General features: G+C 38.5%; 4 protein-coding genes across 10 annotated transcripts; 3 read left to right on the forward strand and 1 right to left on the reverse strand.

The window, feature by feature from the left end:
• The first annotated feature begins 1177 nt into the window (after positions 1-1177).
• Positions 1178-35311, forward strand: LOC145784211 (girdin-like). Of its 3 annotated transcripts, XM_082595989.1 has the most exons (37): positions 1178-1313; positions 3038-3120; positions 3457-3565; positions 4940-5068; positions 5506-5589; positions 5758-5898; positions 6453-6616; positions 8512-8593; positions 9576-9754; positions 10704-10830; positions 12622-12757; positions 13491-13627; positions 13994-14071; positions 15537-15758; positions 16236-16361; positions 16907-17028; positions 17218-17326; positions 17748-17885; positions 19060-19179; positions 19956-20108; positions 20657-20820; positions 21346-21501; positions 21760-21898; positions 22181-22321; positions 22952-23113; positions 24629-24886; positions 25703-25827; positions 26150-26282; positions 26413-26612; positions 26774-26871; positions 27004-27258; positions 28799-28891; positions 30349-30453; positions 30752-30838; positions 31158-31288; positions 31876-32289; positions 33194-35311. In XM_082595989.1, exons 1-37 carry the CDS (start codon positions 1245-1247, stop codon positions 33926-33928), a joined length of 5904 nt encoding a protein of 1967 aa, XP_082452115.1. In that variant the 5' UTR covers positions 1178-1244; the 3' UTR covers positions 33929-35311. The 3 variants fall into 3 exon arrangements, with proteins under 3 accessions (XP_082452115.1, XP_082452117.1, XP_082452116.1); XM_082595991.1 differs by lacking the exon at positions 31876-32289; XM_082595990.1 differs by lacking the exon at positions 28799-28891.
• Positions 35312-49066: 13755 nt separating this feature from the next.
• Positions 49067-90679, forward strand: LOC145784195 (G protein-activated inward rectifier potassium channel 3-like). Of its 2 annotated transcripts, XM_082595967.1 has the most exons (13): positions 49067-49238; positions 49500-49924; positions 65677-65790; positions 66202-66393; positions 67579-67669; positions 74014-74118; positions 76908-77020; positions 82674-82824; positions 84880-85006; positions 85587-85684; positions 86088-86177; positions 88428-88522; positions 89837-90679. In XM_082595967.1, exons 2-13 carry the CDS (start codon positions 49506-49508, stop codon positions 90411-90413), a joined length of 2172 nt encoding a protein of 723 aa, XP_082452093.1. In that variant the 5' UTR covers positions 49067-49238; positions 49500-49505; the 3' UTR covers positions 90414-90679. The 2 variants fall into 2 exon arrangements, with proteins under 2 accessions (XP_082452093.1, XP_082452094.1); XM_082595968.1 differs by lacking the exons at positions 49067-49238; positions 49500-49924 and adding an exon at positions 62312-62544 and having other exon boundaries at positions 89837-90675.
• Positions 90680-93874: 3195 nt separating this feature from the next.
• Positions 93875-100076, forward strand: LOC145784244 (troponin I, slow skeletal muscle-like). Of its 2 annotated transcripts, none has more exons than XM_082596031.1 (6): positions 93875-93989; positions 94453-94495; positions 97215-97394; positions 98522-98611; positions 99070-99252; positions 99760-100076. In XM_082596031.1, the coding sequence occupies exons 2-6, from the start codon at positions 94478-94480 to the stop codon at positions 99844-99846; spliced, it is 558 nt and encodes a 185-aa protein (XP_082452157.1). In that variant the 5' UTR covers positions 93875-93989; positions 94453-94477; the 3' UTR covers positions 99847-100076. The 2 variants fall into 2 exon arrangements, with proteins under 2 accessions (XP_082452157.1, XP_082452156.1); XM_082596030.1 differs by lacking the exons at positions 93875-93989; positions 94453-94495 and adding exons at positions 95168-95290; positions 95409-95507.
• A 930-nt stretch (positions 100077-101006) lies between these two features.
• Positions 101007-121585, reverse strand: LOC145784600 (MLX-interacting protein-like). 3 transcript variants are annotated; one of them, XM_082596458.1, is made up of 23 exons: positions 121418-121585; positions 120455-120627; positions 119862-119956; positions 119485-119591; positions 116794-116879; positions 116172-116261; positions 115512-115541; positions 114866-115022; positions 114071-114163; positions 113385-113560; positions 112512-112650; positions 112154-112335; positions 109320-109454; positions 107832-107940; positions 107514-107705; positions 106900-106982; positions 106055-106304; positions 105927-105970; positions 104594-104716; positions 104220-104347; positions 103527-103780; positions 103026-103137; positions 101007-102805 (listed from the first exon to the last, which is right to left on the reverse strand). In XM_082596458.1, exons 1-23 carry the CDS (start codon positions 121479-121481, stop codon positions 102781-102783), a joined length of 2847 nt encoding a protein of 948 aa, XP_082452584.1. In that variant the 5' UTR covers positions 121482-121585; the 3' UTR covers positions 101007-102780. The 3 variants fall into 3 exon arrangements, with proteins under 3 accessions (XP_082452584.1, XP_082452583.1, XP_082452585.1); XM_082596457.1 differs by having other exon boundaries at positions 109320-109460; XM_082596459.1 differs by lacking the exons at positions 101007-102805; positions 103026-103137; positions 103527-103780; positions 105927-105970 and having other exon boundaries at positions 109320-109460.
• Between the last annotated feature and the right edge of the window lie 12052 nt (positions 121586-133637).

A 133637-nucleotide genomic window follows, 5' to 3' on the forward strand; every position in this document is an offset into this window, starting at 1 on the left:
AAGCCCAATTACTTATTAAAAAAGAAATATGCAACCTTAGTTATCCAAAAATGTCTTTATTCAAAAATTTCATACTGTCCTTCATCCCCATTTTGGGGGCCCATTTATCTCCTTTAACTCTTTAAAAACATTGTTTTTTTGTGGATTTATCATCAATTGAACCTCAAATTCAGATTCCTTGACCCTTAAAACATATGATTTGACACCAACATCAAATTTCTAGGTGGAGTATAGCTCCCAAAATTAAGAAATAAATTTTGAGGGCTCACGTCTGCCATCTAGTGATGAGTTTCACTATCTCACTAACCGGTTGTCCGAATTCAATTTTTTTTTTGTTAGCATCAGTATGTCAAACCCTTACCAAATCAACCAACAAAAACAAGATTTTCAAACATAGGGTGTTTGGGGTTTGTTTAAATATAATGGAACAACCCATTAGGCTGTCATTCATTACTACATATGTGTGCTTCTCTCTGTTTTTGTTTTATTTTTTGCTATTTGTTTTTTGGGTTTTGTGGCCGTGCTAATTACTGATATATAGCCTACTACATAATTTTTCATTCAGCCACGTTTTAAACCTTTCAAGGTTTTGCCACCTTTTCCCGTTCGTTAACATGCTGGTAGGTTTGTATCGATTTTTGTAGTTAGTATCTTTTTCGTCCCGGACGCGTTATGACGAAAAATAAAATGATTGATTGATTGAAATGTCTTAGTTTTCAAAAAGTGGGTGATGATATGATGAAAAAATTAAACTTTGAAACATTTTATAAAAGGTTGTTGAAATATTTATTGTATGTATATATTGCACTTTTGTGTTGCATTATTATAGGTTGTCGACCAATGGCATGTTCGATGGCATATATATGGTTGAAAGTTGTAGAAAAAAAAGCATCATGTAGTATTGGAATACTCCCAACATCGCGTTTTTACATTGTGGATGATCTGCTCACATTGCATCCTTGCTACAGTCGCTTGTTCCATAAACCTATATATACTTAAAATGCAGTCAGTTAATTATATGAGCATAAGCAATTATCGTGAAGTGTTTTGCTCTAAAGCACCTCCAGACCCCATTTCTTCTGCAACAAATTCTATTTTTGATTGTAACTTTATTGATGCAGATATGAATTTTGGTGTTTCATCCAGGTTTTCATGTAGGTTGGTATGATTGGTGTTCATGCCACAACACTGTTTGAACTTAATTTTTGTGGCTAAGCTTTTGTAAGCATTAAAAGTTGAAAACCATGAACAGTTCAGACGAAAACTCCACTAATCTTGTTGTGGAGTTTATGAAAACTCCTCTTGTGCAATGGGTGAGTGTTGAGTAACCTATTGAATATAAGTGTTTGAAATAGAATTTAAAAATGTTTAGCAGCTGTCTGCAATCCAATGACATACTTGTTTTAGGCTTTGGCTCTCATATGTTTGTTTCTAAATATACACAGTTGTAAGATAACAATCATCATCCAAACTCGGTATTATTCCCCACTTGTGGGGTGGTCGATTTTTTCCTTGCAGTGATTGTATTTATTCCAAGGTTGTGGTGGGGTCAGGCGAAAAATCTATGGCTTTGACTCTTCAGTTTATAACTAGCCAACTTCAAACACGCCAAAATTCCTCTGACTCTACAGCCCTGGTTTATTCCTATTCTCCATCTCATTTTGTCCATCGCATCTTCTTCCTTCAGTCCAGTCCGACTTTGTGTGCCTCATTCTTCACCTGTTTTATCCATATTCTTTTTCTGTTTTTAAATATTTCTGGAATGTAATGGCACTGTCTTCTGTGGGTTCACCATTGCATCTCTGCAACCTCTAGCCTATGTTAGGTTATGAAATGTATACCGTACTTAGTTTTTACTGGTCCAGATATTTTTTCTCACATGAAATGAAATCAATACCGCTAACATAATTTTTTAATGAATTGTTTTTGTTGGAAATGGCCCGTTTCGGTGAGTCCGATCCCTATTCGGTGATTTTTTCAATTTTTTTTTTTAAATTATCGGGTACCGTAGCCTAATTATCATTGCTGTTTTAAGGTTAGGGGTTAGAGGTTAGGAACTCACCGAATCGGACTAACCGAATCTAGGGGTGGAAAGTTTCCGGGAATTTTGGAAACTTTGCGGGAATTTTGAAGGACCCGGGAATATTGGGAATTTTCATTTGGCATTTATTATGTTTAAAACATTTGTTAAATATTTCATCAATTAGAAAAAGAACATTCATTCAAAAACCTATCTTAAGCATTTCTTATTTTCTTTAATTATTATACACATTAAATTGGTGTTAATTAAGAATGAGGCTTATGCATACTTTTTCAATATTTAAAAAAAATAGTGATCATATTTGGGTACACTCACACCAAGGTCCGCAATAGGCTCGCAAATGAAAGGGCGGAAAAACTAGTATCAGTCAGGTCAAACTTGGCATTGTTTGAGCCCTGTGAAGACAAGTCAACTCAAGTTGAAGTTGACTCTGAAGTCGATGACGCTGCCAGAACAGTCATTAGTACATCATCTGAAGAAGCCGTGCCGGAGGAGATGCTAACCGGCAGCAACTAGAACAACGACTTTGTAACTGACTCAGTATTGTTTTTCTTTGCAAAAAAAACAGATTGGTGATGAATCATTTTTGGAGTTATTAAACTAAACCATTTGTTTGTATGTTCTTAAGTATTTTAGTTATACATAGTACTATTATTCTAAACAGTATAAGGCCATTATTTTCCTGTTTCAACATCAAATTAAGATTGTTTTGAAAGTTTCCCAAAATTCCCGTTAAGTCCCAAAATTTCCATGGAAAGTTTCGGCTCTGAAAATTCCCGGGAATTTTGCAACCCTAACCGAATCGGACTCACCAAATAGTAGCAGACCCTGTTTTTGTTAGTGTTGTTCATTTTGTATCGATTCTTTAACATAGTGTTCTTATTATGCCATCATAGAAAGATTACAGTATCAATCATTGATCACAATACATACCGTATTATAATAATTTACTTTTATGTCTGGTACAACTCTTTGCAACACTATCTTTCTGTTTAGATTCAGCTTTTACTAAATCAAGACTCGTTGGAAATAGAAGATCTCCTGGATGGAGTAGCACTGAATGAAATCATGCTTCAGATGTGAGAAGCAAAGCTGTTGATTCTTCTTTCTGTTATGATAATGATTTTTTCAATTATATTGTTAAGCTTTATTTAACAAACGGTTCTGTGCTACTCGCCAAAACTGACTTTGTTGCATTGCTTTTCCTAAATAATCATTTTAATTACTGGTTACTCCCAACATTTCACATTCCAACATACTTAGATCAGCCAACAAACTTTTTGTTGCTGAGAAAAGTATATCTTTGTTTAGTTTTTTGTGTTCCAAGTTTTGTTTTTGAAGTTTTTCTTAGACGTTTTCAGCAGTGAGATCAGAGTTATTTGTAAAATCACTATTGAGTGTTATCTTTTTCACAGTGACCCACGGCCAACCAACAAGAAAGCCCACAAAAATGCTCGAAATGATGTCAACCTCAATGTCCAAAATTTAATGTTGTTAATTGAACATATCAAAGCTTATTATGAGGTATGCATCAACTTGATATGAAATCGTTTTTTATGAATTGTTTTCATGGTTAATGGTTATCCCATAGTTGTGATTCCTTGTTTATTTACTTTACTATCAGTGGTTCTCAACCGGGGGTCCTTGAACCCCTAAGTGGTCTGTGAAGCGTTTTTAGGGGGTCTGTGAAAGTTTCCGAATTTGTAGCATGATTGATAAATTTCGACATTTAAATATTTATGTTTTATTTGTGTAACAAGGATTCTCAAATTATGCGTCATGACACCCTGGTGCAGTGTTTGAAATTTCTGAGGGCATCGCACAAACATTCGGCTCTGTAACTAAAACAAATCATATAAAATGGTTAAGTTTTTTTTAAGGCTATACATGTTAAACTTAATTCTTTTAAGGCAGCCTAGGTGCCCTTTATATTAAGAACGTTGTTCTCACAAAGCATTGACGATGCTGTACAAGGACAAGAACTGATTTCACCAAACAGATGTTAGGTGTTGTATACTTTTATCAGGTGCCTTCATTATAAAAGATCTGCTACTGTTTGTGGCAATTTATTCTGTAAAGTGTAGCAGCACACCATTGCAGGACCAGTGTAAAAACACTTACGGTACAAAACAGTCCCAGACAACCAAACCCTCATTTGACAAACACGATTTAACCAACCACAGTCATGTTTAGAGATCATACCCAACGTATACATATCACAACCGTCACTGTCTGGTGTCATTGTTTGGTGCTATGCCAAGAGCGTGTGGTAGTAGCGTACAAGCTAACGCAGTTTCTTAAGTTTTAAAGGCTTTTGTTTAGGTATTCAACCACTTGTTTGGTAAGAACCATTGAAACCAAAGTATTATATATCAAACATTATTTATTGTGTAATAGTCTTGTTAAATCGGGTGGGTTATTTAAGATACTGTGCCTTATCTTTTGTTTGTTAGAATGTCTTACTTTTGCTTTGTCTCTTTCAAGTGTCCCCTTAAGAAAGTCGGTTGCTTTAGCATCCATTACTGTCAAGCTAACGTTACTCTTTTGAGTTTTCTAGTTGGCTTTTATCTTGCTTTGTGATACTACCAACTATGCGATTGTGTATTTTTGCTATTTGCTATACTTGGATTGCTTCAGAACATTCATTCAGATTTTTTTCCAATGTGTTTATCGCCTTGTTTGGTACTGTGTTTCAAATATCACAAAGGTATTTGGTTAGAATATGATTTCTCTGATGTCAATCCGTATTACACTCTGCACTGCAACCGTAGTATTTATTTTCTCTATTTTCTTTCTTTAAAACGCTTGTTGTTAAACAAGTATTTTAGCGTGTGTGTGTCAATCTAATGTTTTCTGGAACCTTGTTTGCGCTACAAAATAAATCACTTCATTGCGCAGGAAATTGGAAAGCAAGTCATTGTGATGTCACTGCCAGATGTCATGGTAATGGTCAAAAATATTAGCACACCTGAAGGACTTCGCGAAATGAAAAAGCTTCTGCTGCTTGTCCTTGGTTGTGCAGTTCAGGTACAGCGACGAGTAAAGTTTCTAATTATGCAGAGATGTCATTGTCGCATATCCTCTTGCAGCTATGATGATAGTTGATCTTGTTTTGATACCTTAACTTTGAAAACACTTCAGTTTCTCCATTCATTAAAGTGACCCATGGGTTTATTTCAGTGCAATACCGCCTGCTGTTATTTAACCACAATCTAGTATTTCGGAATCGTAAGAGATGGTTTCTGCTTATGTAGGAACATTTGCGCCTGTATTTTATACAATCACTCACCAAATGTAACCTTAGCTGCTTCACCGTACTTCAGTATTTCATAACGTTCAGACTTGTAAAAGTATTCGGTATTAAAGGATTTGTTTGGTTTGCACAAGTCTTGCCAACCGCCTTGCTTAAACGTCTGGTGATTGGTGAACATAGCTGTCAATCAAGCATCGTTTTTATCTTTCAGTGCGATGATCGTGAGCATTTTGTAACCAAGATGAGACAGCTCACATATGATGGGATGGAAACAATGATGAACCACATTAAATATGTAAGCTAAACTCCCGTTTTTAAACTTTTTTTGATTTAAAAGTTTCGATTAGTTTGGCTTTACTATCTCTCTTTATTACGGTTATTCTTTTTTTTTCTTATGTAAATAAAAAAACACTAATTTGCGTTTTTGCCCTGTCTAATGTGTCACGTTTTATTGGACATGCAGATAACTGAAAACACTGATAATGTTTTGAATATGCAATGGGAGGAATTGGTCGAAATTCCCAACGAAGACCTTGAAGACCTCACCCGAAAGATGTCCTATCATATACAGAGATTGGTGACAGACAGAGATAACTATTCCAAGGTTAGCCATTGAAAAATTAACTCTTTATTTCGAGAAATTAGTCCATATTGTAATGTGTGGCTGTGTACGACCGATATTGCCTTTGTTGAAGAAACAAGTACAGGGCACAGATCATTGTTACCGTATATATTGTTTCCCATGACTGTATGAAACCAACCTTTTTTACATTGATTTGACATTGGTTGATGTTAAATCAATGTAAAAAATGGCTAACTCAAACAGGTGGGTGAAGACTGGAGAGTTTGATGATTTTGTGTGTTTGTATTTTTTTTTTGTTAAATTTATTCACTTTAAGACACGATCTGACCAATTTGTGTTGTTGAACGTCGAATACGTTTTTATTGCGCTATTTGTTTCAACTTTAACAGCCTTTACAAAGGTGTTTGCAAAGACAATTATCCCAAAAAGTTGTCTGACACCTGAAGCCAATTAAAAGTTTAAATGAGTATTATTATACTTAGTTTTTAAAAAATATTTTCTTACTGCAACGTTTCTAAACGTCGATTGATCTTTGTAAGACATTTTGATAACCAAATATGGTCGTCACCTCACAGCTGATCACTGACGTTACTTTGGAGAGAGACTACCTCCGCTCGCAACTGGGCAACAAGTCCAACCTGACCAGACGGGAAAGCTTCAACTCACCTGCCAGCAGGCAGCATCTGATGGTGGAACTGAACGACTTGAAGGCCAAACTGAGAAAAACTAAACAGGAGTTGTACGTATATGAGTTTTATCATCATCATAATCCATCGTCGGTTTGTTCCCCACTAGTGGGGGTGGCCGATTGTTTCCGCGCAGCAATTGTCTTAATCCCTTTTCTCCATTTCACCCTGTCCCTTGCACCTTCCTCCTTCAGTCCGACTTTTTTAAACTCATCCTTCACTTGTTGTTTCCACGTTCTTCTTGGACGACCGCGTTTCCTCTTCCCATCCACCTTTAGATCTAGTGCCTTTCTAAGAAAACTTCCTTCCTCCCTCCTTATCACATGTCCATACCATCTTACTCCATTTGCCCTTGCCAGTTGGTCTATGGTCTCTCTCATCTCTAGCATATCCAACAATTCTTCAGTCCTTTTTTCCCTTCTCGTTTTCACCCCACACATTGCTCTCACCATTGACCTTTCCGTTCTTCTCAGGATTGCCAGTTCACTCTCTCTCAATACCCATGTCTCGCTACCATATAGCATTGCAGGCCGCACACAGCTCCGATATACTTTTCCTTTCATCCTTAGTGAAAATTTTCTGCCATGCAACATTTCCCCACATTCCCTGAACTTTGCCCAGCCCAATCTTGCCCTTGTTGTCACCGCTGCTTCACATCCACCACTTCCATTTATCCGATCACCCAGATAACAGAAGTCTGTTGCTGCATTTAAATAATATTTTGGAGCATAGATTTTCCAGCCGGATGCCCTTCCTGACGCTAACCACAGTTATTGGCGGTGGGCCTAGCCTTTACTTAAAAAAGTATTTCCTGCAAGGCAGCAAGATTTCTAACAAGTTTTAGCCAACCAGTCGAGGTTGTTGCCCATGAGGTGGGACGTGGACCCACTTGTTAGTTTGGTGTGTGATCAAGACAAGTGTTCCCAGAGACCCATGGTGTAACAATCCATGGCGACTGCCCAGGGTTCAAAGGTGCTACTTGTACCACACACCTACCTCATCCACACACCTACCACTTTATATAAAGAGAAACTTTTGTTTCATTGTTGAATGCTCACACAGCACCATCCAAGAATAGTGGAACAACACTGAGCGTGGCACATTAAAATGACAGCGGAAAAAATCCCTGCAAGTCCAGCATTTTCGCTCCACAAACTTTCTGCTCTCCGGAATGTAGTCATCGGCAATGCTAAAATAGCTTTTCATGAGGATAAGCTTTTACCCAACGTGTTTCTGAATGTGTTTGCAGCTGGTGGTATTTTCCAATGCTGATGATATTGATACCGTCATGGGATAACTTTGTCTTCAATTTTTGAATAAATCTTGTGTTTGATGCATTCATTCACATTTGTTTCTCAAAGACAGAGAGCAGCTCCACTGCTCGATTGACTTTAAAGTATCAACTGAGTAAAGCGTGTCTGGTAAGGAAACATCAAAACGACCAATCGACCATACGTTATAGCAGTCAGTTACCATCCTTTTGAAAATTTAAACAGAAACAATAGCTCAAAATTTTAAGTCAATATAATGTAACAGTTACAAAACACACAGTTAACACAATACGTTACATAAATGTACAAAATATGTCGTAACACTATTTAAGCTAGAATATCATTGCAGCCTCTCACAAGCTATCTCACTTCCAGTGTAACTTTGTCTCATTAGTTCCTTTAATTACCCAAGTAACTAGTGTGATTGTGTTTATGTGTAATCTTACAAAGGTCGTGCAATACCTTACTGTTTCTTGCTGTGCTGGCAACCCAGATAGCACGTATTCTCCAAATCCCCAACTTGCAAAATGTGCCCTTTTTGCATCGTTTCAACGTCGTCAATACTAAAGAGTTGGTTTTTGCAAGCTGGAGCTGGCGGTAATTGCGAGAGACGATTTTCAAATTGAATGTGCACTGTGCAGTGCGTACTTATTTTTTTAAACTACTTTGTATTGCAGGGACGAAAAAGTGGAAATCAATGCGGATTTGAAGCAAGAATGCGATGATACACAAGTCCTGCTTCGTGATGTCCGCAAAGAGGTAATTGACATTACGCGATGCTAGTCGTTGTATTGAGCTGCTTTGCCTGCAGCTTAAGAAGTAAACTTGCTCTTAATTGTTGCAATGCCATCACACGCTCTAACAATAGAGAAATTTGCTACCTGCAAAAAGTCACCTGTCGACAAAAACGTGTAAAAAACGTAAAAAGTTTCTTGAAGGCGTAGCTGTAGACCTCGATATCAAACACATAAGATTTTTGTATTTGCGTTACATTCCACTGTCTCCTCATAGTGATCGATAGAAGTTATTTTATGAAATGTCATGACGTAGTTACGTTGGACACTGTGCATGACCTTTCACCTTGTTCACGTGACTAACGTGAAACGCTGTGACGTCAAGTTGGCCCGATGAAGAGTTTGCTTTCAATTTGTCGCCCTGTACACGGAAAGTAGAAGAAACAGAAAAAGCGACTGAACAGCATCAGTTGTAGATGGATCACAAAATTAATATAAAAAAACATACCAATTGGTACGTGCTTCAGTTTCAATTCTTTCGAAAGTTAAATGTGAGAAACACTGCCTGTTTGCTGCACTGTCGATTGATTCAGCTTTACGCGAAAGGAAAACAAACTAGAAAAAACACAAGATTACAACCAGTTCTAGTTGAACTTAATAGTGGATTATCGTTTGTTTTCATAATTCATATGTTATGTCCGTCTACGTTTACTAAACGTATTGTTCAGCGCCGAATCTGGCCCAATGTCGCTGTTATTTGAGCAATACAAGTAAGTTTTTATAATGTTTTATCCTATTTTGCGTCATCTATTGTCTGGCACTTTAGCTTGATATTTTTTGTTTGAGAAATGTGAGTAAGTTTTTTCAATGTTTGAAAAGAGCTAGATATATAGCCGAAAACGTTCGCAATTTTGTTTTTAGCATATCATGCTAAATGTCGCTTTGTTGTTTTGTTTCTATTGTCAACGTATCACATGAAGACTCACACTTGCAATTCGTGATTGCAGAATGCCGAGTTGCTGACCGACGCTCGGTCTGCTCGGGCCATGAGAGATGAAAATGACATTCTGAAGGAGAAGGCCGGAAGAGCTGGCAGGCTTGAGTTTGAACTCGACATGCTGAAGGAAAAGCTCAAAGACGTCGAGTTTTATAAGCAGAGAATTGAGGAAGTTCGCGATGACAACAAGTAGGAATTGCTTCCTTATTTTGGTGGGGAAATGTTAGTAAATGAATACTTTTGCTGCACCGGAAACTATTTGTAACATTGTCAGCTGTGCGTTAGGGTGGTATCGTATCGACTCGCAAAAGAACCTCAGTTCGAGGAGCACCGAAGGCATATGGCTTTGTGTTGGTGAGACTCTTAGACATGCTTATTAGTAATCATGGGCTCTCGTTTTTCACTAAATTTTTCGACTTTCAAGAATGACCCTGGCCTGCATGCAGGAAAACTATAAAAATTTTCTTGGCCAGAAAAGAACATAGATGAAAATGAAATTCTTTTTTAATATTGTAACATATTGGATCTTATTTAAATTGATTTTTTTTTTGTATGGTTTGGGACTGCATTGGCCTTCCAACAAAGTCTTTTAAATATCTGTACTTAATTCTTGCAAAGTTCAACTCCTTTTCTCCATATAGCCATGACACACACCGAGTCAGCCAGGCTTTCCCACCGACTGCCGATCACTTTGCAGGGTAAAAAATTTAACTCTTCCTAGAGGGAATCTAACTTTACGTTTACTGGAACCCAAATAGCAAATCAGTCGCTTTTTACATTGATTCAACGTCTGCAGACGTTGAATCAATGTAAAAAGCGACTGATTTGCTATCTGGGTAGTTTGCTTCAACGAATGCGCTACGCACCTATTAATCTTCTCCGAAACAGTGTCGCAAATCACAAGATTGCTCTGCAATTTTTTTGCTCCGTGATGATTGACACTGTTTTGTTCCGCAACAACGCTGAGCTTCATGTCCGAGAAAACATGTTAATTTGTAAAACGAGGCCGAATCTCTGAATTCATTTATTTGGCTCGGTTCGCTTTAAGTATTCACTTTTTTGGCAGAAAATTGTTCAACATTTTACGGCAATTTAACGTCGCGCGATGTTGCCAGAAGGTTATTTATCGGTTTTTCAGAGTTTTGCACGAAACAAAGGAGTTGTTGGAAGAACAATTGGAGTCAACTCGACTTCGCTTAGATGGGCTAGTAGACGCTGAAAAGAGAATCATCGACTTCAAGCGACAGCTTCATGACATGTCTGAGGTACTCGATCGGCGTCTACTTATTATTTCGATTATTACCATTTCACAATCTACGTCATAAAACAAACGGAATAAACATCATTGGCTTAGAATTTGATTTGGTTCGAATTTTCGTTTTCAAATCTCCCTTTTAACACGTGGTCGTCTAGCGGATAGTAAAATTTCATTTAACGCGTTTAACGTTTATTGAAGTTCGTGTTGTGACTTGGCCTTTGTTTTATTTATTTTCTGGCCGAGTTATTGCGGCGTTAAAAGAAATGCTAGTTCTTCGAAGAAAAATTTCTAGTTCTCCCATGCTATACTAGACATCCTTAATTTCATATTGTAGACTCACTACACTTAACTTACATAGAAAATACTCGTTAGTTGTTAGGAGTTGTTTCACATATTTTGTTGCTAAAAACATGGCGTTTTTGAGTTTACTTCGTTTTACCCCAAAGGTAGAAAAAGACGTTTTTAAGTTAAAAGTTTCTTTGCGTTTTAAAAGTAACAGTTTTTCTTGTCCCGAACGCGTGCGATTGCATAGGTTATAAAGTTTTTCAAAGAGAATCAATTCCAGCTCAGATGCCTGCAGCTATCTTGCCTTCTGCAGTGGTAAATTTTAAGAAGTTATCTCGGGGTCCACGTCTATTATGCGCAGACAGTTAGGCGCTGGTCAAATAGGCGCGCACACTGTGGCGTCTGGATATTTAGGTGCGCAGCACTGTGGCGCCCTTTCATTTAGGTGCTATTCCTAGTAAACCAGTAAGTCTACAGATTACAGTCTGTCTGCTGTCAGTAAGTCTGCAGATTACAGTCTGCAGATTGTAGCAGCTCAGCTTTGGCAAAACCTAGTCAGGGTTTTGATGGAAAACTAAGTTACTCTTCACTCAAGCCTACCACCCGCTTGAATATAGGCTACGGCATATTTTTTACTGATGTATAGTGTAGTTATTATTTGACTTAGTATAACTAAAAGTGAACTCAGTCATGTTCGGAAACTTGAATAATTTACTGATAAAGCTTTTGCCAACGCAAACCTGGACTAACAACAAATAAATGCCGAACACGCCCACTGAAAAACCACGGAATGGCCCGTTTCGGTGAGTCCGATTCGGTGAGTCCGATTCGGTGAGTCTGATTCGGTGAGTCCGATCCCTTAACGGGGAATTTTTTCAATTTTTTTTTTAAATTATCGGGTACCGTAGCCTAATTATCATTGCCGTTTTAGGGTTAGGGGTTTGGGGTTAGGGTTAAGGGTTACAGGTTAGGAACTCACTGAATCGGACTCACCGAATCGGACTCACCGAATAGTAGCAGACCCGAAAAACCAATATCTTTTCTGTTCAATATAAGATTTTGTGTGAAAAGCATTGCTGGTTTAAGCAGCTTCACTCACAGAAACCATGACATATTTTTCTGTTCAATACAACATTTTGTGTGAAAAGCATTGCCAGATAAAGCAGCTTCACTCACTGAAGCCATGACCAACAACAAATAAATGCACGCGCATTAACAAAACAACATATTTTTTTGTTCAATATAACATTTTGTGTGAAAAGCATTGCCCTACCTGCCAAGCTAATACAATCTGCAGACTTTACTAGGAGTAGCACCTAAATGAACGGGCGCCACAGTGCTCCGCACCTAAATATCCAGACGCCACAGTGTGCGCGCCTATTTGACCAGCGCCTAACTGTCTGCGCCTAAAAGACTTGCTCTCTTATCTCGTGCCTTTCTTAATTAATATTCACTCCTTTTTGTCACGTGTACTCCACGAGGCAGAATCGAACTCACTCCATCACTCTCACAGGAACGCGACAGAGACCGACTACAGATCCGTGACCTGATGGAGACTAATTCGAGCCTGGAGATGGATAAGTTACAAAGCATGAACGAATCCGGTAGCCTTGCCTACCAGCTCGAAAAGGCCCGTGGGACTATGGACGGTTTGTAGATTGCAATAGAGAACCGGTTAATTTTAGCTTGAACTTACTGGCCTAGTCTAAAAAAATGTGAAGCGTGAATTTTTGAAGAAAAGGGTTCAGCCACGAAAGTCACTGACGATGATTACCAAAACAATGAACTAAAAACATTTTCAGCTTGTGGTTGAATGCCAAAAAAATCATCGTTTTTGGTTCTGTATATAGTATCTCATATGTACCGTGATTGTTGCATTCCTGCTGAGATTAATGTATCCTGTTGAATAACATCTTTTCAAAACTTGAAAAGTGTGATTGCGGTACAGTAGAAAAATTGTATGCCTAAGTCAGCTCTTTTGAGTCTTTGCCAACTTGCCAAGGCTGGAAAGCATTTGACTTTGCCCGCTGTGCGATAGGAGTGGGTTTGATTCCTGTTAGGGTGAGTCGTGGACGTCGTTATAATTGCAGTATAGCGTCCACGAGTGCGCCATAACCGGTGTAACGCCCAAATAATTTCAATGCTATTGCTAACCTTCTTACAACAAAGCGATATCTGCCCCAATTGAAAGTAGAAGAAGTATATTTAACCAACCGTTTGGTTGGATTCGAACAAGTGACCGATAGATTTTGTTCTAAAAAATGTTGAGTATTATAATTTATTCGAACGATGACAACCCATTTCCACGTATGTTTGCTACAAGCGGTGTGTCGGAAGCTCTGATGAGCTGTAAGAATTGTAAAAAAAATCCACATATGGCAGGAGGCCGTCCGTCGATTCAAGCCGAATCCGAAGAATCGGCGTACACCCGTGCTCTGAGACTGGAAAAGGAAAATAAACGTCTTCAGGCCTTGGTCAACACTTACAAGGATTCAATAAAAAGCTCAGAGCTGACTGAGGTTTGTTCAAACTTTTCTTACTTTAATGCAGCTTTTGTTGGTGAGTTAGAAATCGTTTGATGTCGAATGCTAACGCGTCCTCGTCGATTTTTCTTGACTAAAAATGCAAATTGTGACAGCTACACTGTTGTTGTTGCTACTATCAATAATTTGCAATACAGTTCTTTCCGGTAATTTTTTTTATGTTATTCCAAAACGAAACAACTGAACTACAGTATTAAACTGTGGTGCAACTTTTGTATGCTCAACCTGTTGGTCAAATGGTGAAGTTATCCTCATTAGTCTTCCTAAGTAACTGTAATAAATCACTGTCACCTGGGGGTTTGGTTGTCTTGAGTTGGTGTTTGAATCATGTTTATATTATAGGCCAACATGCTGGAACTTGAAAAGGAAAACAAGCGACTGAGTAATCGCCTGCAACAGATGCAGGAGCATATCAGTAAGGTTCGTATTTGGAGTCGATTTGTCGCTAGAATAATTTCTATTATAGGAAAACTGGAGTGTCCCAGACAGTAAATCAACCGTTGTTTGCATAGCAAACGTTGAATCAATGTAAAAAAACGGTTGATTTGCTATCTGGAATGGTTTATTCTGATTTTGAAACGTAGCATTTACATCGTTGTTTGTAGATGTTTTCAACGGGATTTTAGTTTCTATTCTTAAGAATGAAATAGAAACCTTCTTTCTCAGCCTTTCCATCTGTTAATCTCTTCACAATGTTGACGCGAATTCCCGCCTAACATGTGCGTTATGATAACCTTTCAACTTTGTGTCGAAAAATTGTATTCTTACATCTTATTGACATCTTAAAAAGCGTCATCATAACCCTTTGTGCTTATTTTCCTTCGCATACCATCGCGCTTAGATATCTATGACTATCAACTGCCATAGTGCTAAAACATATGTGGTTTTGCTGCGTGCAAAATAAACATAGCTGACAAAACAGTAAAACCAAATATGTTACATTGTGAAACGTTTGTGCTATAAGCTGTACGATCATGTCTAAAACCTGGTCAAACGATGGTTGTGGATTTTTTGTGGATTAGTGAATGGGACAATACGCCGCACTTTGCTGTCTACAAATTTGGCTCATAAATATTCAGACAGCAAATCAACGTCTACATGCGTTAAATCAATGCAAAAACGACTGATTTGCTGCCTGGGAAGCTGCAGAGCTTTGTTGTATCTTTGTGGCAAACAAATCTTTACGAAGCAGTTCCATTGAGATTGTGATCTTTGAATTTGTCTGTTCTGTCCAAAGAGTATTAACGCGAATCAAGCATGTTTGTTGGTTAGAAGTTACACTGAAAAGTAAAGTTAGACTTTACCCTACTTTGACAACTTTTTATTTAATAACTAATTTGCTGGTTGAGTGTTGAGGCCACGACAGCAAAGCAGGCGTTGTTGTTGATAGAGTAGTTGTTTGTTGCCTACATATCCTTGCTTCGCTCGCTCGACTGTCAAATTTGCATATCTTACTATTCTTTTTTTTTCTGACGATTCAAATTGAGTTTGCGAAAGGGGTAAAAAACCTGATTTTCACAGGATCATTAAGAACTTAAGTCGTTGGTACAGTAACATACTAATCAAATTCTCTATCATGCACGCCCACCTAAAATGCAGTCCTGGTATCATTTGAATTCAACGACTACTGAAGTCCAACACAAAAGGACATGGCTTTTCTACAACATAATTGCCATGGGCCTTTTGGAGAAGCGCTAATTTTAGTGTTCTGCCTGCTATGAACACTTGAACAGGCAGAGGTCGTGTCATTGAAAATAAGGTGATATAAAATAAAAACAACGGTAACATCATTACGATACCAGAAAGGGCAATCGAGTCACCGAAACAGGCGTTTTCACATTGATTCACTGAATAATCTTAATCATCGAGATGCTGACTTCTTCAGGAAAAGCAATCTGTGTTGGACTTCGAGCAGCTCTCCGACGGACTCGCAGCCGAACGGAAGCGACTGGAGACCACATTGGAAACATCCCGCGCCACATCGGAGCGGAGGATACAAGAGATGGAGGATGAGAATGCCCAACTCAACAAAACCATCGACTCCTTGAGAGAACGTGCTAAGATTGGAGGAGACGCCAAAGTCAAAGCGATTGAGAAAGAAAATAATGTAAATATAAAAATATTATCATATGATAAAAAAAAATTTTACCCTTTTAATACAGCATTAAATTTTATGACAACAAAACAAGTATGTTCACTGTTCAGTTAACACAAACAATTTTTGTTTAAAGTAGGCTAACTTATAGACTTTCGTGGTTTATTAAATAAAAATGCGTTACGTACTAACCAAAGGGTACATAAAGTCATACAAGAATGTTTTGCCGCACCGGTGGCTTTCATTTTACGTGTGATGTGATTTTTCCGTTTGCATGAGCACAAGCATTAGCTGGCGGACATTGTTTTCACCTGTCGAAAAAATCAGTCTGTGTTTATGGCTGAAAACAATAAAATAGCCTAAAACAGGTAGATAAATATGAGCATTGTACTGTCTCTCGGTTACAATATAAGCATTGTACTGTCTCTCGGTTACATTTTTGTTCGTCTTGAGTTGATCGTTTATTTTTGTTTTCTCAAACAAAACAAGGTCTTGTCCGAACTGGTGAACGAAATCACATCTAAGCTGCATAAGAGCGACTACGACCGGAAGGCTCTCAGTGAACAACTGGCTGACATGAAACACAGCATGGAGCAGGCCGAGGCTTTGCAAACGGTTAGTTACACTTGTTGTCCTACGTTGTCGCATGCGTTGCTGAATGTTATAGTTCCCAGACATCGTTCATCGTTTTTTACATTGATTCACCGTCTACAGACATTGAATCAATGTAAAAGTCGCCTGATTTGCTGTCTGGCAAGTGTTTTATGAGTTTCTGGCTTTCGCATAAATGTAGTGATGTATGGAATTTTTCAGCACATCATGCAAGTATTAAAGACTCACTAACTTCAAAGATCAAAATTAGAATTTTGGTTCAGAGCTGCACTGAGTTTAGACGACCTCATCGCCACATCACAATCTAAACCTTGCTGCTGTGACGCTTGTTTAAACTGTAGAAGAAAACATTAATTTTTGAACTGTCGTTTTGTATAAATTTCGCCCTTACCAGTCGAGCTTCGAGGTTAAGATTAAAAAGTTCGCTAAGCATAATTCTGCGCTAGAAAATGCTTAGAAAAGTTACTATACTTGGGTCCAACCTGTCAGGGGCACTTTAAACTGTAGAAGAAAACATTAATTTTTGTGAATTGAAATATTTTTGAAAGGAAAATGCCAAGTTGGAAAAGCAAAACGTTACTTTGGAGAAAACGGTGAAACAGCTTCAGTTAGCCTTGACTAACAGTGAAGAACTGGAGCAGAAAGCATCCGACCTAAGTATAGAAAACAGGTATATGTATTTTAACTTCACAAATTGCATCATTTTTATGATAGCGCTGGAGTACTGCACGTGTAGAAGCATTTTCTCTCAGAAAAACAGGGAAAAGTTGATTTCTGATAGTATCTGATTTAGAAAATTTGTTTCATAATTCACTTTTAAAATACTGTCGTCTTCATTGCATGGTTGTGGGTTCTGCAGGCAATTAAAAAAGCAAGTGGAAACACTGCGGCAGCTTACCGAGCAGCTGCAAGAGCTGGAACAAGACAAGAACGTCACAGAGCAAGAAGCCACGAGACTGAAGCGTCAGGTAAACTGCAGTCAATTCTCAACGAAGGTTATTTCATGTGCAATATATCCGAGTTGCAATGTCGAACGTCATAATAAAAACGATGTCATTCCCACTGATGTCATTTATTTTTTAATACATTTTTTTAATTTTTTTTATGAAGAGTACCATAACACTTCTACCACTTCATTGTCTAGCACAGGTTTTCACCTTCTCTGTCGTTGTAGAACACGCTTGATGATTTTGAAGCTCCCCTGGCATCTGGCACTACATCAACGAAAAAATGCTGTTTAATTAAAAATTTATGATCTCAGCCAGTACATTTTTACCCATTTTCTAAGCAATTACCGTTTGTATGCATTGGAAGCCTTCCCTTCTTTGTTACTACAATTACACGTAGCGACGTTGGAAAAACATCACCAGACAGTATCTTTGTTCGTAGGTCGAATCGCTCAAGAAGAATTGCAACAAAATGAGCGAGTTGGAGCAGGATAAACTGGAGTGCGACCGACGATGCATCCAGCTCCAGCAATCACTGGATGCCATGCGGACTTCCCTGAAGCAAAAAGATAAGCTGGAAGTATGAAAGGGAATTCTGTGATTAGTAGTTCATTTTTTGTGAACAAAAGTTATGTTTTACGTTATTTTAATGTCAGTGATGTTGAAATGATGTAACAACAAAAACTTTGGTGATTCCACATACAGTACCTTTGTCCAGCGGTGTAGTGCTGCCAGAGCTCCATTGCGCAACCCCCCACTAGGAATCCGAAAAAGACCTGGCAATACTGGTACTAATGAGCTTTTTTGTCATACAGTATTATAAAAGTTAAAACCAAAGTTTCCAACAAAGCACTGAATCTATAAAATCGCCACTATAACCGGTCCTTTATCACTACCCGAAGGCTTGATCTTAATGTCTCGTTGCGTAAATAAAACAACAAAGCGCCTGAATAGCTGATAGCCTTTTCCTCACTAACCCCAGGTTAGAGTCCCATCTTCAGGGTGGCACAAATCGATAAACTTCAAATGGAAATATAATTTTAAGTTTCTAACGTGAGAAACTTACATGGACTGGCCATCGATACCTTGTTTAATGGACAGCACCGCAACCACTGACTTTTGCCAAACGAATGCGCAAAGACCAACTTCCGTTTTCAAACGTGGTGCGGTGGCATTCATTACTAATTTTTATCAGCAGTAGGATGGAACAAGAATTGACAGCGATAAACACGTGTTTTGCCCATGTTACTGGGCTCATTAGTATCACACCACTAATTCATGCCACGAAGCTTTCGACCGCTGTTTTTTCCAGTCAATTGAATTCTTACCGTCGTGGAAAGATAACAACCAAAATAAATAAAACTAAGCTACGCCACAGGGAAAAAAACGAAAGAAACTACTCGTGTAGTGTTACAGGAGTTCGATATGTTTGTGGTATGCTGGAGTACCTTTTTGCTGCAGCTCCAATACTGTAGAGATTACTTGGCGATGGATTTACGTCACAATTATAAGTATCCGCATACACAAATGCGCTGTAACGTATAAGAAATACAGGTGTGATCTCCAATGGTGAAGGAATATCTTGTACATAAGGTCCCAGACAGCAAAATCTGTCATTTTTGCATTGACTCAACGTCTACAGACGTTAAGTTAATGCAAAAATGGCGGATTTACTGTCTGTGGTAATGTTGGAAGTGCGAAATTGCTAACCTAATAGACTAATATTTTCATACTCTTTCGAATGTTCGCTGCAGGTCATCCAAGTTGAACTTGAAAGTGAATTGGAAAGAGTCCGATCACAGTTGGAGACGAGTAAACAGCGCTTGAATAAAAGAGAAGACGAAATCGGTGAACTGGAACGAGAAAACGAACAGGTCACGACCTTTTACGCGTCATTGTTGTTGCGCTTATGAACGCCAATTTCGCTTTGTTCTCTTTGAAACTTATCTTGTGTCAAATGAGCAGATAAACAATTTTTTTCATTGTCTCAGCAGCAACATTTGATCAAATGGTATTTCAATTTAACGAAACTAGTAGTTGAAACTACGTCAAATGTCGTTATTTTTTTCCCTCTTACCGAGGTATCAAGCACAATCAATGCACAAAATGAGATGTGATTCTTTATGCACCTTTGCAATCACCTAACCGCAGTAATTTTCTTCTTGATAATGTTCGATAGACTAATTCTTTCCTTCGTTTCACAACAGTTGTATTTTCAAAATTTATCTGATATAAACGTGTTTTTGATGGGTGCGAGAGCTCACTTCAACAGTCGGTAGGTAGTCAGTTCGACTCCCACCAAGAATCTGTGGCTTGGTCTTGACGATTTCCGACGTGCTTGAGGGTTGACAGGATTATTGGCTTTTTTGCTCTTCTACCATAACTGAATTTCCCCGACGAAGTGTGAGCGTAGTATGTGAAAAAAAAACTTTCAAAAATGTTTTTTTTCATCATGGCCTTATTCCAGCCAAAAAAAGGTGCTCTTTTTTGTTTGACGACGTTAAAACGATGTAAAAAAAGATCAACTTTTGCTGGCTCGGATGGCCGTAGTTTTACGGTTTGGAATGCAATCTGCTCGGCTCGTCAGGCTTGATCCACTTAAAGTATTTTATATTTTGTTTCTTTCATTTGGTTCAATTTCCAACTTCAGGGCAACACAAAATTGAACCAACTGGTGTTGCAAATCAAGAAGCTGGAACGCTTCGGAAAGGAAAACCAAGATTTGTCGTCTGAGAATAATCGACTAGAATCGAGCAACAAGAAAATAAACAACGAAGTTCAAAGACTCAAACGAGCTCTGGAGGTAAGGGGTGTGAAAATTTTGTGCAGTTCCATTTTTCATACTTTTTTTTTTACTTGAAAAAAGACTTTGTTTATAAAAATCAAAATCATATCATAAAGCGTTTATATTTCTATTTGAATAAGCTTAACTGGAGATGATCTAGCTGATCGAAATCGTTTTTAGCTGTTTATGATTAAACTGACTCGTTTGAAAATAAATTCCTTTGTATCATATCATAAAGTGCAGAAAAATTTCTTTTGTTTATTTTCAACTATTTCTATTGTTTTCTTTCGGAAAAAGTTAATACAAACGTGAACACTTTGCGAAAATCAGTTTTTATTTCCTTGTCACATTGTCTTTTATCCGGTGGCCATAACAACATCAAAGCCAAGAGTTTCCTACCTTAAAAGCACCAAGTTCAAATCTGAAGTCTTTAATAAAAAATAGTTGAGATTGCAAAAACCATCAAACTTTGCACGGAATTTTGCTTTCTCAAATCCATTCTTTAACTTGTGTTCAACATTTGTAACATATTTGCTGATTTCAATGCTCAAACTTTCTGTTCCCAGAGCTCATCCACGCAACTGGACGATGCCAACGATGAAATGTCATCGCTGAAACGACAGAACAAATCGTTGAATGCTGAGATTGAGGAGATGCAAAAGACAGTATCTTCCTCCAGCGGATCTGAAGAGGAGTTCCGGAAGTTGCAAAAACAACAAGCAATTGACAAGTACATCCTTGATGACTTTGTTGGCTACTGGGGCTGATCGAAATGAAACTTCTCTTGTCTCGCAAGCACTTTTGATTCGTTGTAGACTCGAAACGCAGGAAAACTATCGCGAAATTCAAAGTGTGCACGTTAACATCATGCGCTTGTGCTTCAAATGTTTATTGGTTATCATTAGAGTTAATGGTGCTCGACGAAAAAATCGAAACGCAGCGACATTTCGGTTCGACGTAAAATTCCTTAGTTTCATTTTGTTTCGATTGAAGTTTCTTGGTCAAGAATATTGCTTCGAATATTTCTGTCACCAACTTCACTTTACAGGCGAGATATATTTCTTGCATGCAGATCCTTACGGAGTTTTATTGTTTTCATAGTTTCCTTACGCTTTTTCCCAGGCTGTAAATCAACGTGAAAAGTGATTATATGTGATATAAGTGATATATACGTTGAATCAGACGTCTACTGACGTTGAATCACTGTAAAAAGTGATTGAATTGCTGGCTGGTTCCTCATTGTATTTGTCTGCAGACGAACCTTAACAGCCCTCCGCGAGGAACTGGTCGACGAGAAACTGACGTCACAGCAACGTCAGTCCGAGCTCGACAGGCTTCACACAGAGTTAGAGGACATTGGTATCAATAAAGACGAATTGTTGAAATACGCTCAAGACGGGGAAAGTGACAAGTAAAACTTGCCAAATTTTTATGTTGTTTCAACGTTGTGATATTGTAGCACGATGTCAAATAAGTTGTAAAAAATATGAATTGCCTTTTCTAGATAGCAAAATCCGTCATTTTTGCATTGACTCTTACGTCTGTAAATGCAAAAATGACAGATTTTGCTATCAGAGTTATTTGAAAACTCGCACCAAAATCGCTCCGAGCTGACGAAGTTTGGTAGCTTGGATGTGTCATGCTCCTGAACTTCATTTATTTTTGACAGGCGATTTAAAGCATTGGAGAGCAGATTGGAAACAACTTTGCAAAAGTCGCTAAGCGCCAAAGAAGATAAAATAACTTCATTAGAATCGAGGCTGCAAGAGTCAGCGAATCTAAACAACAAATTACGAGCAGACATCAAGGTTCGCTTGCTAGCTCTTAGTAGAACTGTTCCCAGCTACCAAACTCGTTCATTTTACATTGATTCAACCGTCAGCAGACGACGAATCTATGTTAAAAGGACAGTTTTGCCAGCTGGTTTTGTTTAAGAGACAAAAACTGATAAAACACAACGCTTTGCATTTGCAACTGCTTCTAATTAAATAGTCTCCCACTATTATGACGTAGTAGTTTGTTTTCGCAATCAAGCGCTTCCTTTTCCTCATGAGAGCTACCGCCATGACACTTGACTCATGACATTCCAGAATCTTCGACGGGATTATGACGCGTTGGCACAGCGTCATCAGGAAGAGGTCCTGGATAGCAACGATCCTTCCGGGAAGAGAGATACCACCACGCAGGAAATCATCAAGATGAAAGATCACCTCATAAGTGTGGAAAGAAAGGTAAAATTCAAATTATGTTTTGAATTTTGTACCAGTATAGTGTTGAAAATCGTGGCAGAACACCAGTTCAAGATTTAGGCTTGCAGGTTTTGATTTTAATTTTATGTAACCATCTATTTAAAATATAATTTTATACATGTTGATAATATCGGAGTTTGCTTTATTTGTTCGTTTTACGTATTTTCAAATTTTCTTCTTTACATGTGCTAGCTGAAGATGCTATTACTATAGCGAAATCGATTCTTACTTAATAAATAACACTAAGAGGTTAGATTGTTGTGCAAATGCCAGCATTTGATGAATGCAAAATAGCAGTACCATGTTGAAAGTGTTCTCATAACTGATTTGATTTGCATCATGTAGTTACCCTTGTTCGAATGGTAAATCCTGATCAACCTTCCGAGGTAGGAGATGATAGGTTTGTACCGAACTACTATACCACGCATCCTGTCTGGTTTCTTCCAAACAAGACAACCAATGGTGGCGTTAAATCAACGTCATATCTCCAAGCCGCTGAGATGGAACTTATAATATGCAATGCTCAAATATTGTGACCGGGTTTGACAAAACGGCTTGTCTTATCACGTTTGCAACGAGAAGGCGTTTAGTTTTAACTCGTTCTTGTTTCAGAACGCCACGCTCCTGGCCGACAACGCTGCACTGAAGGGTTCATCCCACGACCTGCAGGCTCATGTCAAGTCTCTCCAGTCCCAGGTCACCAACCTTCAGCGACAAAACGAGAAAATACAAGAAACAAACGAATCCGCGCAAAAACAATGCGCCAAACTTCAGGTTATTGCTTACGTCGTTACGACGTTCACTTTTGATCGTATACATTTCAAAGGTGACCTTGGTATTGCATTACTCGACGAAAAGTCATATATGACCACTTGTACATTTGCCAATTTGTACATCTGTAGGCTAATCGTGCTGCAGATCTGCCAATTTATGTTGTGATGAAGCAAAGTCAGGTTCCATTCCCATTTCGTCATTTCTAAGCAGCCATGCCCTAGACAGCAAATCAGTCTTTTTTACATTGATTCAACGTTTTCAAACAAAATAACTGATTTAGTGTCTGGGGTTACACTTTTGCATTGTGATATCCACCCCATGACCTGATGGATGATGGTTCGACACCAGACAAAAGCTCTTTAGAGTAACCCTTTCTAGTAAAGCATTGTCTCTTTGAAATTTAGATCATAGATGCACACCGAAAGCACAGAGTGGTCTTCATTGCTACCAAAGTATAACTGCCTTCAAAACACAGTAACTTCATATTACATAAGCATGTGGAGCAGGCATGCACAACATACGGCCCGCGGGCCGCATACAGCCCGCGAAACCTTTTCATGCGGCCCACGAGATATTCCGTGATTTCGCTCATTTTTGCTGAAAAATTTTACAACAACAATCCAACCTTTGTTGCTTGTTTCTACACAAAGTGCGCGGATGAATATTTTCAAAACGTAGTGTCTGGTACCGTAGGTGTCAGTCGTGTAGCCGACATCTGAATTTTACTGTTGGTTGAGTTGTCAGCATTTTGTGAAATATACAGTACCCCGTAATCGCGTTATATGACTGAAAACAAGAGAAGGAAGATTGAAAATGAGGGCAGAATCTTTAACCCAGAATGGACAAGTAAATACTTATTTACAGTAACAAACTCGAAAATACTGTGTCTTGTTTGCCGAAATGTGGTTGCAGTTGGTTGTAGATTTCTTGTTAATGTTAGGAATTTATACTTTGTTGGATTTGTTATTGTTTGTCACCGTCGAGGGGTTACTTTTGTTGTAAAACCGTCGAAACATAGTTACAAGCTCTTATGAGAGATAAATAGAACAAAACAGTAATAAACTTTTCTCCACGGTTACAGTTACATAATCAACGAATCCGATGCTTTACCGCCGATAATTAAGCGTTAAACACAACTAGATACTGTAGTGCGAGAGGCAACCGTCTCTTGACAGTAACCATCTTCTCAACGATATCTCTTATTCGACGGTTAATCGGTCACATTATATAAAATAGGCTACACGCTAGTTACAACAACGTTAGCACGCAGCCCGCGAAAAATATTTTTTCCTAAAACGGCCCGTGTACTGTTTTGAGTTGTGCATGCCTGATGTGGAGTAACGTATTAGGTTTAATCTTTCTGCAGTAAATCGGTCTGGCTGGAAATTTAAAAATGGCTAAGCTTAACTGGCAAATGACTTAACTTCAAAGGTGAAACTGGTTAATAAATAATAGTTGTTCCCGTATCAACATCATAACAAACGTATTATAAAAAGGCGTTTTCGTCACACGCAGGTTGAAAAGTCTACCTTGCAGTCCCAGTGCAGTTCCTTGTTGTCACAAAATGCTCAGTCGAATAGCAACCAGTCGAACGTGGAAGCCGATAGATCCAGACTAGAATCGAGGCTGAACGCCATCAACAAGGAGAGAGAACAGTTGGAGAAGGACCACGACGACATGTCGGCCTTGTACGAACGACAAACCGTTGAACTCGAAAGTCTCATGCAAGATCATCAGAAGTTAAAACAAAGCTACCGACAAGTGAAGCAAGATGTGAGTTTTTTTCTTGTTTTGAAAATCTTATCGATTGTAGATTTTTTATCGATTTTAGTCTGCTATGGGGAATTTCACGTCGTGTTACATTCAGTGCGTCATTGGATGTATGCTTATTGCTTACAGACACTGCGAGCTGCTCTGAAAATTGAAATCAATTCGGTCATTGTTATGTCAGCGTTCAGTTCACCATCGATACATTGCGTCATTAAATCAATCACTTTCACAAAAGCTGCACTAATGAGATAAGGAATGACGTCTCGATGGACGGCTACGTTATTGCGCGTAAAAAGTTGATCGATTTTTTATTACTGATGAGATAAGTGACGTGATTATCCGATCCTGCCGACTAGTTTGTACGCACCCCTGTTCACGTAAACGTGCCCATTCGAAGATCTATCTGGAAGAAATGAATAATCTCACACACTTGTTACATTGAGTATCATTATCAATCTAATAAAAACACGTTAAGGATCTTCTGATGATCCTCCTTTTAGGGTGAAACAGGCTGTCAAGGGTTTAGAGAGTAATAGCTACTAAGCTATATTTGATTTAGAACCTTAAAGTGATTCGAGCAGCGGGCTATATCAAGGCAATTTTTTTACCTCCGCCTTAAAAGCCAAAGTTGACATGCTTTTCATCTTGAAATTGTCGCTGATCGTATTATGGTGAGGAAATGTTTTCCTGCACACAAACGACAAACGTGACAATGTCTTATGGCACAGAAACTCAACCAACCCCGCAAGTGCGGTCAGTTCAACCTTTTTTTACACTGCAAATAAATTTTCTTCAAACGTTTGGTCAATTTCGTTTCAGCAAAAAGATTTAGAGAACAAGTTCAATGATTTGCACAAGAAGAACAGCGAGGTAAGCAAGCAGCGTCAGAGTGAAACCTCCATGGCTTCAGGGAATCTAGAAGTACTTAAAGACGCCCATGACCGGTGAGTAAACGTTGTCCTAAAGAATAACTTCAGTTATGACGTCAAAGGTATGACGTCGCTCTAAATGTGACGCCCTGGCTCACGCAGGATTTTGTAACAAGTATTCGATTCAATTTGATATTTTTTGACAAAGTATAAAACTTCAATATTTTATTGTCTGCACAAAAAAGTTTTGGATGGAAGGGGGCATGGCTTAATGTCTCCCCTGCATACCCCTGCATGTATTTTCCAGCATTTTTGTTGTGCATATTGATACTAACGTAATCTGGAGAAGCCTTTTCTAGGTTGATTTTTTGCATTAAAGTTGCCATGCGATTGACAGATTGAACCGATCGTACAAGAACTTGAACAATGAATACGAAGACTTGCAATCGGAACATCTGTCGCTCAAATCCAGTCATAACCAGATGAAATTGAACTTTGCGAAGCTGGAAGCAGAAACGTCTGACATTCGGGTATGCTTCTGTTCACTCTTTCTTTTTGCTTAATCACCAACAAGGCTTGATTAATAGAAATATTGTCTTAAGGAGAAAGACGCGATGTACCACGTTGATGCAGAGTGTTAATCTCCTCCGTGTCTTCCAGGATCATAACCAGCAGCTGGATATTGCCGCTTCGAAGCTAAACAATCGATGTGAGGTCCTGATGCAGCTGAAAGCGAATCTGGAAGAGGAAAATCGTCATCTTTTGGAGCAAATAAGTCGCCTCATGTCCCAAAACGAAGAGCTGCTCTCGCAAACACTGGAAAGTAAAGACCAGATTTACTCTGAACAAAAACAATACACGTACGTAAAGATACGTAAAAATATCGTACGATGTACACAAATATGTATAGAACTAAATTATTCATTATCCCATCTTGGTGCACTCATCTAGGTTGTGTCCCTTTTCTGTTCTCCAGTAGGTTTAGAGTTAAAGTAGACTTTTTCATATATTTTTTTCTCAGCGAGAGGATGCAAGAGATCCGGAGACAGAAAGAGAAACTTGAGGAGAAGATTATGGACATCTATCGAACTCCAGGACATTCTCCTCAGAAACGGAGAGGTTTGTGCGATTAATGTTAAAGATGGCCTAACTGGATGAAGAGCTAGTGTTGAAATCATTTTTCATCCATTTTTACGAAAATAAACGGTTGAAAAAGGAAACGATTCAATGAACTTGCTTCTTCGTGCTCAGGATTCGGAGCAACTCTTCGGAAGACATTCCAAAATCTTGGCAGCAAAGGTTCTGATAATCGCAGGAGGAAAGATGGGTTGCCTCCTCATGGCTCCTCTTCCAACATCAGCACAATGAGCGACCAAACAAACCCATCTGTGAAAAGATCAAACTCCATTGCCGACGAGGCTCCCCCGCCAACAGTCTCCAGGCAAAACTCCGGATCTGTTGGATCAAGTAACCCCGACCTCGCCGAAGTGCCGCGAAAGAACTCAGGTATGGCTTTAATGAAACTAGAAAAAATTAACTCATTGCAACACCTTCAGCTTCTGGTTTGCAAACTGATAACAATAGAAACGTACAGTGTCCTATGCTGAGGTAACAGGTTGTAGGATGTGTCTTGTGTGCCATTTTCCTTATCCATCAACCATCAGCACATGATTGAGTTTTGACAGCATAGCAGTTCTTACCTTTCAGTTGCACTTACGACTACAGTATTAGCATTTTTCGAAATTCGCCAATCGAAATTCTTGGCATTTTTTTGCCAGGATCTTGCCGCATTCTTTTAGCTAAGAAAGTGTTGGAATAAAACAATTTCTTCCTACGACTTGACGTCAATACCTTCTGTCGTAGATCCAATGACTTGGCTGCCAACCTAATAATTGACAAAGCTTTTATAATTTAGTTAATGCGTAGAACTTGAATCAATAGAGTTGCGTAATCCAGCGCGTAGACTTCTTACACTTCAATATAGATGCATGCAGTCGAGTTGTATGTATTGTACGTATTCTTATGTCGCATTCTCAACTTTGTTGTCTAATTTGTTGCTATCAGTGGATCCCGTTGAATGGCTCACTGTTATTGTTGTTATGATTTGCCACCTTCTTAAGACTTGGAAAAAAATGAATATTGAAATGGAGTCGTAGATGTCATGCAAGTGCGTCACGCGGCATGCGGATTGCGTCATGTTCACTTGTTCCGAAATTTAAATTGTCCATGTCTATTGTCAGATTGCTTGTCTTTGGTTCCGAAATTTACTAGCCAATTTATTCAGTAGACTGGTGTACCCCAGACAGCAAATCAGTCCTTTTTTACATTAATTCAACGTCTGCAGACGTTCGATCAATGTGAAAAACAACTGATTTCCTCTCTGGAGTGGAGTCTCAGTTAGCAAAAGTCGCCGTTTTTACATCGTTTTAACGCTTAGCGACGTTTATACGATATAACAAGTACAACTTTTGCTGGCTGGGAAATGGACTGAGAGCAGCTTGAGTTGTTTGTAAGAAATGCAACTCTTTGTCTAGTCTTTGCGTTTTTTCTTTTCTTGAAGATCGATAAAGATGTTGCGTTTTATCCGTGCTTTTAATTTGAGAAGAAAAAAATGACAAGAACCAGCTCTGTCCCACCTTCTTATCACCGCTGGGTTCCGTTCATTGATCGTTCCGTTCATTGATCGATTCAACTACTTAAATTCAATTGTTTGTGGCCGGATGCCACTTGATAGCTGAAAGGTCTGAGGCTTTGGCTTGTGAACTGGATCGGAAAAATTTTCATTTTGAATCAACGTATTGTCACGTTTGCGTCATATCGTCTCTCAAAAACGTCATATCGTCTCTAAAATACGTCAAATTACACGATATATTAGGAGTGCCCCGGCTAATATTGTTGTTTAATGTCGTTGCCGAATTGCCAAAGGTGTTTTGTTGTCTCAGTTGCCACAGCTTTACAAATGATGTAACAGACGTTTTTTCAACCCTAGCAGACGTTAATAAAACGTAAAGTAATGTGACATTAACCACTTCATGCATCGATGTAGCGTCGTCGAAAAGTGGAAGAGTTCATCGTAACTTGAGTTTGTTTAACCAACTCCGACGTATCTATCACACACCAAAGAAAGGACAATACAGATGTAAGATGTGCAAGCACCACCTCTAACTTTCTTGCTGAGCTTGTCTGGTGTACTGTTAGCACTCAATTCCCCATTCTTGGTCAACAAATCGGTATTTTTACGTTGAATCAACGTAAAACTGATTAGAGTTTGCTGGCCAGGAGTTGCTGGATTCGTTATTGAAACCAGACTACTCCTTAAATCGAGCACAAAAAACGCATGCAGCCAAACACCTGTTCACTCTTGACAGCCGCATGCGTTTCATCCTACCACAACCTCGAAAGCGTCGAAAGGTGACACAAAGAAAATCTTGTATGATGCTGCACACTTTTGGTTACACTTGCAATAAACCTTTAAAATCTTAACCTAACATTTGAACCTGAGCGATACTTTTTGCTGCATGTAGAGATCGGTTTGCAACTCGCTTGGTGGCACGTCTGCAATAATCGTCACTTCAATACCAAGCACACAATCCTGGTGTACCAGGGTTGAAAATCTCTTTTTCCACGAGAGAAATGTTGATATGTGCATTGTGCAACCCAGCCAGCAAATCAGTTTTCTTTTCATCGATTCCACGTTTGAAGACGTTGGTTTATTGTTAGAGTATATGGCTTGTTTGACCACAGCTTGAAGCCACCTCCTTTTAAAAGGCAAACTCTCGTCTGTGGGCAAACTATAAAGAAATTGCGACGTTGCAAAATTTTCTTTTGAAGGTGAATGCAATTCCTTAGAGAAGTATGAAGAAGCCTGCGTTTGGGCTATCACGCACCCAGTAAATCAATCACTGTTTACATTGATTCAACGTCAGCAGACGCGATTGATTTGCTGGCTGTGGAGATAAGTGGACTAAGTTATCAAATTTGAAATGGTCCACTGCGAATACGATTTATCTTTCTGTTGACAATTTGTCTTTCAGCACGTGCATGCCATTGCTTGAGAACGTTTGCAACAAAAATGAATTTTCTTTTTCTTTAAGTTGCATGCTTCAAGCTATTCCAGCTAGCAAAAGCTGTCTTTTTTACATTGTGTTAATACCTGCAAACGTTAAATCAATATAAAAAGGACTGTTTTTGTTAACTGGGGTTTAGCTTGACATTTCTCTATGTCTTTCCAGGTTGCATTGCATCATTCTTATTGATTGACTATTACCATTGTCTCTTTGAAATCAATATTGGTGATTTCACCAAAAACTAATTAGTTTTCTGAGGTTACTTGTTGGCGTTTCGACTTGCCAAAACACGCTGAAACTTTTAGGAGTTTGGCGTCTCCATTTAAATTCAATAATGAACTACATTAATAGTCTGAAATGAACTAAGAAGAATAAGTTTTTTTTTTTAATATCTAACTTTGCTATCAGAAATAACGTTTTAATTTTTACTGCTTATTTAAACAAAGTATGTGACTATTTAGGCTTGTGAAAAAACGTTAGAACATCAAGAAAATGTTAGCAACGGTTGAAATAACGTATTGTTCTCCAGTTGATAAGGAGCAGAAGCGGCGGTCAAAGTTGGGGGGTATGGCTTATTCGACCACCGCAATAAATCAGCTCTCTGTAAATCACCCGCACTCTTCCCCGTCAAAAGGTAGTGTATTTTTTCACACCAACCAGCTAATCAGTTCTTTTTCATGTTGACTCAACATCTGAAAACGCTGAATCAATGAAAAAAAGGACTGTTTGTTTTTGTCTACCGTACACTTAAATTTAAACGCTCTTCTGCTGACGACATGGTTTTCTGTGAATGATTACGTCCAAATCGTAGTTCCTGTTTTCAAATCATAATCTTGCTGCTTCAATTATGCTTTAAACTGCTATGTCATGACAAAACAACAGGCAATAATTTTGCCTTGAATTGACATTTATAAAAGTCTGCAACATCTTAGGAGTTGCTTCAAGAGATCGCGATGACTCGTTTTCCCGGTTACGAAAAACTTTCGGGGCGTCAGTTGGTGACATAACAGCCGCTCAAGGTGAGTCTTCCAGCAGATATCAAAAAATTCTGTTCGTTAAGGGCGCTGTATGACTAGCAGTAATTTTCTTAATTTAAGTGCTTCTTTAGTATTTATGTTAAAGAAGGGGCCGCATTTCTTGGTATCAAAGGCTTGTTGAAATTGCAGTTTACTGGACAAGCGGTTTAGCCATTGCTTGTTTCACAACCTTGGTAAAATATTACAGCGTAAAGTGTAAACAACTCACTTGTATTGGTGTACTCGTACTACAATTGTATGTTAACGGGGTGATGAGTGTTTACCAACATCGTCATTGTTGTCGTAATTCTTTCCTTTGTAGTTGCAGATAACAATAGCATTGATCGGCCCTCTTCTGATTTGTCGCAAACCGATAGCGCCGACGTTTCGTTGAACAAAGAGAAGATTCCTCACCATCAATTCCTTGGTGAAGCTGGTAAAAAGAAAGAAGAGGTAATAAGCATAACTTGTGTCGGTTGTTATCGGCGCCGATAACAACGACGTTTGTATCGGTACCGATGCAATCAGGCCTGCTTGCTAGGAGTTGTATTCAATGTACTAGAAACAGAACCAAATACAATCGCAAAAGACTTCAAATAGGCTACATGCTGTACGTACGACCTATAGTTTATAGTTTATTTCAATCCATAGCGGTATAATGTGCATGTGGTCATGTGCTATTTTTTTTTTACTTTTCAACAGCACGTTTTTCAGCATTTACTTTTGTTTTATTTTTGCCATACTTTTGCATGTCTCCCACTTTTTTTTGGGCTATACATATTTTGCAACGTCGACCATTTGCCTTGCTGTCTTATGGACGGGCTGCAACTTGTTTCTCTGAATCGTTCACGCAGTTATACTTGTAGAGCATCTTGTGTTACCTGCAGTGGACCACGAATGAATTGACTTCATATGTTCTGTGTTTGTCTTTCATACATTAGTATTCGTGATTCAGAAGTTAGTTCATCGTGATGTTATTTGGTATTCTGCCTATATGCTGTCCGCAGTAGTTGTTTATCAGAAACACTTTGTAATTAAAGCTCAGTGCAACATCGCGCGGTGATTCTCCTACCGAGAGACCGGTTCCCGCCAAGCGATCGAAAAGTCCCCCAAAGAAGCAACCGCTTCACACAAACACGTGGGCGACATCGTCTTTCCGTCGTACACCCCCTCAATGGCCAGACGATCACTGCGACAAAAAGCCAGTCACCCCCTCGATATATCGTTGCCCCCCTGCACTTGATCTCTCTTTGCTGACTGATGGCAATGAAGCCAATGATAAAGATTCTGCTCGGAGCCCAGGAAAGAGCCCGACCAGCGTCGCTCTAATCAAAGTAACAGAGAAGGAAAACGACAAAGGTCTAACTGAGCAAGAACGACAGAATCTGAAACGCGACACCGTTGTGTACGTGGTCCGATCCCAAAGCGACGCAGCTGCTCACAAAGCGGACAAGGTTTCAAACTGGAAATTCGTTGTTGTGACGTAGATGATCGGTCTTGAAATTTTGATGCGTGTTCTAACATACCTCGTAGACATCGTAACCAAGCTGAGAGTAAATTGTAAACAAGAATAGATACTTCAAAAATATGCAATATGACTTCACAATATAGAAGATACTAAAAAAGATATAAGGATATTTCCGGTTTGTGGCTTTTTGTTATTGTTGTTATAAACATCAGACTAACAGAGTTTAAGTTGAGCGAAGTTGATAGACACTGACCATCGTTCAGTAGTTGTGTTGTTTGTGAAATAATCACTGAACCAATTCAACAGTTACTAATTGGACTAATCTTTAAACTTAGTGAAACTTGCTCTCAATACCTTACTAAGACTTGATTCAAAAATCCAAAGAATTCTTTTTCAAACCTCACTTCTGTTCGGCAACTAAGTGCTGATGAGACTCTACTGCACATACATCGGCTCAACAGTACAACATGTTCCTGCAACGCTGTATCTGATCTTTTTCTGGGGATTTGAAGTGTGTGTGGTACTACAGTAGATTTAACTGACAGAAAATTTGTGACTAGATGCCAAAAACAACTTAAAAACAACTAAATTTAGTAGTTTACACTGGACCTAGTTTTGTTCAGTGAGGTATGCCTTCTTTAAAGGGTAGTTTGAATAACGTTTGTACTCTGCTGTCTTACTTAATTTTGAAATAAAGATTGATCTATTTTTCTAAAGTGTTAAAACTTTTGTTAATTCACTTAGATCGAAAGTCAGGACTGTTTCGTTATTTGCGAAAAGGTTTTATTTCACATGCAAAGAGATAAAATGTTTGTCATCGCTGATGACCAAAACTAACGTATTTCATTCTTTGGTAGCTTCACTGAATAAAGTAAATGTTGTCATTACAGCTTTCCTCCGGTCGATTAGAAAGAAGTGAAACCAATGTGATAATGCGATCGCATCAGCACCAACATCCCCGACCTACAAGCATGCACGCTGGCCCCTTGAAACCGACCAGTAGCGTGTCTCCTGTCGTCCACACTGCGTCGGGACAGTCGGCTTCGTCGGCGGTTCAAAGGCTCAGTAGCTTGGTGGGGAGCCCTCGCGGTTCCGGAAACGAAAGCGGAAAAGCGACTCCTTCTCGTGGTTTGAGTGCAATGAATGCGGAAAACGGAAATTTGAGATCAAAGTCAACGAGCGGACTTATGAATCGTCGCTCCGCATCCGATGCCCCTCCTCCTGCGCCGAGCGGTTACTCTTTCAGCCAAAGACCAGGATCTCGGTTCACCTCTGACAGCCATTTGCTTTCCCGAGAGATGACATCCACTCCTTTGTCATCTCGTGGTGTAGATGTGGCAACGGTTAGTCCGATAGTATCCTCATCAACAAACATGATCAGAAAAGATGTCCCACCTCCAGAGGTCCTACCATCTGCTCCTAGCCCCATACGGCGAGATGTTCCTCCTGATCCTTCATCCTATAATTCTCTTCTTCGAAGACCACGAAACTCTTCTAATCCGGATAGATCCGCTATGTCCTCGGAAGGGAATTCTTTCCAGAAAAGACCCCCGACTCCGAAGATGGATTCTGAAGGAGAGAAAACAGACAAGAGCAGTCAATGGTTTGAATACGGTTGCATATAGAATCGATGCTTTCACGCATGACTTCATATCGTTATTGTGTCTATTATTGTGAAGCTGCGTATTGTTGTGCGTTGCACTGAACAATTAAATGCCAAATGCTGGTTTTACAGAGACAGTTAATAAAACAAAGAATGACTTGCCGCAAAAGACAAAACATTCTGCAGTTTTTTCAAATTGAAAAATGACCTAAAAAACGAAAAAGAAACGTTTAATTAAAAGGCTTTGACTTCAATTGATATGATTAAAGCAAGTTTTAACTCAGCTGGCAAAAGTTCCTCTCTTCTACTGGCTGTGAAATTGAGTAGCGTATTATTTTCCTTACTGAAGTTAAACATACTTGAAAACAACGGTCTTTTTAATCATAATGTATGCGCTGAGCCCAGTATTCAAAAAAACAGTTTTCTCAACTTGAAATCTCTTACCGCGTAAACTGAGACTGATGCGGAGTCTCGGTGCAAGTTTGGGAAAGTTTTCTGCTGGTAACTTGAACATTTCTGTCGATCAAGCCTTCAAATAGCACTCCGCACGTATTTATAGTCAAACTGCAATGCACTGTTGTCAAGTTTATGTCGATGCGTACTCTTATGTCTATCCCCAGACAGCACATGTTATTTTTACATTGATTCAACGTCTGCAGACGTTGAATCGATGTAAAAAATAACTGATGTGCTGTCTGGGATCGGAGCTTCCACGGTGAGAAGCTTTTCTTGTGGTTCTTGCTTAAACCAGGAAGTCCAAAAGTGGTCCTCCGGAATGTGCCTCTGTAAAAAAATCTTTTAAAAGTTACTGTGTACTAAATTATTATTCATCGCTTTTTTCTACTTGACATTTTTATGCCTTAGTGATCATGTTTTGTTTTAAGTGTTTTAAATTCAAAAGGTTGTCTGCTAAAAACTTCTTTGTTATTATGTTGCTTTTACGTCAAGAGGCATTGGAGTAACATAAATACAAGTCTGCGTTCTGCGTCTCTATGAAATGTTTTAGTTTTTAATGATGCGAGTAGATTGATTTTATAGAAATGTATTTTGTACATAGACTTTGAATACTATCGATATTTTTATATGAAAATGGAACAAAATATTATCTCGGCATCAAACGCTTTGTTCGTTAAACAATCCCCGGTTATAGGAACTTGCTTTTTTACATCGTTTTTACGTTGCCATACAAAAAAGCAACCTTTGTTCGCCAGGTCAGCAAAGATCGAAATAGTGTTATTGCACTTGGCAAATTCAGTTTTACGTTGATTTCGCATTGCTTTATGTTGAATTAGCGTAAGTTTTTGTTGATCGGTTTTGTTCATTGGCGCCTGACATCACTGTGTTTGTATGGGGGCTGATTGGCCTATCTATTAGCGTAGTTGACATTAAAGATTACAAAATGGTGGTTATGATGTAACAATACATTCTCAGAAATGTGTAGTTTTTAGCCTGCAGATCAGCTAAACAAAGTTGCCTTTTTACATTGTTTCAACGTGTAGCGACGTTTCAGGTTTGCTGACTCGGTTGTGGCTGACGCAGAACTAGGTCGAGTCTTAGGAACCACTAGATTAGCAGGGGATAAGATATTTCGAAACTGATTGCTTAAGCTATCCCCATGTTGTGTATTAGAGGTTCTCGTGGTGTATGCGTCCGACTCACGTTCTTAGGCGAGTTAGTGTCATTCAGTCTTGTCTGGAATACAGAACCAAGTGAAAGAGAATTTTTTAATGGATTCCAGCAAGTTGGTTATACAAATAGGTATATTAAAATTATCAAACCGATTTGCAGTGCTGTTTTAAAAGAACGCCTCGTGTAAACGCTGCTTTTTAAGTTTTCAGTCGTGTGTGTAACAAATGTAGTAGGCTCGGCCGTGTGGTTCAGATCAACGTAAACTTTTTTGACTGGTAAGCTGCGCATTTGAAAAGATCAACGGTTGACGTATTTGTAATCTGTAGGTCGCTGCAGCAGAGGGAGTGTTTTGACGGGTAGACACTTCAAAAGTGCGACAACATTCTCTATAACTTAAACCAGCTGACTGCAGTCCTTGTGACCTTTCTAGCACTCAGACAGAGAATTGATTCTTGGTTTGAACTTTGTTTGGTGAATAAACAAAAAAGTAGTGGCAGCAATGAGCATCGAACCCGCGTCATCAAAATGGCTACCTCCCAAACTTTAAAGGCATACTAAATGAAATTTTCAAACGGGAATTAAGCATAAAAATGTGTAAACTGAACACTCAAGAGTACATTTCATAAAAAATTAATGAAAAAAATTGTTTTCAATGGCGCTGGCAAGGCGCAAAGTTCAGTGTTTCATTTATTTTTTGCAAAATGACTAAGAAGTGGAAAAACTGCTCGAGAATACGTCACCAGCGACTAGCAGCAGCTGTAGCGATATCAAAAGTCTTTTCGCGCGTTGATTGGAAAGTTCAGAGGTGTTGCGTTCCAAGAATTTTCACATTGATTCAAGGCCTGGACACGTTGAATCCATGTAAAAAATGCTGATTACTCCACGCCTTTTGAATTGCCTAGCTGAAATCGTTTCACATGCCTTTGTGGAATTTGCCTTCAAAAACTTGTTTTTTTACATTGATTGAAGGCCTGAATACGTTAAATCTATGTAAAAGAGGCTGACTTACTGTTTGAAGAACAAGATCTGCCATTTGAAACTCACGCAGTGAAAAGTCTTGCCCGATCAGCTGATTGCTAGTCGCTGGTGACGTAGACTGTATAATCGCACGCTTCGCTGCTGAAGCCCATTCCAGTTTTGAAACCTCAGACAAAAGCACGCGCGAAATGGTGATCAGACCGCAATGGGGCCAAATTTTTTTCAAAATCGTTTTATAGTAGCATGTTAAACACAAAGAACGTGGAAAATCGCCAAGTCGGGTTTTTCCTTTAGTATAACTTTAACAACATAACCATTACAACAATCTGAGGATACCAAATCGTTCGCTTAATTTACATTATAAAAGTTTTAGGAAGAACCTCTGTGGGAAGAGCGCACACAATATCACGCGGTTGCTGCAGCAACAGATTATAAATAGGCTACGCAAACGGTCGAGAGTGCGATGAATGTCATGTTTGGCGTCATTCAGGGGTAATGTTGATAATCTTGCAAAGGCTGCATGTGTTATAGCACTGTAGACAGTACCAGACCACCGTGTGGAAAGTAGACAGCTTTGCTCGTCAGGTGATTGCTACTAAACAAGAATTTATTGCATGCTCGTTAGTTTATAACCTCTTTCCGTATAACCAACAAGCACACATTACAGCCTACTTGACAATGTTATAAAAAAAAAAACATTTTTGTCAATGTAGCCGTGGCTGAAATACAGGCGTAGCCTATGTGGAGGTCCCTAATGATGACTGGCGTTGCCTGCGCGAACGAGACTGCAATGATTAAATTCCATTATAAACAACAAAAGATTTACATGACCCGTTATAAAACGCGACACGATTGTGTTACTACGTTGCATAATTCAGCATTCACATTCAAAACGTTCGATTTACTGCTTTATCTATTTTGCCTGTTTAATGGTACAAATGTACGATGGCCTATGTTAAATTTGGTTGTAAGTTATTGCTTGTCTTGGTATGCTTGTGGTTTCACAAAGAGAACTCGATCTCCTTAAAGTAACCTACACTAGGCACTGTAATTCAGCATTCCTTTGATGGAAATAAATTACTCAACTCAGTTAGAAAAAAATGGTCCTTTTCACATTGATTCAACGCCTGTGGATATTAAATAATAATTGAATCACCGAAAAAATACAGGCTGCAAGCTTGAAAGAATTACTAAACAGTCTCTTCATTCAAGAAAACTTGGCTGGACTAAGCAAGCATTAAGAAAAAGTCCAAGTTTGTTTTCAGCACCATCAACGAATCTTTCAATTTAGCAGTTTACCTTTAAAGCATGAATTGCAGACAAGGCAAGCTGCGAAAATGTGTTGCTTGTAACAGGCCAGGGACGTATAGCCACGCGAGGGCCTGGGGGTGATCGCCTCTCCAAAACTTTATGCTACCCCCCTCCAAAAAACACTATTACAACGTTTTAAAACCACAATAATTTATGTTGGATGACGTTTGCACCCTCCAACAGTTTCTTTTGCCCTACAAAATTTTCTTTCTAGCTTCGTTCCTGCCACAGGCTGCTGGCTTAATTACGATGTGTCGTTGTACGGTACGTGGATGTAATTTTATAACTTAATTGAATCCGTTTCCGCGTGGTTGGACTACTATGACCTGCGGGCTGCTAGTACAACAGCTGGCCTGCTTCACTGCTTCAGTCAGTGTTGCAGCTCGTTTTGCGATGCTAGCTGGATGCTTGGCAATAGGGTCCTATTTGTAACAGTTTGTAGAGCGTTTTCAGAAGATAAATTTTACATTTTCTCATCTATCCCTGCATGAGAAAGTATTAGGCCTGTTTGTGGTCTGGGAGAAGCAATGAAAGACAAGTAAATCTTTCCGTTCGGTGGTACCTCCGAGACTGGATAGAATAATTCATAGGCAACAATATTTTGACGATCAGCGGTAACTTCATTTTAAATTTCGGTACCCAAGCCCTTCGTCAGTGGTTCAAAAGCTCATCTATACAAGTAGGCTATGCAAAACTGCCAGATTCAAGGTTCCTAAAACGCTTGCCCTTTTATTAGTCCAACGTTAAAGTTTCTCATTCCCAATTAGCCTAATCAAATGCAATTTTCAGAAAATTTTAATCAAACTGTTAGCAACAGTTCGAAAATGTAACAAATTTACAGAAGATTTAGGTGACCATAATTTAAGTTACTGTAGTAGCCACTTGTGTAGATTTAAAGCAAAGATTCAGCACAATGAAAACGATGCGCCATTTTCATCGATTGGAAAAGTCGATAAAACTGTGATGTTAAAAAGGAATTGCCTTTTTAAGACTTGATGAAGAGATTCAATTGATTTTTCTAGTTGTGAAAGTAAAGCTGACTAAGAAAACAATTAGCCTAGTTTGAACTTTTCATTGAGGGTTGGTAATCTTTTGCTAAACCATAACAAGCGACTTTCTTGGCTTTGATTTTGTTAATGCCAAGAAGAGTGATGTTGCCTACGTTAATGTAAGTAACATGACGATTTACAGCATGTAGATATGACTAGGGCAACCAATTTTTTGACCTAAAAACTTGAAATTTTGACTTTATAATTTACAAATTTTGTCCTAATTTTGACGAATAACTTTATGCGTTTGCAACCCAAATGCAAAATACAAAGCATATTAGAAATCAAACCGTTAGGTAAGGATATCTTCTTTTTCTAATAAAATAAAAGAAAAATGTGGAAGACTCAACGACACCACAGCTAACGAACATGTAATGAAAGTCACTCGAAAAACTGCAAAAGATAAATATGGAGTGTCTTTAAATATCTCGAAATTACTGAGAGGGTTCTGCAGTATTATACTTCTAGCTAAAGACAAATTTGAGAACATCAGGAAGCTAAAACTCAATACTATATGTATAATAGTTTGAGCATTTACCTAACTAAGAACAAAGACCACGTTACCTGCCTTCAACGCCTAGCCTACTTAATACTCAATCGTCAGTAGTGGGCAAAACAAGATTATTACTTCAGAAATTGCAACAAATTTATTATTACGTCAGAAATTGCAACAAAAAATCAGTATCTGTGTAGCTTTAATAAATATCAATAGAGAGAAGAAAAACTGCGTTAAAAGAAAATTTTGACCTAACCATAAAATTTGACTTTTTTTTACTTAATAACTTTGAAACCTCTCTTCGTGTCAGCCTGAAATTTAGTTTATGGACGTTTTATAAACTTTGAACAAGGCAAAAAAATTTTGACTTCATTGACTTTTGGTTGCCCTAGATGACATAAATTGTAGGAGAATCGGATTGTTTTTCTATTCGCCAAACCGGTTTCAAAAACAAGACTTATGTAGGAAATATACCAAGAAAAAGCAAAACAAACTACGTTTTTGTTATGCTTTATTTGCCCCACCAGAATGTTTTTGGAAACCAAACCAACAAAGTCTTTTTTCAGTTGTGTTCATTTATTCCTACAGAAGGCTTGGCTGACAGAAATTGATATGAGAAAACGGAAATTGTGGTCGCAATTATTTATAAACTTCGTTCAACTTTACCTTCCATTAGTTTTCTTTGATTCTTGAAATTTGTCTGGGGCGTTAAAATTAAGTTGTCGATAAAATGATTTTTTCATAAAAGCTAATGCCTTTTTAATTGGGTTTTTATTTATTCATGAGATCAAATGGTGGGAGTAAAATAAAAAGCGTTAGAAAGGTTAGGCTTGCCGGGCCTAACGTAGGTTATAATTGACTTTTGCTTATATCTTTAAATTAAATTTTAAAGCAGAACTGTTGAAGTAGAAATATTTCGAATTATTTCGTTTTTGCGTCGAGGCAAATTTCTTCGCGTTGTTTCAAATGAAAGCAGTTTCAATTCAACAAAACACGCGTCAAAGTTTCGCCACAGAAATATTTGGAACTTATTCGTTTCAGTGAAAACTTGTTTTGCTTTGGCTTAAGTTCATTTTGAATAGAATTTTTGCACAGAATTCTGCTTTAACCCACAGAAACTGATGTTAAAACAGATGTTTATTAAAATCGGAGTAATTTCGACGCTCTGATTTAGCCTATCAAGTGAACAGCAGGCTACCTCACCCCCGCTAGCGTCTAGTAGCCTACGGCGTGTGACACAAGATGAAGAAGTGCGTAGTAAATATGCTTCAATGGGGCGGAGGTCGCAATATAATGAGTTTCTAAATCGAAGTGAGTTCGAGAAGTATCAAATTTGCAAATAAATTCAGGATTTGATGCAAATGAAAAAAAAGAAAAGAAATGAAGACGGGTAAATTTCACAAATGAGTTCACAAATTTTACATCTAAAAGTTGATGGTTTCAAGCATCTGTCTTATTTTGATTACTTCTAGAATTAGACTGATTGCGCTTGTGGAGCGATAGTCAAGGTTTAGTGCAGTGACAAAGTTGTATGGCAGGCTTTAGGCTTTCAAGGAAAAATACTAAAACAGATGACGTATTGCTTAATTCATTTTCCGTGTCACTACAACATCATTAAGGACAGATTTTCCAACGAAAGAAAGTCTTTCGGTAGTGAGCACTTGAGCAGTAGTTGCAACGTAATAGCAATCGAGCTCAGCATGTCCGTCGCATTAGGTCTAAGCAACATGTCACTGCTCGGAGGTGGTTAGGTAAAGTGAAGTGGGAGTAAACACCTAAAATCATTTTCCAGTTGTCTTTAAATTTGTGGCGTTAAACCTGAAGGCCACGAGCTTAAAAGTATTCTGGGGTCCGTGGATGTATTGATTTTAGAAAAAAAAATAGTGCAATGTAAGCACTAAAGTTAAATTTCGGGAGCTCATAGGCTTGAAGTTTCTTCGAAAAGTGCCTGTGATAAGAACAAGGCTAAGAACCACTGCTTTAGCATGGAGCAGAGATGTAAATCGGCCCTACCTACGGTATGTTTTAGTCAGTAAACGTAATATACCAGAAAGGTTGTATTTGTAAGAGAATAAAATTTTCAAAAGGAAGTCAAACCAATAAATAATTTTCTTAAATTTTGCGGTTTTGAAACCTTAATTTAAGTCATTTTTTTCAATCTGACTCTATTTTTTAAAATTTATTCTCGAATCCAATCCGAAGCAGCTGGCCAGACTTTTGTCGTTCACTAAACAGCAGGCTAGTTAAGAAAGGCCATGTACTTTGAAAGGTACAAACATGATCAAACATCAATCCAATAATGTAAGGAGTACAGTGTGCTGCAGCCTGCAAGCCTATAACCAAACTAATGGTTTTATGTTTGTTAGGCCTATATTTTTTTTTCTAGATTTTCTGGAAAATACCACAATTAGAAAAATTAAGGCAGAGTCGTCTTTAAAATCATTGTGAATGATAAACGGTGCCATGCTCAAAAGGACATCTCTTCCTCGTAGTGATGGTGGTGAATGCGTCATGGAAGACAGCATCAAACTGTGCGATCAACATGAAGAAGATCGGTTTGATAAATTCAAGCAATCAAGTAAGAAGTGGAAGAGAGGTAGCAACAAACTTTGCAGTTCTTTTCGGAGCAGCATCAAATCATCAACTTCCGAGAGCTCTGATAAGGAGAACACTTGTGTCCGATTGAAGCCCAGCGACGATCAGTTCAGTTGTGTCTGCATCAATGAGTCATTCGTAAAATCTCCAGAAGAGACATCACTTCCACAATTGAATGTTGAAGTCGTCTGTTCGACTCAACCCAAACAAAATGGCAACAACGATGATTTAACAACCTCACCAAGTGAGGTAAGTTTATAATATGTTAATACAGAAAGAGACTGCTCATCAGGCATTGATTATAAAATGACTTGTGTTCTTCTGGTAACTGTAGGCTACTAGGCTACCGCCTGATGCTAAGAATGATATCCAGCTTTTGTTTCTGAATTTCGTCAGTCAGCACTACTGACCAGGGCCGATGAGAGAATATTTTTGGCCCGATACCAATGAGATTCTCGGGCCCCAAACTAAGACACGGGGTGGTTTCTCAAGTTTCCAGGCCCCCTGGAAAGGTTTCGGGCCTCTATAACCATCTCGGACCCCGGTCGAAAAGTACCCCTGGACCCCCCTGTCAACGGTACTGCAACTGACTTTATCAAAGGGGCTGAATAGTTTTATTTGACGTTTCGCTTGGGATCAATATTGCACTGAAAATACCTGATTCCGCTGTCGCAATTATGTGAAGACCCATGAAAGACCGATACCAAAAAAGCACAAATCTTTCCGGTTTCATAGCCCTGAACAGGGTTATGATGTTGGACTGAAAATAGGCTATTTTTTTAATTTAGAGGTAGAATGAGTTAAATTTCATACTTTGAGAATTCTTGAGGATGTCACTTGTAAAAAATAAAAAAATAAATCTAAAATATCATAATTAGATGGTTGATAACAACTTGATAGGATTGAATTGCATAATTAAAAAAAAAAACAATACATAAAACTAACAAGATACCAACATATTAGGCCTAATATTTAGGCTGCTTGCATCCTTGAGTTGATTTTTAACTTAAAATTTTATTTGCCCTGTTTTGCAGGGAACCATTTACTCACAGTCGATCGAGTTATACGACAATCATGCATTCATTTTTCTTAAATTCAAAACATTTTTTATATATTGTGCATGACATAAGAAAGTTTTATAACCGAAAATGCTTCCAATTCACCTTCCCCAATTTACATTTGTGTCTTGGCTTGCACTTGACCAATTTGTCGGCAAGTAGCTTGTCGTACAGTTTGTAGACAATTTGTTGTTTTTATATTTTGATAAGAGCAGTCGCATACTTTGTGATGCTTCTCAAAGAAAAGAAATACACATCTCTCAGATCTTATTTCAGTTGTTAGCTTTGCTCGTAAAAATGAGTTTGTGTTTTTGAATATAGACCCCAAGTGAAGGCTACTTTAGCCTACAAATAAAATTGCTTGTTTAGCGTTAAATTATTTGCTTAAAATAACACCATCTATCCTCACATGAAACCAACATGCAGAGGCGAGTTTAACTGATGGGGGGCCCGAAGAACTTTTAGATCGGGGCCTTTGTGCGAAAAACTTTAAAAAGTAACTTAAAAGTCACCCACACTGTTGTTAATGCCTTTACGCCAAGCTCAGTCGCCACCTTGTGACTAAAAATTAACCTTGAAAAAAAAGGAGGCATTTTATAGAAACTTCAAAGGCTGAGACTAAATAATATTAATAACACAAAATCACATTTTTCCACTTTGGGATGCTCTTCAAAAGGGAGGCCCGGGGCGCGAAAAAATTTTTCCCACGAGATTTCTGTCTCATTTACATATTTTGGTAAAAGTTTGTATTAAAACCGTGTGAATGCAACATTTTCTTGTTGGCACGGTTGGCTCAGTGGCTTCATACCCTGCCTAGTGATCGTGAGAACGAGGGTTCGTCGAAGTCAAACTTTTTTTTTCTTTACATTAATTTTTGCGGTGCACAAGAGCTTTTCAAAAAAAGTAGGGTTAGGGAAAGCTTATATTTTATTATCATTGCAGAATTTCATTAGCAAATAGTTATTTCGCAATCTGAATCAACCAATCTCTCAAAACACTTTCGGAAAATCTTACTTTTAGAGTGACTAGAATCAATGAGACAGAAATCTCGTGGGAAAAAAAATTTCGCGCCCGGGGCAACTAAACCCTCCGCCTCCTCCTAAATCCGGACCTGCCAACATGCGCTTGATATGCACTTGAGGATCATGTAATGGTCTCGAAAGAGATCTATTGATTTCGTGCTTTGAAAAAAAAGTTTTTTCTACGTTGTCATAACTCTGTTATGCCATCTACCGAGAAATGTTTCAACACAAAACGGCATTGCAAAGTAGAGAAGTCGGCAGCTATTATTGCAGACTGTTGTCGGAATGCAGTTTTTACATCAATATTTTGCTGAAACTCTGGAGGTTTTAGGCATAATCACTTGGTGCGGTGTATTACTTTCCGCAAATAACCAAAATAACTAAATTTACTTGGTTATTTGCAATTGCAAATGGGCTATTGCAAAATTAAAATTGTATTTTGTATGACCGTTTTGGTTACACCTACCACCAACAGTTGGTGAGCTAAGTAAGCACACATACTCCAGATTTAACTGTTTCTCTTGATGGTACATTTTAGTTACGATTGCACGTTTGTAAACTATACGACTGAGTAATTTGTTTTACTCAAAGCAAAAGTTATCTTTGTTTTAACTTGAAACTTTATTTTCTTTATCTTCTCTTCGTTTTGTTTTTCTCGCATGAGAGATATCGAAGATGCCAATGAGCCGCTGCAAGCAAACTTTACTTAATCCACCGTGAAGTTATTGGTCTCTTGAACTGTTTGAAAGGTCAAAAAACGTCACACTCGAAAATCACGTGATGTTCGATCTGTTCTTAGCAGGCTACCACATATGCAACAGGGTGAAGCTGGTAACCCCATAGGTTAACTTTAACGCCAATTTTGCTAACTCTCAATCTGAGCCGGCTAAGAACTGCACAGAGTTTTCTTGAAAGCTTTGAGCACCGAGGTTTTGAATTAGCCGTAGTGGGTTTGATGAAGAGCAGGAATAGGTGAAGGAGCGGGGGGGTGAGGGAACTTAATCAGCTTTCTGCTCACCGATTACGTAAACTTTTTAGCCAGAGGGCTTTTCAGGTGCGCGGTTGCAGGGATAATTTTGATAACGCAAAACGATAATATTTTGTAGATGGAGTGGACTTTTCTAGACTTTGTGTACACGTTTTCTAATGGAAGATTCCTGTCGCAGTTTAGCTGGAACAGTTGCGGTTGATCACTTGGAAAAAGTGATGTTGGAGGCCAACAGATTGTGATGATTTTAGAGCAATATTCAGTTTGTTGGTATGATTACTCTGTGCCAGACCGGGCTTGTGTATTATGCAGCACTGTACTGAAAATAAGTCTTTGAGGTTAGGTCCGCGAATCGAAGAACTGGAACCTCATAAGAAGCTTTTCAGTTACAATAGCCTATAGGGGTTTGAGAGTTCTTGAAGTGTTTCCCAACGAAATAAAACTTAATTTTCAGGCTACGGTACAGTACTTGTTTGTCTTATTTTGAATTATTTTTTTCCGGAAGATTTTGATTTCTTGTTGTCCAATTAAAAGTTGTTTCTGATACCACATGACCAGCAGGCTCAGCAGTAAGCTGTTTGAAAAAACTATGAAAAAGTCTCAAGAAATAACCAGTGAGTTGTAGAAGGTCCATAAAATATAAAACTAGCGACGTAGTAAAGAATCCATTTCTACATTATTACAAAAGTACTACAGCGTATTTCCCAGTGGAAAAACTATGTTAATTAGTTCCAATAGGTAGCCTAAATATAGGCCTAGACACAGGCTCCAGTATTCTGTGAAGTTGATAAATACTTTGACTCTTTGAAAAAGCAAGTTAATTAATTGCAATGCTTATCTCTTTCGTGCCCAGCATCATTTTAAAATGATTTGCGGTTTAATGCGAAACGCCCAGCATCATTTTAAAATGATTTGAGGTTTAATGCGAAAAGCCCAGCATCATTTTAAAATGATGCTGTTTGATGCGCGATATAAAACTTTGTGTTTGTAGCGGAATATCTATAAATTTACTGGTCCCTTGCAAAATGCTTATTTTATTGATATTCTCGTGTTTTTCAGAAAAAAACAATTGCTCAAATTTAACAAAGTGTGGTTACTTTAGCGAACAGTTAAAAGAAAAGTATGTATTAAAGGAACAAGGCATGTTTGATTTTTCCTTGACATTTCATATCATTAAGAAGTCCACTGAAGAAAAAAAATCTTTTTAGGTTCTACAGAAAAGGTGAGAGTATTTTTTTTGTAAAATGTTTCATTTTCACAAAAATTTTAACAAAAAAAAAGTTAAAAAAGTACACATTTTGAAAATACTGCATCTTCAAATATGTTGCATTAGGAAAGTAGGTTCTAACATTTATAGTCAGAACTTGAAATTATCTTTCTAATGAAATATTCCATGTCAAAATACACAATCGATGTCACGCGTGTCAACTCGTTAAAGTTAGAGAAAAAGTAGCAAAAATGCCTGGGTTTTGCGGTCAAACCGTGCGAAATCGCTGGGCGCGAAAGAGTTAAAAGTAATAATTGATCAATTTAAAGTTAATCTAGTTGTAACAAGTATGATCGAAAAGGAAGTTTTCTTGGTATTGTCAAAATACGATGTTTAGTTCAGAAACTGGTTTGTGCCAGGGTGATATAGCATAGCTGAAGAGATTTCCACTGAACATTTTTGTATTGGAGATATCGTATTTTGAGCGCAAACACACAGAAGAGAGCAGTTTATGCATTTACCGTACCCCCAGGGCTGGAAACTTTTTATGCAAAGATTTCCCAAAAGTCTGTTTCGATAAACTGCTGGGCCCCAAACTAGCACCGCAGAAATACAAGATAGCAATTAAAGCGTCGCAAAAGCATACAGCTTACATCAGTGAAACTGTTTTTGTTTACACTAAGTTCACGTGAGCAGCAGGGATTTTTAACCTCCTATTGTAACACATAAGCCTACTGCGTTTCATACAATGAATACTGTAACGCCATATTTAAATGTCAACTAAAAAAAAATTAAATTTTGTTCTTTTGTTGTAGTTGTATTGTTTTATATTTTCTGCTTTACTATAGGTATATCTTTTTCAACGATACATCTGATTATAAAATAAAGCAGTAATATTTGATATCAGTAGCTTAAGCCTAAATAATGTCACATATAACTTTACAAAGTAGAATATATTTGAGGCAAGCTTAATTAATTCTAAGGCCTCCCAATCAAGCAATTTTTTATATGAATTTGTCGTTTTGATGCCTATCCCATCCATTTTAAATGCTCGCAAGCAGTGTGTGTGCTGGGGCAGTTTAAATATTTTTAAACAGTTTGGCAATTTAAGCATTTAGCTTGCTCAGGTAGGCAGCTTTTCTCTTGTTTCTTCAGGTAACCTTTAGCTAAAATCCTTCAACGAACACTTTGTGAGAAGATCACTGATCAAGGAAGATCGTATGCTGCAATAATAGGCTACTTCTAGAATGTCTCTTTAACGATGTTATTCGAACGCAAAGCGTCACTCACTCGGGCTCAACCTGCGTAATAAAGGATGCCAAATTTTATTGTGTACATGAAATATTGATTTCTCTTCAAATCTCATTTAAGCCTTTTCTGACCTTTCGTTTGCTCGATTGCAATTGAAAATTTCTTTGAATCGTTTTGTTTGCAAATTCTTTGCTTAATGGCGTTACAGTATATCCTTCACTTGGTGTTGTATTCTTATGTTTAGCGTCTATATGACTTTGTTGATCTGTACATTACTCAACTCAAAAGAATTGTTTACGTGAGAAAGGTTGCTCAAGTAACGAAAATGGTTGTTTGGAAGTCTAACTGAACTGGTTTGAAAAGTGTCTTAATCAACTTATGTGACTAATCGGGAACTACAAGGATGGAGAAAGTAAAGGGAAAGTCAGGGAAAAGTCCCACAGGGATGGACAAAGTACAGAAGTCTACTTTGCAAAGACTCTAGAGAGAATATTGATTCATTGTAGATAGGCTACCAGGGATGGGTAAACTTCGGGCACCAGACCAGACCTGCTCAGTTTCGTTGAGTATTCCTGCCATAAAATAATTCTACAAGTGGTTCCAGCAACCAATTATGAGAGCACATGCAGCTACAGCCAGGCAGCAAATTCACAGTTGCTTGATACTGAGCCTGTGGGAAATGTGTCAAATTTTAAAAGTTTAGCAAGCAGCGTAAAAACTTTGCCCACTCCTGCTATATAAGCTACTATACGCAAAAGACCCACTTTTAAACAAGAGATGTTGACGTATTGTTGGGTAAAGATTGAATGATTTAATTTAAATCATAAAGGGTATCTACTAAAATATGGAGATAAGTAATGAAGCTTAGAGAATCGAGACTTGGCATTGTAGACGGGACAGAAAGTAAAAAGTTTGAATATATATAGTAAAAAAGACAACTTAGAACTTATAGTCGATTTTTGCAAAGCTAGTAGGCTGCCCTTGTTAGGGTTTTACCTTCGCATGCCATAAAGGATGGAATAGCGTTTGTAAACAGTTGCGTGGCGTTAATTCATTCTAAAAATGTTGTTTTTTTGCAATCTTTTGTAACCCATGCGGGCTACTTTATAAATATTTTACTGTTGTTGATGAGCTGCATGCTGATATTTGCGTTTAATTTTTAAATGCACATTTTGTGTAGCGCTCTCAGTCAATCGTCAGTCTCATGTTTCAGCCAAGTTCTACAGCATAGAGCGCATTCACAGCTTTTTCATGTCAAAAAGATAAGTGAAACAGCCGCCATGGGTCAAAACTTTCGAAGCGATCAGAACAGTTGCGATAACTGCAAAAGTAGATTCACTCCGGAAGCTTTGGGTCGAGATTAGACAGAAGATCAGAATGCACACATTACAAGCAGAAGAAGGAAGCTTAAATTGTAGATTGTGGCAAGCTGTCTTGAGGCCCAACAAACGAAAGGTTGCGTATACAGCCGTAGCACCGTCGGTAAACACAATACAAAGAATCCGTTGTTCAGCAGTGGAACGATTCCAGTTTAACTCGTTAATTTCTTTTTATTGGGGTTGAGTCGAAAAGGCAAGGAAACGTTCTAGATGTGAAAGTTGTAAAACTGAGACATAAAAATCGATTCTTCGAGCCCAGAAAGCGTGATCTCTAGAGAAGCATCCATTTGATAAATTTGCTTTTTCAGGTCGATGTATTCCTGTTTTATCGCAAGCTGTCAAGAAGACTGAAGCACGGCGCACTGTTGCGTAAGCTTTTTATGTGTTGCCCCAGAACAGTTCGTAATTGAGAAATAACGATTACTCTCTACTCTGTCGTTTAAAATTGCATTACCCTGCATCCCCACGGACGTGCTTGTCGCGAAAACAACAACTATTAAACAAATTGGTGAAGTTAAGGCTTGAAAGTTCGAAAAAAAAGAATTAGTGACTTTTAATGACTAACTAAAACATAAAGTAATTGTTTCGCTTTGTTTTGAAATAGGTTTTAAAAGAAATTTGCCTTTACAGAGGCCCATGTTAAACCAGAAGAATGCAACCAAGACCATTAATATTCAGCGGCCAAAAGACGATTATTCCAGAACAGACATTTCGAACTGTGACACCGAAGAAGATTCAGAGTTGATAATGCCTGATTTGCGTTCTAAAAAAATGGATAGGCCTAACTTGGAAGAAAATTTTGATTCGATACGCTTGATGGATATATTGAGTAGCGATGCTCGCTTGAGTCCTTGCAAGCAAAGCTCCAAGTCGGTGGACAATTTAATGACAGACAACAAGCATCACGACAAGGAATCAGCAACAAAACTGCTGGGAGTTGACGCAAACTCTTCACGTCAGTTCAGTGGCAAAACATTGGATTTTGAAGACACGAGAAACATTACTCGAAGCTTTTCCGACATATTTCCAATTCGGAGCATACAGAAACTATACGCGTAAGTAGCCTATCTAGTGTGGGTTTTATTTTGAAAATACGTTTTTTTACATTCATTTAACGTTTGCAGATGTTAGATCAATGCAAAAAAAGAAAGATTTGCTGTTGGGGCATTTGTTGCATATTCTGTGAAACTGGCATAAAGTGATTATAATGAAGTTTTACCTTAAGGCAGAATAAGACCCTAAATGGGGCCAGATTGCATTGCAGAATACTCAAGCTCGTTCGATTGGAAGTTTTTAAAGATTTTTTTTGTGATTAATATTTCATATTGTTTTGACTGGCTGACTTGACTTGTCTTATTTTCTTTCATAGTGAGTTTATTTAGAGAATTGGGACGAGTCAAGTTCACAGCCCAATAGCGTTGACAGGGGCTCCAAGGGGTTCGTTTTGATCCGGGATGATTTTACGGGCCTAAAATTACTCCAATGTTCCAGAAAACAAAGTGACAACTGCGTTTTCTTTGTCGTCCTATTGTTGGACATGCTTTGCTTGGCCGCCGGAGCTTATTGGCACCAGGCCCAAATTATACTCAACGACCGTATTTAAACCATATCAGAGATAAGATGTACTTTTCCCTTTTACCATTTTATCACTTTATTCTTTTCTTGTAACCTAACCTAAACAGGAATAAGAGCAACGAAATCGATCGACTTAAATTCGAGTTTATAATGTACTTACAAGTTTAAGTTTCCGCTTTCAATCTTTTGAAAGAAGTTTTCAGAAGTTTTTTGTCAATTTCTGTAACAAATTATGTTTGTCGAATCCGTTTTGGCAGTCCATGGCAATTGCAGAGTTCAACTTTGTTTGGGCTAAATTATAAAATGAAAGGTCTATGGGAATGCTTTACGATTGTTTGTAAAAAGTGTTGATAACAACCAGGTTCTCAGAAGAAAGCTCAAGAAACCGAAATGTACTAGTCTACGTTTAGCGTCGGTCTCTCTTGTAAGAATGTTGACCGTGGGGCAAGTTTTGCGTTTTGGGGGTGACGTGTTGTTTCTGTTGCATAAGGGTAAAAAGTGGTTTTTATCATTTCTATCATGCACAGTATCCTATAAACGTGGGACATGATTCCAATTCATAGCCGATTTTGTTTGTATTTTGTTTTGTCTGCCATTGTCAACATAGTTAATATGCGACAAGCAGTCTATGTGACAAGACTTGTGCCAGAAGAGATAGTTTCTTTTAGCGAAGGTTGAAAATTGTTCAACAAGTGAAAGGAGAGAAACAAAATCGATGTATTCCCAGTTTAAAAATCACTCAGCGTGACATTCACAGCATTGAACATTTTGACGTATTGGCGTGCTTTCTAATTTCAGTGTCATGAAATTTCACTCACGTTTCCATTTCAGGTCTTAACCTTAAGAAAATTGTTGCTTCGCACCGTTAATTTATTGTTTCAAAATGTCAAATAGATGTGAAAACGGTTTTGTTTTTACCAACACTTCTGGCGCCGTTGCGCTGTAGACGAGTCAACATTGGCATGGTTGAATGTCAAAATCTTTCAACATTGCTTCTCGCCAGGCTTTGAAAACCAGCTGTCGTTGGCGGTCAATGATGTCAATATCTCATCCATTCGTTCCAACTCACTGCCTGCATAATTAATCATTTGGCTAACTATATTAAAACTATATTACCTCGGTAAACAATCTTCTTTGATCCTTAAGGCCTTATTTTCGCGGTTGCAGGAATAGCAAAAGCAGCGGTCGAGAACTTCGTGACATGAATTAGTGATGTGATACTGATGAGACAAGCCTCATGAGCAAGGCCGTGTGACTACCATCTCGCCCTCCTCCGAAATCCATTAGTGGGCCCCTATGTTTAGTGATTGCTCTTAAAAATAGGACCAGAAAGCGTTTAGGGTGACACACTTTTTCAATGTGGGAAAAAATTACACTCATCATTTAAGCAAAGAGTAAACAACTTTTAAGATTTTATAGAAAAATATAGTTAAAAGGCTATGCCGACAATGCAGAAGGGGATCTAGAAAAAAGTTGGAAAAGGACCAGAATTTCAACAAAGTAAAATTTATAACATAAATGAATGATGTAATGTACAACTTAATGTTCAAATAAATGAAATGGAAAGAGAGTGTGGGGGATTTGCCCGCCCAGAAAATTTGACAACCATGATTTTGTTTTGGTGAATTTTTAGGCATTTTTAAGAGCAATAATTTCTTTTTATCAAGATACACACTTTGTATGTAACCAAATTCATTAAGTTAAAATTGGATTGGGATAGAAGTTTTATTTGAAATTTAAGTTAGCTTACCATTTCAAACCTTTTTATTCACAGCCACAGGATTTCAATAATTTTCTGAAAGTTTGTATAGCCGAGTAGTGTATTGTAGCCTTTCAGCAGGCTAGAACCTCGAAAATGTTACCTGAGGTATCTCCACCTTCACCGATAGGCCAATTTAATTATTATTAATTAACCCGGCTATTTGAGTGAGCAGTATTTACTTCGAAATATTGCATCATTTTGTTAGTTTTTTAGACACAAAAAACTTTTCACTCCTTCCCTAAGTACGCTTGCCCAATATCGCCGAGATGAACGAAATGTGGTTGAGTAAAGAATTTTTTTTTACAAAAATGGACAAAAATTGTAAAATGCAAGCCGAAAAACGCTACACGAACTAAATATGAGTTGGCCCCTAGTTAGAGGTAAGCCACCAGTCGGGGGTTTAGAAACCAGTAAATATGGCCTTGCATGATTTAATTAGCTATTGAGTATCAAGCTTCTGAAGTATTTTTTTATTTTTAAACAGTCAAAAAACATTAGATAGGCTAAACTAAACGAAATGGGCCCCTCCCGGGCGGGGGGTACGGGGCCCGGTTAACACAGCCCTGCTCATGGAAAAACACGTGTCTATCGCTGTCAATTCTAGCTACACTCGACAACCGAGAAACAGGTGTAGAAACTTTGCGCTGTAATAATTGCAGACCGTTATGGGTGGGAATCTGAAAAGAACTTGACAGAAAGCATAGCCATATCAAAACTTTTCGACAAGCTGTCACCGCAATGAAGATGCTGAATGTTATAGTTAAGGCTAGTAAGACTCATACGGTCATCCACTGAATCGTGAAGGTGTTATGATGGTGAAAAAAGCAGAGAAAAAAGTTGACGTCAAACTGCAAAGTCTTTGAAAGTGCACTGCACTTCCATGAAACCAACAACAACATGTTTATTTAATGAATATTTAATGAATTTATCCATATGATATAATTATATCGAAAATTCCAAGTTGAATAGTAAGTTAGACACACCAAACAGCCAAACGTTTCCTTATACCTGCTTTCTTTCCACTTGAGATATTTTGTCAATAAACATACTCAGGGCTTTTTGTCTTTGAAGAATATCAATGGTAGCTACTTTTGTTTACTACATGTACGCAATGATAATTCAATTAGCCCGAACATTTGCATTCGATTTACGTTTGTGATGTTTCTGCCAATCAAACCACAAAGCTACTCACAGCCTCAATGTGTACAGTAGGCCTAAACTACGTTTAAAAGTGAAGATAAAGCTAATAGTATAGGCCTATACCAATGCGTTAACCTAAATTTTTCTTTTTACTGCAATCCAAGACTTTTTCACTCCAAAAGCAGTCCACGAAAAGAAAAAGGCTGGAGACCACTCCATTCAAAAAATCATTCCAATTGTACTTTGATATAACATTTTCCGATGTTGAATCAGTGTAAAATGGAACAATTCGTTAGCTGGAGTCTAGCATGAATACAATGACTCCTTGACCCAATACCACAATTAGAGACAAGTCTATTGTTAGTAACGCCAGAGTTTCACAGCATTGCTTATTTAGTTTTAAAAAATGTTGTTAGAGTTTACCAACATCTTTATGAAGGGAGATTGCTCTTTTACGGTTGAGAAGCATTTCAAACATTTACTCAAATCGCTTGATAAGTAGTGCATAAAAATAAGGTCGGAGACCTGAAACAGTTCTGACATGAGAAAGAAACATTTTTTTGTATGTTTTGAACTTTAAATATCCGAGATGACCTTTTGAAAACCTACTTTTTATCTAACTTTAGTCACTTGCGGCGAAAGTAATTTACGGGGTCGACAAGCAAGGGAAGGATAAGATTACGAAGTGACCTATGAGGCGAATAACAATAACTCGCTTTGTAAGCGTGTTATTGCCTTATATTTACATGTCATTTTATCAGCGGTGTTGATTGTTGAAGCCTCCGTACAAGTGACCTCTCTTCATGCGAATTACTGAATACTATAAAATCTGATCCAAATCTTTCCCCTAAAAAAAGTTCTAACTTTATCATTTTTGCGGATTGCAACAACGTCATTGATTCAATAACATGATTGAACTATCACAAGATGTTTCAGGTGATAATCTGCTTTTATTCCAACGTTTTGTTAATTAGGCACGCCTGACTTCTTCAGGGAGCTAGGTCAGGTAGTGACTCCCTGTCCAGGATGGCAAAAACAAGATAATGTTGCTATAAACCAATTAGACATGCAAAATGAAATTCAACTTTCAAACAAATATTTTAGCGCGCACATACGCGATATTTTTTGTTTAAAAGTTGAATTTCATTTTGCATGTTTGGTTAGTTTACAGCAACATGGTCCTGTGTTTTGCCATGCTAGACAGGTGGCCACTATCGGGTCTAGCCCCCTGAAGAAGTCAGTCGTGTCTGATTGATGAAACGTCGGAATGAAAGCAGATTATCAACTTATACATCTTGTGATAGTTCAGCTTAGTTTGCACCAGAAGAATGTCTGGTAAACAGCCTCATTCAAATTTTTAACTTGTCATTATGAGTTCAGTTCAGTTTATTTTGTTCTGTTGGTAAACAAACAAAAATATACAAAAACACAATCAACACAAATAATTTTCGCACAACAAGGATGGCAACGAAAAACCAAAAGGTCAATGAAGTCAACTGCCACCCGAACATCTACAAAAAAAAACACCAAACATTAGGAACATTAATAAATAATAGCTGTAGATAACACTGATAATGCATAATATCGATACTTAACATAATACATTGTATTGACTGACTAGTTGCAAGGTTGGCAAAGAGAAGTAATAAAATACACACATCACTCAGGTTGCGACAGTGAGTTTTAGACGTTTCACAACTTTAAAACATTTCAACAACGCTACTGTTTATCTTAGATTGAACAGCACTTTCCTGCTGTCTCAATGCAAATTTCAATTATCTCGTTGAACATAACGTACTACATCAGGAGTTCCCAACCTTTTTTACACCGTGGCCCCCTTTAAAAATTTTGAAAAATCAATGGCCCCCTATTTTTTCAGCCTTGTAAAAATATAAGAAACGTCATTTCAACTAAAAAAATTATTATTTTTGAAACAACCGGGAATTAAAGACCATTTCATGAAGATTTTGGCAAAATGTAGGCTACTAGTATTTTATTAAATTTTAATTTATTTTTTTTATTATATAGTGTTGGAGTGGACTTAGAGATATTAAATTAAAAAAATTATTATTTTTCAAATATTTCCATGGCTCCCTTGAAAAAGGCTCATGGCCTACTATGGGGCCATGGTCCCCAGGTTGGGAACCCCTGTACACTAATGGTAATAATTACTACTGTAATGTTGTGGTTTAAAAGAAAACCAATTTAAAAGGCAATCTCCACTTAAATATTCTTTCTTTGCGCAAGGTCGATAAATGACGTAATTAACGTAAAACTGATAAGAAAATAGAGCATAAAACAGGTAAATGTTGTGTGAAGAGAACAAAGCCAGTGTCACCTGAGTTAATTGAACGTGAACACCGCAGCGCTGCGCGGTCAATATTTCAATTAGTGAAGACTCACAAGTCACAAGGACGGCACCGCAGAAAGATGAAAGTGAGACGAGAGCAGAAGTATGTGAGCTCTGATAAATAAGTGTTTCCGAGCAGTTCGAATACTCAAACTACTGCAGAAATTTGAAGCAGTGTTATGATGTAACTTAAGTTTTTAGTGAGCCTTAGTTGTTAGCAAGAGAATATTCTAAATTCATAAATTACTGAAAAGCTTATTGAAAGATATTCAGCTGTGATCTTTAGGGCTTGTAAATATTTTTAAAGTGGTGATTTGGAAATATGAACACGGACTTTACATACGACGCGATTTGATGTGAGCGCTGATAAAACTAACCCTTGTCAGATAAAAATGCAATCTTTTTGTTGATGTTGTGAAGTAAGCAGGAATGAAACATGACCGTACTTGTATGACCTTTGGCTTTTCGTAGACCCATACTTTAGAGTTTTACTACAAACCAAAAGAAAGTCTGAATCTTTTTCGAGAAATTGAAAAATAAGAACTGAAAGCAATTAGTTGGGTATAGCTTAAGTTTCAAATTACACTTTCCTAGAAAGTATTTCGTTGTACTTTTTTGCGTTTCGTTTGCCATACAGGCCAAAATAATGGAGATTAAAAGTTTTATCACAGTTTTTTTTCAGCAATGCAAAATTACAAACTGCTTTCGTATAAAACTAATTTTTTGATTGGTGTATTTTGTTGTGCAATTCAAAACAACACAAGAAAATGACACAGCACACAAACGAATCATACTTAACAAGGAAAATATACAGATAAGGCCCACAGGTATATTGCATACATATGCGATAGTGTAACACAAGATGACAAAATGAGATACGTCAAAATTGTCCAGATTATTGATTTTTCAGCAAACTTTCAAAAGGTATGCAGTTTCACTTCAGCATTATCACTGATACAGTGATAACGAGAAACATATTTTTTAGTGCAGGCAGAGTTGTTTTTGTTAAGCTTGAGGGGAACCAATTTCATGATTGCAGAAGATGATTAAATTCAAGGAAACGGACAAGTAGGCTACTCAAGAGCTAAATCAAATAATCTATTTTTTGTTTTTTTGCTTCTCACACTTCATCACTATTTTTTTGTGATCAACAATAAGTAAAATTCTGTTTCAATGCTTGCTGCACTCATTTTTTTGTGCACCAGCTTGTAGAGTAAGCTTATACAGACGATTCAAACTTAAAAGCTAGCTGTTGATGAATTTCATCAAAATGTATCCTCTTTTTAGGTGATAAAAATATGGTAACCTGGGTACAACTTGTAGGCTGCTATATAGCGAGGTAGTGATCACAAATATCATCTTAACTGTTATCAAGGGTAAGCTGTGAGCAATGAGGTAAAAAGTGTTAGCTTGTCTTTGCAAGGCTTTAATTTTTTTCAAAAATCTGATTCGAAATGACACAAAAGGAAAGTATTTTTGAACCCTCGTAAGCCTGAATAGTCAATTCCCAATTACTTGCAAGACCAAGACAAAAGAATTTTGCTTCGAAACAAAATGCTTACGATGTATTTTAGATTCGACCAGCCCTAGTTTCTATCAACAAGAAGGATGTATCACCTTTGCTTAATTGGCATTAGCGTAATGTGCTGTAGGTTTCTTTTGTCAACAATTTAGTCTAGCCATCATAAAAACGTTATTACTTTTTTTAGCTATGACTTTTAAATAATATTGCAGCCATACAGGCTGTAAATTTTCTTGGACAAAGGTTAGTGATAAAACTTCACAATGACTTAAATTGCTGCATCGTAACAGAGGAACGGTAAAGCTATCATGTTATAATAAAATAGCTTGTACAACTTGTTTGTGAGGATGAAAGAATCAACAGACTACTTTTACAGCAGTGCCACGCAAGAAAACAGAATAAGCATAAAGTACACAGGGTTTCCATCTTGAATCTCTATCAATATTCAAATGTCACGTCGTGTCAGAACGCTGTCCAGCTGCCAGCGTGTTTGTTTTGTACGCGTCGCCGTTTAATTCTGACGTAAAGCCACTTTAATGACAGTTTTTTTATATATATTTTTTAAACAAAAGATCCTTTTGGAAACACATTCTACTCCAGCCTCGTTGCACCTAGCATGAAAATATACGTTTTTTTTGTGTACATTACTCATTGATGAAGGGACAGTATTATTTGCGTGGGATGAAATAAGAAAAAAAGCGCCTATTAACTATTTTAAATATGCTTTTGTACGATTCCGAAAAGAGTTTTTTTATTAAATCAATTCTGCAATCGCTTCTTTTTCTGATTGAAAGAAAATTATGGACAAAACAAGTAAAATCGTACGAAGAGAAAATGTAGGCTATAAATTTTTCTATTTGGGGCTGCTTTAGTCTGTTTTATCAAAACAAAAAATAGACAGCTCAAAATGAAGATACTAGGCTTACAATTCTATTCAGCAAACGTTTCGAAAACTAGACTATTTTCTTCTTCAGTGCCATTGAATCAAAACCATTCCGGTTGACGGTAAGTTTTAAATTAAATTACTGCTGACGTCACTAGGGCTAATCCACAAGCTTAGCCTAACCACAAATTACGTAACATATGTCAGCCACAATTTAATTCGAAGCTGAACAACAAGTGACTGCATCCATTTCACAGCACTGAAAATGAAAACGGTCTAGTTTTTAAAACGTTTACTGAACATGAGTTTGTAGTTTTGGGCTGTTTATTTTTGGATTAGATGGACCAAGGGTTCCAACCACAGTCGGAATAAAACCTGTGTTTATGGTATTGAGTTTGCAATTCTACACGTTGTGAAAATGTTCGGTTCTTGTTTGTTTTCCACTGACACTATCATCTTGTGATCGCATCGGCCTACCTCGCGATGTGAATTGTTTGTTTTAGACTCATTTTGCTTTAAAACATGGTTTTTACAAAACATAAAAACAGGCTGAAAGAAACAAAAAGCAATTACGAGAAATAAAAAATATATAGGCTATATTCTTTGCAATAGCTAGTCATGTATATTTTCTAGGCTACATTGCGCTCTGATTTACCTGCTTAACATAAACAATATTTCGGACGTGTTAATTTATTCTACAGCGGTACAACCCCTTTTTACGTTTAGCTTATACATTACAAAACTTCTTCTCATAAGAAAATGAGGCTTTTACATCACCACACAAATGATTGCGTACCTTTTTTTTGGACATTTGTGCTGCACTTAATTTCCAAATAAAGCTTAATCACATAATCATCTTATTTTAAAAGTTAATTTTATTGAGCTGCTTGTTTGCTTGTTGCTTGAAAATATGTAAAGTGGTCGCAAAAATAACATTAAAAAAAGAAACCAAGAGCAAAAACGTTTTGACATCACCAGTCATCACGTATTGGCAGGGTTATTTATATGTATATGGTTCGGCAATAACCTGTAGCTTAGTAGCCTACAGACAGTAACCAACAGAAAACCATAAATTAGTACAACCGTTTAAATGTAAACTCTAGTTACTTTCAAAGATGACAAAGATTAAAAATCCCGCTTTTGAAAAGTGATTTAACCAAGGACCATCGCTTAGTTCCACGTCTTGCATGAGAACACTTTTGGTATTTGATTTTCTGTGCGCGCAATATACACGTTAGACTTTATGTTTTCACTTGGAACAAGTAGCCTAAGGTTTTGACCGAAGAAACGAACGCTCGTGTTGTGTTGACAAGATCAAGTTTTATGGCAAAGTCAATTTCGCAGATGGAATGTAAGTATATAACACAGATAACTACAAATTGATGGCAGTAAGCCTGCAGTTACACATGAAAAGATCTTCTGACAATTTTTACAAATTATGGTTCACGTTCACGCAGAAAAAAATCAGCAGCATTCGCAATAAATACGCCGTGACTTTGCAGCGCTGTCACAATTCAACCATGAAACGAGATAACCAAAAAAACGTGTTGATTTCAAGCGCTGATTGCAGTGTGATGATTGATTTGCTTCAAATTGAAACGTTGCCGAATGTTCACCGACCTAGCCGTAGCTTACATTGAGGGTGAGCTATTGAAGTAGTCAGTGTAAGTTTTTGGTAGTTTATTCAAGAAAACGTAAGAAAACTATTAAAAAGTGTTTCAATGAAAGGTTGGTTTTGGTTTTTGAATCTTTATCCTCGGACTCAGGCGCGAATCTAAGAGTTTTTTCGGGGGGGGCCAGAAAATTTGAAAATCAATTAAAAAGAAAGAAAAAGCTAAACAGATATGAACAATGATACTACGACATATACGATATGCTAGAAAATAGACATTAAAACAACCATTTTCATCAATTGTGATGCCGAGGGACTAATATCAGCTATTTAGAAGCATATCAAACCATTTGATGCGGAAACATACAATTTTTCACAAAATTTCGGGGGGGGGCCGGGCCCCTTGGGCCCCCCCATAAATCCGCGCCTGCTCGGACTGGCAAAGCCTTGATAGGTTATTCCTGGTAGTTTCGCATACTTGTAGAGGCTCTTGACGCAAGGCCGGTTACCTAGATTGGCAGAGTGAAGTTTTCCGATTGTTGAAGTGTTGTTGCCTGGGAATTATTCCATTCACTGGGTGCCGCTGAATGGAAAGCAGTCTTGAAATGCGTTGCTCAAGCGCACACCCCGAGAGTCAAACTAGCGCCGCGTGATCTTGAGCCAGATGTGTAACCACTGAGCTAACGGAGCGGAGCTTTTGTACTTCACAGAAAACAACTTTTTGTAGATGTTAGACCTAAGGGAACGTTCAAATATTACGTAACGCTTTTTTTCCAAATTTTTGACCCCCCTCCTCCATGTAACGCCAACGTATCGCTTTTTTCAATCCCCCCCTCCCCCATGTAACGCTTTTTCACTACGAATTCAGCACAAAAAACTACCATTCCGTACTCGAAAGCGTTACGTAACGTTTTGCTTGAACCCCCTCCCCCCCGATGTGACGCTAACGTAACGCTTTGCATAAACCCCCCTCCCCCTCGAAGGCGTTACGTAATATTTGAACGTTCCCTAAGTAGATTTTTTTGCTTTACTGACGAAAATATATCTCGTGCTGTGGATTGACCCGTGAAATTGTGGTTTGCTTCGGCTTGGTGTTAATAGCTGTTTTCATCGAGCAAAATGCTCACTTACTGTAAGTTATCTTCTGTGTTCTGTCACTTCTGTGTGTGGTGTCATATGCCAGAAACTAGACTACTCTTGAACATTTTGTTTTCCACATCATATAACTTTGAATGTTGATTTGAAGAAAATTTTCAGCAGTAGTTACTTACGCACGAAGAAGTTATAATAATTTAAGCATTGCTACGTTGCTGAATAATTCATGGTCAAAGCACTGCTGTGTCCGTCGCTTCTAATTAGTCTGAGATGATATTGCAGGCTACTGGAAATTTGAGAATGACCATAACTTTTTAGCTATGATAATTATAATGAAAGACTAATTTTATTAGCCAGGCAGCAAATGAGTAGCCTATAGCTAGTTGTTTGTTTTGTTCAGGAGCGCTCTTAGAGAATTATGCAGTACTATCTGTAATAGTTGTAACAGTAACGCCAAACTCTGTAGCCTTGAAACGATATTGTATATTGTGTGCAGGCTAACTGATGAAAATCGCCGGTTCCCTATCGTCTGTAACATACTAGTTCTATTGTATTTTGTAATGTCTTTAAATTTTTATTTGGATCGACAGGGCTAAAACGAGAGCAGCCACTGACAGAATAAAATGAGCCAGATCGTGAAGATCTTCGATACTCGGCTTGAAGTTTTGGTCAACACTTGGCAGGGCTTACCAGTCGGTTGCATTCTTACCTTTGTGATATGAAACAATCAATCAGCTAAAGTCAATGAAATAAAGTAGACAGTCGAAATTCTTCCTGACCATCAGCACAAACAATGAGCACTGTTGATTGTGACGATGTAGGCTACGACAACGTAATAATGTAGTCGTTGATGCAAGATGACAGACAGCAGAATTAGAAGTGCTTGCCGACAGTGGACTTCCCCCTCCCCCCAGATTTTTCCCTCCTCTTGCAGTGGGTCCATACTTTTAAAGTCAAGGCTATTCTGTTTTTGTAGTTGCAAACTTTTCCAATAGGTTGAGTAAGCAACCTAATGCTTCAGAGTTACACGCGTTAATTTATGATAAATTTTAAGGGTGACTGACTATGCTTTTGATTTTCTACCCAGTTCGGAAAACTTCTACCGATACGTAACCAAATGTATCTTTGGATCTAACACTGCTTCAGCTTAATTGCATATTTAGCAAGCAATGGTGTGAAGAGAAGAGATTAATCTTCCAGAATATGCCAATCTTTCTGGCATAACTACGTTTCAATACTTTACTCAGGTTGATTTCCTAGTGTCAAAAATATAAACGTTGAGTCAATGTACACGGACGGATAAAATGTAACTAAGCTAGCTTAAGAAAGGTGCTGCGATTCTATTTCTTTCAGACGCAGGAGGCTTAATTTGGTGTGTTTTTTTCGGCGTTGAAGGAACTACGCATTGTTTGTTATTCATGTAACTGTATTCAAATCACGTTCAGATGAAATTATTCGGTCATCATTCTGAGCATTGATTATTTTTCAACAGATGGTGTGGTATTTTGTCTTCTGTAAGACGCATCTACTTAAATTTAATTTGGCTAGACTGCAATTAACATCGAGGCACATGAGCTAAGACCAGTATTAAAACCATATGAAATGGTTTTGATAAACAACCATCATAATGGAATAGATTCGTCTGCGACCCAAGGAAGTGAGTGTACAAACAGAGTAAGCATGGAAAGCAAGGTAGACAAACTCACTGGTACGGGAAGCGCTTCTAGACCGAAGTTGTGAGTTTCTATTTAACAAATCACAATTGTCTTTAAATATTTCTATATGCTACTAGCTTGGTGATCTTTACAGTCGTTAATGTAGTTTTTAACCAATATTTTAACGTTTAGGACTGCTATTTAAGACTTTACAAACGTAGATACAAATGACCTGTTTTATTCTGATGCATTAGACTTAAACAGATTGTTTTTAGGTACATTTTTTAAGTAAACAACAATCATGCTGCTAAAAGCGAAACTCGGTGAACTGAACTGCTTCAGGGCTGGAAGCTGTTGTGTTTTTCAGTCCAGAGTGTCGTTACAGTTGTTGTGCAAAGTCAAATTTATATTACGATTTTTTATTTTATGTATATTGCAGATTTAATTCCTGATGAGGACACACGTACGTGTCGAAAACGTTTGAGTTTTTTTAAATTATGTTATATTTTTTGTGTGTAAAAAAGTATGTTAAACCCGCTAAGGTTACTTTGTTTTGTTTTTCTATAAGGTGAAGTTGTAAAAACACTATTCACCAACTTCACCTTGTACTTTTGATAGATTTCGATATATGACGTCATGGAATTTTGACAAGCGCTAAGTTGTGTGGCCCGATAACTCACGTGTAGTTGACAAAGTGGCCCGCGACCGCAAAAAGGTTCGTCACCCATAGATCGTTTTATCAAGAGGCAGCCGTGAGCTCTCTAGGTACTGTAAGTGTCAAACTAACAACTCCACAGCATTGGTCAGACATTTCAACCGCTCGGCAGCGTACCAGTGAAATTGTATACGCCAATGGTGGATAATTTTGCAAAATTGCAACTTTCTGAGATATGGCATTGCGTATGATGAACGAAAAACAAGCCAAACCAAGCGCAGCTCGAAATACTTCTTCAGTTGGATTCTGCTTTGGCATATACTTTGTGTGAATACAACTGCAATTATTTTTCCATGCTTTTCAAGGACCATTGCTACAGTTTGGAAAAACTCGACTGTGAGGCTATATGACTGTAGGCCTACAAGTTTTTTCGGGAGATCGGGAGGTGTGTCGGGATAGTCGGGAGGTGTGCCCAAGTAAAGCACCGTCTGAATAGTTGGCATCTGCGCATGCAAAGTCACCTAAAAAACAAAACTTGGCCTTTAATATAAGAAACCCGCAAAGTATATAAGAAAGACATCCTTGATCTTCGTTTTTTCAAGCATGGTGTTTGTTTGTCATATCCAAGCTTACGCCTGGTAGTTGAAGATTTAGATTAAATGAACGAGAAGGCAAAGAAGCTAATCTTCATGTTCACTTTCAGGCATGTCTTTGTGTTCTGCCAAAAACACAGCCACATGCTCTTGAGCGGTGTCGAACAGGCGACTTTTCGTCCGCCGAGCCAGTGTTCTTACCACTCTGCTATGCAGCCAAGCATGTTTATGATGCGTCTTGCCACGGCCTACTCTGTTCTAAAAGGCCGTGGTCTTGCAAAGAAACTGTCCTGCATTAGTGATGGTCATTAAAGTTTTTTTGCGAGGGTTCGTCAGCTTTCCTCACTGGTTGGCCACGCTCTCGCAACTGACAATTGAAACATATTAAGCTACGGAAAACGATAATGAATACCCCACTATTATTTCAATGAAAATACAATAGCTCAGACATGAAAATAGGCTACACCTCATTAAGATTCACTTTCATATGCCATGTCTCTTTCAATTCATGACTTGCATACACCGAGTAACTTACAAAGAAAACTATGTGACATATAGAAATCGATTTAAAGAAGCCGTAATGAAAATGTTGCTTTGATTTTGAAGAGATTTGTTTTTGAAACTGTATTATTCGCAACAGACTGCGACTTTATAAGCCTAACCAGGAAAGTATTGTTAATGTTTCCTGGTTAGGCTTATGATGGTACAATTTTATACTATACTCTTTCGTGTGATTTTTCATTTATTTCGCTTTTGGTTGTTAGTCTTTTCCATCAATTCTTCAACGTATGATGATGATTATGTGCCTGATCTGATACAGACGTTGGCGATCATGGTCTTCCAAACTTCTCTGTCATTTGCCATTCGTATAAAATCGTTCGTTTTAACTGTTGTGTTTGTGGCCCATTGATTCAAGCTGTTTAAATAAGTTAATCTTTGTCGACCTCTGCTTCTTTTTCCCTGTATCATCCCCAATAGAGCTAATTTTTCCAAATCTCCATGTCTGTGAATATGACCTACAAATTGCATCTGACGCCTTCTAACTGTTGTTATTAATCTCCTTTCTGCATTTACCAATTTCATAACTTCGTCATTACTCTTCTTTTCAGTCCAAGATATCCTCAACATCCTTCTGAGAAACCACATCTCAGCAGCCTCTAGTCTTTTCTTCATATCTTTACTTATTGTCCAGCATTCACATCCGTAGGTTAGAATTGATTCTACATATGCTTTTAAAACTTTAATTTTGGTCTTTATTGTCATGTTGCGATTCCTGAAGACTGTGCTCATTTTACTGAAAGTATCCTTTGCTATGGCGATTCTCTTTTTAATTTCAGTGTCACTTTTGCCATCGGAAGTTATAATATATCCAAGATATTTAAATTTATCAACTTGTTTCACTGTAACACCATTGAGTGTTAGGTTGCAATTTGGATAAGTTTTCTTTTTTGATACCGTCATGCATTCTGTTTTTCTTGAATTTAACTCTAAACCCATTGCTTTACTGTTATTGACAACAGAATTTAATAAGTCCTGTAGATTGTTTGCAGATTCTGCTATCAAGACTGTATCATCAGCGTATCTCAAGTTTGTTATATTTTGTCCTCCAACCTTTACTCCATTCATATTTTCGATGTCTCTCTTCAACGTATAACAAGACTTAAACGTTTTTCATTCTTTCGCACCTTCATCATTTGATTTTTTGTACTGTTTGCTTTCAGCTTAGCTGAAGATGATCTAGCTGCTAGCTGACCGAAATCGATTTTTAGCTGTTTATGATTGAACTGACTCGTGTGAAAATAAATTCGTTTGTATCAGATTTCTATGACGATCAATGTTAGGATGAACTTTGGGGGTTTGTGATATTCGTTATTTTGTTGATGAAGAAAGGACTAAAGCAAAAATCATTTCACAGCAGCTTATTAAAACCTAAAATTAATACGAGGCCATATTTTCTGTGTTTAGACGGAGCCAACTCAAAAAAGATCAGACTCAAGACAACAAGGCTCGGACCAGTTTTTTCCAAACTCAACCATTAACCAGTTCGAAGAAGCCCGTGAAACGTCGTCAGCAAGCAAGGTCAGGCGCGGTAGAGTTAAAAATAGATTTACGATAAATTATTAAAAGTTTTCTCATTACTTTTTTATCGTGCTACTGTTTAACTGGGATCTACTTTGCTTAATTATAATACGTTAACAAGGGTATATGGTTTTTACAAAATTTACGTCAACAGAGATAGTTTTACATCAATTAAAAATGTATGTGCTTTTGAGAGTGAAGAAGTGTTTTATTGACCCGTTTTTGCTGTAATCCAGGCATTATCAACCTTTGTTTAAATTATGCAGGCATAGACTATTGGGAAGTTTCTTGAGCCATCTTTACTTCAATAATAGAACTTGTTCTGTCGTTAAGCTGATCAAAACTTCTATTACTGGGAATAAAATTATTTGGTTTTTTTTCAACATATTGTTTCCTATTTTCGAATTTTAGGTTCGTCACCAAAAAGGGCCATTGCAACGTGCGACATGCCAAAATCAGCAGCGAAACAATGTTGTATATTGGCGATCTTTTTACCTCCATTGTCGATTTGAATTGGAAAAAAAATGCTGTCATATTTGTAGCTACGTATACTACCTCGTGGTTAATATTTGCTCTTGTATGGTATCTCATCTCATACTTCAGGTTTGAAAATGTCAATGCATTTTATAACCTTTTTAATACTGCGTTTCTAGACTAAGCTGAATTTGTTTGAAATGAATTTTATCTGATAGAATTCGGTAGAGAGTTTGCTTGTTGTACCTTAAGCACACAAAGCCTAGGAACGTGACATATTTACGTTCATTTTTAACACTAGCAGAAAAAAAGTACATTAACAAACTTTATATCGAACATTTTCGGCACCACAAATCAATCCTTTTTACAATGATTCAACGTCTGCAGACGCTGTAATTATACTGAAAACATATCCACTGTAAATAAGATCTTGAGACGTTGTAGGCTAAATTACTGTAAGCTACTGTATTTCACACAGGCGATATATTTAGTTTCATTAATCAAGCAACATGCTTAACTGATACAGTAGCGTAGCCAGGAGTTTTGAAAGGGGGGGGGGGTTTTGACCACCCAGCGGCGGGGGGTCTGGGGGGCCTCCCCCAGAAAATTTTGAAAAATTACTTTGAATTTGGTGCATTCTGAGAGCATTTTCAACAAAAATGTGGGTACGAATATTTCTGTAAAATGGTGCTGTCTGGTAGCATAGCAAAAGGATAAGATCATGTTTTCTTCGGCATTTTTCGGAAATAAAGCTAAGTCTCTGTGTTTTCTTGTTGCTAATTCCTGGCTGAGATGTTTGAATGTTTGGTATTGGCAAAACTCGTATCTTTTAATGCAATTTTGTTTAAAACTAGGCAATTTTTTATTAGACTGAAAGCATCATTCTTAATATCGTGACGTCACACGCGTGCCAAAGGGGGGGGGGTTGTAACCCCCAAAACCCCCCCCTTGGCTACGCCACTGAACTGATATATGGCCATTTCACTGCTTATCTAACTGGACCCTTCTTGTGGTCGAAGTCATTAAAAAGTTCTTTGCAAATCTTAAGCCCACGACAGCTTGAGCTCATGTAATTAGGTCTTGCGATTGATTTTTTGGTCATACTGTATTTGTAAGTTTAGAATAGTTAATACGTTTAATTTCTTACAACTCCTAGTGTGCACTACGCAGCATAAGCATAAGCTATATGTTGATTTCAAAGCCAAATGTATTTGCAATTCTTATTGTGATATAAAAGAATAAGCTTTTTTCTTTTGGAAATTTAATTTTACATGTGTGGTATTGACAAAATAATATAATGCTTTGTTCTTTCAGTGGAGATATTAACAACGAAGACCAGGATGACGTATGTGTGACCAGAATTAACTCGTTTGCGTCTTCTTTTTTGTTTTCCATAGAAACACAAGTGAGTGAACCATGAAAACATTCAAACTTTCCAATGAGTTTTTAAACCGTGTGCATTTTGTGCATCAATAAAATTAAATTTTGTGACTAAAAGTCGCTCAGATGTGGCAACCTTGGCTGGACGAAACAATTAGTTTGTGGTTATAACAATATCCATACAGATTACATACAGCCACTGGCAGAGAAATTTCAGCAAAAATATTGTTTTTCATAGAAAATGGACTTAACCAGATTCTTCACCTATAATTTCCTTCCGATTAGCGTAAACAATTACAGTCAGGCCCGGATTTAGGGGGGGGCAGAGGGGGCATGTGCCCCGGGCCCCCCGACTTTTGAAGGGCCCCCCTACGTGGAAAAAATGTAACTTTGTGTTATTTTTTTCTTTTCAGCCTTTAAAGACTCTGCAAATTGGTGTGTAGTGCTGGAGTAATGCTATTGTAGACGTGGAGGTGGCTTTTCGCGCCGTAGGCGCGAAAATTTTTTTACAGGGGGGCCCCCCGATCTAAAAGTGCCCCGGGCCCCCCATCAGCTAAATCCGGCCCTGATTACAGTAGTATATTTTAAGGTTTAGAAGCTACGCCTTTGCAAACATGCTTCCCTCGCTCCATTTTGCTTTGAAGAACTTGGTCTTTATCACAAAACGTCAGTTGAACAGTTATCTAGAACAACTCCATTTCTTTATCCTTAGCGTCTTTAATTTTAAGTTCACTTTTTTCAGATCTCTTTTTCTTTCTTTGTTTTCTTTGGTGCTCTTTTATTTCTTTTGGTTATTACCCTATTCAAAAGTGAAGTATTTTTCTTTTCTCGTCCAAAACTTTCAAACTGTCTCACATTGTGTCCACGAAATACTCCTCATTGTCTTCAGCATTCGTTCACTTATGATATCACTTGTAATCTTATGGAGAGAAGTGTCTATTCACACATCATTCGAATCATTCTCATTTCTCTTGTTTGCACTAGCTAGACACCCATCCTCTTCATCATCCTACATTTAGATCCATAACACATCACTTTTCTTACACATACCTGGGATATCGTTCCTCTCGATCTTCCAGAGAGCGTTTCGCCAGGAAGTGCCTGATAATTCTTTCCGCGCGATTCATGGTATCATCTTTTCCAGCGTATCTCCTAGAATCTAGATTGCAAAAATTTCTAACAACTCTTATCACATCTTAATTCCAATTAAATGCAAAAAATTGTAAAGAAATGAAATTTTTAAAATAGTAAAAATTAGACAATACAAAAAATGTTTGGTTTCTACTCGGTCATTACTACAGACTGTTACTTCAATAGTTTCATCGACTAGCACAATGATTGGTAAAAGAGTAGTGTAGTGTCAGTAATTTCCACCTTTAAATTGGGGTGATATCTCAAGACATGAAAAATACAGGTCGTATTGTTTGGGCTTGCATGTTGAGATCAATACATTTTATTGATTTTGCAAATTGTGCAGGTTTTAGTTGGCTTGATTGTATAATTAGGCATAGCTGGTACAGCAGACTTTTTGGCAAACTATTATAATCAGGATTGCCTACTCATGACGTTGAGGCTTGATAAAAGGTACTTTGTAATAATATAATAGTTTTTTTGGTGAGTGAGGAAATAAAGGCTTGGGCAAAACATGGTTATTCACTATTCAAGGTAAATATTTATCTTTTTGCAGTAATCTAGCATTTACATCAGGGTGCCTAAAATTTCGTAGTCACGGATCGCATTTCGCTAGTCATGATTCTTGGCAGGCCACATTACATTTTTCACCTATTTTTGTCCTTAAAATTTGGCAAAAAATTCGGAAATTTTCGAAAATCTTCTCCTTCGTCGTGTGAGCCTCTGGGGCCGAGGGTTATCTTTTTACCACCTCAGATTCACCATGTTTCCTGACTACACTGGAAGGCTACTAGAGAGCAGCCAGTCTGTGGTTTCATCATCCAAGATGTGCAGACCTTCCTTTGTTAGGTGGCTTGAAGATGATACAGTCGTTGATGATGTGGTCTGTGGTCTGTTCCTCAGTACCACATTCACAGGAGGAGGAAGAGGCCATTCCCTATTGGTGCGTGGTTAAGCAGAAAAGTCCGACGCCCGTGCGAAGGCGGTTGAGACACACCCACGCTTTTCTTTGCAATGTGTCCGATGGGGCGTGTGTCGGGGTCGAGGATAAACGAACGGGGTGTGGTGGTACTTGACTTCCATTCAGAATTCTATGTGTGGTCCGCCCAATTAGCCACAGAGATGTCTTGTTCATCAGCTTCGTTGATCAGAAGTTAAGCGGCTGGCACGAATGGGTGCTTGATTCCAGTCGACGGATGCGCTCGTTTGAAGGAACAGAGACCTTGTGGTGGAGAAGATGGTTGGACTCCAATGCACGTCGACCGAAGGACATAGTGGCTTCTTCACGACGAAGCTCAGAAGGTTGGATGCCAGCAAGAATGGGGAGATTGTCCAATGGTGTGGAACGCAGGCATCCGTCACTGTGCGCAGGGCGCTGTTTATGGCAGTGTCGATGTTGTGGCAATGAGCACTGCAGCACCAAACAACTGCACAGTACTCTGCTGAGGAGTATATAAGGGCTAAGGCTGCTATACGCAAAGTGTCAGCTCTCACTCTCCATCTGGAGCTTGCCATGCGGTTGAGTAGCGCAGCGCGCGATGAGACTTTCTTACGCAGTGATACCAAATGGTGACAGCAGTGTGTGAGCGATCTGTCTAATGTCACCCCAAGATACTTTGGTTCGGGGCGAAAGGACAGCGATTTTCCATTATTTTGGACATGTAGCACAAGATCAGCTTCCCGGTTATGTAAATAGAAAGCTGCTGCCACAGTTTTGGTTTCGCTAAGTTTCAGTCGCCATTTCTGGAATTAGCTGATAGGGTTTTTATGTCCTGGCTCAAGGCGTTTTCCAAGTTTACCACGACTTTGTGGAGTGGAGAATTGCCAAGTCATCCGCATATGCGTATTTTGCGTAGACAGTAGTTGGTAAATCTTGAGTAAGGAAAAATGATGGCAAGGGAAAGTTCTTGAAAAAGATATATGATTAGTCTACATCAGTGGTTCTCAACCGAGGCTCTTCTGGAGAGACTCGATGCAAAAGGAAAAGAACGCTGGACGGAGACCATCCAATCTATCGATCTCTCGCACTCAAGCCGTACAGCGTGGAGCACACTCAATAACCTTACGGGACGATCAAGACAATCACCCCGACAATGTCCCATTCCTGCTAATAGGATCGCATCACAGGTAATAAAAAATGGGATATATAAGCCGTGTGATCGTACCTCCGATCGGTTTGTTACCAAAGAAGTGACAAAGCTTTGGAAGATCAACACACCTGACCAGGAGAGCATTTCTAGCTCCTTCTCACGGAGCGAATTCAATGCTGCCCTCAAGCACCTAAAACCTGGTAAGGCCCCTGGTCCAGATAGGATATGTCCAGAGCTTATCATCCACGCTGGTTATATTCTAAAGTCCTGGTTATGCGATTTCCTGTCGTCCTGCCTGCGCCGCCTCAAGATTCCTAAAGTATGGAGAAGATCTCTGGTCGTCGCGATCCCTAAGCCAAACAAACCACTAGACGATGCAAAGAGCTATCGCCCCATCTCCTTGCTCTGCATCCCTTTCAAGATCCTTGAGAGACTGATCTACGCCCGTGTCGAACCAATAATTGACCCACTGCTTCCCAGCGAACAAGCTGGATTCCGACACGGGAGGTCAACTGTAGACCAAGTCACACTACTAACTCAGGATATTGAGGAGAGTTTCTCGGCAAAGAGGAGGGCGGGGGCTGTTTTTATCGACCTAACAGCAGCCTATGACACTGTTTGGCACCGTGGCCTACTCTACAGGCTGCTCCGCCTACTCCCTGGCAGGCACATGGTCAAAATGATCATGGAACTCATCCACAACAGGAGTTTTACCCTTACCACCGGAAGCGGAGGGCCGGGTGGACTGCGGCGACTCGGGGGCGGTGTCCCGCGGGGATCGGTATTGGCTCCCCTCCTTTTCGGCGTCTGTGCGCATGGCCTGCCATCGGCGGCATCTCACGGATATGCGTGTGCTGATGGCTTGGCCATCTTGCGCGCTGCGAGGGACTGGCGATCATTACGGGCGACGTTGAGCCAAGACATGACGACCATATCTGGATACCTCCATCAATGGAAACTGAAGCTCAGCGAAAGTAAAACTGTGACGGCAGCCTTCCATCTCAACAACAGGGAGGCAAAACGTGATCTGAAAGTGACCGTTAACGGCAAAATTCTGCCGCCCTGCCCAGAACCAACATACCTTGGGGTTACACTTGACAGGTCACTCACATACCGTCACCATTTACAGTCACTACGCAAAAAGCTGACATCTCGCGTCGCCCTGCTGAGACGTTTGGCAGGCACAACTTGGGGCGCAGGTGCTGACACCTTGCGCACTGCAACCCTGGCTTTGGTTCACTCCACTGCTGAATGCTGCACCCCTGCCTGGTGCCGCAGTGCCCACACCCGCCTCATCGACAGCCCAATCAACGACGCATTGCGAATTGTGACTGGATGCCTGCGCCCAACTCCAACAGAGTATTTACCAATCCTTGCAGGCATCCAACCTGCTGAGCTTCGCCGAAAGGGAGCCATTATACACCTGGCTCGCCGGGCGGGGGATCCTGACCACTTGCTCCATGCAAAACTCAACATCCCACCTCAGGAATCTCCCCGGCAACTAAAGTCAAGACACCCCTTTGTGCCAGCTGCTGTTGAATTACTACAACCATTCAGCGATCGTGCCATCAGCGCAGCACACTTCATGGAAGACACTTGGAATGCAGCATGGTGCGCCACCGACACCAAACTACATGGTTTTATGCCCCACCCGGTGGCGCGCCCCCCTGGTATGGACCTTCCTCGGCCGACTTGGGTCAAGCTCAACAGAATCCGAACCGGAGTCGGTCGCTTCCATTCCAACATGCACAAGTGGGGTCTGGCTCCCTCATCGGCCTGCGAATGCGGCGCGGAGGAACAAACTGCTGACCATGTCGTTCTCGAATGTCCCATCTACAAGGCACCAAATGGAACGCATGGTATAGCAACGCTAGACGAAGCTACACTCACCTGGCTCTCCACCACCTGCCCTGAAATTTGATCTAGTCTCAAACGAAAGAAGAAGAACCGAGAGTCCGCGAATCCCAAGGGGTCCGTGAAGCGACTTCAGGGGGTCCGTGAAAGTTTCCGAGTTTTCAGCATGATTGATAAATTACAAGATTTAAAAATTGTTTATGCTTTGTTTATGTATTAGCCTACAATGATTCTCAAACTTTAAGTCGCAACGCATTGGTACTTTGTTTGAAATTGCAAAGGACATTGCACAAAGGTTTGGTTTCTTAACTAAAAAAAATATCATATAAATGACTTAAACCTTTCAATAAGGCTATGTTTAACTTTTTTTGAGACAGCGGATTGTTGATCAATGATTAACTTTGAAATGCAAGCGTTAGTCAGCAGTCTATCACCATTCACAGTTTTGCAATGACTGTGATAATAACGAATTAATAGCCTATTGATTACAAATGAAAAAAGGGAGAAGTTTTTTCTAACGGTCGCAAAATTTCTATTAACTTTTGATAAAATTTATAGAAGAACGTCAAATCAACATATAGATTACTGATGTTTGATCCTGTGTGCCAACATATAGCTCATAACATAACTTCGTCAATCTCATCAATCGTCAAGTGCGTTGCGAATTTAGCAAATTCCTCTTAGTGTGTTGCTTCGAAACTTATGTAGCATATGATTCCACAATGAGGCGCCAGACGCGATATACCAAAATTTCAAACAGAAATTTTTAGGGGTCCGCGACCGCTTTGAAGGCACCAAAAGGGTCCACCAAGACAAAAAGGTTGAGAAACACTGGTCTACGTATAGCCTACTGCATTAGGTCAATAGGTCACCGACTGATAAAAAAGGCAAGCGCGTATAGTAGGCTTGTCTGTTTTATTTGAACTTGTTGGTTTTGTAGGCTAAAACAAGACCTTTATAATATAACACTGTATTGGGCCACAAATTTTGAAATTCATATCGCTTCAACTACAAACATTCATAAAAGACTGGAAAATTTGTCCACAACTATTAAGCGATGTGACTTACGTGAGTAAGTTACGAACCCAGACGGGAGCCGAAGATATTGTTCCCGCGAGCCTCACTTTGGGCACTCCTGATCTAGATCAATCAGTGTATTATATTCAATGAATTATTGTGCTTTTTTATTTGCATGGATTTCTGTTCAAAATTCATTCATTTCACTTCCAATAAAATATGAACGTTGTGTAACTAAGTTCCAATCATAGTCAGCTGAACAATATTTTTTACGCAGGTTACGATCGGATATGGCACTCGGGCAGTCACTGACAAGTGCGCATTTGGTATGATACTCATCGTCATTCAGAGCATCGTTGGTTCAGTGGTTGACTCGTTTATGGTAAGTTTTTGTTGAACTTCTGTTGCTTGAGTTCTTTTAATTGAACTGTTAAACCGGCAGGGTGAAAACAACTATATTTTCTCACATGTATTTTTCACGGTTTGACCTTACAGTGAGCAATAGCAAAGTAGAAGATAATAACGTACAAATGAATAATAAATAAATAATAATAACGTACTTGTAGAGCAGTGGTTCTTAACCAGGGTTCGATCGAACCCCTGGGGTTCGACGAAGCTGTTTCAGGGGTTCGACGAAGCTGTTTCAGGGGTTCGACGAAGCTGTTTCAGGGGTTCGACGAAGCTGTTTCAGGGGTTCGGCGCGAACGTCCTCTTGTTTGCTTGTCGTATCCAGGCTTACACCTGGTGGTTGAAGATTTAGATTAAGTGAACGGGAAGGCAAGGAAGCCAATCTTTGTGTCCACCTTCAGGCATGCCTTTAAGTGTCCTGCCACAAACACAGCCGCATGCTCTTGAGCGGTGTCGAACCGGCGCCCTTTCGATTGCCGTTCCAGTGTTCTCACCACTCACCACACTATGCAGCCGACATATGCAACGTCCTCTGAAACATTAACACACGGCCTACTGAATGGCATATCAGGAAATATTTTTGGAAAATATTGTCCAGCTGAAACTTGATTGCGGTTTACATGACGGTAAATAAACATCTGTGTGTTTGACGCGTGATTAAATGATGCCATCTTCATGTAACACAGAATGCAAAAAAAAAATGTTTACGTTACATTGTTAAAACAAACGGTAAGAAAAACTTTATTTTCTCAAAACATGAATTTCCTCACGTTTGCTTTTTGGATGGAACGGTAGAAGCAGGGCTCTCACTAAGGAAATTTCCTTAGTTTAAGGAAATTTTGTTCTGCTTTGAAATTTTTTCAACGACAGCAGATATAAACAGTCCATACTTGGATGACATTATTGAGCTTCAAGAAAGCGAAATGCTAAGAAACTTCAACACAACAAATCTTCAAACGGTGGAGAGTTATCTTCTTATTAGGCTACAAAAGTTGCCCTTGAAGTTCTCATGCCATTCGTAGGCAGTATATGGCCTATTGGTCACAGAAAAACAACAACATAAGTCTCATTGATGCAGTAATGTATTACTATTAAATGTGGTAGATTTTTGTTTTTGTGATTCAGGAAAAATTTGGGGTTCAACGAAAGCTTGCAGATTAGCGTAAGGGTTCGACAGGTTAGTAAAGGTTAAGAACCACTGTTGTAGAGGCTTTGAATTACTGACGCAGGCCCGGTCACCGAGATTGACAGAGTGCAGTTTCCGATTGTTGAAGTCTTGCTGCGTGGAACTATTCCATCCCTTAGATGTCGCTGAATGGAGAGCAGTCCTTAACGTGCGTTGCTCAAGCGCACACCCCGAGAGTCGAACCAGCGTCGCTTGATCTTGAAGATTTTTCGTTCCAGAAGTCACGCGCTAACCAACTGAGCTATCGGGATGACTGAGCTATCTGTTATGAAAAAGATTGGCTTAATGATTACATTTATTCCAATCTTCCTAATTATCTTGCTTGGAGCCTTAAGATCAACTGAGGATGATTTAATCACGTTTAGCCTGAGAAGCTTAATTTTTGAGCCCTTCAATTCTGTATCCATCTGAAAACCTCCTAACTAAGGTTGAAAGAAGAACCGAAAAGATTGACTGTAGTGTAGGCTAAGCGTTTGCTATGATATAAAAACAAATTAAAGGCCAATTTTTGATTGTTTTATTGATTTTTTGATCAGTTTTGTTAATTATTGTAGCTCTGGGAACATAAATATTACTTCGGTACAACCGTTGTACCAGTTATAGCAGCGTATGGTTAAGTGTTTGGGGTACAGTGTTTATGTTCTCCGACCTCGGCTTCAGTGTTGCCAGATTTTGCTAAATTTTTGTTTTTTTTATTTTTTTTATTTTAATTTTGCAGAATCTGAAACGGCGACTTTCACAAAACACTTACAAAAGCAAAGAGTTCTATTTTCTATAGTAAAGTTTTAGAACGCAATGCAGAGAACAAGAAACAGTGCTTTGAAAAAAATATTGCAAATAAATTTTTTTGTTTATCGTTTTGTATCAAGCGGGAATCGGCCTCGGCCTTTTTTTTAACAACTCTGACTCCGGACACACCTAAATCTTTCCGACTTCACGACTCCAACTCCACAGCCCTGGTTACTTCTACCATGTGTAGTTTGGCGGTAACTTTAAATCGCAGCAGAAACTTTTGCACAAAGTTTTATTTTTACGGACCACATGGGATTTAACGATTTTTATATATTTATCTGTATTTAAACACCAGCTGTCTTCGTAACTAAACAAATGCAAGCTCAAGAGTCAATGGTCTATTCTCAACGTTACGCGTGCAACAAGCAACGTAACTCATAATATAGGCACTGTTTCGTCATCACTCTTGTACTGAACAAGAAGAAGATTCCTGTACTTAAACCGCAGTAACTTTGAACCGCTACAAAAAATCGGTGACGGAGCCTGCGTCCATCAACGTGGACGTGACCACGATTGTTTGAGAGGAATCGCCCCCACCCCAAATCTATCTTGCCCGTCCAAAAACAAATAATGCTTTTAACACTGTTAGAACCAACATTTTTTGGACTTAAAACACAGTTTAGGAAAATTGCTTGCAGTGGTCAACTGATTCATTTTAACGAGTAAATTTGCTACATATTTTAAGAGTGCACAGAACTGCCGACACGAAGCATCCGACAAGGTTTATATAATTATTTGCGCGTGAATATTCCCGCTATTTAATAATTGTAATGTTTATTTTTCAGGTTGGATGTATGTTCGTAAAGATATCTCAACCGAACAAAAGAACTGCAACTCTGGTGTTTAGTGAAAAGGCTGTGATCTCATCACGCGATGGAAAGCTTTGCTTAATGTTCAGGTCATTTGCCAGATTCGAAAAGAAACAGTATTCTGTTTCCATTTTGAAAACACTGCTAGATAAAATGTCAACGTTTCAGAGTACAAAGTGTTTGCTTTATCACACTGTTGTATTTCCAGACGTTTAATATAAAATAAACAATAATAATTGTAGCGATAGCCAACCAAGTGAGAAAACCATTTACCTCTTGTTACTTACTGATTCACTGTATAAAATCAACGCAATATATAGTAAGAAAGAAACGCAAAACAATCAACTGAGGAACGTGGTACAGAACGCTCAATTGATTACACGCGCAGTGCGGTGGTAATCAATTCCAACGTCTGTACCAGAAAACGCTGAACTGTGATTATGTAGTGACGCTGGTCACGAGTTACATATATTCAACGTAAATGAAATGACGACTATAACACCTCCCCGATAATTTTTATACACAAAGAAAAATATGAACAAGACACCGAATTAAACAATAACTCTCAAAGTCCGAAACGGGCCGGAGGTCTGCGGCGACGGCTCGACCTTCGTGGGTTGTGTGGCCCGAATTCCGGTACAGTCGGTGTGTCGTCCGAATCCGTTCGAGCTGAGGTGGAGACAGCGGAGGAGTCGACTGTTGGTGCAGGAGTTTCTCCTGGCTCCTGGTCCTCCGATGATGCATAGCGAGGTTGCAGTTGGTCCATATGGCGCCTCCACGTCGGACCATGTGGCAGCAGACGTACCAGGAAGATTCGGTTACCCTGTCGCTTAATCACCTCGGCTGGAACCCAACGAGGATCCTGGCTCCGTCGTGGAGTGAATGATAGCGCGTAACAGGGATCTCCCGGTTTGAAATGTCGTTTTGTACCTTCGGAGGCGTTCGTGTTGTGAGGTTTTTGTCGGGGTACCACTTGAGACGATGTGGGGAGAAGCGTGTCGATCTTGGTTCGAATCTGACGATTGTTGAGTAATTGGCTTGGAGAGTAGCCACTCGGAGTGGGCGTGCGTCGATACTGCTGTAGGAATTCCAAGACGGCTTGTTTCGGAGGCAGGGAAGATTTGCGAAGTGCTTGCTTGAACGTACGTACGAGGCGCTCCGCCGCTCCATTGGTTTCCGGATGGTAAGGGGCACCCGTGATGTGTACCATACCCCTCTCCTTACAGAAAGTTTGGAATTCTGTGGATTTAAAAGTAGTAGCATTATCGGTAACTATAGTATGGGGATAGCCGAAATGAGCAAAATCTTCTTCTAGCAGGTTGATAGTAGCTGTTGACGATAAGGAAGTAGTAGCATGAATACATGGGTATTTAGAAAAAGCATCAATGCTGAGTAACCAATGGTAACCCATGATTTCTACCGCATGATCCATGTGCAAGCGACTCCACGGTGCTTCTGGAACCGTCCATGATTGGACTTGGGTTTTAGATTGCGGTTGATATTCGCCACAGGTACTGCACTTGTGACAAAGTTCCGCTATGTCTCGATTGATGTTTGGCCAGTAGACGGACGTCCTTGCCAACTGCTTCATTCTCTCAATGCCGAAATGTCTTTCGTGAAGCAACTGAAGGACGGAAGGACGAAGTTTGGAAGGGGTGACCACTCTGGAACCGTAAAGTAGACATCCGTAACAAGTAGAAAGAGAGTCTGCGTACTTACCGAACGGTTCGACCGGGTCTTGTGGAGAAGACTTGGCCGGCCATCCTTCATGAATGAAACGCATTACCGTGGAAATGATAGGATCTTTAGAAGATTCTTTACGTAGTGAGGCAGCATTTGGGGTCTGGACCTGCAAATCCAAAGCATCGATAGCGCAGACGATATCAATGTCATCCGCACTTTCCTCTTCATCGAAGACTTTATCCCCTCCTGCTGGTAAGCGACTCAAAGCATCAGCGTTTTGATGATCCTTCGTCTTCCTGTACTCAATAGTGTAGGTAAATTGCGATAAAAAGAGTGCCCAACGAGCCAAACGATTTGCTGCCAAAGAATGTGTCGATTTGGTCGGGCCAAAAAGACTAAGCAATGGTTTATGATCTGTGACCAAAATGAATGATCTACCAAAAAGATATTGATAGAATTTCTTTAGCGCAAAAATTATCGACAAAGCCTCTTTCTGAATTTGACTATAGTTTCTCTGCGAAGCTGTTAATATCTTTGAAACGTTTGCTATAGGCCGTTCTGTGCCATCTGGGTAACGGTGAAACAAAGTAGCACCGATGCCCACACTAGAAGCATCACATGCGATACCTACCGGAAGTGAAGCATTGAAATGTGTAAGAACCTCATCAGTAGATAGATGATGCTTCAGCTGAGTAAAAGAGTTTTCCTCTTGTTTTCCCCATCTCCAAGGAATGTCCTTTTTCGTGAGATGGTATAGTGGTTCTGCTACAGTGGAAGCGTTCAACGGTAGAAACTTCGAATAAAATTGTAAGGAACCTAAAAACGAACGAAGAGAAGATACGTCAGTGGGGGCAGACATCTCCAGTACGGCGTTTACCTTGGGACCTTTGGAGATGCCCTGCCTGGACAAAATGTGTCCGAGATACTCTACCTGAGGTTGTGCAAACTTACACTTGTCTTTCCTACACCTCAGGCCTTTTGAGTGAAGTCGATCGAGGAGCCGTCTAAGATTCTGGAGATGCTCCTCAGCAGTAGTGCCACTGACAAGAATGTCGTCTAGGTAGACTGCAACCCCTGGAAGGTCGGCTGTAAGGTCGTCCATGATCTTCTGAAAATAACCTGGAGCAGAAGATATGCCAAAAGGTAAAACATTTTGTAAAAGTACGCCACGGTGAGTGCTTAATGCGAGTCGTTTTCGACTGTCAGGACCAAGTCGAATCTGATTGTAGGCATCAGCCAAGTCTATCTTGCTGAAACCGTACCCACCACCCAACTTTTGCATTAAGTCTTCTGGTAAGGGTAACGGGTGACGATGGGTCTCCAGGGAAGGGTTCACCGTGACTGAATAATCGCCACAAATGCGTAACTTGGCCTTCGCTCCTGAAGAGTTTGAAGGTTTACGGACTGGAACAACCGGTGTGCCCCAATCGCAAAACTGAACTGGTGTCCATACACCACGTGCAATGCCCGAATCATAGGCTTGTGCTAAGTCCTCCTTTAGCGCGAAAGGTACAGGCCTAGGTTTTAGAAAAACAGGTTTAGCATCAGACTTAAAATCTATGTCTAGTTCATAATCTCGTAAGCACCCGAGTTCAGGCTTAAAAACATCTTTGAACTCGTCACATAAGAGGGAGCATGCCTTCTCCAGACTCTTATCAGGCTTGTCGCATGACTGGATGCTCTGTAAAGTAGAACAGTTAGACAGAAGGAATTTATCGATAGAAATTCCTAAAGACGAGATTGCATCACGACCTAGCAAGTTCAGTCCTTTGACTGTCGTGACTACAAAAGGAATATTTTCTGACCTTCCCGTGGAAGGACAAGTTACCTGGGCCGTGAAAGAACCCGTGATTGGTACTAGATGCTTGGTAGCAGATTGGAACTGCGACACTGGTGCTTGCAATTGAGGTGCGCCTACCCGAGTCCAGACGTCGTTGGAAAGGAAATTTCCATTTGTAGCAGTGTCCAGTTCTAAGTGTGTGGTTACCGAATTAATGGAGATCGGTACTTCCAACTTTGAATTTCGAGGTTTTCTGCAAGAACTAGAAAGCATGTTAATTTCCTCGATACAATTTACCTTAGAAGGTTTGAACTGTCTAGCTTTCTTTCGACAAACACTCTGTAAGTGTCCCGTAATATTGCAGAAATGGCAAGTGGCTTTCTTAAACCTACAGTCATTGGCGTTGTGGTTGGAATTACCACAACGATAGCATTCTTTATTTTTAGAAGAAAAGAAAGTACCTGTAAGTTGCCTAGTTTTTGGAGGTTTGCTGATGGTCCTTACTTTCGCAACTGGTGCTGGTGGAGTGCCGTAAACAGTTTCTTTGGCCACCTTGGCTGCCTCTTCGGTTTCTGATGCAACCTCCACCGCACGTTTGAAAGTAAGTTCATCAGCTCTGATTTTGAATAACGCCTTAAGCACCGCCTCGTTACCTATTGAACAAATAAAACGAGTACGTAAAGCTTGGTCCAATGGATTTGAAATGGACGAGAAGTCACAGGTGGCAGCTGCCTGGCGTATGCGGACGGCTAGTTCTTGAGCTGTTTCCCCAGGCTTGCGCTTCATTTCGCTCCAGAAACGGAATCGCTCCCTCACGATGAAGCGTTTTGGGTCGAATTGTTGAGCCATGTAATTTGTAATTTCCATCATGGTGAGATCGTTGACTTCTTTTGGGTTTGTTTCCTGCGCAGCCAAATTTGTTAACATTTTGTAGATTGTAGGTGATTGATTGGTGAGAAAAACCTGCGGCATTTTGTCTTGTGCGACTGAATGTGCTGCTACAAAGGTGTTAAACCTCTTCCAATAGTCTGCCCACAATTCAATGGTGGCATCGAACGTTACGAACTTAGGTAAAGATACCTGCTGTTGTATTGTTGTTGGTTGTGGTCTTGAAGTTTGGGCTCGCATTTCTCGTAGTTGCTCCATGAGTAGTTTCGTCTGATCTTGGTGACGTTGTTCTTGTTCTCGGTGACGTTCTTCTTGTCTGGCAATTTGCTCCTTTGTTTGGCGTTCTTGGTTGGCAATTTGTTGTTGCAGGACTTCGATCAGTTTCTCCATGTTTCTAAAATCCTGTAGAAATTCTGTAAAGATCCTGCCGGCGACGCCAGTTAAATGTCTGTTGTATTTCCAGACGTTTAATATAAAATAAACAATAATAATTGTAGCGATAGCCAACCAAGTGAGAAAACCATTTACCTCTTGTTACTTACTGATTCACTGTATAAAATCAACGCAATATATAGTAAGAAAGAAACGCAAAACAATCAACTGAGGAACGTGGTACAGAACGCTCAATTGATTACACGCGCAGTGCGGTGGTAATCAATTCCAACGTCTGTACCAGAAAACGCTGAACTGTGATTATGTAGTGACGCTGGTCACGAGTTACATATATTCAACGTAAATGAAATGACGACTATAACACACACTTTCTCAACATTCGAAAGCTCAATGAAAAATATCTCCATGCGATATTGTCAAGATGTTTTTTTGTAGTGAGAGGACTCGCACCATGTACAATAATCATTCTTAGCCTATTGGGAGTCATTTCACTAATAACTTCACCATTACTTTACCTTACAATTGCTTTGAAATGCTAAAACCCTGAGAGATGAGTGGTGTAGTTGCAAGGTAAAAAAATAAAAATCTGCAGAGCTATATATAAAACTGCCTTTACAATAGCAAGACTCTTTTCTTCGTTTTATTGACATGATCTAAATCTAATATAGCAGGGATTTCATTAAAGATGGATATTGCGCCAGATGTTTAATTGTGTTTATTGCAAAATATTGGAATCGCTTTTGGCGGGCTATATTTACGTATCAGGTTTGCGAGTTTACAAAATTTACCAATATCAGAATAAAGCTTTTGAAATGTAGCAATTACTAGAAATTCCTGCACAGTATATTGCTGTATACATGTATCAAGTCATTTTGATAAACTTTGACAGACTGGAAAGTTATATGTTAAATATAGCCGAACATGGAAATGTCACGGATTCCTTGTGTTGGTTTATAGACTGTTTAAAATTATCCTAAAACGTTTTATCTCTTGCGAAGAGTCGGGGATTTGCGAAACTCTCACATCGTCGAAGCACAAATTCGGGCAAAGCTGATCAAGTCCAGATTGACCCATGAAGGGGAGTTTATGGCGTTGGATCAGACGGACTTAAACGTCGGCTACACTAACGGTTCTGATCGCCTGTTCCTGGTAAGTATTCAACTTACTATGGCACCCACTATGTCTTGAAGTATTTTGTGTGGCGGCCAATTTGTAAAATTGGCAAAGCAACAAGGACGATACGTAGTTAGAAATTTAACTTTATTTTTATTTTGCCAAAAAATTAATGGTAGATTTTTTAGAATGGGCACTATACTTGCGGTACATTTTTTTCTTCATGATGTTTTTTTTGCAAATGAAACTATTGAAAATACTGTAGGCTACTTTAAATCAAACAGATTAATCTTGACATCTCTTGAAAAATAACCCAAAACAAACAACAAATTTCTTGGGGCATATTTGGGGCATTCTTGGGACTCTTCATAAGCGTGTTATAATATTATTCTCAGAATGGAAGCTTGAAAAACTGGCATTTTGTGCCAAACTAAAAAGCGAAGGCTTGTTTGACGGTAACAAAATATATACTTATGTTTTGCGGTAGGCAGCGAGTAGGCTAGAGATGTTATCGTGTATAGGCCTACAGAAGATGGATTATTATGATAACGAACATTCCCGTCTTTTGTTTTAGGGCACTTATAGTCAATCAAGTATTTTTTGATGAATTATTAATATCTGTGCATGGTGCCCTTTGCGCTAACAAAATCCAGAAAATCTGTGCATGGTGCCCTTTGCGCTAGCAAAATCCAGAAAAGTTTTATTTAAAAATAGGAATGATGAATCATTCCAAGCTCCCAACAGCTTGAAAAAATTTACCTTGGAGACATTGTCTACGCAGCACTGATTAAAGAAAAAAAAAAGAACAGCTAAAATATTTTACTTTTAATGTGATAAATCGTTTTGGTTGTTTCAAGTTTAAAGTGCGGCTTCATCAGGGATGTGAATCTTTTTTGTGCTCGTTTTTTTTTTTAAATAATATTTTGTCAAAAAAAAAACGAAAATAATTCAGTCTAACATTTAAATGCTGGAAATAGTATAAAAAACGAAAAAAGTAGAAACAACAAAAAAAACGTAAAAATATGTTGTCTAAAAAAACCGTTTTAATCATCGCTTGGCTTCACTTCTGCATCGATTTTTCACTATTTGATTGACTGCATTGAAGCTTCAGTTAAACTCTTCAGATAAAAGTATAAGCTCGTAGTAGAGCTTTTCTGGTGCAGGTGGTCTTCACATGCTCTTAGTTAAGATGGTCTGTATAATATATCGATTTGAAAAAAAAACTGCCAAAAGGGAAGTAGTAAAATTAATTATTTGAGTAATTTTGTAAAAAAAATTATTTTTAAGGTTACCTTTGAAAGTTTTGGGGTCTGCAAGCTGAAAAGAGGGTCATAAGAAGTCCGTGGGTACAGCTAGTGGTTTAATGGCAGTCGTAAAATATCTCTCCTCCTCTACACTAAACTTAGCTTATGATCTTGTAATCTGCACAACGCAAAGACGGTTAGACATAATACAACACATAATAAATCTAAATTTTTTTTCTGCAATTTGAAATGGAATTGCATTGTTCAATATGTTACTGTATGCAAAAGTAATACATAAAACCTCACCAAAAATAGCATTTTTGAGTTTGGCGGATTATAATCGGAATAGTGGAGTTTTCATGTCATCATTTCTAAAATTAATTAGCTAACAATATTTGGATGATTAGACAACATTAATAGTTCTAATGGCGTAAGCACTTAAGCAGGTCTCATGACGTGAAATTTAGTTCAAAAACATAAAAATTTAAAAAATCTTTTTTAGAAATTATGTCCATAAGGAAATAATGTTTTGGCTCATTTCCTGGTTGATGTGTAATATCTGCATTCAGTGAATGCTTATTTTTGGCAAACGTGTTTTCCTGTGTTTTTTCGTTTTTTCAAGCATACGTATATACACTCCGCCAGGCACAGAGCTAAGATACTCGTAGGTTACAGAAAAAAATAAACGCTCAAATACGATTCTGCGCATAGGGTAAAGCTCTTTTTTGAAAAGGTGACTATGACCTATAAAAACTTGATATTAATTTGTATTGAAATCCTCATTGTGAAAAACAAACAAGAAGAAAACTAATGAAACTCTGTTTCATTTTGATATTTGTAACTGCAGGTAACACCGTTGATTATATCACACATCATTGACGAAAGATCACCTTTTTGGGACATGTCTGCTGAGGATTTGAAAACTGACGAGTACGAAATTGTTGTCATTCTTGAAGGAATGGTTGAAGCAACAGGTAGTTGATTCGAACTTTTTGTTTGATTTAGTTTTGGTTGACTTCAACTATCTGGTTGTACCGTCATATTACCTTCAATAGCGTTGACAGGGGAGTCCAGAGGTACTTTTGAACCCTGAGGTGGGATAATTTTAGGGGCCGTAATCTTTGGGCCCGGCAACTTGAAGAAGCCACCGAGTATTTTTTGTATATAATGCCTTTTTCGTTTGATTTCAGGCCTGAGAATTTCGTTGGTACCGGGCCCAAATCATCTTAACGGTTCCGATACCTATACAGTACATTAGGTTGCAATTCTACAGTTTTATGTTTCACTTCTTGGTTGACGAATCAATTCCGATCCCTATCTTCGAATAACATGGCCCAAGGCCAATAACTTGAATTTTACGATGTTTTCTGAATTTTTACGATGCTTTTGATGTTTGCAGTACGAAATAAAATTGCTACTTGTCGAAACGAAACTATATTCCTTACTAAGAAACTTACCTCCAAACCAGGGGAGTCAATGTCAAAACGAAACAATTTTATTTCCAGCAGGGTTACAATTTAAGTTAATGTCTATTGTCCATCTGTATTTTTATAGGAATGACATGCCAAGCCAGGAGCTCATACACCGAAGATGAGATATTGTGGGGTCACCGTTTCAGGCCAGTTCTTATGCTGGAAAAAGGATTTTATGACGTAACTACTAAAGTTTTTATTTTTAGGGCAGGCCTTATGAAGGCCAACTGTGTTTCGTATCTTTTGTAATTAGGCCTTTTTTAAACAGTTCCATTGTAAATGTTCTGGTATGGATGTATTTCTTTCATTGGGAAATACGAATTGTTGAAATGTGCGTAGCTGAAATTTTTCAATTGATACCGGTATCAAATATTTCAACAAGATATTGAAGTGACAAAATATTAAATATCAAAACGATCAAAAACAAGCTAAAAATACCAACCAGCAGTAATTGGTTGTTGAATAATGCAGCTCGCTGTAACAAAACGTTGAAACAACGTTGAAGAAATTTGATTGATAGTTGAAAACCAACCGAAACAAGCGATATCGTAAACTACAAATTGCTCATCGCGAATTTTGTCAGGTGAATTATTCGGACTTCCACAATCACATTGAAGTCGACATGCCTTCTGACAGCGCGAAACAACAGCATGAAGATTACATGAAGAGAATGGTGAGTCGTTTTCGACTGAAAGTCTATGCTGATCATGGTCACTGATTGACCACATGACATGGCTGGTATTTTGCTGCTCCTGGCTGATCACATTCTCGCTCACTCCATGTTGCTTCAAAGAAGTCTGCTCTTCATCCTGAAAGATCAGAGTCGACCAGTTGTAGGCCATGACTTTTCTACTTTTCTCTAGCGTTAGCATCTTCAATTTTCAAGTTGCTTCTTGTCAAGTCATCTTTCATGGTCTCATCCAATGTTTTCTTTGAATTGTTCAACAATGAGCGTACTTACGCGTTTCTCCATATTTGTAAATTGCATGTTTCTGTTACGTAAGCTTATTTTGTAGCCTATTATTACAGAATCTGATTGGTATATAACGTTCTTTCTCTCACATCATACTTCTTTGGGAGCAAATCTACACTAACCTCTATCAGAGCGTGCATTATTTCCATAGGAGAAAAAATTACACAATTTTTACAAATATTACAAAATAGTATTTAAAATTTAAAAAAACCTAAATGTTGTAACGTTGGGAAATTAAAGTTGTTTAGTTTAAGTTATTTTGGCAGCCGATTGTAGCATCGAATAGACAGCGATAGACACGTGTTTCGCCCATGAGGCTGGGCTCATCAGTATCGCACCGTATTCTTGCCACTTGAGTAATCGACCGCCGCTTTACCAGTCAGTTTAACTCTTATCTTTGTGGAAAGAAAGAGCCAACAAAACCAGCAGGTGCCAGGGGTAGGTCAATGTGAAGAAAGGCGTTCTTCCCGGCTATCAGCACAAGGCTGATTACTCACTAGCACAGCGAGCTGCAGTGACGCTTCGCTAACCAGAACGGTGTAGCTTCCACGCCAGCCAGTTGAGACCTCCAATTAAACGATGCTACAATCGGCTGCCAAAATAACTTAAACGTTTAATTGGAGGTCTCAATGGTTGGCGTGGAAGCTACACCGTTCTGGTTAGCGAAGCGTCACTGCAGCTCGCTGTGCTAGTGAGTAATCAGCCTTGTGCTGATAGCCGGGAAGAACGCCTTTCTTCACGTTGTTTAGTTTGTTACTTTTCAAACATACTTGGAGCAAGGCACTGAGATCTGATTTAAAATGCTCAGCAACAAGAAGGCAGTCTTAGCTTAACATTTTAAAGATGTGATTTATTACGACAATCAAGTCTTTTCTAGCTATAAGAATTGGTTCTTTTTTATACTGTATTAGTATAAACAGACAGCACTTTTCAAGGAACACACAATATTTCACAAGGTAGCCCAATGTAGAATAGCTTAGGGGAAAAGTGGGGCAAAGCAGAACGCGGGCAAAGCGGAATATTGGAATTTTTCACGAACTGATATAAATACCGCTACCAATAATTATCTATCACGTTTAAGATTATCACGTGACGTATTTCCGCGCCAAAAGTGTGCTGAGTTAGGCATAAATTTCAGTTAGCATACTGCTCTACAAGGAGACATGTTCAAATATGCATTAGTTTTTTTTAACCTAGTAGTTGAACTATCAAAGTTAGCGATGAAATTGAAGTGTTTTCAAGGAGCACCATGTTTTGCATCTTACGAGTTAAGATTAAACAATAATAAAACATTAATAATAAATTAAACAATTACAAAAGAAGATTAAACAATCCCTTTTTAACGAGCAACCGAAGTTCATCGCATACCCAAGAACAGACGTTTTGCTTTGCTTCAAATGGTGGGGCAAAGTTGCCACGTTAGCTGAGTGGTTACGCACCGGGCCCAAGATCACGCGGCGCTGGTTCGGCTCTCGAGGTGTGCGCTTGAGCAACGCATATTCAGGACTGCTCTCCATTTAGCGGCACCTAGTGAATGGAGTAATTCCCTGGCAACAACACTTCAACAATCGGAAACTTCACTCTGCCAATCTCGATTAACCGGTCCTGCGTCAAAAGCCTCTACAAGAATGCGAAACTACCAGGAATAACCTATCAAGGCTTTGTCAGTCCAAGGATAAAGATTCAAAAACCAAACCAAAGCGAAACAAACATTTTATTTTGAAATTGAGCTATAAAATTAGTCATGTAGAAACAAAAATGTATGAGATGATGTGTGAAAATACTAGACTTGGTGAGTAGTGCGTATCATGAATATAGCGAAAGTTATAGGAGAGTTCTGCTTTGCCCTATTTTCCCCATACGATTTTTATACAGTAATAATTGTGTTCCAGTCGAAGCATTTTCATGCTGATTTACAACCTACCTGCAATTAAAGAAATTTATTTTCAGGGTTCAGAGGGAAGTTTATATCCAGGAAATGCAAGACCTTCCCTGCCAAAGCAATTGCAAGGAAACCTGTTCTCAAGGACTTCAATTTCGTCAGGGTACGATTTTGTGATATTATCTTAATGTCACCGAGTGCTTCTTTTTAACATATAACTGACAAAAATAACACGATTCATAATTAGTAAAAGCAAAAAAAAAACAGATTATTCTCTGCCATTAACCTGATGAAGAGCACTCACTTGTCTAATACTATTGCTCAGACGCAGGTTTGCCGCAGAATTTTGACAAAAATATTTCACAAAAACATTATCTTCGCACGAGGCAAACCCCAAGATGCGTCAAATTTCAATTTTTGCTGTTGCACTTTGTAAGTTGCTTTTAGAATCTACAGTTTCACCTTTAAGGACAAAATATTATCACAACCTGGCTATTAATAACGTTTACAGAAAATTGAATGAGGCAGTTCAGTGTTCACCAGGCATTTCGTAAAATAACAATATAAGTTCTTCTGGTGCAAGCTAAGCCATGCCACACAAGTAGTCACTACATGATGTAGCCCCGTGAAGAAGTCAGTCGTGTGTGATTGACGAAACGATAAAATAAAACCAGATTATCACCTTATACATTTTGTGATAGTTCAGCTTAGTTTGCATCTTCTTATTCAATATTGTAGATGTTCGTTAAATCATAACCCCATCAAGCTTAGCAAAGAAGCGATTAGAATTTGCAGAAAAACATTCATGACTGTTCTATTTTATGAAATGTGGTAGTAAAATAAGGGGTAGCAATAGACCGATTTATTATATCATATAGGGTAGCAATACGACGGACAAGCAAACAATAACATTATCATGAAGTGCATAGAAAATATGTTACATAACAATAATCGAAAGTAATGCTCAATAATAGCTGCAAAAAAATATGCTTATCCAACATGTACAGTTGATTGTTGAATTTTAGGGTGGCTTGTTTCTATTTGTAATATGCTCAAAAGTAAACTGTGGCTTTCATTTAAATTAAGTTAGACTCTTAAAGGTCTTGCCACTCCATAGATATTTTCGTTAATAGCTTTGTTTTAAATGAGCTTTTTTTTTTGAGCAGGTTCTTATGAGAAGTTTGCATAAAGTTTTCCCAAAACACATCGTCGCCTTTTTTAAGAGATGTTTAAGGTCATAGTATCCTTGAAAGTTTAACCTACTTTTTAGGAAATGTCATAATCTGAGTTTGCTTGTTAGAGTTTGCTAACATTTTATGTTTTTAATCTTCAATACATATTTTTTAGGGAAGAAATGCTTTCTTGTTTTGTAGTTTCGATTATATTTTTCATGTTTTTGAGGAAAAGATCGTCAATGCAAGAAACAAATTTTGATATACCAGTATGCAAACGATGCTTTGTTTTATTCTCTTTCTAGCCCATCATTTGCGCCATTGACAAACGGTGGAAGTGCGGACAGATACAACGAAAGTGAAGACAGATACAGATCACACAGCGATGCGAGTTTGGATAGAGCCATGCTAATGTTTGACAAGCAAATTTCAAACGGCGGTTCTTCCTCCAGTTCTTGCAATTTGAAGCGGAAAAAATTCCTGAATGGCGTAGAAGTCAATGTTGATATCTATGAAGAAGATGGCGCTTGTGACCAAACGTTGAATGAAAACAACAATAACAAATCAACTCCAAGTGCCTCACAACCTTGCAAAGACGACAAAAACCTTTCTGAGAAGAATATGAAATCAAATAATAGCCTTTTACTCAGTGACCTTTCCAACGAAGATCATTTTCATGAAAGGGACGTTACATTACCAAATACTCCATTTCCATCGACTTCGGGTCACGATTGTGTTGTTGAAGTAGAACTTTCTCAGCATTTGAAAAATCTACATTCTTTTCCTCGCGCACAATCGTCTCAGCCAGGCATGTTGGCAAACAGTGAATTAGGGTTAGCTGCAAATGTAGCGTTTTCAGAGCACAAAGAGGCAAATCGGTAGTAATGAGCCGAAGAAAAGTATCTTGCTCACGTCCTTGTATCATGATTGTACGCTTCTTTTTCGCTTTTGTGACATGTTTTAGTGCAGTTCAATGCGACGTATCTTAGACAAAATAAAACCAACCAGCTTCTATGACTTGCTTTCATAGCCAACCGGCCATCTAGCCCACTGTGTTGCCTCTTTGCCTGTATGTGTGTAGTGTGTACTGGAGCGGATCCAGCTAGTAGCCTTAGAGGGGTGGAAGGCGATTTTAACAAAAGACGTTGATGTACAGGAGGTCTACATTAATCTGAACGAGAACAAACTTATTTTCTTTTGTTTAAGGGGGGCAATCGTTCCCCTTGACCCGCCACTATGTGTGCAATTGAATTCCTAGCAACTTCACAAAAACGGTTCTTTGGACTTCCACCGTCGGCAAAGCTAAGTTATGAGAGCGTCTGAACGACGAATGGCGCCAGTTCGAGTCCAATCAAGGGTATCCAGCTTGTGCGTCTTGATAGGCTAATTTATTCTGTTGAAGACTCAATTGTGCGCTTGTGTAATGGATAGCTATTTCTTGACACTGCTGCATTCACGATAATTTTTTTCCTAAAATGCTCGGTTAGTAGCCTAGACCGCAGTACGAAAGTAAAAATTTACAATCGATCAAGATACTATCCAGAAAGCCACTTTATCTGGTCAGATCCGTACCCGACCTGGTAAAGATCTGCACCAGATAGAGCGGTTGTCTGGGAAGTCTTGGTAAAGATTACAGCTCGGCTACGCCTTCTGTATGGCAGGTACATTTTGTTGAATTCGTAGTTGTTGATTGAAAGCAACTGCTTAGTTAACCAAACCTAAAAAAAAGAAATAACACGGCCATGTTTCAACTTGCCACTGTAGCCCAATAGCTTGGCAACCAAACGAAAATCTAATATGCTCAGCACGTAAAAAAGCTTAATATCCAAGCACAGAGTCAGATTTGCCAAGTCATAACTTAGCTTAGTCATAACGCTTTAAAAAAAATAAGTGAATAGAACAATAAAACATCTAGGTTATTTTAAAACCCTACTTATATAGCCTACACAAATTATTGCTTGGCACACGCAAGGAAAGTTTAGATAGTATAAAGCAATTTTACTTGCTAAGGATAACTTCAGCTAGAAGTCTAGAAAAATGTAAATCTGATATTATAAAACTGACTGGTAATAGGCTACATGGGTTACAAATAATTACAATACTTTAGTGTTTCCACCTTATTTGACGAGACGCTTGTTAGGCTACCGCTACCACAATAGGCCTATGTCGTTTCAGCAGCAACCACACTCGGTCAAATCATAATGTGAATAGTCAGCATGTTATGGTTATTTTATTGTTGTTCTACAGCAGCTAAAGTCTTTTAGCTTTACGACAGTAGTCTACTAAGTTACTCGTTTTCCATTTATGTATCATTTTACAATGTGATCACATTATTGCGCGACTTATTTTCACTACGTCATACAAGATTCCAGAACACAACCGATAACTTTGTTGGTTAAGCGCCTGACTTTCTGCACGAAGAAACCAAGATCAAGCTGCACTGGTTCGACAATCGGAGTTTGCGCTTGAGCAACGCATTTTGAAGGACTGTTCTTCGTTCAGCGGTAGGCTACCCAATGGACGGAACTTCTACAATCGGAAACTTCAATCTGCCAATCGGGCCTGCGCCAGTGCACCAGTGGTTCAAAGTCTCTCTAAGTATGCGAAATTGATTTGGTTTTTAATTTTTATCCTCGAACTGATAAAGCCTTGATAGGTTATTTCTGGTAGTTTCGCATACTTGTAGAGGCTTTTGACGCAAGGCCGGTTACCGAGATTGACGGAGTGAAGTTTCCGATTGTTGAAGTGTTGTTGCCGGGGGATTATTCTATCCATTAGATGCCGCTGAATGGAGAGCAGTTCTTAGAATGCGTTGCTCAAGCGCACACCCCAAAAGTCGCACAAACGCCGCTAACCATTTGAGCTATCGGAGCGGACTGCTAAGAATAACCTGTCAGAGGCTTTCTCAATGCAAAGATAAACCAACCAACAATTGCTGTCAATTGGTACATTTTTCTCTCAGAATATTTATTATGAACTCCGCTTGGAATCGAACTCAGATCTACTATCAGTAGAGCTGAAGGCAATAACCACTCTGCCACTGAGCTGGTTATCAAAATGTGATGTGTTTCATAAAAAACGCTTACGCAAGCAATAAGTTATAAAATAGCTACACTGAAAACGTAGATTGAATGTTACGAAAAGGCAAAGATTTATGAAAACGGCAATATGCGATTAGCCTACCGAAGAGCTGGAGGCGACGAATAAATAACAAGAGTAAGCTACTGTAGGCTATATTCCATAAGTTTATGGTGTAAGTTAATTACTGGTAGATGATTGTATCAGAGATCTGAGAAGTCGCGAAGGTTTGTTATCCTAACTTATCTGCTTTTTCAAATTCAAACACTGCCAATTTTAATGTAGGTACGTTGAATACGCTAATCATGTGTAGGCTTAGCCTGTCAGAAAATGAGCGTGTTACAAAAATTTCCGATGATCCTATTTAGGTGAAATAAGCTGTTAAGGTAGCCTATATAGTAAACTAGTAACTAATTTTGATATAATTCTCCTAGCTTGGATTTTCGCTAGGCATAGAGCACTTTTTGCAGTATTAATAGCATTTCATGCTTAATTTCTTACATTTTCTCATTTGCATTTCTCCTGGTGCGATATTAAGAACCATCTCTGACGTAATGGTTGAGTAACGCTGTCAGATACAAATTTCAGTTCGATGCACTTTTACACTTAAAGATTTCAAGTGAATAAAAATGGAATGTTAAAGTAATAAATGCTTCCAAATAGAAAACCTTCCTGTTTTTCAGTGTTTTAAAATCATGCAAATGCTGAGTCGTCACAAACAGAGCCGGGTTTGCTATTTTGGTTGTAGTTTTGATGATGTCAAAAAGTTTTGAGTGACATGAATTAAAAAAGTAAAATAATACAAACGCACATGCTGCGGTAGGCCATTGAAGCAGGATAATTCTATATAGCTATTAAAAAATTGGAGTAGACTGTGTTGTGTACCAAGATGATGGATCCATTGAATTATATTCACAAAGCGTGATATCCTTACGCAATCAGAACTTGAGCATGTATCGCTTGATGAGATGCAGAGATATCTGATATGGCTTGTGACGCCGCGTGCAGCTGTTGATAAGTGCCCAACAGCGTTGCCAAATTGTTGCCAACATCTGTACGATTTTACAAAAATGAATTATTATGTTCTATTTTAAAACTGTTCATGCAAAATCTACAAAATATCCAGCTATGTCAAAGTCAAATAAACCATAATGATACTGAACAATTTACCTTACATCAACAAGAGTTCTGAATTTGAAAAAAATGGCAACACTGAGATCTATTTTTACACACGAGAGTCAACTTGTCAAGTTGTTCAACAGACATGGCGATGCGTCATCTTTGATTTTAATGAAAAGCAAACCGCCTTTGCCCGCCTGATTACTTACTTTGGACATAGTTAGAAGATAGGGTTCCTTCAGAGACCTTTTGCTTATTCAGGTAAAATTACTTTTTCTACCAGCGTATGATTTACCAACAAAGCTTATTAAAGTTGAATGTTATGAGTAGGCCCCAGACTTTGTAAAATGTAATTTTAAGAAAATAAATTAAGCGCAGGGGTATTACTTGAGGTTTGAATGGTCGTGAAAATAAAAAAACGACGTTCTTGTTTATCGTTCTTAATATATATTTTTAAGTAATCGTTTAATTCACATGGCTTAATTATTTGACAAGTTCAGCACTTATAAGAGAAGCTATGCAAAGCCAGCTGCTTAGCCAAGTGGTGAAAGCCTCATGATCGGAAAAGTGTCAGTTCGACACCTTCAAAGAGTATGCGGCGCTGTCCGGCAATTTTAAGTCTTTAGGTCTACTACCAGGCTGAACTTTTACTACATGAATCTAACACTCCGTATCAGGCTAAGCAGGCTACTTTCAAATAAAATATTTTTTATGTGCTTTGTAGATTTTCTTTGCTCTAACAAACCACCATGGGTGACTCAGATCAGGTAAGAAAGTTTTTATGAATTGACTTTTGAAGAAAAGTGTTGAAAAGTCGAAAGAAAAGCAATGCCACCTTCTGTGTCTACTATTAGCTTGCCTTTTTTTTACAGAGTACGTAGCTATTCATTTAATTTCTTAAAAAAAATTAACGAAGACAAATTTGCTTCTTCACTTTAAAAGATCAGAATTGCAGTAGCCTAATTCTCCTTTTTCGGACATTTAAAAAAAACTAGCTGATAAAAAAGAAATACCAAATGTGTTTGGAATGTAACAAATCTGGAATTACAGCACAATGAAAAAAAACGGACTAACTTTTTCCGTGCATGTGTTTCATTGCGGGTTTTACGGCTCATTAATCGAAGGCTCACTTTTATTATGCAGCATTCAAACTAAAAAAATTATCCAAACAGGATCTAAACTTGTTTTACAATAGGCCCATTGGGAAAACAATAGTTTTCCCAGCATGTCACAAAGCTTTTTTTATCAAACTTTAGTACTTTGTAGGTCTATTAATTTTATTGAACCAGCATAGCAATTGAACCAACTTATTTGGGAGAACAACTTCCATTTCAATACGACTTAGTTGGTGTGATAGGCTGAACGTGCGAGATTGTTTCTTCGCCTCATAGATGCAGATGATTAGATTCTTTATGTCGATTTCTTTCAAGTATGATAGTTCTGACACTGAAGAAGAAACTTCATGCAGCGAAGGTGAATCTGAAACTGAAAGTGAAGAGGAGCAACAAGAAAATGATTCCGAAGAAGACTATAAAGAAGAAGAAAAAGACGAAGATGAAAAGGTTTCGCCTGCACACACACCTCTTGGCGTAGTGCCATTGCACCCTTTGTTCCTGCACATCTATTGGTCTAGTTTAGATCAAAATTCACTCAGATATTTCATTGCTCCTGTTGTAACAGATGGAAGAAAAACAACAGCAGGAAATCCTTACGCCAGACAAGAACGCGTTTAACACATCCCTGAGCAGCAGAGGAACATTTTCTTCACGAACAGATAATGTATTTAGATATACGTTAGCACAAGGAAGCATGGTTCTTTGTCTGTCACATGTAGACTAAACAAGCACTTTGTAGGTCTATTAAGATTTACGTCACATTTTTAAAAATACAATAGTTGACTTTCGCAAAACGTTGAAAACCGGGTACCGTCTCTGCCAGCGTTTCATTAATTTACTTGTGTGAGGCTTTTTAATTTGGTTGTTTCTTCAAATGTGTCTTTTCACGTATTCACAAACTTAGTAGGTTCACAAAGTAACCAAAACTAGCAAACTAATCTACATTATAAACCGATGAAAAAGAAAAGTAGGCTAAAAAGTTGGTGAAAAGAACTTATCGAGTACCGGTAACCCAAAAGTAAAAGGAATGGACAAAAGCTAGCTTAAAAATAGTAGGCTAAAGCAAGCTGAACATATGTAAATTTAATATGGGAAAAAGTTCAATAATATTGTCGTAGTTAGGTTTCACAAATACTTGAGGCAATTAGAAATGAGTATTTATTAAGAATCACAGCTTGAGCAATCGGTTACAATACTAATCTTTATTTTACCACTTTGCTGACGCGCATGGTATCACATTTGAAATAATGATAACTTGAGACGTATGTATATGCTAATTCCCATGACACATGGTAGCAGCTGCCTTGCAATGCCGGTTTGCGATGGTGGAACGACATATCAAACGTTTTAAAGCCACAGCCTGGGATGCAAATAGCGATAGTTCAATTGGTTAGCGCGTCACTTCTGGAACGAAGAAGCTTCAAGATCAAGCGGTGCTGGTTCGACTCTCGGGGTGTGCGATTGAGCAACGCACGTTAAGGAATGCTCTCCATTCAGCGGCATCCAATGGATGGAATAATTCCCCGGCAACAAGACTTCAACAATTGGAAACTTCACTCTGTCAATCTCTGTGACCGGGCCTGCGTCAGTGATTCAAAGCCTCTACAAGTATGCGAAGCTGCCAGGATTAAGCTCTGCAAGAAGCTTTCCCAGTCCGAGGATAAAGATTCGATCAATCAATCAATCGAAACTTAAAAGACTTTATCAAATCAGTTGTGTCATATTTCTTTCCAATCTTTATTAGTGTGGTCTATATTGCAAAGTATAACTGCTCTTAAATTGAACATCTTCAAATGGCTTGTGAACTACTCTGAGCTTGTCTCATTACAGTACTCTGTTGAATTATTACAGATTTGCTTTATGTTTTTCTGGAAATTATTTGAATGATAGCCTATAAAGTAAACCTTAATCTTTGAAGATCAACTGTTTACTGTAACAAATGAAATTGTTTTAGCGCAACATTAACTTATCAAGCAAGGAACTAAAGTAGTGCATGGTGCATGACATATGATCCAAGCTTCTGGCTTGAACAGCCTCAAAGCTTCCGCCAGTAGAAACTTACTTAAGTAACGTTTGTAATCACAGTATGAAGACAAGCTTTCTGAAAAAAAAAAATTCAAGAAAATAAACAACTAAAAAAATGCTCCATGAAGATTTTGTAATAACTTACAGTATTCTAAAAAGCAGGCATTGAAATGATGTAGAAGTTTTAACTTCGGATGTTCAGTATAAAACTTGCAAACTGGAATGGACTCCATGGTGCAATTGTTCCATCCCATGCATCGAAATTCACCTTTTTTACATCGTTTCAACGTCGCAACGTTTTATGTGTAATGCAAGCAGAAATATATTATGATATGTTGTCATTCAGACCGGAGCTCGCAAAATGACGCATCAACGCAAGATGATGCTCAAGTCACTGATGCTGAACAAGGCCAGAGAAGACTTGAAAAGAGAAACCGAGAGGAAAGCTGAAGAGAAGAAGGCTGCTCTCAGTAAAAGGCTGGAACCTCTGGGGAACCTTTCTTCAATGTCGCAACAGGATCTTATGGTAAAAACAATTGCTTTATACATGTAAAATATTCTTAGTCTGTTTGGAAGCAGTAATCGCGAGTGGAAGTTTGAAATGCTTAACCACATTTTGGTTTATTTTATTCTGACATTAGCTCCTGAAGTGAGTCAGACGAAAACCTGCAGCTTCAAGCTATGTGCAACCTTCTATCTTCGCAATTTTCAAGTTTTTTTTTTTACCACCAATCAACTGTGCAGTAACAATTCAACTATGAACTATAACGAAGTACCGTAACATTGATATCTGTTGAATAACGGCAAGGATCACTTAGGGAACGTTCAAATATTACGTAACGCTTTTTTGCCGAATTTTTGACCCCCCCTCCCCCATGTAACGCCAACGTAACGCTTTTTTCAATCCCCCTCCCCCATGTAACGCTTTTTCACTACGAATTCAGCACAAAAAACTACCATTCCGTACTCGACAGCGTTACGTAACGTTTTGCTTGAACCCCCTCCCCCCCGATGTGACGCTAACGTAACGCTTTGCATAAACCCCCCCCTCCCCCTCGAAGGCGTTACGTAATATTTGAACGTTCCCTTAACGGTTGTTCAACTTTCGAGGTGTGCGTTGGGCAACGCGTTTCAAGGACAACTCTCCATTCAGCAACATCTACTAAACGGAATCAGTTACAAAAAAACGAAAAGTAGAAACTCCATCTCATTAGGCAGGGCTTGTGTTACTGGTTTAAAGCCTCTAAAAGTGTACAAAACCAAGATTAATCTTTCAGGGAAGTTTTCACTGTAGATAAATATTCATCCGCTCCGATAGCTCACTTGGTTAGCGCGTGACTTCGTGAACGAAGAAGCTTCAAGATCAAGCAAAGCTGGTTCGACTCTAGGGGTGTGCGCTTGAGCAGCACATCATAAGGATCGCTCTCCATTCAGCGGCACCTAATGAATGAAATAATTCCCCGGCAACAAGACTTTAACAATCGAAAACTTTAATCTGTCAATCTTAGTGACCGGCATGCGTCAAAAGCCTCCACAAGTAGGCTACGCGAAACTACTAGGAATGACCTATCAAGGCTTCATCAGTCAGATGAAAAAGATTTAAAACTAAACCAAAAAAGACTTGTAGCTTGCAAATCTTTTTGTTTTTTCAAGGATCTTTGCCGTGAGCTTCATGCAAAGATCGATAAAGTTGACGATCAAAGATTCGACATAGAGGCCAGAGTAAAGAAAAATGACCAAGAGGTAAGTAGCCTACTTTGCATAACAGCACAAAATAGCCTACCTACCCAACACATTTTTTTAAATCTTAATATTTTTCGATGGACAAAGAAACATATTCTCGTTGCTTGGTTTTTTGACTTAGTCAATGAATTTGAAACTACAGTCTACGGTAGCCTAAGTAGAAAAAGGCAAGGAATGAATTTATTGTGCTTGTAAAGTCCAGAATTGAAACATTTGTGGTCAAAACTAGTAGGCCTATATGAACACAACATAGCTAAAATTGCTCTTACTTTGTCAAAATTATTTTTGAATGTCTGTCAGCTGCACCAAAGCATAAGGCTAAATATTCAATAATTTATTCGGTAGGCTACCTCAGTTAATTTGTTCCCTGCTAGGTTCACCAAGCTTGATTTTTCACATCGTTAATTAGGCCTAACCTATGAAGTAGCAATCCATGAAAATATCATTGTCACCAACAGATTGAAGATTTGAACCAAAAGATCTTTGATCTTCGAGGAAAGTTCAAGAGGCCTCCTCTGCGACGTGTAAGAATGTCCGCAGATCAGATGTTGAGAGCTCTTCTCGGATCCAAGCACAAGGTTTCCATGGATCTTCGATCCAACCTCAAATCCGTTAAAAAAGAAGGAACTAAAAAGGAAGATGTAAGTTAGCATGGCTTAAACATAAATTAACTTGCTGAGATCTTCCTCACAGATGGAGTGCTTGAAAACACGTGCTCTCTGAACATGATGTTTAATTTCTCACAATGCACAGGTCTTATAAGAATATGGAAGTTGTTGTTGTACAAATGAAGTGATAGGTCTACAATTATCTGATTGGTTAAAAATCATGAGGGGATGTGTGAAGAAAAAAATGTGTTTACCTACTAAAGGAGGCTAATAAATTAATAAAAACAAGCCTACTCTACTTTTAAACCTAAGTTTAATCTTTCAAAAACATGAGCATTCTGTTTTTACTGACTTTCAAAAAAGTATAGCTTGCATCTTTTTACTGGGTGTAACATCTGGAAATAGACTTTAAAGCTGCATTCAGCGTTTCTAGCATGCTTGAGCATGGAATCCATGCTTTGAGCTACTGCAAGATTTAGCGCTGCTGTAAAAGCGTAGTTTTTATTTTTGCATAGGCTGATAACTCAACATGATCTTTAGGCCGAAGTAAAAGACTGGAGAGAAAACGTCGAGGCAAAAGCGGGCATGGGAGGAAAAATGGCCGTGTTTGAAGGAGGAAAAGAATAGATCTCTGTTCGAGAAGCATCTTGCAAAATTGTTTTTGAAATATTTGAATAATCATGCTTTACTGTTTTAGTGGGCTATAGGGCTGTTCATACAAACACCTTTCAAGTAGATGGGCTTTGTGCTTCGAATTTCCTCTTGCTTATTCTACAAAAATTATATATTCTTTTAAAGGCAGCATAGATTTTGTTTGCCGTTACACGTCTGTGCATAATAAATTTTAGAAGAGTGTTTTTGTTTTGACTATGTTACGATGTTGTTTTTTGACAACAGTTTGAGAAGACTAAAACAGTTGAGCAAAATTGGTCATGTACGCCCGTTTCTTGATGTTTGCATGGGATAGTTCGTAAGAAAATCTATCCATGCGAACAAAAAATGGAAATTTTAATTCTGAAATTCAGTGTTAAAGTACTTTTATAAAATTCTCACTGCTTTTGTACCTAGTGTATGTTTAAACGAACCGTGCAGTTTCCAAATCACTGAAAAATATCTCAGCATTGACCAAGGAGTTACATCGCATGACGTATCTTGCCGTCTTTATGGTCCTAACACCCTCTTCCCGAGGGCGTTACAGTTTGAACAGAGCTTGTCAGCATTAGCTAAGATGAGTTTACTATTAGACTGAAAAAGGATTAATTTTCCAAGGAAAAAACTTTACCGTTCAAGCCAAGAATTTTACCATAGTCTCCTGATTTTCGTTTGCTATTAGAACTGAATGTGTATCTATACTGACCGAACGGACTGCTTGGAATCTTTATTCTCGGACTGAAAAAGCCTCCGATAGATTCCTGGCAGTTTCACGCTCTTGTAAAGGCATTGAATCACTGACGCAGGTTCGATCACCGAGATTATGTCTGAATTACTTCATCCACTAGGTGGGGCTAAATGGAAAGCTGTCCCCTAAATGTGTTGCTCACCTCGAGAGTCGAATTAGCGCCGCTTGCCGTTTTTTTGTTAGAAAAAGCGTAAGTGTAGGCTATCCTTAGTTTTGAAATATAACTTAGTGTCAGACAGGCGACCTAGCTGCATTGATGAATCAATCTTTTTTATATTGATTCAACGTCTGCAGGCTTGGCTGTGGCAAAATCTAAGCTATTTGTCAGGTATCTCATCTGTTACGACTGTCGGTCCATGCATCAACAATCAATCTTTGCCACTTTTGTTAATTTTTTTGATTAACTAAAAGTAAAAAAGGAAGATCAAAAACGTTCTCGCAGGATAATTTGCAGGAAGAATTCACAATATTTACGGTTGTACGCAGATTAGAATAATACGACCATTTTCAATGTCAAACATACGTCGAGTTTTGTGTGAGTGTCACACCAAAAAGAAAAAAACCAAAGCAGTTTGATGACAGCAAAAAGCTTGAAAAACACTGATTACGAGCGTGACGTCACAAAAAAACGGGGAAGCTTTGTAACGATAGCAACACGTACGAGCATGCGCAGTACATCAGTCAACAAATGGGACTGTATTACCAATGTAAAAATGTGCCCGATTTGTTGACTGGGATGGTTGTGAGAAGAGACAATATAGACGAGAGTTTCTTTAAAACCACGGAACAATTCTATGATTAGAAGCAAATCTGAGAAAAAATTAATAGATTTTTTGTTTAGGAATTACACAGAAGACAATCTAAGCACCAGCCAGCCAGCAAAATCCACCATCTTTACATTGATTTAACGTCTGCATATGTTGAATTAACGTAAAAAGAAAGAATTTTGCTGCCTCATCCTATGAGGCGACATTGGAATCAACAGAAAAACACTAAAAACAACGTTTGTTTTAAGATTCTGAGCTGGTCTTACAAAACATGTTTACACCAGTTGAGCACATAAAGTAGGCTCCCCAAAGTAAAATCAATAGTTCTGGTGTGCATAAATCTTTACATATTTAATTATGGCGTTTTCGACTTTACACTGCACTTTTAGGAAAAAAGCTCTAAAAGTCGCACAACAGTGTTGTTGAAATTTTCAAGCATCTTGACGATGCAACACACTTCAGGACGTGAAACAAAATCTGCTTGTAAATTTCCAACAACAAACGCAATTAGGATAAAAGCCAGTGAGACTATGAAGTGCAAAGCACACAAGATGAATATGAGACGGAAAAGCACCGATCGATGATAGATATTTGTTAAGGGTTAGCTGTGAAAGACCATGCTAAGCAAAGTTGTCGTTTTAAAACAATGTATAAACGGGAGCTTCATCTAGCTGGATAGTTTCTTTGCTCGAAGGTGGAATGAGATTTTGATCCAACTGAATGGAACGGTGTGAGTTCACCTACACCAGCTGTTGTTGATTTTTTAAATGCACATAACATTTGCTTCAAAGCAACACTTTCCAATACCTTGGAAGTTCAAGTCAACTTTAACCCCAGTAGATAATAATCAATTGCAGGCAGCTACGTTTCACTCAAGGCAGCGTTGTCTTGTTACAAGTGACCATTGTATTTTGTTACAATGATTATTCGAACACAAAAGACACCAAACAATATCCTGAGCTTTGTTGTGTATTTATCAGGCCGTACTCCTGTAATGTTTTTCGTTTCTTTGATCTATTCCAAGCTCGTGTTCGGCGATAAAAAAAAACATTGTGTTCCATGTGGGCGTCGAACCAAGGTCCTTTGAAGGCCGCTTTCACTTTTCGATTTTCACGCAGTCAAAATTCGTCGCCAAATCACTATCTTGGTTTGAATAGAATTAAATTTGCAACATCTGACACATTTCAAGCAAAATCTGTCATTCTTCAGAGGTTGAATCCATGTAAAAATGACGGATTTTGTTGTCTGGATTGCCGTTGACACAACATCATTTAGAAAGCAAATTAAAGGCCACAAGCGTAAACCACGACACAACCTATAAAAGTAACGCACGTAGGTTTGATTTTAATGCTGAAGACAGTGGATGCTGTTACGTCACAACCGTTACGCTCTTTGCTACGTGCTCTTCGAGCTGGTAGGCCTGCAAGAAAAGATAATACATTCAAGCAGTAACATCTTTTTCAATGTACAAAAAGAATATTTAGCTCGCTCGGCGCATATTTATTAATTGAAAATTTATTCAAAAGTCTGGTGTCATACGCGCTCTTTAAGACTTTATCCTGCCATTAATATTTTTATTAATACAGATACACGAGGCACTGGTAAGACATAAGAGAAATTACAACAATATTTTTTACGACCTGGCGGCTTGGTGGCGGTCGCTCACTGCCTCTTCTATTTGTTGCCTCAGCTGGGATGGATTGGTTAAAATATTCGTCGTTGTGCTTAGTACTTGTAGAGCTTGGACGACACCTGTAATGAGCATATGGTTCATTGCTTGAGTTGGAAATTCTGGCATCGTCAAGACAAAGCGTAGGACGACAAATTGGAAAACTCATTGGATTCTTTTCGGAAGACACAGTGAAAAATGATCTTGACAAAGATGAACTTACAAATTGAAGATGCCAATGATAGAGAGAAGTGGAGAAGTCGGTGCAGATAACTGGTCGCCATGGTGTCTCGAGAAAAAGACCGGACTTCTTTTAACGAAAATGGAGAGAGAGAATTGGATTTTATATTACTTTAGATGAAAAACAGTCGGTATTGGTTCAAGTGTAACGAAACTACGAGATGACAACTGCTGATAAATCGCCGGTCAATTTAAACCTCGAACAAAAAGCACATAGAAAAGTATCACTCACTGGGCCTCAGCACAGGTAACGAGCAGTGAGTTTCCAACCATTCGAAAACGGATTGATTGAACTCTGCTAAACAGCGGACGGAAACTTCTTTTTGGTAGGATTCGAACCAGGGACGGACCATGACGCCAAACAGGTAAAACTTCCAGTCCTGTCTCGTTCGTTGTCTGGCCCAGGACCGGAATTGGATTTTTGCTTCTTCTGACCGCTGTCTGGGCACTGGCGCACCGGATGCCGGTAACTGCTGCTGTGAGGCGCTGAGTACAAAAAAACGACTTGTCAGTTCACTCATCTTAAATGCAATACAAGATGAAATGTTGGTTATGTGACCGAACGGTACGATCTCTACTCTCTAGTACAACGCTCGAAAGAGTGCCGGTTCGATACCACTCAAGAGCATGCCACTGTGTCTTTGGCAAGACACTTAAAGGCATGCCTGAAGGTGGACACGAAAATTAGCTTCTTTGTCGTCCAGTACATTTCATCAAAATCTTCAACTACCGGGCAAGTTTGGACACGACAAAGAGAGAGCTATAGGTTAAAACTGTACAAAGAGTGATTAACACCAACTGAATTTCGATCAACCCAGACAGCAAATCAACCGTCTGACGTCTACTGATGTTAAATCAATGTAAATACGGTTGATTTGCTGTCTGCGAATGCATGAATGATATTTGACACAGAGCAATCTCTTACTTGATTGACAGCTGTAAACTTTCCATGTCTTCCTTCAACTTCCGGATCTCTTCGGCCATTTTCCTTCTTTCGGCTTGCATTGCTGTAATGTACTGAACAGCTTTGCCCATCAAAGTGGCCTTGCTTGTCTGGAAAAATACATGGTCGATATGAAAGCTAAATCATAATACCTTCTCTTCTAAACTTTTTTTTTCATACAAAGAGTGGACTCTTGTGATCCCAAAGAAACTTTAAAAGGCCTCAACGATTTCATGCAAGGGTTATTTAGAGCTGCCAACGCAAAAGATTACACTTTTACAGACCTTTTCGATCGCTTGAATCAATCAAAGAGCACAAATCGTAGACGTTCGTCATGCGGTGAAATGCTGACTCACCTTAGCATTACTCTGCGAATTTCCACCGGGTAACAGCTTCTGCATACGAGCAAATCCAATCTTGATGTTGAAGCGACGTTTCTGCTCCGTGGTTGAAAAAGATCCGCGACGTTGTAGAGCCGCCTACAATGCAAATTGTCATCAGTGAACCTGTCACACTCCGAATTGACGGCATTGCGGTAGTTAGCCAAAGCTAAGCGGGGAATAAGTTAGTAGCTACCAAACCGGACAACCCAGACCGCAAATCCGCAGACGGACGAGCACTGCAGACGTTGAATCAATGTAAAAAATGACTGATTTGCTGTCTGGGAAGTTTGATCTAGCCAGAAAACCAGCCGTTTACATCGAAGTTATCTATGCAACGCAGCATTGTCCGAGGCAAGTAAGGAAATCGGACATGAATCTATTCGGTAGATACTTAACCAGCTAGCAAAATCTATCTTTTATAACGGATTTTGCCAGCTAGGAAACCATCAGCATAAGCAGAAGAGTTCAACAGAGGCTACGGAAAGAAATAGGACTGATGGGTACAAAAACCAGCGACCTGGCAATACGAAAGTTAATTTCAACGCTGCATCAGGACAATCACAGCAACTTGGTGCTTTGAGGTGGCTCAGTTGAATTCAACTTCAAGTAACCACAAAATGCGTGTGGGTAAAATATCTGTTTCGTTACAATATTCCTGTGTCTATCATACCAAACCGCACAAAAATACGAAAAAGAAAAAAAAACTTTCATTTTTCACGCAATTGTGAAACTAAAAAAAAAAAACAGAAAATGCTTGTATGGCATATGGGCAATTGACGAAAATTGTGCACACGCAATTCGATTTGTCTTCGTTGCTAACCGAGCCAAACGTGACAAAGAAATTAACAAATAAAATAAAAGCATGTCATGACGTCCTTCGTGAGACAACAAAATAAAATCCAAAGTAAAAAAAAACGAACGAGTAATTTTTGGCCATGTGTGGCTTAAATTGTACTTGACGTGACTTGATCATCCTGTTGACTGCTGTGGAAAAGTCGTTCAACTAAACGCCTCAGTCAAATTTGGGCTGGCGTTCAAGCTTGACAAATTAGATCAATGAAACTATCGCATAATTGGCCAATCACGTGGCTGGACAAAAGGGGGAGGGGCTAGAAAATAACTACAGTTTTCATTTACCGCGTCACAGCATCAATTGACGCAAACTATTGCTGTTGCTCAATGAAGCATATATTGTTGATTCGTGTAAATATTTATCTGCTTAATTATATTTAATGTGAGTGATGCTGGTAATGTAGTGTCCTATACAAAGCAATGGATTTGCTTGAAAATGAACAAAAATACCTACCAGCTGTGAAATGTCGGCATCTTGGGAGGTAGGCGAGACAGATTCTAGTAAAACAAAATAGCGCATTACGAACCTTCGCGAATTTATGAAAGACCGTCATTAAAAAAAGTCACTACACTAATTCTCACCGAAGGTCATTTGTTCCATGTCCACATCTTGCACTGAAGAAGACTTAACAGGAGATGAGATATCTGAAAAGTTGGTTTGTGGCCAAGGCTCTTCCAGATGTAGTTTAAGAGCGGGAAGGTTTTCCTCTCGGATTCTTCGCTTTTCAACAACAGCTGTTGTTAGACCACATTTTGACCCTTGTGAGACACCGGGTATGATGTCAACCATAGGTTGAGATGATTTCTGCACTGGAGGTCCCAGGGTAGGCATCTAAAGTTTGTACGGTTTAAAAAATTTTACTGGGTATAAGTGGAAGATTCTAGCAAGCAAAAACAGCTTTTTTGAGATCTTTACAGGGCAACGTTTGTTATTTGAGATGAGATTTTCTATTGATAGCCGACACAATGCAAATAAAGATTGCTAGTTTATATATGAGAACGGTCAAAAGTATGAGAGATATCAAACACGGAGCGAAAGGCAGGGTGTAGAATAAAAGGTTTGCAGGGTGCGGAATGCGAAAAATTCCTGTTCCGTTTCATCGCACAATGCACACCCTGACAGAAAGTACAAAGCAATAACTTGAATTACTACCACGATTGAATGAAACAAGGGCGGTAGTAAGTTTTATCACTCTTTATCAGCTCTGCAATATTTGCATAGAAAATGAAATCCCACTGAAATGTTACTTTTTGCATAGGTTCAACGTAGGACGATGTCAATAAACGATAGAATGTAAATAAACAATAGAGATGTTTGCAAAACGCCAATGACCAACAAATCGGTTGTTTCGTAGCTGCCATTAATTCAAATACTGTGATGTTGATGTGATAAAACAAAACGCTGTTTATTTAAAACTGGTTATGACCTGCTGAACTGGTTTCGACCGGATTTCTTGATTCTTATTTATTCGTCTTGGATGGTTTGGTGAGGCGAAGGAAGTATTCGTATCTGAACAGAAATCTTGCTTAGTGTTTGTAAATATTTGCAGACAAAAGGTACAGAAAAGAAGCCGTTAGCTGACCAAGAAAAAGATCTGTTGTTCTTCGGCATTTAAACGATATCTATCAACGATATAACAACCACAATGTCAGTACATTTTAGCCCAGCCAATAAATCAGTCCTTTTTATGATGATCCAACGTAAAATGGCGTTGAACCAATGTAAAAAGATCTGCTTTGCGGGACTGGGTTGTTGACTCCAATGCCTTGTTTAATCAGCAAGGTTCACCGGGACTAGCCACGTCACCGGTAAACAACTCTTTGACGAAGCACTTGGCATGTCAATTTTGTCAGAATTGCAGCCAGTCTTCATGTATAGACGTTGTATCAACGTGAAAGCAGATGTTTTATTTAAAACTTCACCATTACGTTCAAGTGGTGATTGCGTGGTTAGGTCCCAAAAGAAAACCATTAAACGTTCTATGAACGCCATTAAACATCGAACCAATGCAATAATAACCATTTTTAACAAGCAACTTACTTGTGATGAGTTGCTTCAAAAGGATAACGTTGCTGGTGGTGGCTCCGATATTGACGGCACTTCCTGTCTGCTGCAGTTGAACCGGCTGAGGCTGCTGCTGCTGCAAGTCACCGACTGCTTTGTTGCGACCGTTCATCGTCCGAATGCTATTCGTAGGGTTGACTGCTTGATTCATTGACACACCACCCCCTCCTTTTGTGAGAAAAACTTGGGGTGTCAATGTGAATTTTCATTTCATTTCAAAAGTTGCTCGTTGTGTGGTCAAACGAAAATCGGGTTTCCAGAAAACAAAAATAAGTACCTCTTGCAAAAACGTACCATGCAAAGCATGTTGCCGTGGTTGCATGTGATGGGCTTGTGGGACAGCAGCGTTTGTGGCATTCTGTTGCATCAGAACTGGGCTTTGGTTTTGGGAGAAGTATTCTACCTGTTGTAAAATGTAGGTGATTTAGGAATGGGAAGGTTCAATTACAGTTGATCAAAGCTAATAACTCAATTAACCAGTTAAGAGACAAGATCGCGTGCTTTCGAAATGATATCAGCGGTAAACAAGTCAGCAGATGGCCTATTGTATTTAGCTGGCGAGAGTGGCTCTGGGCGTAGGTTGCTTCAAACAGCTGACAATGAAAGTTTGACAAACATACGACAATTGGAGCGATTTCACGTCAACACATGTACCAGCAACACAAGAATGGCATGATTGGTTAATGGTTATATGAGATGCGATAACGACACTTCTATCACTGACACCAGGGTTGGCATTTTATAATTAATCATTCGGACGCAATTATTGGGCTTGCGTCTTCAAACAAACCATGCGAGTGCATGTCCCTTCGCTTTGTTCATAGCATTTGTGGACATTGGCTACTAGGTCAAAGGGAAACTTTTCTAATCTCCGTTCGATGTGATAAAGAAACCAAATTTATCAAACTCTGTTTACGCATTGATGACCTGAAAATATCACAACACCGGCTTGCTGGACTTAATCCCAGCTAAGCTTGACAAACGCTTGGCTAGCCTAGTGACGGAAACGCAAAAGACAAGAATCAACTTCTCAAAAATAACTCAAATCACCAGAGCTAAACACATTTTTAGTTCATCCGTAAAGACGGCCTTCTGAACCTTATCTTTCAACTTAGTAATTTTGATAAGAAATCGACTTTCCTTGTCCGTATCTTCAACTCATAGTTTCACAAGCAATCCAATTCACAATTCAATTATACTCGGCAAAAATGATTTGCAATATCATAGCGCTAATATCAATGATCATACAGCAGCTGTAAACATAACTCTTTACTAGCTGGGCGTAATGCTGTAATACTAAATTGCTCGCAAATCTAGCTGTGCTGGTAAAGGAAAATTTTAGGAGCAAAACTCTTATTAAAGCGTGATTCACGAAACAGCAAAATACACCGACGCAATAGCTCTGAGAAATGATGAGCTCTTCAAGATTAGCCTGTAGAGCTAATAATCGCATATGGTTCGTCACATTTCCTTATTAAAACAAGTACTTCAGTTTCATAGTATGTGTTAGCTGTTGAAAGCTACATAAATGTATTTCTTTTTTTACATATTTCCAAGCTACAAGCACGACCATCATGTGTTTTCGGACTGTGCATGAAGCAAAACAACCGATGCACACAATGCACAACCGATGCACACAATGCACAACCGATGCACAACCGATGCACACAATGCACAACCGATGCACACAATGCACAACCGATGCACACAATGCACATGTTGTCTGACCGTTCTAAAGATGAGGATGCAAGGCAAAACTGGAAACGCTTTCTTGAAATGTACCTGAGGTTGGCTGTGTAGGACCCGATTCGAGGTAGAGTTTGTGGTGAGTTTAGAGTGAGGGTACGGCTGCTGCAGACCGTTGTTCACAACAGGAGTTGGAATGTTGTGGCTGGACACATAAACTCCATTCCCAGACTGGTTCTGAAAAGTTCAGAGCACTGCAATAATTCAGTAAGCAGCAACATGAAAAAAGCATACTGTATTACAGTACAACACAAGCGCAATTCAAAACTTAGAATCAAAATAAAGTTTCTTCGTTTTGTAAACAATCAAAAACATCTCACAATGCACTATTATACTTGAGGTATACTCAAGGCCCAATGGACTATTGATTTATCTTATTTATACTGATATTATGACGTTGCAATGCAACAGAAGCGATTGCTGGGCAAGGATGCATTCTTGTCAGTTGTTTATGCCTGCAGGGGAAATGGCAAAGCGGGTGTCAGCGACAGTTTTGTCACAAAAACTTATCGCCGATAGCCCGTCCAAATAAACAGCACAGAGCAAAGAATGAATGTGGTAACAAAACTCATGGTGAAGCGAACGCTTCGAAAACCGAAGTTCGGTACTGACAAATTGAATTTTTAACTCTACTACTGAGGATACGAAGCGGTTAAATTTTCGAAACATTTGCTAAACCGCGAATTGAATCTTACGTTTAACGCTTTCCCAGAAGGCAAAAAATATAATTTTCTATTCAAGCTAATCATTGTAATCAAACCTTCAAGCTGCCTATTTTGTTGTTTCAAAGAAAATGCGTAACTGTAAGCGATATTGGACAGCGGACACGTCTGTAACAGCTTGTCTGCTTGATATCAAGTTACACTGTACGGATGAGAAAAGCATTGAATCGAAATTAGCGTTAAGTGTACTTGAATTATTGATAAGATATGTGTCCAAAAACAACAAGAGCTACAAGCCTATTATTATGACGTAGAAAAAGCACTCAATTTATAGCAATAACTGTGAAGCACTTATTGTTCTCAAAATTGTTTCAACCACGCAGCACAGTAACAAATAGCTAACTACCTATATCAGAGCAATGCAACGGTTGGAATTCTAGTGGCCTTGTCAAGCAACTAAAACCTGGGTAGGGAGGTGCATCGACCAGTTAATCAGTCCTCTTTTGTATTGGTTCAACGTTTTGTAAATAAAACGGCTGATTTGCTGTCTAGTACATTGATTCTCAACCTTTTTGTTTTGGCGGACCCCTTTTGGTACCTTCGAAGCGGTCGCGGACCCTTAAAAGAAATTTATCTGAAATTTTGGTATATCGCTTCTCTTATAATGGAATCAAATGTTTCATAAATTTCGAAGCCACACACTTAGAAGAATTTGCTGAACTCGCAACAAATTTATGACGATTGATGACATTGACGAAGTTATGTTATGAGCTTTATGTTGGCAGAAAGCATCAAAAATCAGTAATCTATATGTTGATTTTATGTTTTTCTATAAATTTTTATCACAAATCAATATAATTTTGCGACCGCTACCAAGAATTTCTCCATTTTTTCATTTCTAATCAATATTAATTCGTTATAATCTTTGTCATTGCAAAACTTTGAGTGGTGATAGACTGCTGCTAAGTTAGGCATTGTTCAATAGACTGCTGTCTCAACAGAATTAATTTGAACATAACCTTATTAAAAAACTATTTCATTTATATGATATTTTCTTAGTTAGGAAACTAAACTTTTGTGCAACGTCCTTTGAAAGTTCAAAGAACATCGCACCAGTTCGTTGGGAAGTACAGTTTGAAAATCAAGGTAATACACAAAGTACAACCAACCAATTTTTAAATTTCGCCACTTATCAATCATTCTGCAAATTTGGAAGCTTTCACGGACCCCCTGAAATTGCTTCGCGGACCCCTAGGGGTCCGCGGACCCCCGGTTGAGAACCACTGGTCTAGTAGATGGTGAACGAACTGACGAAAGTGACGCAAGAATTACATCAGCCACAATCTACAAGAGCACAACGACTTCGTGATCGGAAAAGCCTTGGGTCAATGTTTACTCTCATTTTCTTCTTTTAAACCAACAAAGTTTCCATTGCGCATCGTTTCAAGGTCTAATGACGTTGAAACGATGTAAATCGGCAACTTTGCTGATTAGAATATGGCTTGTATGGACAGGACAGAGCATGTAAAACTTAGCGCGTTAAATCCATACTCTGTGTTTGTAAAGAATTCAGCAATGGATTGTTTGATAGCCTCATGGGATAAGTACAGCAATAAGTTTATTTCAACTCACTACGTGCCTGTGATACGCCCAATTATGGCAGAACTTCTATTTTTCAAGAAACGCGTCTTAAATTTAGAAAATTACAATTAAATTTACAAATAGTTATTTTAGATTAGAAAACGAATTAAGTGATTTTAGAAAAGTATAAACTTGTTGGATTTGCTTTAGTAAGCTAATGGGAATTCGATGCTCTGTGTTATAATGATGACAACAAGGCTAAACTGCAGCCTCCACCCAGACAGGCAAAATCTGTCATTTTTACATTGATTCAACGTCTGCAGACGTTGAAGGATTTTGCTGTCTGGGTAGGCTTCACTTGAATCACCTTCCAAGAAAATAGCCTATGCTGAAAATATTGATTGCGTTGTTTATGCCACAGATAATCGTTAATCAAGAAAAGCAACGCAAATATTATTGGATTCTCGTTTATTTAAAGGACAAGACAGGTTCAAAACAGTTCATCAACAACACCCAGCTAAACCTCGCTTGCGGTACACTGATACAGAAAAACAAGAAATTGCCGATGTCACGTACATGTCTAGAAATGTTTAATCAAAGTAATAAAAAAATTTTCTCAAGACCTACCGGTTTGATTGGAATTTGTTGGTGCTGCTGCTGCTGTTGCTGTTGTTGGAGCATTATATCGTTGTTGATGGGGTACATTTTGGGTTGTTGCACTTGATTGAATTGGGAAAGGAGGTGAACCTGATTAGTGTTTGGCGCCGTCGAAGGCATTTGCTGCATTGGCGGCGATTGCTGCTGTATTCCTGCGTCGTTTGTGAAAAGCAAATCGCGGTAACAATCGAACGCTTGAGGAAGTGAGTGTCCATGTGTGCAGATTACGTCATATGGTTTTAAGTGCACGACTCGGGATTTTTTGCATCCACACAATTCGGCAAAAAAGATTTTGAAAACTGTCATGAAAGCAAACCGAGACACTCACTTCTGGTGGGGTACGACGGCGCGCTGACGTTGTTGAAGTTCGAAAACATGGGGGAGTCGCCCGACGGGGTAAGTTGATTCATAAATTGAACTTCGGGTGCTTTTGCCTGCATTTCGAAGTTTGTCACCAACTCCATGGACTGCAACAACAGTGATGATTAAGTCTCGGCCATTTTAAAATCAGAGACATACTTCACAGAGGTTAAACAAACAACAATGTAGTGATGCCAGGAAAATTGCAACATGTAAAAATTCTTGTGTGTTTAGAAAAAGTGTGTTTGCTTCAAAGTCAAAATACGCCACTATGTCAATGACACAGACAGTGAAAAAAAAACAAGCTATTTAATGATCCTCTTACTAAATTAGACTTCAAAAACACTGTTTGAGACCATTGGACTAAAAACAGTCACCAATTCATACAGAATTTCCTCTTGCATTAATATCTGTGTTTGGGTCTATGAGAAGCAGTACCAGCATCAAGAACTACGCTTCAAACAGCAAAATCAGCCATTTTTACATTGAGGTTAAGACTAAGTTAACGCAAAAATGACGGGTTGTGCTGTCTAGAGCGGTACCTTGCGTGCTCGATAACATTCAGCAATAAGCAGAGAAAGATAAATGAAGCATTCTGTGATGGTCGTCAATAAGCATAAATAAAAAAGGTCGTGTTCAAACAAAGATTGAATATTTCCAGAAAGCAAATTAGTTGCTTTTTGCATTGATTCAACAAAAAGAGACGTTGAATCAAAGTAAAAAACGACTGATTTGCTGACTAGGTCGATACCAGTGAGCCAATCAATCTACAGCAGTGGCTAAAGCTAGAGATGGGAAATTTCTGAGATCTTCAGAAAAAAAGAATCCGGTTGACACTGACCTGATTATTCGTTGCATCTGGTACTTTTGCTGGAGGAGCAGGCTGCTGGATGGGGGAAGATTCGAGCATACTGGCGAAATCGCCTGATCCAAAGATTTCGTTGTCACTCGGAGGGAAGACTTGATTAGAAGCACCAGCAAAAGATACCATGGGCTTTTTAGGCGGATTCAACCATTCTGTAAAACATTTTCTAAGATCAACACAATACCATCTCTCGAATGTATGTAATATTGACGTTTTATTTCCCGCTCATTGCAACAACATACATACCTTGCACTGCGTTCACAGATGCAACGCAGCAGACAACATGAAGGAGCGAAGGGACATATAGTCTTCGAGTCAGCTACTATTAATTTAGGCATGCCATTAAGTGTCTTTGCCGAGACACAGCCGCGTGCTCTGGAGCGGTGTCGAACCGACGGCCTTTCGAACGTCGCGCTGACGTTCTCATCACTCGGCTACGCAGCTGACAATGTGCTTACATGCTGTATGGAAGCTAAGTTATTCATGATAAAAGTGGCGTGAATTTGTATTGAAGGTCAAACTTGCATTTGATAACGTTTAACTTGAAAAAAGCATTTACCGATCCAGGCTGAAGACAAAACATTTGCATCAATGAAAAACAAATATTGAATCAATGAAAAATATTGGCATAGCATAACCAAGCAACACAAAACCTGGTTTACCATGAAAGGAGTCAAAGTCCATATAGTCATCAACGGTAGGTTGTAATTGCAGCAAGCCGGGCTGCATCATATCGGAATTGGTGGCATGCATGGCTGTAATATAGAGATTAACTCATACTACCTTCCAAACAATAAAGGCAAGTACCATTCTCAGTTCATTTCAAATATTTGCTAACCACAAAACAAACCGGTTGTTTTCAAATTGATTTAACGTCTGCAGACGTTGAATAAATGCAAAAAACGAATATTTAGAATGGCAAGCAATCACACAGAACAAGTGTTTGAACGCTAGCAAAGGAATTTAATTTTTTTTTTTATAAAAATTGAATTATGAGTTCGCCAATGCAATTGCTAGAATGAAAAAAGCCGTTTATCCAGCCAGTAAATCAATCATTTTCATATTGATTTTGAACACGTTGAATCAATGCAAAAAAGGCCTAATTTGCTTCGCTGGGAACAGATATAATTTTTCTAAAAGTTTAACCATCAATGGTTGAAAAGCCGCATGGGCAGTTAATTTGTTTAAGGTGAGTGGAGTGTTTGCTGATGAAAAAATTTAAGATTAAAACTCTGGAAATACAATCAACAATGGCACGAATATGTGCCAAACTGAAAACAAATTACTGTGCCCTTGTGCAAGTGAAGTGCACGGCACAATATATTGGACATTACGTAGATCCAATGTTACAGACGACTACATTTTATAGCACTGGACTACCGAAAATCCCATTAATTTCAACACATATATAAACTGTTTCTAAGATCATAAACAGACTCAATCTTTAAAAAAGTCACCTATTTCTCTTGGGTTAGGAAACTGGATTGGTTGTTGAGACAAGCTGCTGAATAAGGTGTCAGAGAAGTCGTTTATAAATGCGTCATCAGCAGTTCTTGGTTTTTCAAACTCTGTGACTGGTTTAGAGGGGGAATGGCTCGCACTGTCAGATACCCACTGCAAGTAAAGCAATTATGATGGTTCGTTACGATGAAGCGCTGTGTGTGCAACTCGTCGTAATGAAATAGCAAATTTGAGTGTAGGTTAAGCATTGGCAACATCAAACAACAAAGAAACTTCGAATACGAAGAGATTTGACTTAACCTTAGGTTAAGAACTTGAACCTATAAAAGCTGGCCGCATTTACAGTACAGCTTCACATTAGAAATGTAACAAAAAAAAAATTCAGCAAAGAGTAATGATATGCGTTAGTCGTCCATTGAGTTGTCAAAACCAAATTGAATTAAACAGCATTTATCTTGCCACAGTGTCAAACTGTTTCCATCAAGCAGTCTTGCAATACAAAACAACGATGAATAATCCAAATCAATAAAGCAGAAGAATCTGAAATTGATTGTTTCAGCAAGTCGTATACATCCGCTTAAAATTGAATGAAACCGGTTACTTTTACGCAGCACGTTACACAGGAAAAGCCTAAATACATACCCATAACCCAGGATAGTCTGACAACTTCAGCTGAAAAAAAATAACATGAAAAGAAAAAAATAATAAGATTGTTCACCAGGTATTCAATCATAAAATATATCTTGTCTTCATCTAGTGACAGCAGACTAGGCTACCACAAGATGTTGGAAATGACAACCGGCTTTATTCCGACCTGTCGTCAGACAACATGACATATCAACCGGACAGAAACAGGTAATCTGCTATAAACAATTTCGAGAAATATGTTATAACAATAACAAAGTATATTCAACGTATTGTTAGTACAAAGCTCGTGAATTATGAAATACTAGCACAAAAACACTGGCACAGTGTTGTGCTATTTTACTACTGAACAAGTATTTTTTCCTGTTTTAGCGCCTTTGATAAAGTCAGTGGTGTTGACCAACAAAATGTCGGAAATTATACTGGTTATCATTCTGAACATCTTGTGGTAGCGTAGTTTACAGTCACCAGAAGAAGACAAGATATATTTTATAAACGAAAGAAAATATCACTAAAAACTTGCAAAATCCAACAAAATGGCCAGAAAACTGCTAAGCGATGTTGTGGTGGTTCCAGATACCCAGAATAAAAGGGTGCAATGGGTGTGGGACTGTGGGTCACCCTCAAAGGTTGAAACTTGCAAGACATTCAGCAAACCTTGTTCATAAAAAAAGCTCTCCACTTCTTGTACTCTGCGACTACAGTTTCAATTCTTCTTTTCCAATATTTTCCTTCCATTACAACGGCCTGGAAGAGAAATATGAGATAAAATCGGCATGGTTAGAAGTGAGTTTTAAAAAAATTAAAAAAAAAAAATTGGATAAAATATCTCAAAGAAAAACTTAGTAAGGTACATGTGCCCAACTTTACATTTAAGTTGTTATACTGTATGTAGTAGTTTTATAGATCTCAGTGACAGCGACTTCTCGTTTTCATCTCAACTAAATGTTTCAATAGACGCTTTCTGAATACTGCTGTAATATCTGCTAATTGTCACAAAAATAGGATCTTAAAAAATAATGTTACGTGATCATATCATAGTTGCGCTGCAAATAAGAGCATTTAAAAAGTGGATGTAAAGTAATGCATGCAATTTACCAAAGGAAATCTTGGATAATTCCTCACAATGAAGGAAAATCGACATTATAACATATTTTAAAATGCCCAAGTTGTCTTTCATGAATTAGCTTGTGTTTTGCAGCAACAATGCTGCAACTCCATGATAACAGAATGACGCGATGATTCATGGAGTCACACGTTTACTGCAATTGTCGCTTACTTCTGGCCTCGCATGTGAGTTGTAATCAATTTCCATTGGTGTTGCGAACTGTATCAAGGACTGATCTTTTCTTTTTCGCATCACATCTAAAAAGTTAAACAAAGCTCAATTGTAGAAAAATCTGTTTCAAAACAACACTAATGCGATGTTGCTTTAAATAAAAGTAGAAAGCACTATTGACAATGTTAAAGCATTCTGTTCCAGCGCATATTTCTAGACTCAGGGATTTAATTTTAGCCTCAGGGTGTAGGCAGTTCTGACTAGAGATGTAAATGCAAAAAAAACGAACCGTTTTTTTTCAAAAAAAACTTGAGCCAAAAAAAACACTCGTTTTTTGTTTTTTTTTGTTTTTTTTCATATTTTTCTGAAAAAGTTGCAAATTTTTTGCAATTTGCAGCTTAGTTTCATTATAGTGCTCTTGAAAAACATTAAATTACTGAAAATGGTTTTATTGGTGTGCTGAAATTCCTAAGTTTTTGTGTTTGGCAGCATATGTTTTTGCATAGTCCTACGTATTGTTTCGCTTTCTTCATTCTCAGGCATGTTTGTGGCAGTAGACCTGACAAACACTGAATTAATGCAATTTGATACATGACATAATGTAGATGAGTTAATTTCTTTTTCCTTTTATGGAAGTTAGCCTATGATGTTAGTATACTGTGGTACTGGTTATTCTTGTACACACTCAATGGGTTGAGGAAATTTTGGCAAAACAAGGTGGCAGTATTCAGTAGCCTACACACATTTACCTTGTTTGTGGACGTGGTAATTTACTATTGCAAGCTATTGCCAATATGTTTTGTAACTGATAGCTTACCAACGATGTACAGTATATGCTTTATAAATATTGAAACAGAAGTATTCTTTTCGTGTGTTGTAAGATCTTGGACACTTCGTCATTGATGCTTCTTGCAGATTATTTGTGACATATAATGCAAGAGATCTTATCACTGCTATTTTTAGCTGTCAAAAGTTAGTGCATTTGTCAGAAAAGGTTTAGGTTAATGTTCCTTTCAAATGCCCACCACCCATGTTGACTATTGCTAGTAACTACCAACCCTGAATGAAGAAATTTTCCCTTTAAAGTGGGTTTTTTCAGCACTGCGCAGTGTTCACATAGTGAATAAATGCTTTATGATATAATATTTTTCCTGACAAGTATAAAGTTTTACCCATATTCCCGCAATGCAGGATAAAGATACAAAACAAACATCAAAGATGAAAACTTATGTTATTTGAGAACTAGGCCTACTGCTTTTTGAGATAAAAAGAAATTGACCTCTTGTCATTACGCACCAATAAAACCATGATGCAAACTTTAATTTTTTTTATTGGGCAGAGGAAAGATTGACGAAAAGTTTGGCAAAAACAGAAAAGTGCTAAAGCCTCAGAGTCCTGCAAACTAGTTCAAATTGGGTGGATTAAGTGCAACCATACTTCTTTTAAACATGTCTATGACAGCACAATGGTGTAATTAAGGGAAAACAAACATGACTATGACATCATAAAGGAGTATTGAACCTCTTCACGGAAAATAAAAAAACATCAAAATGTTTCCATCTTTCACTACATTTAAATGTGATTTGGGCTAAAAGTTGGGAGTTTAGCACTACACTGCTTTTGCCAAACTTGTCATCAATCTTTCCTCTATCCAATTTTTTTATTTTTTTAATTTACGCATCATGGTTTTATTGGTGCGTAACGACAAGAGGTTAATTTCTTTTTATCCCAAAAATTAGTAGCCAAAACTTGTTTTAATGTTCATAAACAGATAGCCCACCCCAAAAAACATAGGGGTAGAGCTAAAAATTATCTAAATATGTTGAGCGGTTCTTGAGATATGGCCGTATTTCTATTGCTCCTTATCTATAAAGCCACCTAGTGGCTAAGGTTATTTCACTTGTAACTCGAGAACCGCTTGTGTGATTTTCATCAAGTTTGCACCAAATGCACATCAACTGGAACAATATCTTGACGTTGTACTGGAAAAGGTGTGGTGTGCTGCTGAAAAGTGCCTTTGTGAAGTAGAGAAACAGGACCGTGACCACCTGGTTCTAACGTAACATGCCCATTAACCAAAATCCCAGGTGGCTTCGAAACTATACACGAGTGTGGTACTGCATTTAACAACCGTCTGGACCAAATTACAGACAAAACTTAAGATGTGCCAACCATATGTGTTACTATTTGAGACGATGAGAAATCTTTATGGCTCGTGTGTTGAGACTTGAGAGACATATTGTCTCATTTGAAAGAAGCTATACGAGTAATGAGACTGTTTTTTTGTTGAAAGAGACGCTATTGCAATGAATTTACCCGAATTGCTGCATATTGTGACATTTAATGTAAAAATAGGTAAAAAAAACAAAAAAACGAATAAACAACAAAAAAAACGATAAAAAACAAAAAAAACGAGCTCGTTTTTTTTAAAAACAAAAAAAACCGTTTTTTTACATCTCTAGTTCTGACGCCTTACCACATGCGCACAGTCAAAACAGACTGGATAATTTGCATTCATCGAATGTTGGCATTTGTACAACAATCTAATGATTTAGCATAATTTATTCAGGATCGATTTTACAAAATAAACTATTTTGACAAGTATGGTAAACAGTCAGGTACATGTAATCTAAATATATAATAAAGACGACGGGCTTCAAAATAAACATATATATTTCATTGTGAACATACATTGAATGTGCCAAGTTCTCCAAATTGCGTTGTTCAGTCGAATTTTATCTTTTACAGTCAACTTCATCCCCTTGAAGTTTTTCCACTTGGGGGATACCACCTTTCCTCTGAAATGGTTTTTTGTGGTGATATAGCTCAAAACAATTAATTTAGTCTCCCTCTTGGCGGACTGGTATCAAAAATTCAGCACTTTCATATTGGGAAGGTTAGCTGGTACTGTATTTTGGTGGTATTAAACCTGAATTGAACTTCAAAGGATTATATAACCTGAATATCCCTCACAAAATCACAAAGCAAAAACTGTTAAAAATTTACAAACCAGCATTAAAAGTTACCTACTACATAAAAACTACAAGAAATTGGAAGTTACCACACACCCTTGATAAGCCAGAGACATGCACTGAAACAGTCTTGCAAGGGAAGCATCAATCGTAATCTGGTTGGTTGGCAGTGGACCAAATTGGTAAGTGTTCTGAAAGTAAACAGCATTTTTTTGGCGCATCAACTTCCAAAGTACACTTTACCTCAGTAACTTTAAACCTTGTCCATTAATTCTATTAGGACAGCTTTGTTGTAAAATCTGGTCAAACACTAATTGAATTGTATGTCATTGTGATGTAAGTTTATTGTGTACCGTACTGTATGGAATCTGATTGGCAAATAAAGTTATTTCTCTCAAAGCACTTTTCAGGATACATCTCCATGCTCGTTATGATGAAATGTAAGTCAACATCATTATCAACACTGGATGCCAAACTTAAGATGGAAAGAGTTCTAAACTCGGTTAAACACTTAAACAGGTCAAAGAAGAGTTTCCTTGTAACAACCTAAAAGGCCAAGTACTTGCAGAACCTTCAAACTGTCAACTGAGTCAGTAACGAAAACTTTTGGAAGTATGGTAAGTGAGAGTACATGTCTCAAAACAGAACATTTTTTACCACAAAAAAAGTTTCTGTAACTATCAGTTAACCTTTGTTTCCTTTGCAACTTTAGAAAAATCATAGCCAAGTTGTATCATGCGATTATGTTCATGATAAATGGGAGAATCACGTCCATGATTAATGTCTTCTGTGTCCTCCTGATCGTCTGCCACAGATGAAATCATGAAATGACCGGAATGAACAACTTCACCTTTCTTGCATGCTGCAATCAACAAAAACACAATTAAAGTTGTTCTCAATTGTAAAATGAGTTACGGTTCATATCAAGTATTGTATTAAACACTGATTGTCAATCACTGTAAACAGCAACTGATGTAAACTGTTTAAATCTAATTTAGATATCATGGTCAAGCAACATCAGCAAGAATAAGGCTAATTTTACAACATTTTGGGAACACTTACCGGGCTTACATATCCGGAATGGCCCGTTTCGGTGAGTCCGATCTCTATTCGGTGATTTTTTTCAATTTTTTTTTTTTAAATTATTGGGTACCGTAGCCTCATTATCATTGCCGTTTTAGGGTTAGGGGTTAGGAACTCACCGAATCGGACTCACCGAATAGTAGCAGACCCTACATATCAGTATCTACAAAACATGTTTCAACACTTTTTACCCTCAGATGACATTCTACTAAGTTAATTATGAATCAATTTCAACTATTTAATCTATATATGTTCCGAAAAAATCATGTTTAGCTTATCAATCTCTTTCCATGGAACAGTTATGAATTTACCAAACATAAAAACCCAATCATAAACAGTTATTTTAATTTGGTGGTCATCAGCCTTGACCTACAAGAGCTATGTATAATATATACTTTGTTTATGTGAAAAAAGTCTGTGATTACACTATTAAATTTACTTACAATAAATTGTAAGTACAGTATAAGAAATTAAAGAAAAAACAGCCTGAATTTGATTTGGAATGTCTGATTAAATCAAATTATTTTTGTGTGGTATTTGATGAAAAAGTAGGAAAACTCCAACTATACCTTCTTCAAAATGACCACTTTTTCTTGTTGCTGATACACTGTGGTAAACCATGGTTTTGTTCATATTGTGCAAAAAAACACATAGAAAGACTACTTCACCTAACGGTATTCTTACAAAAGTTGATTCACATATGCAGTATACACATTTCACATAATTTTCCTTCTTAAATCTTCAATCATCTGTACTTTGCCTAACAATTAGAAACAATCATAATTATTATGCTCTGCCTCTAGTCCAGGGGTTTTCACAACTACCCCCTCAGAGCAATTAATGTAGCCTCACGAGCCCCAATAAAAAATTTCAACAAAAGCATAGCCTATTTAATACAAAATTTAACGAAATTTGATTCATGATGACATCCAGTTATGTCGTTTTACTGTTCTAATTTCAACTTCTGAAACTAATAGCGTCTTTTCGTGATGTTGTACGGTTTTTATTTCATTTCCTCCAATTATTATCTCCATTTTCCATCAAGCTTAGCCAGATTATAGGAAAAAATATAATAATGAGAGAATCAGTTAGATTTTCACCAGTTGAAATTTATTGCTATCTTTTTTTGGATTTATTTAAATCAAATTCAGTAAGATGAGTTGGTGCTGCATTTTTTTCACAAGCATGCCAATGTGTGGAACTGTTGCTGAAAGAACTTTTAAACAAAATAGCCTACATATATATAATACACTCTGAATTTTTGCAATGCCATATGCAATTATTTAAAAAAAATTAAACATCCTGTACTGTTTGTGTTATGTTTGTTAACTTATATTATATTAAAACAATGAAAACTATCAATACTACAAAAAAGTGCTCAATGCTAAGCAAAAAAGCAAAGCAGAGCAATGAACTGAACAATAATATATTATATTATATTTTGTGTGAAATAAAGTATGCTAAACCCGCTAAAGTTACTATGTTTTATTTCTTTATATTATATTGTTCCAAAATCATAGGCTAGGTAAAACCATCTATTTATAACGACTAACAAGAGCAGCTGGCTGGCTGATCTAATGGTAATACAGTAGACTCCTCTTAACTGGCTCACGAATAACTGTACCATTCGGTTAGCTGGATCATTTTTCTAAGTCCCGAATCACATATGCACTTTCAATGTAAATGTATGTCGCTTTTCTGGATCACTTTTGCACCGAAACTGATAGTAAAACGCCATAATCCGCAGTCATTGATCACGCGCTGAAACAAGAATACCTGCTCACACTTCTCAAATGACTGCTTCTTGTGAGCTACCAATGAAAAAAAAACAATGGGAAGATTTCATCAAAGCTGATGATGATCTGGAAGTTGGACAATGGACATGTTCTCAATGAGGATGAAACTGCGAATATTGTGCAAGCTCGCCATGAAGATAAAAACTAAAAAAGATGAAAAAAAAGATGATGAAGATAAGGAACCTATTACAAATGTTACAGAGACCTACAATGCTTTGAATGCTTTCATGAGAGGTCTGCTGCGACATGGCTTTGCAGACCATGACAATCAGTTGGCAAAGTTGGAAAGAACATCAAGCCAAGTAGCTACTTACAGCTGACTTGAAACAGGTGACTACCGGGGGTGAGTATATTGCGTTTTATTCAGCAGAAATAATACCGTATTTTAATACAGTACCGGTACATGGATGCAACCTAATTTGTACCATGAACAATTCGTACCGTCAGTTCGTACCTTGAAAAGATCGAGAGAAAAAATTAAAAAAGCCGAAGTCGCTGATTGCAGTTTCCACAAACATTTTAAAATTTTCCGCAAGCAAACAAAAACTCTTAGGATCATTTAAAGAAATTTTAAAATTTTTGCGGAAACTCCGATCAACCCTAACTCTTTTAAAATGTTTGCGGAAACTCCGATCAACCCTAAACCCTTTTAAAATGTTTGCGGAAACTGCGATCAGCGATTTCGGCAAACTCTTAGGATCATTACCAGAAATTTTAAAGTGTTTGCGGAAACTGCAATCAGCGACTTCGGCTTTGTTCTATTTTTCTCTCTCGATCTTTTCAGTTTGTTTGTTTGCGGAAACACCCTAGCCCTAAACCCTTTTAAATGTTTGGGGAAACTCCGATCAACCATAACCCTTTTAAAATGTTTGCGGAAACTGCGATCAGCGACTTCGGCAAACTCATAGGATCATTACCGGAAATTTTAAAATGTTTGCATTACCGGAAATTTTAAAATGTTTGCGAAACTGCGGAAAAACGGAAACTGCGATCAGCGATGTTCTATTTTTTTCTCGATCTTTTCAGTTTGTTTGTTTGCAGATACCGATACTCAGATACCCTAACCCTTTTAAAATGCTTGCGGCAACTGCGATCAGCAACTACGGCTTTTTTTAATTTTTTCTCTCGATCTTTGTAAGGTACGAACTGACGGTACAAATTGTTCATGGTACGAATTAAGTTGCACCCCGGTACATATAAATAAATATTATTGTATTGATTATTACTTGTTATTTCATTATTTATTTTACAACTCGGCTTGCTTTGGTGACCAAATAAAACTTGATCGTTTTTTTAAATTCTGTACTCTTCTCTATCTTCTCGGCTAACTGGATCAAAAGCCCTCTGCCCAAAGTGATCCAGTTAAGCGGAGTCTACTGTAATAGGTACCATCTTACTAGCTTTCTGAACTAACATCCAGTTTTTTTCATTTTAATCAAAATTAAATTGAACCCTCATCCAAAACCACACAATTAAAGCGCATAAATCTTCATTACAAGTCGTTGTGGCCCTTGTTCTCAAAAATTGGATCAATCTAGAATCTAGATCATCTTTGGGTACAACTTATTAACATACCGTAACAAGTAGGCTATAGCCTATATTAACCATTAGCTCAAAACCTCAAAAGTATTCACTGCAAAATATTATCATAAATTCACAATCAATAAATTAGTTCAGAAGATAAAACTTGTGGTTGAAAAAATAAAGTAGCAATAGCATAGTATGACAAGTTCACAACTACAGTACTGTAATATTTGTGACTTAAGTCTAAAGTAAAATGAGGCAAGCACTAAAGTGCATTTATCCAATTCAAAACTTGAGCTAGAAGTGACTTTACGGTCGCTGGCTGACATACCCATGAATAAAGAATTTCAGTTGATATTTCTTGACTAGGTCTATGAATTAACTGAATTAAAGGCCCAAACGAAGCCTCTTTGTTTCAAAATACTGTAACTAAGCATTGAAGATTTTAGTGACAAACTCGTGACGTCATGCTCCCTCCCATGCACCAACCTTCTGCGGCAGCCTATCGGATGGGCTTCTGGTTGCGTTTCTGTATTTGGTTGAAACGTGCATTGATGCAACTAAAAGCTGGTCACGGATAACTGTTCATATCAGTTAGCTGAATGGATGTTTCATGAGCATAACAAATCAAGGGATCACAACACACTGACAAAACTGTAAACACTAAGTGGTTAGATCAGGGGTGGGCAAACTTTTTGTACTGAGGGCCACATTTGAAAAAATGTTGCAGCCGGCGGGCCGCACACTCTCATTACAAAGTAGGAAAATTTACCCGGTGTGCAAATAAACGCATATTCATATTAAACACAATTTTTTTTATTTCACACTTAGTTACGTTTAAAGCTATGCAATCATCATCACAAAAGATGAGACTTGTGCAATTGTTCACAGTTTTTCACAATCTTCTGCAAATTGGGAGCAAGTTTGCTGGTAGATATCCTCATAACACCATGCAAGTTGGTGTCTGTCAGCAACCTTCTGCCGAATGGAACCTTCTGCCGAATGTCGGCAGCCGTGGCTGAGTGGTTAGCGCGTTGGGCTCGCAGTCGAGAGTCTGCATGTTCGACTCCAGCCACCCGCACTTGCTGTTGTTTCTCTGGGCAAGAAACTTTACGATAATTGCCTCTACCTAGTGATCGATTTCGAGTAATGGGTAGTACCAAATTTAAGTCATAAGTAGAGTAGACAACCGGAAACAGACATTGCTGTCGGCTGCAGCGTGGGTCAGGTGTATGTCGGAAGGCGTACACCGATGCATAGCGCTCAAGTCCGCTTTCCCGCAATGCAGGATAAAGATAAACAAACAAACAAAAGACCTGTTCTTCGACTTGTTTATTTTTAAACAAGAAAATGCTTGTTCGCATATGTATGTGGATCCAAACAGTGTCAAAAACTTAGCAGCAAAGTTTTTTAAGTTTGGAAACAAATCTGTCAGACAATGACTTGTAAAAGTCAGGCAGTGAATCTGACTTAAACTTCTCTTTCAAGTCATTATTTGCTTGCAAGTCCAGCAGTTCCAGCTGTAAAGTGTAAATCCTCACGAGCCGAATAAACTTCTGTAGTGAATGGAGAGCTGAGCATAACTGCGGTTCCAGGTTCTTTAAGTCTTGGAACCTTCTGCCGAATTCGATAGCCAAAGTATCCAACTGAACTTTATACTTTGCTGCAAGTTCACCAGAAATGTTTGCTTCTTGCAGCAAATGAAAGTGACAAAACCTGTTGTTACCAGCTTGTCTGAGGAACAATGACAGCTTCATTTAGAATGATTTAACGTGGACGTACATCTCGTGTGCAAATAAACTATTGCCCTGAAGTTTTACATTCAATTCGTTCAACTTTTCCATGATATCAATGGCAGACCTAAAGTCCAACCTCCACTCTTCATCAACTATGTTGGTACTAAAATCACATTGAATGCTTGTGTGTGTTTACGCACTGAAAGTGAAGAGAAAAACACACTCGTAAAGGGAATAATATTTTGTCATGTAACCTGTTTAATTAAAACAATAAGTGATGAGTAGGAGTTTCTGCAAGTGCCGGCGGGCCGCGTAAAATGGTCTCGCGGGCCGCATGCGGCCCGCGGGCCGTAGTTTGCCCACCCCTGGGTTAGATTGTTATGCAAATTCCAGCATTTGATGAATGCTGAATAGCAGTACCAAATTGTAAACATTTTTTTTTTCTTCACAAAAGCCCTAAACTAGTTAGGCATATTGACTTTAGATTGTTTGCTCGGCTCTGCAATTTTAATTATTTTGTTCCTCAATGGTCCCCAATATTATGCTTTTGTACTAACTGCGACTCCACATTTTTACATATTTGTATCGTATTCTACAGTCTAGCTAGTCCCCTTATTTAACTTTTTAGTTTCAAGTCTTAATTTGTACCCTTGTGACTTTGGCATCACTCGCCATGTTTAGTAAGTTTCACTTATAACCATTCTGACATCACAATTCACAATTGCTTGACTTATGTAAATTGGTTTGTCTGCATATTGCGTAAACTAATTAAGGTTGCCATATTTTCGTTTTCAACGTTAAATTTGAGAAATTTGACGTTTTTTTAATACGTTTGGCACACAATTTTTGGTATGGCATGTTAAGATTTTTTGGCGTTTTTAATAAGCTATTTTTTAACATTGTAAATAGAAGTTTAAAAACCCCTGTTTTATCTGTTTGTAGTAGGTAGTTATAAAAAATCAAATTTGAAATGGCAACCTTTTCTTCCCAAATCCTATTATATTTTGAGGCTTTGAGCTGATATTTTTCGACACCACTATTTCTTCATTTACTGATTCCGTAGCTCAAGGTGGTCCAAACCCTGGCACGCGGGCCGCATGCGCCCCGCGTGAAGCTTTTATGCGGCCCGCGAACACTTTGTGTATGCCGGAATTATCAGTGCTAAATCCAAGGTTTAAAAATACACCTACGTTTTATAAATACATTACATTCGCCACGCCCACAACCCTAAATAAATCGCGCATAATCGAGTCAATAGGTAACTATGAGGAAACAATGTCGGTTTGTGACGACACAAACGTGCGTTCATATTTTGCTTTTGTTGCTAGCACTTTCTCCGTTATGAAGCGATTAAAAAGCGACACACGGAACAGAATGGCTGATGACACCCTGGATGCCTGCTTAGCCTACGTCTGTCGACCACTGAATTTAAACCAGAGATCGACACTCTATATGCAAAAGCAAAAAACAATAAATTGTTTTGGTTTGCTAATTTGTTAAGGAGTTATGTATCGTATCTTTTTTACTAGCTGAAAATCACTTTTTGAGTCGCAAGCAGAGATTAAAAAGTGAGTTGGGCGTTCAGCAAAATATTAGGTCGATCAGAATAGCAAACTCAGTTTTTTCATTGCAACTGTATTTTGTCAGCGACAAGATTTGTTAATGTTCATAGCCTGCGAACAGTAAGAATTTAGCTAAAACAGATCGAAATCTATAGAAAAGAAGTTCAAAATCGCAACTTAGTTAAGTTTTTATTAACAACGTTTTTACTTTCAGCAACGCGTTATCATTTCTCACTATGCGGCCAGTGAAGTTTTTCTCAGATCCTAATGTGGCCCTTCATGTTCGCAGTCTTGGACCACCCTGGCGTAGCTGATTTTATATATAAGCCCGTGTTGGTTGTTAAGACATAAAGCAAGATAACTGTCAACAGCAACATGCGAACAGCAGCAGCAACAGCAGCAGCAACATGCAACAGCTACATGCGAAAACATAAAAAAATGTTTGGGAACCGTAGCCTACCAGCAAAAAGTTTAAAAATCTTGTCTGGTTTTTCAGAAAATGGAGTGAATTTCAATCAATCATTTTATTTTTCGTCATTAATGCGTCCGGACGAAAAATATACTAACTACAAAAATCGATATAGACCTACCAGCACGTTCAGTTCAGTTGTTTTTATTTCTGACCATCATATCAACACAATACACGCCAACATAGCAAAGGTCGAGAAAAGGGTAGAAGCGACAAAACGCGAACGTTAAAACGTGCTTGAGACCGAAGTAAGTTATTGATTTAAAAGAAATTTGGCACGGTCGCAGCACGTTAATGAACGGGAAAAGGTGGCAAAACCTTGAATGGTTTAAAACGTGCCTGAATGAAAAATTATGTAGGCTAGTAGGCTATATATCAGCAGTAGCACGGCCACAAAACCCAAAAATCAAATAGCAAAAATAAAACAAAAACAGAGAGAAGCACACATGTAGTAGCCTAATGAATGACTGCCTAATGAAAAGTGTTGTGGATTGAATTTGCCAGTTCCAATATTGATGTGGATGAGCAGTCATAATAATAATAATAGGATGGAAAAAGAAAACCGGACATAAAAGAAACCTCCTCAGGCAAAGGCCCGTTTGGATGTGGCCCAGGAGAGCAGGTGTTGAGCTCTTAATTTCTATGGTCAGACTGCACAGTGCACATCGCACAGTAGCCTAAGACGATTGAGATTTGATATCCAGTTTAAGTTATTGTTTCTTGTCTTGGTGGGTGATGGAATGGATGAGCTGGTAGATGATGATGTCCTGATGGTGTTGATGAAGCTCTCATCCCCTTTTGCGACGTGTCTCGTGTTGATCATGGAGTGTTGCGTTTGCTGTTTATCTACAAACATAAAAGTACAGCACAAGCAATCGATATTATTGTTAGGTAGGCCAGCTAATCTTTTGTAAATGATTTCGGATTTCCACTAAAATCTTCACAAGAATGCAAGAAAGCCTTTCTACATTGTCTTTCTATTGCGTGTCCGTTTTTCTTAAATGTTGTTTTAGTTTGTGAATAAAAAGTGACTTGTAGTAATTTGGAGCAGGGATTCAAAATTTTGGAGTGAAGTAGGCCTAGTCTAGATTCGGAATTTCGTTCAGCAACTTTTGCATTTTGGTCAAAACAAATAGGCCTAAGTCTTGTGTAGTTCAATTTGTTGGTTAGCGCGTCGTTACTTCCTGAATGAGGAAGCTTCAATTAAGATGAAGGGGCGCTGGTTCCACTCTCGGGATGTGGGCGGCTTGATATAGCCTAACACACATTATCAGGACTGATGCTCTCCATTCAGCGGCACCTAATGGATAGAATAATTTCTCGCCAACAACACTTCAACAGTTATAAAACTTGTCCATGTCAATCTCGATGACTGGACCTACGTCAGTAGGCTAGTTTAATGCCTCGCAAGTAGGCCTAATTAAGCTATGCAAAACTGCCAGGATTATGCTCTCAAAGAAGCTTTCCCAGTCCGAGGATAAAGATAAAAACTTAAGATAGTGTTTTACCGATGCATATTTTAAAACTTTCGGTTTTGTCATGTTTTCCTTTGTTGCTGCCAAATTCGTGTGTTTAGCCTATCGTTCTCTATATGTTCGCGCCAGCAAGGAAAAATAAATTGAATGGAGGATAAACATTCAATCAATCAATGAAGTGAAACAATAGGCCTATCAATTACAATGGTCACAACAACTTTGCTGATATCAACGCTAAAAATTAATGTAGGCCTATGATATTTTTTAGATGCTCTCCACGTTCCAGCTTATAGGCTACTGCACTTCTTTCATCAGCTTCCATCTTTTATCAGCGTACGGTAGTTCCAAAAAGCGTCAGACTTTATGAACAAAGAAATATCAAGATCAAGCTTTGCTAATTCGACTCTCGAGTTGTGCGCTTTAGCAATAAGGCCTACGCCTACACATTGCCATGACAGCTCTTCGCCCTAGTAGGCTACCTAGTGAAAGAGAGAGAAAACATTTTTATTTTGTCTGTTGCAAAAATAGTAGGCTACCTAGCTTATACGGTACAATTATAGGCTACACAATACGAATAAAATTGCACCATAGCCACCTAGGCTAGATAGGTAGGCTACTACAACAGACAGGATAATGCGAATAACTTAGAATGAAATAATGAATGAAATGGACAATTTCTCAAACAACAACTAGCGGAAACAATTCACTCTGTCAATCTTGGTGACCGATCCTGCGTCAGTGGTTCAAAGCCTTTAGGGCTAGGACCTAGGGCAGGGATAGCGAACCACTGACCCACGGGTCACGAAGTGACCCATCACAGATTTTCAGTGACCCACTTGTCTTTTTTTAAATAATGAAATTTAAACAAATATTTCAGCAAAGAATAAATGTTTCACTAAATATTTGTAACTCGCTATTTTTTCTGTAGACCTTGAACGAGGTCACCAATTTAACTTATGAACAAAAGCAAACTGCACTCAACAAGTATGTTTTACTAACGAAAGAGGCCAAAAATGTAATGTCAGAAAGGTTTACCCAGTTCCGAAAAGCTAGATACTGCATTGCAGTTCATTCTTTTCCCGCATGCAATTCAATTTGAAAATCTTGAATTATCAAACTTCGAATGGCTTCGTCTTTACAACTTGGAAATAGAAATGATAGACTTTCAAGAAAGTGCAGTTTGGAAAACAAAATTTGTAGACCTAAATCATCTCCTACAAAAAATTGAAATGAAAACGGATATGGATGGTTGTGACTTTCCTGCTGTTGAAAACCATGCTGAAAATATAATTCTTACAGAGTGGCACTCCCTGCCAAATTCGTTTGAAACTATGAAAAGATTTGCGGTAGCTCTGTTAACGTTGTTTGGTTCTTCATATTCGTGCGAATCTTTATTTTCGCACATGAATTTTAAACAATCAAGCACACGGAATCGTCTCAGCTCAGATATGAGTGCGGCATGTGTGAAGCTAAAAACTACGGATTACCAACCAAGGATAATAAGACTTGCAGAGAAGATGCAGCAGCAAGTTTCGCATTAACATGTAATTAAATGTATGACCCACTTTTGCTTTTTCAAGGATTAAGGTCTCTTGTGTAACCCATGCACTAAAAAAGGTTCGCCATCCCTGACCTATAGGGGAAAGTAGGGTGATAATAGGCTATAGGACGTTTAAGGTGTCAGGAAAATTGGCTTGTTGTGCAGCATCAATTATTTGCCCTTGCGATGTAACACTCTACATCTGCTCTGATAGCTCAATTGGTTAGCGCGTGACTTCGTGAACGAAGAAGCTTCAAGATCAAGCTGCGCTGGTTCGACTCTCGGGGTGTGCGCTTGAGCAACGTATTCTAAAGACTGCTCTCCATTCCGCGGCACATAATGGTTGGAATAATTCCCAGGCAACAACACTTCAACAATCGGAAACTTCACTCTGCCAATCTCGGTAACCGGCCCTGTGTCAAGAGTCTCTACAAGTATGCGAAACTACCAGGAATAACCTATCAAGGCTTTGTCAGTTCGAGGATAAAGATTCAAAACCATATGTAGGCCTATCAATGTAGGCTACCACATGGAAAAAGAATAGAAACATTGGCCCAACTGCTTTGAGCACATTGATGTATTTTTTTGTCCAATATCATCCGTTAATGACGAAAATAAATGAACTGTCTAATTTTAACTAAGATGGGTGCTATGGACCATTTATGTAGGCCTAATTACTCAAAGATACCATTTGGCAATGCAAAGAATGATACAGTAGCCTACAATAAATTTATAATATTACAAAAACTAGTCCCTTTCGCAAGTGTAAGTCGAATAAATAGGAGTGCAAGCTTCGTGTGCCCAACGTTTGCAACCAGACCATTGCACCCACTAGGCTACTTTATGGCCCTGTTATTCCTGGAGTTTTCAAAACAAATAATTTAAAACGAATGCTATTTTTATTAAATGTTAAACTGTTTTGCTCTTTTGTGGTATGGAGGATGACGCATTGTCACGGAAGGGTTCACTTGAAAGTTTATTTGCTTTTTTCTCTGTTTTGAACATGATGCTTCCCAGTGGTGGCTGATGCTGTTTTTGTGCGGTGGGGCTGCAATAAGCAATCCGGGGAGCGACGCCCGTCTCTGAGTTCGCCTAAGGCAAACGATTTTGCGAGGGGGGGTCTGAAACGGTCTTCCCCAGCGATATTTGAAAAATCACATTAAATTTGATGCGTTCTGAGCTTGTTCTTACCCCAAATTTTGAAAAAACACATTGAAACTTTGTTGAAAAGTTGATGTATTTTAGCTTAGTCTTGACTAGCCCAGCCGTTGCATACAAGGCTAAAGTGACTTTGGGATGCCCTAGGCTGGACTAATTCCTATAGCCTAACCTGTTGGATACTGTAACTCTACAGCTAACACTTCTACATTCATGGCTCATCACTACTCTGCGAAATAAAAACTAACTTTAAAAAGTCTGTAAAGTTATTCGGTTAGGGGGGCTGTTTTCCATGCAGCCCCAACAGATTCAAAAAATGTTGTTCAGTGTGCTGTAAAATACCAAAAGAGGTGAAGCTTCAAGGATAATTTTTAGCCAATCAGAGCGCTTGAAATCCAGAATCTCCGGCTGCAGAGCAGTTTCCCAAAATCCGTGTTGCAAAACCAAACTTTTAATATTTCAATTTTCGATCCGCAATTCTTAAGTGAAAAAAGTAGCCGGGTCAGACAAACACAGCCGAAAACACATTTTCCCTCTTTCTTTCAGGTGGGGTTACAGCCCGGCAGCTCCATGGCACGAGCCGCCACTGACGCTTCCCATATCACCCAAAATGGATGGTCTATATCACCCAAACATAGCCTAGGCCTACATGGGAGTTAAACTTTAGGCTACAACAATCCTTTTTACAAATATCTCATACAATATGAAAGTATGCTTAAACCAAGTTCATAGAGTGTAAATTAAACTACAAATGAAAACTAATCTTTACACTGCGTAGCGTAGGCATACTTGTATGAAAAGCAAGACCAAAAAGACTATGGTATGTTAAAACCTTATAAGAAATCAGGGATAGAAATTCCTGAAAACTAAAAAACTACTCTCACTACAAAACGAATTAAATGAAGCTAATCACAATCTTGCAAGCTGTTTCTTTAGCAACACTTGACCTTTACATACGCTGAACCTTGCAAGGGTCCAGTCTAAGCTGCCATGGACAAACGTGACAAGATCATGCTTCATGTTTTGGGTAGACCCAGCTAGTGAGTAGGCCTAGTGAGAGATTACAAGCTTGTCTGCGGAAGTGCAGTAAGTCTCCTGGAGAAGAATGACAAGTGCTCGGCTCTAATATGAGCAGGGCCGGATTTAGCTGATGGGGGCCCGGGGCACTTTTAGATCGGGGGCCCCGTGCAAAAACCACCTCTACGTCTACAGTAACATTAATCCGGCACTGCACAGCATTTTGCAGAAACGTCAAAGGCTGAAGAAAAAAAAAAAACAACACAAAATCACATTTTTTCCGCGTAGGGGGCCCTTTAAAAGTCGGGGGGCCGGGGAACCTGCACCCTCTGCCCCCCCCCCTAAATCCGAGCCTGAATATGAGCAAACTGCTCGATTACATTGATCTCGGAAGATGTGATACTCTTAGCGTTCATCTAGATTCTAGATTCTAGAAGATGGTTCGTTTGTTTGTCGTATTCAGGCTTACACCTGGTGGTTGAAGATTTAGATCAAGTGAACAGGAAGGCAAG

The sequence above is a fragment of the Aplidium turbinatum genome, chromosome 15 (genome assembly GCF_918807975.1).
Source record: "Aplidium turbinatum chromosome 15, kaAplTurb1.1, whole genome shotgun sequence".
Classification (NCBI taxonomy): Eukaryota; Metazoa; Chordata; class Ascidiacea; order Aplousobranchia; family Polyclinidae; genus Aplidium; species Aplidium turbinatum.

Excerpts from the sequence above, each read along its gene's own strand:
- LOC145784211 (XM_082595989.1), top strand. The coding sequence starts at position 1,245 with ATGAACAGTTCAGACGAAAACTCCACTAATCTTGTTGTGGAGTTTATG. Across the intron at positions 9,755-10,703 it reads GAAGTTCGCGATGACAACAA|AGTTTTGCACGAAACAAAGG; the intron begins GTAGGAATTGCT and ends TCGGTTTTTCAG. Across the intron at positions 26,872-27,003 it reads TTCTCCTCAGAAACGGAGAG|GATTCGGAGCAACTCTTCGG; the intron begins GTTTGTGCGATT and ends CTTCGTGCTCAG.
- LOC145784195 (XM_082595967.1), top strand. The coding sequence starts at position 49,506 with ATGTTAAACCAGAAGAATGCAACCAAGACCATTAATATTCAGCGGCCA. Across the intron at positions 49,925-65,676 it reads AGCATACAGAAACTATACGC|ACGGAGCCAACTCAAAAAAG; the intron begins GTAAGTAGCCTA and ends TTCTGTGTTTAG. Across the intron at positions 88,523-89,836 it reads AGGACTTCAATTTCGTCAGG|CCCATCATTTGCGCCATTGA; the intron begins GTACGATTTTGT and ends TTCTCTTTCTAG.
- LOC145784244 (XM_082596030.1), top strand. The coding sequence starts at position 95,409 with ATGGAAGAAAAACAACAGCAGGAAATCCTTACGCCAGACAAGAACGCG. Across the intron at positions 95,508-97,214 it reads TTTCTTCACGAACAGATAAT|ACCGGAGCTCGCAAAATGAC; the intron begins GTATTTAGATAT and ends GTTGTCATTCAG. Across the intron at positions 99,253-99,759 it reads AAGGAACTAAAAAGGAAGAT|GCCGAAGTAAAAGACTGGAG; the intron begins GTAAGTTAGCAT and ends CATGATCTTTAG.
- LOC145784600 (XM_082596457.1), bottom strand. The coding sequence starts at position 121,481 with ATGAACAAAACCATGGTTTACCACAGTGTATCAGCAACAAGAAAAAGT. Across the intron at positions 115,542-116,171 it reads GAGCTTTTTTTATGAACAAG|CTGAAGTTGTCAGACTATCC; the intron begins GTTTGCTGAATG and ends ATTTTTTTTCAG. Across the intron at positions 103,138-103,526 it reads GTTACCTGTGCTGAGGCCCA|GTGTCGTCCAAGCTCTACAA; the intron begins GTGAGTGATACT and ends TGCTCATTACAG.